This window comes from Tiliqua scincoides, chromosome 3 (genome assembly GCF_035046505.1).
Source record: "Tiliqua scincoides isolate rTilSci1 chromosome 3, rTilSci1.hap2, whole genome shotgun sequence".
NCBI classification, from domain to species: domain Eukaryota; kingdom Metazoa; phylum Chordata; class Lepidosauria; order Squamata; family Scincidae; genus Tiliqua; species Tiliqua scincoides.
In genome coordinates, this window is record NC_089823.1 from 164,671,264 (window position 1) to 164,815,442 (window position 144,179).

The following is a 144,179-nucleotide window of genomic DNA, read 5'->3' on the forward strand; positions in this document are numbered from 1 at the left end:
TGTGTTCAATGGGGCTTACTCCTAGGAGAATGTGAATCTGATTGTAGCCTTGGATCCCTAAAGTCTACCAAAATGTAACTTTCCTTAGCATGGGAAGGCAGCTCATCTGAGAGAAGGAAAACTCTGATCCCAAACCTCCACTACCTTGTGGCCACATCCAGTTATGGAAAAGGCTTCAGGAGTCAACCTCGAGGCAAAATCCGGAGCCAGAGTCCCTGACGCAATTCATGGCTGAACACAGTCACATTCTGGCAACTCCTGCAATGCCGCTGGAACCAACAGTATTGGCTTCTGCTTTTCCATTGGACCATTTCAGTGACGTGGAGAGGGGGGATTTGCTGCATGGGAAACAGTCTATCCTCCATACCTACTTTACCCAGGCTTCACGCACTGGAGAAGACACTCTGTTCCAGAACCACTATTCAGAGCGTGATACCATAGTCTTCCGAGACTGAAGGACGCCAACCTAAGCAAAATGTGAAATTGCCATACCAAGAGTGCACATACACAGGATGTATTTTAATAGTTAAGGCACAACTTAGTAGTGATACTGAGTAGGTACAGTATCTTAAGGACAGGTGACTTGCCCGGTCAGATCAAAGTCTTCTTTGCGAGAATCTCAATCTCTTATGAGAATCCCAATCTCTTCTTCTGCAAGAAGTAGACAATAGGTGGCACACCAAAGATTAAGAGAGCATTGGCTGATTATGAGAAATTATGGCCGAGATGAGATTTAAACCAGAGACTTCCACAGCCATACTTTCAATTCCTATACTGCATTAGCCACAGTAGTATGCTACACTGGCATATACTAGAAACACTCCAATCAGCTTTTTCTGAGCACTGATAGGGATCATGGCTCAGAGTTCCACTTCTGAGGTTTCCTTGGCATCAGCATTTCTGTGGTAACTGATCACCAAGAAATAGAGCCCATGCAAAATTTCAGCTTGAAAAGTTAGGCTGAGGAATGTGCAGTTATGCTTTGAGCAGTAAATTGTTATATTCTGTGACGTGGTTCACTTCACAAAAAACCCTTCCACTAGCAGATGAGGATTATCTTCTTCTAATTAGAGAGAACAAGATCACCTGCCTACTAGATGGCATGACCTGAAACAGAGGGTGCCAGATTCAGCTATATGGGCCAGGGGTTCTCCCACGTTTATGATGTTCATAGAAGACAGTATGTTAGGCAAGTGGCACTTTTGCTGTTACAGCTCCCCTTCCCCACTTGAAGCATTGTATCTGCAAACATTGTCCCTTTTGTTCCACTATATTGAATCTGGCAACAATAATTAATGCTGAACCAAAATTGCTGACCCATGGATGGGCTGGAATATCCAGACTGGACTAGTTCCTTGTCAGTCAAATGAGAATGATGTTTATAATAGAAGCAGCACTATAACACTAGATAAGAAAGTGTCATAAAAACATCTACGAAAACAGTTCTAGAGAATTCTTCTGTGTTACAGGTACAGATTATCCCAAGACTCTTACCAGTTTTATATAGAAGGTTTTAGAAGCGATGAAACTTCTTGGGTAACCTTGGGCCAGTCACTTTCTCTCAGCCTCACCTCACCTACATGGTTGTTGTGAGGACAAAAAGAGGGAAGGAACCATGTACCACCCTGAGCTCCTTGGAGGAAGGGCACTAGAAAAATGTGAAAAATTAAATTGATTAGTTGAAAGACTTAGGCCACAATCCTACCCAATTTTCTAGCACTGACTTAAGGGCAATGCAACTCTGAGGTAAGGGAACAAACATTTCCCTACCTTGAGGAGGCCCCCATGACTGCCTCCCAAACTGCAGGATGCAGCATATGCCCCACTGGCACAGCTATGCCAGTGCTGGGAAGTTGGATAGGATTGTACCCTTACTGTAGTGGGTATGTAATACACTGGCTTGCAAAGATGGGCAGATAAGTTCCCTTGTTCTGAGAGGTGAGGAAGGCCAAAGTCTTTCAATTATGTCCTTTTGTCATTCACCACCAATCAAAGCACCTTTGAAAGCGCCTTTGAAAGCAAGATATGGTTGGGTGTGCCAGACCCCTTGGAATGCTCATCATCTTGGTCTCATCAAACCTGTTTGTAACAACATTAAACCTCTGCCCCATCCCTAAAATGGTTTTGATGACCTCATTAAACCCAAAGGAAAGCACCTTTTGTCCAGATCTGTTTTGCATTGTGGACCCCAGTCTAACACTTTTTGTCTTCAGGGCAATCAAAGGAACATGGAAATTGTTCAGCCTTACCTGAGTCTCACATCTATTTGGAAAGGAATTTTCCTTCAGGTAAGAGCCATAAAAGTCAATTGGGTAAATGAATTTCACTGAGGATTGATGGGTTTTGCTTAGATCTACTATCTTTAAGATTAGAAGACTTCATTCCCCCCCCCCCCTCCAGTAAAACTGGCTAGGGCCTTCTCTCCTGCCTCTCTTCTCTCCCATTTTCACTGCAGTCTTCTGAACCAATGCCAACCTTCTGCAGCAACCATGTTCCTTGTTTGTGGCACACAGATCGACTCATGCACATGGCAATGAGCAGGGCCTAATCTCAATTAAGTGCTGCTGGTTTGTGTTTCTTGCCTTTGAATTATATTGTGCTTGGAAGTGGGGATGTGTGTACTGGAGGTATTCAAGGAGTATTTTAGGATGAAAAGGACAATCAACAAATGAAGGACAGGGCAAAACAAGCCCTGACATGGAATCTAAGAAACAGAGGGTGTGAACACAGCATAAAAGGACACAGTGCCACCTAATGGACAAAGTGAAACATTGCCGCGACTGTGTGGACAGCCTTGCAATGAACTGGTTTGCCATCTTAACCTCAGACCAAAACTCAGTAGCTCCCACTGCATTAGACAACTGCAGGACTGTCTGGTGAACTAATATTTGTGCCTGCCACTATAGCATCTTTTTCTAGTCTGGCCTGAACTCACTTCAGTGAATTATTACCCCAAAGTTGTACCCTGCTTATTTTTAAGTAGAACTGCAAATGAGAATATTCCTTTTCAACACCTTCAAGTGACTTCAAGAGTTTTATATTCTCATTCCCCAGATGTTATCAGGTTTTGATGTGCACTGTGTTCCTATAACCTAATAGGAAGGAGATAAGATCTTGCCACAGTTATCCATGCATTCGGTACACCTTGTCTGTGTTGCTGTAATAATCTACACATTACTGCCCTTGAAGACCACGCTATACTGTGTCAATCATCTGCACTGGTGAGTGCAATTCAAGGTACTGATTTCAGCCTTTGAAACTTTAAACAGGGTGGTGCAGTGGTTTGGGAGGTGGACATAGACTGGAACATCCAGGTTCAAATCCCCCCTCAGCCATGAAGCTTCTTGGGTGACCTCGGGCCAGTCACTTTCTCTCAACCTCACCTACTTTACAGGGTTGTTGTGAGGACAAAAGGAGGGGAGCAGCTGTGTACAACACCCTAAGTCTTTTGGAGGAAGGGCAGTATAAAAATGCAAAAATAAAAATAAATAAAAATAATCAGTTTGGGATCTGAATATCTGAAGGCCCACATAGGTCTTCCAAGGGTTCTTTTGTACTTTCACAGCCAACAGAAGTCTGTTTGGCAGGGGTGAGTTGTTTTGTCAGATTCCTGATCCAAGCTTCACTTAGAGAACTTATGCCTACTCTTAGCTAATTAGTTCTCCTTCATTTCCCAACAATGGCCCCAGTTCTCCACTGCAGTACTGCTGAACACTACTACCAGCATAGCTCACCTGTTCAACCTGCAGAGGTCTTCCTTCCTTCCCTCTCCTGCCAGCAGTTTCTCCAGCCACTACAGCAACACCTTGGTCCTCAACAGGTCTTGGGCATGGCAGCCACACACCAATCTCCAGCAGTCTCTGTTCCAGCAGTCCATTCATCTATCTTTCTGTTAGTCAGCTAGTCCATTGGTCAGTCAACAGGTCCAGCAACCCATCAGCTAATCCATTAGTTCCACAGTCCATTAATCCTTCAGTTTTGCTTGCTTCTCCAGGCGGTCTTCCTTCTACCACCCACATGCCTTTTCCTTCCTGCAGGTGCTGCTTTTAACCCTGAGGGCCTTTTGCCTCCAAGTGGCTGCAGCTGTGCAGCACACTCACTGCTATCTAAGGCCCTGGTGTTAACCCCATGCTTGCCTGCCAGAACAAGGGTCACTGTTAACACCACACGCTATCTCCTTGAGGGATCTTGGCACATTTCCATTACATGCATGAAAGGGCCTTATCTGTGCCAATACCCAACTTACAGGATGGTGAAGTGGTTTGGGGATTAGATAAGAACATAAGAACAGCCCCACTGGATCAGGCCATAGGCCCATCTAGTCCAGCTTCCTGTATCTCACAGTGGCCCACCAATTGCCCCAGGGAGCACACCAGATAACAAGAGACCTCATCCTGGTGCCCTCCCTTGCATCTGGCCTTCTGACATAGCCCATTTCTAAAATCAGGAGGTTGCGCATACACATCATGGCTTGTACCCCATAATGGATTTTTCCTCCAGAAACCTGTCCAATCCCCTTTTAAAGGCATCTAGGCTAGATACCACCACCACATCCTGTGACAAGGAGTACCACAGACTGACCACACGCTGAATAAAGAAATATTTTCTTTTGTCTGTCCTAACCCGCCCAACACTCAATTTTAGTGGATGTCCCCTGGTTCTGGTATTATGTGAGAGTGTAAAGAGCATCTCCCTATCCACTCTGTCCATCCCCTGCATACTTTTGTATGTCTCAATCATGTCCCCCCTCAGGCGTCTCTTTTCTAGACTGAAGAGGCCCAAACGCCGTAGCCTTTCCTCATAAGGAAGGTGCCCCAGCCCCGTAATCATCTTAGTCGCTCTCTTTTGCACCTTTTCCATTTCCACTATGTCTTTTTTGAGATGCGGCAACCAGAACTGGACACAATACTCCAGGTGTGGCCTTATCATAGATTTGTACAACGGCATTATAATATTAGCTGTTTTGTACTCAATACCTTTTCTAATGATCCCAAGCATAGAATTGGCCTTCTTCACTGCTGCCGCACATTGGGTCGACACTTACTGACATTGAAGATCCAGCTTCAAATCCTTGCACAGCCTTGAAGCTTTGCAGGATAAATAATGCTTCTTCCCAGCGTCTTTGTCATAACCGTGACAGCATAACATTGGCACATGTACCCAGAGTTTTGTAGGATACTGTTTGCTTCATTTTTTAAAGTTTAGTAAACATAATGTACTGACATTAATACTGCTGTAGCAAAAATGTACAGTATTTTATGAATCAACGTGATTTAGGCCAGTGTTTCTCAAGGTTTGCCCTCTGCCTTATGGCTTCACACAGTCCACCTATTCGAAGTACCACTGGAAGTAAATGGCGATGACATCATTGCCAGTTACTTCTGGTTTTGAGAGGACAGGCGCCATGCAACAAACACCAATTAGAGGTTCAGGGTGGATGAGTGAGCTTTTTTGAGCATGGAAGAGCATGCTTTGGAGCTCTGCAAGCCAAGCCTCCTACTGCTGTTGTGTTGCATTCCTAGTCTTGCTGCTGGGTGGCAAGTGTCCAGGGGTTTTGTGAGTACCACCAGGCACCACCTCAAGTATCACTGGTGGTACCCATGCCACTGGTTGAGAAACACTGGTTTAGGTTACCCCTAGTTTATACTTGAACAGAAAAGGCATTCTCAAAGACACCAGAACTTGTAACTAATACAATTGGGCTAAAAATGAGTTTTTGAAAAATGGATTATAAATGACTGGATTATATGGATTATAAATAACTTTTTAAGCAGCCTCCACCCCTGCAAGAACTTACTGCCCTTCAAACTCTCCCTGAGTTTGACTCTCCCTCTCCCTGAGAGTTTGAAAACAGCTGGGTTAACCCATTTCTGCCCAGCCCACAGGTGTACACATTCGATCCCCATTGCATATATGCAACATTGGGCAGAAATGGTTAAGCAGTTTTAATTAATCAGAACATAATTTTGAAGTCCACACAGAACACACTAACGCTTCCCCCAGCTCATTTTACACAAGATCACACTTTTGCTTAGGATGAAACAATTTGAAATGATGGCTGCTTTTATGTGCCTTACTGCTTCCACAAGGTCATCTATATTAAGAAGCAGGTTACTAATGCCTGATTTTGAACTTCCAATTGCTATAGTTAGAGATGTTTGTTTCCAGTGAGTAAGAGAGAATTACAGTCTATCAGCCCAATCCTGAGCTGCCTGCAGCGCCCAGGTCCAGTGGCTCCGTGGAGGGCTGCCGTCAGATCCTGTGCCTCCCGTGCTACCATGGGAGGCTCCTCGGGAGAAGGGGACATTTGTCCCCTTCCCCTGAGTAAGGGAAGCAGCCCCACAATGGGGCTACTCACTTCAGTGGTGACCAAAAGGTTGGCGCTAAAGTAAAGGCGCTCGTGTAGGGCGTGCAGCCCTGCACGAGCGCTTTGAATCCTGTGGAGCTCGGCTCCGCGGATCCACATCGCTCCCTCCCCCGACACGCCTCCCGCCCACCCCCCAGCCATGCCTCCCCCTCCCCGGAATGCCTCCCCCACAACCCTAGCCAGGCGCTCGCCTCCCGTTCCGCAGCCTGGTGGTCCGGGAGACCGCTGGGCCTCGGAACCCGGGCAACCACCACGTGCTAGCCCAGCGCCAGCCGGAGCTGGGCTAGCGCCAGTGGGAGCCCGGCATTGAGCCCCGTAAACGTGCCTTATGGCACGTTTGAAACTGAGGTCCATGGCGCGGAGCTGTGCCACAGACCTCAGGATTAGGCTCTAAATCTTACAAACACAATGGGCTTACTTCTGAGCAAAATCAATAACATGACTTTCAAATTCCTCTACACTGCAAATCAGAACATTTTCCACACATAGTAAGCATTTACTGAAATGGTTAGTTGGTGAAAGTTTCCCTTTAAAGCCTTGAGTTGGCAATCTTTGTGGGTAAGTCCCAATGAATACTGTGGAACCTTCAACCATGCATTTGATGAGTTGCATAAAAGTGAGCACCTGCTCCCACACTGACTCTCAGCAAGGATTTAGTGTCATCCTAGTCTTGGAAAATGTCTTTAAAAATGGTAAAAGTTAAAAGAAAAAAAAAGGCACACTGTGACATTAGATCTTCTCAATATCCCAGGAATGGCTTTAATGACCCCCCTTTATCCCCAGACAGAAAGGTGTTGTGTCCACATTTGTATTTTGCATTGTGGATCCCAGTCTAACACCTTTCCCATCTCTCCCAATTAAAATAAAGACTAGATAGTGAAACTCTTAAAACTTACCAAATTGTAGTCCTTGGAGTTTGAAAGGAATTTCTCCTCCAGGCAATAACTAAGCAATAACTGGTGGCTGGATATATGGTTTCATGGGAAGATGCATTCCCCTCAGGCAAGACTGACTACTTTCCATTTCCCCACACCAACATACCATAGTTCTCACTTGAGTCATCTAATGCTATTATCTCTTGTGTAGGTGAGTTTCTGCAGAATAACTGCTCCTTGCTTGCGACACCCTGTAACCTACTTTATACATAGCCCTGCCTTCTTGCATGAGGTTGGTCCCTTCTTGTGACTCTAAGTTGGCCCATATGAGTGGCAAAAACAGTGTCGCTACAGCTGTAACGGTTGGTCGCAATGCAACACAGACAGTACCTAATTCTGCACTGGATTTCAGCTATCAGTTTCTTTTAATAGGGTTCTTGTGATGTTGGCAGTGTGCACATCTCACAGCCGAATCCTATCCTTTCCCTCCCACTGGTGCAACTGCACCAAAAACAGATGCGCTGTGTGTGTGTGTATTGGGAGTCTTTGGAGGAGAAAGGGGAAATGGGTCTCCTTGGACCTGCACTAGCAATTTCACTAGCGCAAGTCCGAGGATAGAAAAGAGGTGGAAAGGCTGCAGGGAAGGGCTTAGGATCCGGCTTGCGCCACCACTGCCAGGCCCATCCTCTTCCACAGCCTCCCTGCCCACTTCCACCCTCTCCCTGCTCCCATTCCACCTCCTGCCTTCTGGCCTCCTTGGTGGGTAGTTGATGCTGCAGTTATGCACACAGGAAGCCACTGGCCTTCCCACCATTGCCCTGGCGGCACACTGCTCAGCATGTTGTCAGAAAGCTCTCTATGGGTGCTTTTTTGGCAGCAAACGCTGGCGGAATGTGGATTCCACCAGTGCTTAAAACCCATAGGGTTGGGCTGTTTAGAGTGGCAAAAGCAATGGATTTGAAAAGTCTCATAATTAGTTCTTGCAAGGTGGTGTTAGTCTTGCTCAAGTCTCCCTCTTTTCAAAAGGCTAAAGCAGTTCCTGCCTCACAGTGGAGTTGGTAGCTGTTTGGCCAGCTCTTCCAAAGCTCACCTGTTTTTAAAAATTTTCCTGCTTCCAGGAGCTAAAGCCAGGGAAAGCCTCAGCCGTTCCCCACAGCCTTGCTGCCACCGCCAGCTTGCCTCTGATCCCCAACCAAAATGCCCTGCTGTGCTAAACACACAAAGCGGGAGGGAAGCAACTCAGCCACTTTTGCTTCAATTGGAATAGCTCCCCAAACTGCACTGTTTTACTTTCTCCTGTAGAAACGAATGGCATGGGACAGTGTTCTTTAACCTTGGGTTTGGGACCCCAACGAGGTCACAAAGCCTCAGTTGTGGGGTCACGGCAACTTATGGGAATGAAAAAGATTGAAGACCACTGGAATAGAGCACCACCAGCTAAAGAGGAAGGCACCAGGTACCAGGAGACTGTGTCCTAGTCCTGCTTAGATTCTCAGTTACAATTGTACTGAAATACTGTTTACTAAGGCCAGGCTTCATGGTTACTTTTTCTGCTTTCTCTAATCAGAATATTTGGTCACAGTGAACAGTACTGGGAGGGTGTAATGGGGGCAGGGAGTGGGCAGCAACAGGGGTGAGTGTGGGTGGATAGGATCCTGGGAAGGGGCCAGGATCAACAATGCGGTCCTTAGTCTTATATTTTATTTATATACTGGGGTCGTGGCACGAGAAAGGTTGAAGACCACTGGGCTAAAGGATATGTGATCCAGCATGCCAGAGAGGGATTCCTTTGCTATGTTGATTGCTTAAAAAGGCCTTCAAGTATCAAATTTGTTACTTTTTTAAGAAAATAAAGCAAAAAACAAAAAGAGCAAGAATAAAACACTTTTGTCAGGATATATTTCATTGTGTTTGGGAGATGGTACAAAATATATCTTTACTATTTCTTCTAAACCAAGCCTCTTTAGTGCCACCTTCTGATGGAATTTGCAATTACAAACAGCTAGAAAGGATAAGAAGCAATAGTGCTCCACTTCCTTCTCTCAAAATTTATTATTTTCCTTCCCAAACAGTATTTAGAAATAGAACATGCTATCAAGCATGATTTATACAAACATCAGCTTTTCTTCTATAGTTTTATTGACACTTCTTTCCCGCCATCATTTATATGCCTCTTTCAGACAGTCGCCAAGCATCTTTGTGAAAGTCATTTTCTGAGGATGTCAAATGCCACCTGCAAATAAGTTGTTATTAAAAAAAAAAAAACTATACTCAGTGCTCACACACAGGATTTTCTTAAGCTGTATTTTTTTTTTCTTTTACTGTAAAAGACTCCACAAACCAGAAAAAATGACCAAGTGGAATTCAGTGAACACACACGTGGAGTATTAGATGTTTCAAAAAGGAGATGGAAATGTAAATACACACAGATTGATGTTGGATCAAGTCCCTATGTTCAGTAGTAGGAGCTACAGTTTCTTGGCACTTTAAGCTTTGATGACATGTCTCACTTGTTTTGGAAAGTTGATTCAAGGCCTTCTTTTCCCCTCCTTGTGATATCTATGAATCATCTGTGATGCATGTGTAAATGGGTGCCACAGATCAAAAACTACAGTTAGAAACTGTGCATAGCAGATCACATACTGCATATTCAGACTTCTCAAGATTCAATCCCTGGCAAAGGATCTCAGGTAGTGAGACTAGAAAAGACCACTGCTGTAGACCCATTACCAGATAAGTAGGAAAACAGAGATTTTCCCTAGCTCTCAGATGTCAGTGTCAGCCCCATAACAGCATACTAAATTACATACTTGGTAGGGAGAGGAATAAGAATAATCACTGTAGAGATTAAAATATACCATAATGTTTGTTAAGCAATAACAGAGACTGAAAACACCCCTTAGTGTCCAACGACATCACTATCATCATAATCATAATTGGTAGTTTTTCCAGCCAACAGGGGGATGTTTTTAATCTTCTTCTAGGATTACAGTTGGCAGTCTTCAAGCAAAGTGTGAAACAGATTTAAGATTTTCTTTTTTCAAGACTGATTTTAAAATGCCCCACTTTTCAAAACTTTCAAGAACATATAAAAATGAGGCAGGAACTCCCCCCCCCCAAAAAAAACACACTCACGCAACAAGGGTTACTACAAATTAGTCATTTATTTTTGTTTCAATAAGTTATTTTTAAGAAACACATAGCTTCAAGAATATTGTTACCTTGCATGTTGGCTGTTCCATGTATAGAAATAACTTATTACACAAAGCCAAAAGAAAGCAATTTAAATACTGAATTTGCAAGAATAGATTTCATTATGAGGCATCACAAAGGCATTTTGAACATTCATCAGTAGAACATTCTACTGATGAAACACAACAGCATGATCTATAGTTCAATCCTATGCATGTCTTGCTCAGAAGTATCCTGAGTTCAGTGAGACCTGTGCCAAGACAGGTGAGTATAGGACTGCAGCTCTAGTCACCTGAAAATACAGTACCTTTAAGCAACTAATTTCTCTTACATAGTAGTAAACTAACACAGAAGCAATACTTCTTAAACCTGCTTGTGAATGAGTGGCATTTGGTTAACTTTTTTTCCTCCCCAAAACTTAAGACTTAAATTACTTTAGACACTATTTCCTACTATGAAAAGATGTCAATTTAACTAAAAACAAGACTTCTTGTGATATAAAATTTGTAAAAAGCCATTGCTCCATTTACTGGAAGGCAACAGAGAAATTGCAATTGAGCAATATTTCCACATGAGACAATACTGGAGAAATATTATACTGCGTTATACAGTATGCAGGAAAAAATATGTCAAAACGATAAACTCAAGTAGTATTTACAAGGCAATTGCAACTGGCTCCATGAGCCAAATTCTACACTGATGTAACATCAGAAACCAAGGAACTATATTTGCCTTCCAGTTGAGAGGATGCAAGGGAAACTGCACAGTGTGAGCCAAACCAACTGCAATGTGTCCCATGGAACCTCTTTACCTGGCCCATGTGATAATTGGGCTCTCCCAGTGCTGCCTTTTCAGGAACACCACTTCTACCAAGGCTCTAGAGCAGGGGTGTCCAGACTTTTTGGCAGGAGGGCCACATCAACTCTCTGACACTGTGTTGGGGGGCCAGGAAAAAATAGAATTAATTTACATTTCAAATTTGAATAAATTTACATAACTGAATATATTAGAGATGGAGCTTTTATGAATGAATGAAGGTCTCGCAATAGCTCAAGGCCTATAAAAGGCCTTGCACAAAACAAGGCCATCCTTTCCTTTGCTGCCACTGCTGCATTACAAATGTGAAACAGCAAGCAGTGGAGGGAGCCCTCGTCTCACAGCTCACGCAAGAGGTCGAATAGTTGGCCGTCACGCTGAGAGCAGTTGCATCAGGCCAGCACGTGCTTCAGCAAGTCTCTGGAGGGCCACTGGCTCATTGGAGACTGGGGTCTCCCTGAGGGCCAGATTGGGAGTCCTTGAGGGCTGCAAGTGGCCCCAGGGCCGGGGTTTGGGCACCCCTGCTCTAGAGAGACAGAAGGCAAGGAACACTATGGGGGCACAGACCATGAGGGGCATAAGAAGGAGATACTCTGAGGTGCAGAGAAAGCCCCGTTATCACATAGGTCATCTTTTCAGCAGTGGTGCTTCTACCAAGGCAACACTTCGCAGAACATTTAAGCTGTGAAGTGATGCCCTCCGAAGAAGTGGTATGGCTGAAAGGATGGCTGTGTGATAATTGGGCTCTCCCAGCATAACTGGGCTCTTCCGTATCTTGAAAATATTGTCAAGTTTTGCCTGTTTTTTCTTCTGTCATTTGCAGTTAACGAGTGCCTGCATGAGAGCAAAGTGCATATTTCCAACTATCGTCTACTTAATTACATCACTTCCTCTTTAATGATGTCACTTCCAGCCCCAGCAGACACCATGAATGCTATTCAGCCTGTTGTATGAAATGAGTTTGATACCCCTGCTTTAGAGTTCCATCTTGTCCTGAAAACCACATAAATTCTTGTTTTTATTACTGCTGTTGACAAATTGACATCCCGAAAAGCATTAGTAACGGTTCCATACTTCATCTCCCATCTTAAACAGCGTCCTTTAGAAGAACAGTATATATGAAGCTTGGGTGTCTTACATACAGCAAGAATGAGAAGTATTATACAGCCTATCTGGGCAACGGAAAGAATACAAATATAGAATTTATCTTTCAGACAAGTGCTTGTAATAGAGCACATTAATATATATCAGAAAAATAAGTCATTTCCAGAATGAAAAAAATCTTGATAAAATGTATCAATTATGCTTTATATAGAGAGATAATTTCATAATACCAGGAAAAAAATGTTAAGAATCAAGCATGCATTTTTTTCTCTTGCATGTCAAATAGGGCTTTTCTCTATATTTTCAAACTAAAAATGTCCATGAGCAGAGTGTGCAGTTCAGGGAGACAAAAAGATTCAAGAAAACCCACATTCACATTTTTCCCAAGCATGTTGACATCCCAGTCCGTTGCTGTGTTGGCACCATTTTTCAAAGCTTCTCCTCCTCCTTACTGTGGCAGCTCAGCCAATCAGATATTATAGTAGTGAATGTGAGGATGTCATGGCACCACACAGCCAATCATACCTACGATATGATGATGTCAACAAAAGTCTCAAAAGGGACTCAAAAGTCAACAAAAGTGGAAAACAAAGTCTCATTGCCCTTATTCTAAATGGGTGGCTGGGGGAGGGAACCTATCTCTGCTGTTAAGGCAACCAGGCCAACCATTGCTGTTTTGCTATGCTCTGGTAGCTTCACTGCTGCACAGCAATGTTGCATATTGGGGGATGTTGGCCTGGTTGCCTTAGTAACAGGGGTGCTTTACTATCTCTTACAACACTTTCTCAGAGCAAGGGTTTCACTGTTCAACAGCATAACACTGTTACCATATTTCACAGAGCCCTTCAAAAGTCACCATAGGGTAGGATGCTTTTAGTAACTTGTACATGGTTTAAGCAAAGTGTCCCTGACTCAGCTCAGTTCTCATTTCAGCTGAAAGCTGGGGAAACTCTCCTTAATAGGCTATAAAAGCAGTATAATGAAATGGGAAAAAGAGGTCTTGTTTGGAAGAAGACTGGCTTTGAAGATTATAAACACTGCAGACGTGTACTCATGCTATAAATGTCCTGATTTTATTACGTCCGCTTCAATCTAGGATACAAATAGTTCCAAACTCTTCAGAATTATACAAGTGAAAGAAATTTTTTGAGAGCATTTATCAACCAAATACTATTTACCTTCTGATTATATATAAATATATTCAGACCTGATATAAAAATATAATTCATAGTCTCCAATAACCTCCAAGACAAAATAAAAATGAAGTAAGACTTTAATATTAAACTTCTTTACACAGACTACAGCTTTGACAAGTTCATCTCAGAGTGGCTTGCTACTAGACAAGACCGTAAACAACACAATAAGATCTTCCCCCTTTTGCTCAGACCGAGTTTAGATTTTTTTTTAACACAAACCAAATCATATGAATCTTGGTCAACAGGATTTTCAAATGGAGACTGGCTTTAAAATACTAAAGTCGTGTGCCACTTAACGATGGGGATTGGGACTGTGATCCCTGTTGTCAAGTGAAGTTTGATGCAGTCTGAACCCTCCACAGAGAAGAGGATGCTCTGCTCCTCTTGCCTCCGGAGGATTGTCTGAGCCTCCCAGAGGCAGTGCACATCCGAGCACTGCCTCAGTGAGGCTCAGACTGAGAGAAATTGCATCTCTTCCACAACTTCCGGTTTCACGGAGGCAGAGAGCTGAACTCCCCTCGCATTCAGAAGGTGGGGGTGACCACTGCATAGACCACGTGAGTCATTGCATATGCAATCCCCGGCGTTAGCTGGAACGTTGCCAAGGGGTGCACACCTGTATTTCAAATGTATCACAATGTGCTAACAAACTCAAAAATTGAAGTTATTTTTAACCCTAAAATGTTAGGAAAAAAAGAAAGATGTGAGTAATTACTGAAACATTGCCTTCATCCTGTGCAATGTGTCCTGAATTTTCCGGGAGTGCTTTTCAGCTGGTATCTGGTGAAAGTTGGCATAGTTGTCAGATGCTAAGGCAGAAATGTCTGCATCATTAAAGTGTGCTATTCTGTGTCTCAAGCAAGACTGCAGGTGGTGATCTGGAGTGAACATGTATGGATTTTCTTGAAACGCATGAACTTGGCTCACAACTTTTGCAATGTTTCTTTGAAGAGAAGAGATAAAAAATGAATTAGCTTTACAGTTGATAAATACAAATATCAGAAAATGTACTGGTAGGTATGCAGGTGATTTCATGTACATACAATTTTATACAAGCATTTAATATTTATAAATCTTTCTACAAATGTATGCAAGACATTTAATTCTGCAATAAAATAAAATGCCTCCTTTATCCTGTACAAAACAAAAAATACCAAATACACCTTCTAAAGTTTTGAAGGGCATTGTTCCACATTAAGATAGAATCACACCCAAATCCTAACCAACTTTCCTGCTCTGACATAGCTGTCATAATGGGGTATGTGCTGCATCCTGGGGCAGTCATGGTGGGCTTTTCAAGGTAAGGGAATGTTTGTTCCCTTACCTCAGAGCTGGAAAGTTGGTTAGGGTTGTGCTCTTATGCTCACAAGTCAAGAATTCTAATATAAAGTGGATATAAATAGACATTGAAGTTCCTCTCTTACATGTCATATTCATGTATGGGCATTAAAGGTCAGTACAGAAACTCTTGGTCTTTTCTTATACTCTCAGTTTAAACATCTAATTTTATTTGTTTACGTTCTAATATATGCACTTTTTATTTTATGCAAAAGATCCTGGTCAACCACTATCTCTCATAGCTTCACAGCTTCACCTACCTCACAGGGCTGTCGTGAGAAACAAAAAGAGGGGAGGAACTATATACATCACCCTGAGCTCCATAAAGGAAGGGTGGTAGAAAAATGTGAAAAAAAAATAAATAAATCCATATAATCAAGCTAGACAATGATATTTTTGTTGATGTTTTGTTGATTTTGTTGACAACAGTGTATTATACTATAAAAACTAATTTTAAAAATCTCTGTTGCATAAGCAGGATGAAAATTATTACCTCAATTTAGTCCATTTATAAGTTCCATTTCTCAAAGTGAATCCTCCAGTTTCAAGCTGTTGGATATGCATTGCCAGAATGTGGGCTGACGGAATTGTTGGTGAAGTCTTAAACCTCTCTCCTTCCATTAAACACAAGCTGTCGCTTTTTAAAAACACCTGGTATAATTTGCACAAATATATACATACACACATGCATTAAAAGATAGGTCTGTGGATGATGGCAAAGTATTTATTTTAGGACGTACGAATGAATACGTTCAGTAAGAGTATTTAAGAGAAAGAACCTTGAGAAGAGAAGGGGCATAGAGCTCTTAGCCTGGAATTTGATTTTTGCTCTAGGAGTTTGTCAAATATGAATGTGGGATCCTAAACTGTGTTTTTTTAGGTGTCCTTCTTAGGAGTCAGCAGTCCTTTGCTAGCACTTCTCAATCACTGTTACACTTATTTTTCAAAAACGTAGTCTACACACATCTATATGGCCAGTCCAAGACCTCCTGATTCCTGAGGTGGTATGCCAAATACTTCCTCCTACTCATCCAACAATGTGACAGCCCCTGCTCTTTTCACTATCCAATATCCACTCCACATCTCTTCTTTGTTCCCCTCTTTTTTCCAAGCAATGGAGTGGAAAGGGGAGAAGGAATAGTGCAGATAAGCAAGCAGACAGAAATGGGCGCACACACCTCCACCCAATTGCTGCCTGAAGTGACCACTTCAGTTGGCCTCATGGCTGGGCCAGCTCATCTACAATGTTATTCAACATCTCTAAAAACATAGTATCGCATCTCGTTAAATGTATATGGAGCCATTTTCAGATGTTCAACAGACTGGAGACTGACAGCTCAATCCTATGCTTGTGTACTCAGAAGTAAGTCCCATTTGAGTCAATGGGGCTTACTCCCAGGAAAGTGTCGTTAGGATTGGGCTGTCAAAGTGTGGAGAAGGAATCTTATGGTACCACCCCAAGCTCCAGGTACTCAAATGAAAGTCTGAAAGAGGTTCCTAGTGCAGTGGTTCCCAAATTGTGGGTCGGGACCAACCAGTGGGTCATAACCCAATTTTTGGTGTGCTGCAAACTGACAAGCTGATAGCTGACAAGGAAAATGAATTGAGCCCTATGGAAACCAAAACAGAACAGCAGGTGTGCATTTATTTATAAATAGGCAAACATGCCTTGGTCTACTTCGAAGGGCAGACCAAGGAGGATGCAACGCCACCAGAATGATCCCAATCTGACGAACACAGGCTCCAACAAACTCTCGAGAAGGAAGTCCCCTTTCAAGCTGACAAATAAAATGTATTGAGTCCTATGGACAGCAAAACTTAGCCATACATATGTGTTTACTTGCAAGTAGGTGAATGTGACCCAATCCACCAGAATGGTCTCCCTCCAATCAAACATGGAGCTCAACAAATGCCTCACAAGGCATCCTCTCCCCCCCCCCCCCCGGTAAAAAAGATAAAAACAGGCTTGTGTGGCTGGTAAAATGAAAGTTTTTTTTTGGTCTCATATAGCTAGGTGGGTCTTGATAGAGTGTCATTTTAAAAAATGGATTCCAGTGCTAAAATGTTTGGGAACCACTGTCCTAGTGTATAAGTGCAGGCCTCACTGTACAATTTGGGGACTTCATAGGGGTCCTGATTGTGCACAGGCAGTTGTGTATATGAATACATATGAATATCTGAGCAGTGTCACATCTTGAACAACAGGATAGTACTTAATATTTATATACTGCTTCCTGAGTGTGTAGAACTTAACGTGCATTATCTTGATACTGCGCTTAGAACCCTATAAAGCAAGTACCGTTATCTTCATATCATAGTTAGAGAGATGAAAGGGGGTGGCTTGCTGAAGGTTACTTTAGGAGTTTGTGGGAGAGGTGAGATTTGAACCAGGGGAGCCCTGACTCATACCTCAGTCACTCTACCAGCAACATATTTCATTGGAAAAAGGACTTTTCTATAATTCTTTTCCTAAACTGCTCTCAGGTCAAGAGAATGCCTAGACTCATGATAAGCAGCCAATATGCTTCTGAGAAGGCAGCCAGAGCCAAGGAGCAGAACTTGGTGATAGGATTGACCCTCAATAGCCTTACAAGTTAAAGACAGTATAATGGTCAACAAGCATTTTTTGTCTCTCTGCAACTGGCAGAAATGCCATTTGATCCTGTCCAGACTAGTAGCTATTGCTGCTTTTACACATTTAAATTAAGTTATTTCACCAGGGCGGCTACCAGTAGGTGCTATTGAGAACAAATTAATATCCTTCATTATTCGCACTCTGAAAGGTGCAAATACTGGAGAAGTTTGCATATGGAGAAGGACAAAATGGAACACACATAAAAAAACAAATAATCCTGTGTTTTTACACACATACTGAGGCTTTCATGGCTGGAATGTCCAATTAAAATGTCTCAGCTTGAAGGCCATGGTCCAATAAAATGTCTTTTGACTGAAATTTTGCCCCCATCTGTGCAGGGCATTGTCAAATCCTACATTTTGCTTTTATACCAAATGTTATTCACCTTTTCAGCTGAGCTAAATTGAGTGAGGGGAAGGCCTCTTAATAAATACAGGATAGGAGTTTTTTTTTTTTTCTGAACTGTCTTCCAAGTGCCCCTGAGGTCACCAACCAGGGAGGTTGTGGTTGTAGTAAATAACATAAACGTTTCAGGATAAGTTACTCTGAGGGAGTGATAAAACCTTTAAGTGGGGCATTGGGGGTGCTAAGATTCACAATCCTGGAGAGTGACAATGATATAGCGGATAGAATTGGTCTTGGGTTAGGAAAATCTGGGTTCAAGTGAGCTATGGAGCTTGCTCTCCTTTTGGCCAGTCTTTCTCAGTCTCACAGGGCTGTGGTGAGGATAAAATGAAACAATCTTCATATGTGCCACCCTGATCTTCTTTGAGGGAAGCGTTGCATACAAAGGACAATAGACAGAATTTTTTCTAAGCATACTATGTGTAACCCACAGGATGTTAGATGCATTTCAGTTCTACTGCTTTTGATTTTTTTAGATTCCACAAATTTGTCAGAGCAGGAAAAAAAAGGTTCACATTCTTACTGAGTATGTTTGGAAGGGAAGGAAATATCTGGAGTAAAGCATTTATTAGTCCCTTGCATTTGAAGCTTGTATTCAGACTAGAAGCCTTTGAAGTTATATGATTTATTACACTTACATCCCACCCAGACTCCAAGGAAGTGTTTACGTACTCACAGCATGATCTCACAGCCTGTGAGGAAGGTTAGGGTGAGAAATATGACTGACCCAAGATCACCCTGTTTCACTGAATCACACTGACTCTCCTATTCAAAATAAAAAGTTCTGGTGTAGTCAACAACAGTGACTCAAAACTATCACACCTGCTTTGATACACCTGTATACAATAAAGCTTGAACCAACAGTTGGTGCCACCTCTGAGATTTTTTTTTGGGGGGGAGGGGGGGCTTACATAAAGTGTCCCCAGTAGACATCCTGAACTTGAAATGGATGGGACATGGAAACCGTGCCTCTGTACCTCTTACGTACTTGGACCTCCATTCAAAGTGCTATTGGGATGGTGGGCCCTTTGCTGGTCTCAGAAAATGCCAGGCCTCACTGCTGTCTAGAGCCATTAGATATGCCACTGCCAAACCAAAGTCCTTCCCAGAGCAGTGAAGCAGAAGGTGGTGCTATACCTACTGAGAATTTAAATCAGAGTTTACTGTACCTCAACAGCCCTGAGTTCTTCCATTATTTCAGATACTCTAGAGGGCAAACATTTCCAAACCTTTAAAAGAAAGGATAAAATACAATTTTAGGCTCTTCAATATTAGTCCTTGAATTAGAATACATGATCAAATGCCTTCCTCCAGGTACCAATTCTAGCTGAGTTTAGCCCAATGGTGACAGGACACATTCAGATATTGCACCATTGCTATGGCCTGCCATCCCCAAAGAAGCTTCACCTGGCATCACCCTGATATCTGTTTGGCCAAAGATTTATTTGTCCAGACACTTCATCACATTATATAGCTGATTGTAATGTTGTTGTTTTTTATGACTGCTGAGTTCTACTGGTTATATGGGGACTGTTCCTGTGTCTCTTGTTGTTATACTTTTGATTGCTATTTTTCACTTGTGGCCCAATCCTATCTATCATTTAAGCAGATAGAATGTGTGTTCCACCAGTGTAAACAGCTTTATGGCTCCCACAAATGTGTCTAGGTGAGAGTATGTGGGGTGTGGCTGCTGCCGTAGGTGTGAGTGAAAGCAGATGTCTGCCAGTGCAGGTAAGCTGGCACAGGGATTTGGAGGGAGGCGAGGAGGAGGTTGAACTGATGTACTGGAGAGGATGGTGGATCGGGCCCAGGAGGGAGGGTGGGAAAGTGGCTATACATGCCAAAATCCTGACCCCTTCCTCAGCTTGATCCACCTTCATGGATTAACTCAGACTTGCTCAAGCGATCAAGCTGGCGCAGGTTCGAGTTGACCCATTGTTGCTGCTGGGGCTTACCCCTGGGGCAAGGAAACTAAGGTTCTCTTACCCCCGAGGAGCCTCCAGTGGCCATAACTCCCCTGCAGAATACAGCAGTAGCTGCACCAGCACTGCTACACGAGGAGTTAGTCAGGATTGCACTGTTAGACTGTATGCCACCAGAAAGCTCTGTATTGAATGGGAGTCAACACATTACTTAGATAAAGGAATAAAATCTGGTTCATTCAAAATATTGTAGCTATATCGTCTGTGGAAACTGCAAAGAAAATAATTATTTACTCACTGGCAATTGTCTCACAATGAGATTTTCTAGGCCTCTTAGGATTTGTACGGTAGTAGCAAAATTCCTGTGCTCATAGCAACATTTTGCAATGAAGAGAAATTTGGATAGCAAGTTCACCTGCACCTGGAAAGCCAATTATAGTGAATATTTTACAAAATGTACCACTGTTCAGTGCCAATATATACAAGTCACGCTTGGGAATTCTCACACTGATATGAACGACTTACTGTGCTGCCAGTTCTCCTATTGTTTTTTGTTATGTAGTGGGGAACAGGGGAGAAGATGTGACTGTTTATAAGGACATGATTGGAAAAAGCTAACTGCCGAATAATAACCTATTAAATGAATTGAAACACATGATTGATCAGTGGCTGGCTAAAGAAAGTAGAGATTTAACAATCTGACTAGATCAATTATATGTTGGGGAAAGGATCTTACAAAACATTTTCTATGGCATCTTTATCCTGTGAAAATCTGTCTCCATCAAACTTATACTTGACAGTGGCAAAAACTGCTGCTCTCTAATTGCTAGTTTTCTGGTTACCAATTAACAATTATGTGCATTTCAGAGAAGAGCTGTAAAGCAGGAAAAGCTATTAAAAGAACAGCTAACAATCTTCCTGCTGTAGAAGATGAGCAACAAACCAAACTTGTTCTCTTATTGATATTTATTACACTACCAAAATGATAAGACAAAGAATTCTCTCTGCCAACATTTTCAGAGCCAATATATGGAAAGGAAAGGCAGGGTGTTTTGATACAGTGGATACCATGGTGAAGGGCAGAGGCTCCACTCCTTGCCTGATATGGACTGAACCTAAAGGCCAAATGGGCAGATATATGAATTTGTTCTTATATGGCTCCCAGTGATTTAGGCACATGAAGAAACTCCACACCTACCAATTGTATGCTTCTCGAATTGCATCCCAAAACATTCACACCAAAGGATACCCTTGTCTGGAGTAATCTAGATCTCCTGTATAGTACTGAATACTAAAAGGTGGTGCCTAATATCAATTGATTGTGCTTAGAAATCATCAGGACAAACGTTTCACCATTGAGTTTGGCAAACTTTGACTTGATTCTACATATATACAAGCACACCAAAAATATTTCATCAAAATATCAGGAACTAGGACTTCCTGGTGCTAAACTAGTTCTAGACAAAAACAGTACAAAGTCACGGGAGGGGGATAGGCCAAAGATGTCATGTTGCAGTCTCACAACTGAAGCAGAAATAGATTCTGTTAGATATGCAGCAGCTGAAGGAGCCCCAAACCTCTGAATCCACTCCCAGATATTCTTTTGACCAGCAACACAGATAGATATGCTAACTTAATAGCTTGCCAATACTTGCATAACACGCCTTCTGAATAAAGAACATTTAATGAAAGATGGAATAATCTCTTCTTGAATCCTGGAAGTGAGAGACGGAATCAAGGAACCATAGCTGTGGCTCTCTTAGATACTGAAGACCTAACCAAATTAGTGTGAAATAGCATTTGGATAGAGATCTTTTCATCTCAAGTTAGGGAAAAGCCCTTTGCTGGCAAGAACATGTGTCCAAGGTAAGATTAAAGATGAATTCTAATAACCACTTCAGAAAGTTATAGGATTGTATCTGCAACTCTAATTTATCTTCAGAAGTTTCTTTTTTGCTTAGTTAAGCCACTTCTGCCCAACACTGCAGATCAAATGTGTACACCTGTGAGCTGGGCAAAAATGGTTTAATAAAAAATTGTGTACGTGCATGTGTATCTCAGAGAGACAGAAAGTATGCAGATGTGGGGGACCTCCCAAGGGATGACGTGGGTGGGCTTGCTCTGGATGCTTTGACTAGATTTGACATTTCCTCCTCCCAACACCTACCTGCTATATAAAAATCAGGGCAACTAAAAAGGAAATGTTGCGCTTGGAACTGAGCCACTTCACACATGCATTGGGGGCTTTGGAGTTCCTCAAGACTCCTTTGAGGCAGGTCAATGTTCTGGTGGCCAAAACATTTGAGAACCTCTGATACAGGGCAGGAGGTCTGGTCTAGAGGGTAGAGCCTCCCTTAGCCCGAAGATAACATCAGAAGGTTGCCAGTTCGAGGACACCGGCAGCTCCCTGAACGGCTGAGAGTGGCGAAACCTTGAAGCAACTGACAAGCCGAGCTGAGTGATTCTACCTGCTCTTGGTGTGAGCAAGAAGCATCTTGGCTGCCCTCCATGTGAGAGATAGAGCTGCTTGTCAGCCTGTGTGGGAGAACTGGAGGCCAGAAGTGAGACCAAACCAGGAAGATCCATTCTGAAATGTTGTTGGTTCTTGAAAGAGAGAACCTCTATGATTGTAAAAATCCTCTTGAGGGATTTAGAAACACCTGCCTATGTAAACCGCCTTGAATAAAGGCAGAGGAGTAATCCGATGACCAGAAAGGCGGTATATAAATACCTAGTTATTAATTATTATTATTATTATTATTATTATACAGAAGATGATTCAAGCACCAGCAGTGTTACAATACATGCCTTTTCATACTCTCTACGTTCCCATCTACTTTTAAGTATTAAAACACATGTTAAACACAAATTTACTTCACCCTATACACTGAGAAGATAAAAGTACACAAATCTGCTGCATAAATGAAAACAGCAAATCAGTAAGAATGAAGTAACCCCTGTTCAAATTTAATCACCAAAAAGAAAAGATATTGCAAACCTTAGAACTGTAGCTTGTTACGATTTCTGCAGCAACCCAGGTACTGACATTATCTGCATATTTTAGAAGTTGCAAGAGATAATCGTCTTGGACACACTTTTGCACAAATAGATTATAGACTTGAGTAGGCAATAGCTCCGAAGAAGTAGCTCTGGAAAAGACAAGCATCTACAAATCTTAAATACTAGATTATGAACATACAACAGGGGGTAGGCTGGGACTGTTATCTTGCCTGTATTCTGTTATTGCTTACTAGAACTTTTTATTGACTTTGTTGTAATGTTTTCCGTGTCCCACCTTGGGACACGGTGGCAAGGCAGGAAAGACTGGACATAAATATTTTGAAACCCATTGTAAAAAAAAAAGAAAGTCACCTCAACTGGATGCAGTACTCGAAATCAAGAGGCACACTGAACCAGGAAGGACACCTAGACTATTGAGAAAAATGATTCTCAGGGTCCATAATGGACTACCCCAGATTGGCAAGGGAGTGAAGGTCTATTCAGTAGGTTTCATGCACTGAAAATTGGTCATTGTGTTTAAGAAAGTAGCACAAACCCAAGAGCAATCTGGTGTCTTCACTGGAGGGTGTGAGCGTAAATAGAATGCTAGATGCAGGAGGTGGCAGCGAGATGTAAGTATCTTGTGGTCTTGTGTGTGCTCCCTGAGGCATCTGGCAGGCTACTGTGAGATACAGGAAGCTGGACTAGATGGACCCTGGGCCTGATCCAGCAGGGCTCTTCTTATGTTCTTAATGCCTGGCAATTAAAAGGATAAGCACCAGAGCCTGATTGTTCAAGCTTCTGGACTTCAAGTATCTTGATAACTAGCCTAGCATATCCAATTTAGAACCTATTGCTTGCTTAGAAAAATCTAGGTTCCCTTAAGAAAAAATTAACTCCTTCTTCCCCCGTTCCAATCTTTTATCATTTCTCTCTTCTAAAATAAATCTTCTCTTCCTATAACAAAAATGACAGCGAGTACGCCCTCTTTCCTCCTCCATTTTATACTAAGCACATGGAAAGTAACTTACGATTCTTACTCTTCCTTCTTACCAGTCTACAAAGGTCTCAACTGCAGCAAAAGAATAAGACTACATGTCTGGTTACTGGGAAGCAAAATGCTTATCTGTTTTTTAAAGCTGTAATGCGCCTCAATTGTTTAGATTGGATGAACCTGTCCTTGTTCTGTATGGACATTTTCAATTAACTAAGGAAAATTCAACACTGAGTACAGATCCATCCCCTTCAGAACTGCTATACAGGCATGCTTTTGAGAGATGAGACACAGCTTCTTGTTGAAGATAAAACTGACGCAGTGATGGATATGGTATTAGAACTGTTCTGGCTCTAAAATGGCAAACATTATTAATTTAAAAAATTATATTGCAAATTAGATGTATACTACCACTTTCAATATTTTCTCAAAATGTTTTACTGAACACTTTTTCTGGGGGGGTGGGGGTGGGGGGGACGTATGTTCAATTTCAAGTATTAGCCAGAAACATCACATTTACAATTGTGTATTTTCATTTGAATGGCTGTAACAAGGCTATACCCTTGTTTAACAGCCCAGTACTATTCAGGCAATCAGCTGACAGCACACTACTGCTAGCGCAACAACCACTGTATCCATACAGTGGATAGCCATATCCTAAGTCCAGGCAATACTATACTGGTTTGGCCCTTTCAATAGTACTGGCACACCCCTTCCCAGTAATGCCAACAATGTTCGTAGAAATCTAAACACAGTCAGCCATCCGTGGGATAGCATCTTGATGTCAATGAAAACTTGGTGGGTCATCAAGGTGACATCTGAAAAGACAATCACCACATCCACCTAGTCCCAGTGCAATGAGAGAGCCAGAGAGGTGTGGCCAAAACAAATCAAGCAAGTGGTGGGGGCAAAGGCAGGACCAATGAGCCAATGGCTTCTCAATGAGAAATGCAGCAACAGTCACCACCATCAACCATGGGGAGATGGCTCAAGGACACCACAAACATATACAACACCAGGATTGGTCCCAAACCCCTAATTCCTACAGGAGCTATTGTGGCATCAGCAGCAAAGGAGTAAAAGTAGAGAACTACTACCAGTCTCTGCACTCAGAGGTCAAGTCCTCTTATCCTACTCATACACACATCCAAGGAATATCTTTTTTCAAGGGTTGAAAGATAATGGAAGAGGTCACTCATGTGAAACACACACACAAGTCTCTCTAAGACAAGGGTATGACTTTATGTGGGGGACTAGTTGGAAGGAACCCTTTTGCTGGGAAGGGACCGGGGCAACAGGACTCGGGCAAAGCTGGGTACCGGTAGCTCACTACCCTTTGTACTAATTGGCACCTGCCAGTGTAGCTGTCACAATATGCCTGCCTGCGACACTGACCACTCCCTGGTGCGCAGCAGAGTGAAACTGCGAACAAAGCAACTGTATCACATGAAAAAGTAAGGAAGACCTTGCATTGACACCAGCAAAACCCGGGATCAGGGAAAAGTGAAGGAATCTGCACAAGCGCTTGAGGAATCTCTTCCAGACCTGGCCGATGCAAATGCATCCAACAGATGAGAACATTTCAAGAGTGCTGTTTACAATACCGCCTTGTTCATATTCGGCAAGAACACCAACAAGACGGCAGACTGGTTTGAATCCCACTCCGAGGAGTTGACACCAGTCATTGAGGAAAAGAGGAGAGCTCTAGCAGCATACAAAGCCTTTCCCAGTGAGCGCAACCTGCAAGTCTTCCGAGCTGCTCACAGCAAAGTCCAGCAGACTGCTAGGAGATGTGCTAACGGCTACTGGCTCCAACTCTGTTCCCAGATACAGATAGCAGCTGACACAGGCAACATCAAGGGGATGTATGATGGTATCAAGCAGGCCCTAGGTCCAACACAGAAGAGGATTGTCCCTCTGAAGTCTGCCACAGGCGAGGTCATACAGGACCGGGCGCAGCAGATGCAATGCTGGGTGCAGCACTACTCTGAGCTGAATTCCAGTGAAAATGTAGTCACGGAAGAAGCGCTGAACAACATTGAGTGCCTGCCTGTGTTGGAGGAGCTTGACAGTGAACCAACCCTAGAAGAACTTCACGTGGCCCTGGACTCCCTTGCCTCTAGCAAGGCACCTGGGAAAGACAGCATCCCTGCTGAAGTCCTAAAGTGCTGCAAAGTGATCATTGCCACTGAGCTGCATGAAATCCTCTGTCTCTGCTGGAGAGAAGGTGGAGTACCACAGGACAGGAGGGATAAAAACATCATCACACTGTACAAGAACAAAGACAACAGGGGCGACTGCAATAACTTCGGCAGCATATCTCTCTTTAGCGTTGTAGGAAAGCTGTTTGCCCGAGTTGCACTAAAGAGGCTCCAGGTACTTGCAGAGAGCAACTATTCAGAATTGCAGAGCGGATTCCGAGCCAACAGGTCCACCACTGATATGGTATTCTCCCTTATACAGCTGCAGGAGAAATGCAGGGAACGACGACAGCCACTCTTTATAGCCTTCATAGATCTCACGAAGGCTTTCGACCTGGTCAGCAGGGACGGCCTCTTCAAGATTCTCCCCAAGATCGGATGTCCACCCAGGCTCCCAGGCACCCAGGCTTCATGAGGACATGAAGGGCACTTTGATGGCTCCACATCAGACCCCTTTGACATCCGAAGCGGAGCGAAGCAGGGCTGTGTTCTTGCGCCAACCTTGTTTGGGATTTTCTTTGCTGTCCTGCTGAAGCATGCCTTAGGAACTGCAACAGAAGGCATCTATCTCCAGACCAGATCAGACGGAAAGCTCTTCAACCTCTCCAGACTGAGAGCAAAGTCCAAAGTCCAGCTGAAATGTCTGTGTGACTTCCTCTTTGCCGACGATTCAGCTGTCACCGCCCACTCTGTTAAAGATCTCCAGCAGCTCATGAATTGTTTTAGCAAGGCCTGCCAAAACTTTGGACTGACAATCAGCCTGAAGAAAACACAGGTCATAGGTTCAGGATGTGGACTTGCCTCCCTGCATTACAATCTCTGCGCATGAACTGGAGGTTGTCCATGACTTTATGTACTTTGGCTCAACGATCTCTGAGACTCTTTCTCTTGATACCGAGCTAAACAAACGCATCGGTAAAGCAGCTACCATGTTTTCCAGACTCACAAAGAGAGTCTGGTCCAACAAGAAGCTGACGGAACATGCCAAAGATTCAGGTCTACAGAGCTTGCATCTTGAGTTACACTTCTGTACTGCAGTGAGTCATGGACTCTTCGCTCACAACAGGAGAGGAAACTGAATGCTTTCCACTTGCACTGCCTCCAACACATCCTCGGTATCACCTGGCAGGACAAAGTTCCAAACAACACAGTCCTGGAACGAGCTGGAATCCCTATCATGTATGCACTGCTGAAACAGAGATGCCTGCATTGGCTTGGTCATGTTGTGAGAATGGATGATGGCCAGATCCCAAAGGATCTCCTCTATGGAGAACTCATGCAAGGAAAGCACCCTACAGGTAGACCACAGCTGCGATACAAGGACATCTGCAAGAGAGATCTGAAGGCCTTAGGAGTGGACCTCAACAGGGGGGAAACCCTGGCCTCTGAGCGGCCTGCTTGGAGGCAGGTTGTGCAGCATGGCCTTTCCCAGTTTGAAGAGACACTTGCCCAACAGACTGAGGCAAAGAGGCAAAGAAGGAAGGCCCGTAGCCAGGGAGACAGACCAGGGACAGACTGCACTTGCTCCCGGTTTGGAAGGGATTGTCACTCCCGAATAGGTCTTTTCAGGCACACTAGACGCTATTCCAGAACCACTTTTCAGAGCACGATACCATAGCGCGAGACTGAAGGAAGCCAATGAAGATGTCACAGTATACTTTTCTCTCTGCCCCCCTGCAACTGTCTTCTGTACAATGTGGCAGGAAAGAACAGGGGATTCAAGAGCATAAAGGATCATGTTCCCTGCTCAGAAGTCAAAGAAGTCAGAAGAGAGTCAGAAGTCAAAGAAGTCATGCAGACCATAAAAACAGAGAGATGTCTCCCCCCACAGTTCCACACTGAGGCCAGCCAAGGTAAGGAACAACTACGATGTGAAGAAGGGATCCCTATCTGCTAATAAACAGACACCAAGTGTGATCCAATCAAATTTTTTTATTGAACTGTATCAGCTACAGAGCAGCACCTAAAATAGGACAAGAAGTGGGATTGCCCACCATCTCTGAAAAGCATTGAAAGTTTTCCTGCAGACAGCCAAGTAACAGGTGCTGGTGAGTTCTGGTTGTACCAGTTGTCACAGCATTTACAAAGCCACAGGATCCTGACTGGAACAAGTAGGTCAGCAATCTTGCCAAACACTAGGTGAGCTCACACTGGTCACAGCAGGGAGGTGGTGGTTTTCCTTGGGGTCTGCATGGTGTCTTTGCCTGAAGGGAGCAAGGAGAAACAGTTACAAAGACTTGACATCAGCACCAGTCATATCTGTTATTTGGCTTGTATACCCACTGTTTGTACGGGAGAGTGGTGACACCAAAGTGCAGTGATGCCCTGTTGGGAATAACATGATGCCTTGAAACATTACCTTCTCAGCAGAGGACTGCTGTGGAACTCTGAGGAGAATCACTCTTCAGCCCCAAGTGGCAATTGTGCAGTCCTGAAAAACAAAAGGGATTCCAATGAGTGTTTGGCCAGCAGCAATGGCTGGAGCCCCAGGCATTCACCCAAAAGGAGCAGGCATTCCCTGCTCTTAGCTATTGCAAAAGGATGGGATGGTTAGGCAACGTAGCTTACAGCAAAGTCACATATGATAATCCTGAAGGGTCGAGAGGGTCAGAGATGCAGCAACAATGTGTGATAGCATGGGATTACTTCTCTTTGTTTACTTACCTGTGGGGGATACACTATCCTTGCTTTCCATGTTGGAGTGGAAAGGTAGAGACTGCAGTTGGATGTTTGTGCACAGAGTCTTCCTGAAGCAGAATAGCTGCAAAAAGAATTCTGAGAATACAAGTGTTAACAAAGTGTCTTCTCATAAGTTATGAGGGACAAGAAGCTGTTTGTGCAAAATGCTTCCTTCGTGCACCTTTGCATCAAAGGCACCATAATTCCTTTTTTAGAGACCACAAATGTATAGCCTGGTACTGTGTGATTACCAGTGAGCTGTAATCTCCTTAGCAGGTGTTTATATACTAGGGTGAGTGCACTGCAATTGATTGCGCCATGTAGTCTATATCCTATGCAGTCAAAGAAAACAGAACAGGAAGTGGGGTGGCAAATAGGTGTGAATTTTTTTCCTTCTCCATTGTTTGCAATGGTTTATGCCTACCTACACCAGCTCTGGTATTGGAGTAGCAGTTTAGACTGACATGGGCATGAGTTGTCTGAAGAGAGGCTAAGATAAGGAGTATGTCAAAGTTTTCCTTTCCATTTATTGTATGTAATATCAACGTTAGGCATATATAACATTTTTCCCCATGGAGCTTACTTTCTAGTTGATTGTATTTTTTCCTCTCACTGATAAAAAGTGAAGGAAAAAAGCTCCTCCTCTTCATCCTGGCCATGTCCCTCCCATGTTATAACCCAGCCTCTTCCTTGTTCTGGCCTCTGCCCATGGAGTTGAACCAACATCTGAGTTATGCCAGCATTATGTTTTTCTGCCATTGCACTGGTGTCTGTAGTACATTCAGTGGTGGGCAGACTTCTGCACCAGCAAATGTGGAGATACGCTGACGTATCTAAGGGATAGGATTGGGCCTTCAGTCATCTGTGATAAGTAGAATTCTCCATAGAATTATCACCACAGATTATCACTGGAGTTAATAATGAACTAAATTTTGGTACTCCCGAATTGGCCTTTTCAGCCACACTAGACGCTGTTCGAGAACCACCTTTCAGAGCGCGATACCATAGTCTTTCGAGACTGAAGGTTGCCAACGAGAAATTTTGGTAGAATGCTCTAATGCCACATTACTGTCCTTCGGATAAAAGGCAAAGAACTCTTGTATTTCCCCAGGAGAAATAACTGGTTTTTAGTGCTGATTTAATCTGCCATGTCAATTTTTGTAGCTTTTGTTATTTTAACTACATTACTGTTTTTATTGTTTATCACTTTGCATTTTTTTAAACAGAAAAGTGATCTGAAACTGCCTTAAGTAAATATTGAATTTTTTTTAAAAAGAATTTCCAACACATCAGTATGTCATTAGGCTAGGTAAAAAACAACAACAATCAACTTACTTTTGAAGAGGTGCACTTTTGTCATTGACTCCAAGCAGTCTTGAATTTAGAAAGTGCACTGGATGACATTTATGGAACGTTTCCTAAACACATCAAAAGAAGGGCATATGTGCAATAATGCATTTCATCTTGGGTGTGTTAACACCTATAATTTTGTCCCTCTTAGCTCTTGCTCTGACCTTATGTTCATAATAGATTCTCCACCCCTTGCACTTTATGAAGGCTCCTCTTGAGCAGTGAAAATGTGCTAGCATCCCTTTCCGTATTCCACCTATTTAAAGTCTGGAGAGACACCGTCGCAATAGACAGCTACAGTTCTATTATTTTGCATGTCTAGTTGACTTAGCAGATGCAAGTCCTGCACTGCAACCTTATTCACAAAATACCAGTGACTACTTCACAGCAGTGGCTCTCAAACTCACAGGGAGTTCGAGAACCACTGTAAGTGCGTGTGGGGGAGGCAGCAGGGGGAAGGCAGCGATTGCCCAAGATTCCAGAATCCCCAGGATTGCATCACTACGGGGAGGGGCTGGCATGTACTTACCAGTCCCTGCAGAAGCCTCCAGAGGGTGTGGGGAGCCCTGCACAACCCTCCGCAGGGCTCCCCAACCTTCAGAAAATGAAAGTGGAGCGATCATGCCCCACCTCCGGTTGGCAACGTGGGGCCTGATAGCTCCACTTTCAATTTCTAAAGCTTGGGGAGCCCTGTGGAGGGTCACACAGGGCGGGCGGTGGGGGAGAGCACTCTTTGAGGTGGCGCAGATTGGAGTAGCCCCATTGGTATTGCTGCGGCTTTACCCAGGGTAAGTTGAAGCGATTCCCCTTGCCCTGGGCTGGGCCACAACTGGCCCCAAACCTGCCTTGGATGTATGGCAGGCCCACCAGTCTGCCTGCTCCAGGACAGGTTAGGATTGGGCTGCTCATCTTGGTCTGGAACATAGCACTTTTCTCCTATTAAGTACACATGAATACATTTGTTCTTATGAAAACATGTATCTCATTTCTTAAAAAATGATTAGAAAATGATCAAGGTGAAAAGATAGATACTTAGTTGTATAAGGTTGGGACTGGACAGCACAGCAGCATCTAGACTGCATAATGTTAAAGACAAGCCAATAGAGAAATTATTATTTATTGTTTATTTTCAGTTCATAAAAGAGAATCCATATTACCTGTTCTAATAGAGTCAGCTGACAGCAAAGCTGTTGTGCAGTATATTCTGTTAAGAAATATATTCCTCCATCTATTTTAGTACAGAAGTTTGAGAAGTCTTCCTGTAAATGTGCGTTGCATGGCTTTGGTAAAGCAGATGCAATGCTGTATTGCTTGGCTATTCGAGAAGGTCCAACAGCTTCATTTCCTTTTGAGAATTTCCAGTTAAGATTCTGTATCAGAAAATATCAGGACATTTTTAATGTCCATTTCTTTACTCCGGCATAACCAAGTTCTCACATATGTGCATCATATTCACAGATAAGCATGTATACATACAGAATTTATGTAACAGACCTGCACAGAAAATTCACAGTAAGCTAATCTAACATGACCAGGGCTGCAACCTTATGCACACTTTCCTGCAACCCACTAAACCTGACTGAATGCAGTGGAACCTGCTTTTGAGAAAATATACACTGCAAACATTCATTTGAAAGCACAATCTACAAGTCTGGATGAACAAGACAATCCTCTTTTTAAAACTTTCTTTCTTTCAGTTGCCCCTTGTGTTAAAAGAGCTGAGAGCTCAATCCTATCCTTTCTCCTCTGCTGATACAGTTGTGCCAAAAAGGTGTGCACTGTATCCATCGGGAGGGATTGGGAGAGGAAAGGGGAGTTATTTCCCCTTAATTCTCCTGCTCTGTAAGCCTCCCCCAAGGTAATGGATCTCCTTGGATCTGCACCAGCTCTGTAACCAGATGCTGCTGGACCTCATTGCACCCACCACAACAGTGTGGTGGGGAGGGGGTGAAATGGGGAGGATGCAGGTAGGGGTGAATCTGGTGGAAATAGTGCACACCAAATCATATTCTTCCTTTCGGCAGCCTCCCCGCACCTGTTCTCTCCTCGGACTTGCACCAGTTTAAGAGCTGGCACAGGAGGAGAACGACTGCAGAACAGGGATGAATATAAATCCCCTTTCTTCTTCAAAACCTTCCAGTCTTCCCTCTCCCACTGGAATACAGCACACACCTTTCTAGCATGCCTGCACCAGTGGGGGGGAGGGGGGAGAAGGACAGGATTGGGCTCTAAGATTATAATCTATGTTCAGGCATAAAACTCATTTGATAGTCATAGGCAAGCATGCTCTCAAGAGACAAAAATATACTACAATCCATCTTGAGACTTTGGAGGGCGATGGGAAAGACACTATTCAAATAAAAGGAGACACTATGGTACATTCTGGGCGCATACCTTTTGAGCAGCATCTCTTGAAACCTTTCTGCACAAGGTAAGTAAAGATTTTGTTTCACAACCTCCCTCCTCTTCTTCCGTCCATTCTTCCAAACTGCAGCATTGAAAAACATTGCTCTGTTTCCTCGTAGTAATGCCTTCAAGCAACGACAGCAGCCGTTCGCCATAACCATTGAGAAGGGCTACCTATAAAAAGCACATAGTTACATTTTTTTCATGGATTTGTGGTTCAGATTGTAAATGATGAATGTGTTCATTTTGAAATTAATCCTGCTTTTGCTATTTATCATTTAGCAAACATAACATATGCATATCACCCCAGCACTCTCTTTTCTAGTGGCTGCCTGCTGGTGTTCTTTTGCATCTTTTTAGATTGGGAGCCCTTTTGGGACAGGGAGCCATTAGTTATTTGATTTTCTCTGTAAACCACTTTGTGAACTTTCTGCTGAAAAGTCGTATATAAATACTGTTAATAATAATAATAATATCTAAGGCATACTTTCCCAGCCCCGTGTTCATTTCAATTATTTTTCAAAAAGTCTTCCCTTATAATGCTGTGGCTCTCTTGCATGTCATAACTTATTTTGAGTTGGGTGACCTTTACGTTAGACTTCCTGTCAAAACAGTGAGTTACCTTGGAAATGATAAAGTCTTTTAGTGTGCTCATTAAGTCAGGGTTTATTGTGAAGTCTACAGTGTAACAGTCTTCAATCCAAGTCTGCAGAATGGAGAAACTGCGGTGGTATATTTTGCTAAGCAGCGAACAAGATCCCAGGTTTGAACTAAGAGAAACAGAAAGTTGGTGAACAGACAGACATCTACATATTGCAACCTGTATAATTATATGCTGAAATATTTGCCAGGATTATCTCTCTTGACATATCACTTAATGAACAGAAACACTAAGGGTACCTTCCTTTTTTAGTGCTTAATAGGACAGATTTAAAAAACAAAACAGAACATATTCTTTTGACCAAAGAAGGGTCAAGAAGGGCAAAAAAAATTTCTTTCACGTGCAACTGTATTTCATCAGAAACATTACAATCCCACCTAAGCCAAGATGAACGCGTTTTGCAAAAAAAATAAAGCAATCATTCACAATGCTAAGAGACAGTGAGAAAGCCACTGATGTGTCTGTGTTCATCAATGGAAACATATCTAAATTAACATCATTTTGATGTTACCTGGGTAAGGTGATCCTGATTCTATCAAGAAGAAATTGCAGAAGTTCTTCTTGTGTGCAGAAATAACGAAAGGTGAAAAGAAACTGCTGCACATAGCCTTCTAAAAACGCATTTCTGCAGAGTACAAGGATAAAAATCAATTTTGCAAACTCAAGTCCACTTTACTGAAATCAAATGCAACACCAAACTGCTAAGCACAAGGGATGGATTCAATTATTGTGTCACAGTGCAATCCTATATGACTAGTCAGAAATAAGGCCCACTGAGTTTAATGGTACTTAGGTAAGAATGTATAAGATTACAGTTGTATGACCCAATTCTATCTCCTGCCAGTTCATAGCATGCAGTTGTGCCAATGGAGTGCATGCTGCATGCTGTGGGGGGTGCGGGGCAAGCAGATGGGCAGTGAGATGTAAGTAAAAAAAAAACTTTTTTACTTTACTCTCAGTAGGTTGCCTAAAGAACTGAGCAGGAGCCTTAAGTCTCCTTCTGAAGCCTCCGGATCCAACCCCCCACTGATACAGTGTCCTCCTTTCTGGCATGGCTGCACCAGTGGGGCAGGAGGAAAAGGATAGGATCAGGCCAGTGGCATCACTAGGATTCACATCACCCAGTGTGGGAGGCCAGTGCATCTCCCCATGCAGTGGACAGGGCAACGCCCCAGGTGGTGGGCATGGTGATGTACCATTGTCCCGCCCCCACTGGTTTTTTGGCTGTATCTTTTGTTAGAACACAGATATTTCAATGTGGCTTGTTTCATTGCATTCTGCATGATATTACGCATTGATTGATATATAACATGATGGTATTATTCCTCCAAATTCTGATTTTAGTGATTTTGAAAACTTGTAGGGTCTTGCGCACACATCCCGTGTCAACTTACTAACACCTTATTGCAGCAGTTCTCAAACTTTTAGCACTGGGACCCGGTTTTTAGAATGACAATCTGTCCAGGACCCATTGGAAGTGATGTCATGGCCAGAAGTGACATCATCAAGCAAATTAAAATAAATAATTATAAATAATTAAATTAAAATAAAAGAAATAAATAAGGGGGAGCCAGCCCTCTTCCACCAAGTGAATCTACTCTGAAGTCCTATTGTGGTCAATGGGGCTTAATCTCAGGAAACCGTGGGTAGGATTGCAGCCTGTGAGCTCAAGCCTATGCATGTCTACTCTGAAGGAAGTCCTATTGCGGTCAATGGGGTTTACTCTCAGGAAAGTGTGGGTAGGATTGCAGTCTGTGAGCTCAAGCCTATGCATATCTACTCTGAAGTAAGTCCCATAGTCGTCAATGAAGCTTACTCTGTAGTCTGCCTGCAATAACATCCCCCCCCCCCCAAAAAAAAAAAGAATCAGTGAGATTTCCAGCCCTCCCCAGTGCCCAGTTTAAAGTTCTTCTATTTCAGGCTTATCAAAGATAAGGACCCACCTCTCTTTGCAAGTGCAAAATAGAAAACGTTTCCTTTACCAGTTCAAGCCTCTTTTTTTGTCCTTTTTAGTGGGGGGAGGAGAGAGGCTGTCTTCTATCTGGAGGATTTGTTGCACTCCAGCTCCATCGAATCAGGACCATTCTGGTGTCCTCACATGCCTCTTTGCCTGGCCTGAACCCCTGGGTGCAAATGTGCCCACAGACATGACTGCTGTTTCCCACACAGCCTCTGCCCTGTGGGCTTGTATGCAAAAGAGGAAGTATGGAGAGTAGAGCGGAGAACAGGAAGCAGAGCATCTCACTTTCCTGCCACCAACACTTTCTCCTCTGCTCCCTCTCCCTCAAAATAAGAGCATATGTTGAGCCAAGGAGACCCTCAGAGGACATCATGCTAAACAGGACAGGCAAAGATAAGGAACTAGTGGCAGCAGCTGTTGAGGATTGCATGGCAGATGCATTTGTAGATGGCTTGTAGATGTAGATGGGAAGGAATATGCAGATATATGGGTTGTTGGAAAGTGCATGTCAATTTCGTGTCTGGCCTGTCCCCCGGGAGCCATTTTGTAGTGCCAACTGCTACCTTGTCCCTGAACTCTTGTGGTGCTCACAGCTCCACAAGGCTGTGGACATCTGAACGAGCACAACCACTATTTTCCTTGAATTATTGACTAGTTTTTGTTCTCCTTACAAATAAACACAATTTTATTAATAATTATACATCACTAATAACTGTGCCACTAATTCAGTACATGAGGACTCTGAAGGATCTGATCCCTGTTCCAAATAGTTGCAGGAGGGCTTCATCTCCTTCTATAAGCTGATAAAGGGGGGAAGGGAGAAAGCGGCCTAGTTATGAATGAAAATCTTCTTACTTAAATGTGGAAAATTTCTCTCTTTTTTTGGCCTGTAAGCATTTATAATGCACTAATATCCAGTGAGGTACGGCAGACAGAGAGAACTTAGATCAGGGAAACCAAGTTCAAATCTGCTATGAATTTAACCTTGGGCAAACACTATTTTGTCAGATTAATCTACATTTATGGTTGTTGTGAGGATAAAATTGAAGGAAGCCATGTACGATTTTCTAAAGTCTTTGAAGGAAGAGTTGGATAAAAACAATAAGAGCTGCTGGTGCCACACAATTCTCTGAGCAGCAAATACATGAAGTGGTCTCGATATTAGTATTCCTTTCCATAAGATAATGTGGTACAATGTGGAAGAAAGAAATGCAGAAGGGGCTATACCTCGAGTAAAGATATGCCATAAGCCCAAGCGGTGTTCCAGTTTGCAGGTTCCTTGGCTGATTTTGATTGTCATTATATTGGGATTTATACTGGGTTTTGTTTATGTTATAGAAAAGGAGCATGCCGTCCAAGGAGTTGACATCCAGGGGTTCACTTCTTGCCATGTTAACAACTGTAGGAAGGTTGCATGGTTCAACACCCCATTTCTCCATTAAGGTAATCTGCAGCAAAAAGAGACAAGGCACTCACAATGGGGCAAAGGACAAGCCACTTCCAATAAAAGATGTGAGGAACAAAAATCTAGGGTGCCATTCCACAAGCCACTAGGCAGTGGCATCGCTAGGATTCGCGTCACCCAGTGCGGGAGGCCTGCGCATCACCCCATGCAGTGGGCGGGGCAACACCCCAGGTGGTGGGTGTGGTGATGTACCATCGCCCCGCCCCCACTGGTTTTTTGGCTGCACCTTTTGATAGAACACAGATATTTCAATGTGGTTTGTTTCATTGCATTCTGCATGAAATTATGCATTGATTGATATATAACATGATGGTATTATTCCTCCAAACTCTAATATTAGTGCTTTTGAAAACTTGTAGAGTCACACACACACACAAACCCATGTCAACTTACTAACACCTTATTGCAGCATTTCTCAATCTTTTAGCAGGGGGACCCACTTTTTAGAATGACAATCTGTCCAGGACCCACTGGAAGTGATGTCATGGCCAGAAGTGACATCATCAAGCAAATTAAAATAAATAATTATAAATAATTAAATTAAAATAAAAGAAATAATTAAATAAGGGGAAGCCAGCCCTATTCCACCAAGTGAATTTTCTCTGTAGTCTGCCTGCAATAACACCCCCCCAAAGAATCAGTGAGATTTCCAGTCCTCCTCAGTGACGATTTAAAGTTCTTCTATTTCAAGCACATCAAGATAAAGAACCACCTCGCTTTGTAAGTGCAAAATAGAAAACATTCCCCTTACCAGTTCAAATCTCATTTTTTTGTCCTTTTTAGTGGGGGGGGGGGGGAAGAGGCTGCCTTCTGGAGCATTTGTTGTGCTCCAGTTCCATTGCATCAGGACCATTCTAGTATCCTCACATTCCCCTTTGCCTGACCTGACCACCAGCCAAGGCACGTCTGCCTACTTGCAAGTAAATGTGACCATGAGGCTGTTTCGCTTTCCATAATGCTCAATACACTCGCAGCTGGGAGAGAGGGACCTCCTTCTTTGGTGTTTTTTGGGGGCTGCATTCATTGGATCAGGACCATTCTGATGTTGTTGGAGTCTTTTCAGCCTGCCCTTTCCGACAGACTAAGGCATGTTTGCCTACTCGCGAGTAAACACAGCCATGTGGCTTCGTTTCGCTTTCCATTCACAGCTGGGAGAGAGGGACCTCCTTCTTGGGTGTTTTTGGGGGGCTGCATTCATTGGATCAGGACCATTCTGACATTGTTGGAGTCCTTTCAGCCTGCCCTTTCCAACAGATTATGGCAAGTACACCTACTCACGAGTAAACGCGTGATATGGCTCGGTTTCACTTTCCATAGGGCTCCATGCATTTTTTCTTTTTGGTTTTTTGGCCATAACTTTTGAAAGAAAGCAGCTATTTCACTCTGGTTTTTTGCATTGCATTGCATTCCACCGGACATTACCCATCCAACGATATATGGCACAACGGGGTTGCTCCCCAAACCATGATTTTAGCGCGTCACCCCCAGTGCGCGTCACCCCCCTTGTGCGTCACCCCGTGCAGCCCACACCTTCCGCACCTCCCTAGCAACGCCACTGCCACTAGGCACACAGCCTGCATGCACCTATCCTCCTATGCACACACAAATGTTCTCACAAGAATGACGTGTTTGGAGAGCCTAGTTTCAAGAAGGCATCATGAGTGCTCTGGATGTTCCAGAGTCACTGTAAATACTTACAAGAATGCCTGGTCAGTTGCTTCCAGGAAGCTCACTCTTGTGTGACCAAGATGTAGAATCCAATAGGCTCAAGACGCAGAATAACAATAGGCGTAGAATAACAAGGTAACCCTCACACACACCATGGTGTTCTTGAGCATACTCCTGTAATTACTTCCCTCAGAGTGATTGTTCTTCACTCTTATGAGGTAAAGCTAAACATTGCCCTTGGTTAAGTCAAAACCTGCTCCCCAGTCCCAACACGGGGTGTCCAAGGACCCTAAAGAGACATGCAGAGTCTGTCTACAGAGCTGCATGCGTGTCCAGGGGTCAGCACAAGAGGGAATCCTTCCCCATGCATTCATCGTAATGACAGAAATTTACTGTACATATAAAAAGCCAATTTTTAAGATTCTATCACAGTATAATATGACCAAGCACTCAGGAAGGGGCTATATGGCTAGTAGCAAGCTTGAGTCTTAATGTCTCCCCCTGAGCTCCATAGAACAAAGTTTTGCACTGCTTGAGGCACTAGATGACAGAACAGGAACGGATGGTGGTGAACTGCTGAGCAGGGTTGATGGAAAGGAACCAATTTTTCCACCTTTAGCTAGTTAAATATAAAGTCGCTCTATCACTTTTCCCTCACTTGTCCAGCACTGACTTGTCACACATATAAAAATGTGTTTTTATACATTCCACTTCAAATGACAAGGAAAACAACAGACGAATTATTTCCAAAGAAGAAATGAAATAATTACCTGTAGGTATTTCTTCACCAGTTCAAGAAATTGTATCTTTGATTTCATTTCTTCTAACTGTCCCCTCAGCTTGGGCAACATAGTTTTCGCTTCACAACCTCAGGATTTAAAAAGTACATTGAGGACATAAACACAGATGTACAATCATTATTAATATAGCTCTTAAGTTTGCAGACTGCAAATATACCTTTGTTTCTTCTTTCTTTATGCAACAGTCTTCGGTAGAATTTCATACTCTTTCGATAATTTTTTGTCTCAATCATTATCAGCTGTTCAAGTTCCTGAGGAGAAGGGAACAGAAGGAGTAGAAGGTAATCTTTATGAAGATGAAATGGTTTTACTGCAGGCTTCTAACAAACAGAAGCTAGAAACAATGAGAATTATCCAACAGCAACAGGAAATTCATCAAGATGCGTAGCACTGCCTGTTCTTATTTAATTATTTAAAATATTTAAAATTATTTTTGCTGTCATAATGTATTATCATTTAAAAATGAATGCTGCCACATTGTCACTGGCCAATTCTAGCAGCCAGTGAATCGTCTACTGAGAATAACAGGTGCTTTAGTCAAACAAGTTAAACTCATGTTGGTAAATTCCCAAATTTAATTAAATATACATAAAATGATTATCAATTTAACTCCCCTCCTCCCCTATCTCTGACAAGTCTGTAGTTTGTTTTGAATAATAGTCTTTAATTCTAGTCAAAGCTGACTTCATCAAATCAGTACCTATATAAGTATGTAATTCACAAAATACTGCTGTCTGTGACAGATCAGGAGAGAGATCTTGGGGTGGTGGTGGACAGGTCGATGAAAATGTCGATCCAATGTGCGGCGGCAGTAAAGAAGGCCAATTCTATGCTTGGGATCACTAGAAAAGGTATTGAGAATGGCTAATATTATAATGCCATTGTACAAATCGATGGTAAGGCCACACCTGGAGTATTGTGTTCAGTTCTGGTCGCTACATCTCAAAAAGGACATAGTGGAAATGGAAAAGGTGCAAAAGAGAGCGACTAAAACGATTACTGGGCTGGGGCACCTTCCTTATGAGGAAAGGCTATGGCATTTGGGCCTCTTCAGCCTAGAAAAGAAGCGCCTGAGGGGGGGCCTGATTGAGACATACAAAATTATGCATGGGAAGGATAAAGTGGATAGAGAGGTGCTCTTTACACTCTCACATAATACCAGAACCAGGGGACATCCACTAAAATTGAGTGTTGGGAGGGTTAGGACAGACAAAAGAAAATATTTCTTTACTCAGCGTGTGGTCGGTCTGTGGAATTCCTTGCCGCAGGATGTGGTGACGGCATCTGGCCTGGATGGCTTTAAAAGGGGATTGGACAAGTTTCTGGAGGTAAAATCCATTACAGGCTGCAAGCCATGATGTGTATGTGCAACCTCCTGATTTTAGAAATGGGCTATGTCAGAATGCAAGATGCAAGGAGGGCACCAGGATGAGGTCTCTTGTTATCTGGTGTGCTCCCTGGGGCATTTGGTGAGCTGCTGTGAGATACAGGAAGCTAGACTAGATGGGCCTATGGCCTGATCCAGTGGGGTTGTTCTTATGTTCTTATTTAAAGATATCTAGGAGAGTCTCCTAGTCACATGACCCATACAAGTTCCAGGAACATTTTCTTTATTGATTAAAATATTTTTATCCTGACTTTTTATCATGAGATACCCAAGGTGGCTAACAGAATCAAAATATGAAAAACCAACAATGATAAATAAATACTAACATTAAAGTAGTATAATACTACAAAACACCATTACATGCACACTTGTGGCAAAAGAAAAAACCCACACAGTGGCAAAAGAAAAAACAAATGGCAGCCAAGTTAAATACACAGATAGCAGACATTGATAAGCACCTAGGATACCATTTTTTGAAATGCTTTCCAGAACAGGAAGGCCTTTACTAGTCACCAGAGGGATGGAAAAAAAATTATTGGTTGGATTCCATTTCTAAGTCAAGGGTAATCCAGATCACCTTTCGGTTGTTAAAAAATCCTAATGGTTTAACTCAAGATAAGCTTTTGATCCGTTAAAGTAAGGGCCATCCTTGCTTGCCCAACTACATCAGCTTTTCCTGAAGCTAAAAATGCTTTTCATTTTCTTTGATAAGGATACCAAATGGTTAGTGCTCTACATTCAGTTCTTCTTGAGAAGATGATTTGCATTTAAGTACATCCTCAGAGTCAAAAGAAAAAGATTTTCAATTCAAGTCACATCCTCAAATGATACCTCTATTAAGTACTTGACCTCTGTGGCAGAGAAATTCTATATCAAGAGTGTGTTATCTTTCTGTGAACGCAAGACAGCTGAAATGTAAGGTTACACAAAATTCTCTTGATAACTGCTGGTTGCAGATGTCTAACAAACAATTCAGAATATAAGAGGGACAACATTTTTAAGATATCAGGCAGCCCAATTCTACCGAAGCCCCATATTCCCCATTTAGTGTATAAACACTAACTCTGAACTATAGGGAAGTTTCTTTGACCAGCATTGGTCCTGATGCTTTGTAGACAACACAGACTACACTGGCACCTCTCTATACTACAAATGGAACTGTAGAATGGGCACCAATGCTACTGGGTACCAATGGAGCATTTTGCAATGATTGAAAAGGTACTGGAAGAGCACATCAGATGTCTTAAAAGCAAGTGTAGATACATCTTGTTGAAAGCATTGGGCATTACTTAAACTAAGACTTAAAACACTCCATATTTTAACAGCTCTGTATTATACCCCACCACCATTACAGTGTACATACATTTTTCTGCTTCACAAATCCAGATACCTACCATTCCTTTAGCATCTGTACTTTGAATTCCATTAACTTGCCAAGTTTTCTGTTTGCCAAGTTTTCTTACATAATTGTGAACTTCCAGATCAAAACATTCTGAACCATAGAATGCAGTGCTCCAACCAGGACAAAACCCATGAAATTCAGATGGACAGATTGATTTGGCACAAATATTTCCCTCTGTCATTTCTAGAACCTCCTCTTGATCTAGGCTTCCGTCTGGCAAGTCCGGACTGAGGTAACATGTATCAGTTTGTAAACATTTTTCCTCCGTTTCTTTTCCAACTATAACCATCTGTGATCCAACTTCCTTTTCAATATTATTTTGGGGAAAGCCATGTACATTAATGCCTGCAAATGTAGCTGGAATCAAAACTGTATTTATGTGAAAAATTAAAAGGAAAAAGATTATTATATAGGATTATATCAAGTTTTGATAAACGGAAATTAAAAACAAGCCAGTTATTTTAATCATAACACTTTCCTATGTATGATGACAGCAAGAGGTACAACAGAATGGACCTTTGTATGTGTTATCAATCTGTATAGACACATGAAGCAAGGGTTTTCTTCCTAGTAGGAAGAGCTAGAGCCAATTTTTCAAAGGTTTTTTGAACTTGGTCTTCTTGTTGCCCGAGACCTCCCTGCTGCTTCTCTGCCTCCTACCTTACATGCAACGAGAACACTTAAGAGGCAGGATAGTTGGGGTGGCCCAACCATGAGGCCAGTTAAAGTGGCTTCTTTAGATAATGAGTTGTAAGGTGACAAACTGGTAAGGAGGGTGAACCACACCACCACCTCCGCTGACATGCTGCTCCATTCTCTTCTCGTATACTATCCTTGGAAAGTGAACAAGAGGAGAATGGAGGTGTAGCTTAACTCCTCCCTCCCCACCCGTAATGGTTCCAAAGATCACAGTAGGAACATTGGAGGAGGTAGTGCCACTGCTGTGGTCTTGGCCCTGCTCATAATCGGGACAATGGTTGCTCCCCCATGTCTTCTAAACTGGCCTTCCGAAAGGTTGATGTAAGCAGATCACCCCCAAGATTGTCCCCCACCTGGCAGTTTAGAAGAAGCAATAGCAGTGGAGGAGAAGAGGCAGTAGCATTGGGAGCCCGCATTCTGGCACATACAACACCAACAAAGGTAAGAATGGGTGATGGAATTGGTCCCCGCTTTGGGTGCTGACATGACTTGGGTCACACCTGAGGACTGTTAACAGCTAACAAGTAAAAACTTCAGGCTAACGTTATCTGCGCTCACTGAACACCAAAACACAGCCGTTGGCCTTTACTTACCATTTGTGTCATCACTGGAAGTTGGAAGACCGTTAATATTGTTCATGCTCTGAAAATCCTTGCTGCAAAACTCTGTGTCATTCATTCTGAAAACAGGAGGAAACGGAGAACAGCTGGTTACTTATTTATAATTGAAAGAAGTGCTGGGGGAAAAAAGCTCAAATGCAAAAACTAAAGGCACCTGCGACTAAAAACGTTGTGTACATGTGTGAGTCAAAGTGGAAAAGCTTCAAAGCTTTTGCAGTCAGGCAACGGATACTTCACCCCAGTGCAGCGACTCACATACAGGGGTTAGCAAAAGCTCCGTTGAAACATTAAACAGACAGAGCACTACCAAGCTGTGATTTACAAGATCTTCAGCATGTGTGGCTAAATCAGCTACCTGTCATATCCTTCCTAGGCTCCTACATGGCAAAGTTATTTTTTGAAAAAAGTTTCACAGTTTTTTATTCATCTAGATTTTCAATTTTCTTTTTCTCTTCCACCCATTCTCTTAACTACAGTGGTGCCTCGCATAATGAATGCCCCGTGCAGCGAAAAACTCGCATAACGAAAGAGTTTTTTGATTGAGTTTGGTAACTCACATAACGAAAATTTCTGGCCTTGCTTCGCATAACGAAAACTTTTTAGGTCCGTGCTTCGCATAATGAATTTTTTAAAAATTAAAAATTTCGTGTATGCTTCAAATTTTAGAAATCCTCTGTGCAGTATGTATGCCTTTAAAGAGCACATAATAAACACTTTGTAAACCAAATTTGACTTCGTTTCGACCTTTTTTGCCCATAGGAACACATTAATTAGATTTCAATGCATTCCTATGGGAAAACGTGATTCGTGCAACGAAAATTTCGCATAATGAAAGGATTCGCGGAAAGGATTAATTTCGTTATGCGAGGCACCACTGTATGTCTGGGCAGGAGGGAGGAGACTAATGAACAATTAACTTTTTCCCTTCCATGTAGCACTTGCCAGTCCCCAAATGATTGCTCCAAGACAAGCGTTTATGAGTGGGTCAACTTTCACCTATTCCCCACACACAAGCCCCCCCTCTTATCTGACACAGCAGAATGGTTCTAAGTTTACAGTTGAAATCATCCAAGTGAAAGATGAAGTCAGAAGCTGTTACAGGGGCATCTGCTGGTTTCGTCATTGCATAGTGGAAACAGGGGTCAGGTAGCTCAAAGCACATAAACGGATCCCCATTCCCCCACCCCACAAGCAAAACTCTAGTTGTGTTTGGTCAACAGGGCCAGAGGCTCTCAAGGAATCAGAGGCTGGCCGCAGGCCGGATAGAGGCTTGCCGCAGGCCGCATCTGGCCCTGGGCTGGGGTTTGGAGACCCCTGTACTATAGGGATGACCCATGGCTGCTGCTACAGAGAAAAATGTGGACAGAGACAAATAGTCATAATAAAGGAAAACTGTTGCAATTCTACTTTGGGAAGCACACAAGGCTTAGAGCCTTGTTGCTTGATGGAGTGCAAGGAGCAGAAGCAAGCAAGGAATCAAAGCAATGAAGAGACGGCGATGCAAAGTGAACACGGAGACAGGTTTCAAATGTGGATGCAGGGGGGAAGCCGGAAGCTGGAATAGATCCTTGCCCAGCCTCCACCAAGCCTTTTTATTGACTCTTCAAGCAATACAGAGCAAGCGGGGTTACTTTCGGTTAAAGATAGCACTAGCTGGCTCTAGCTGGCAACAACACATTCCATAGACGGAGATAAGAAGCACATCTCTAAAACACTAAGACTCATCTTGTTTTCTATTGGATAATTATCCAGGGAGATAGTTCTGTCTATAAGTTTGACATGTGTCATTTGCTCTAGTACAGTGCCTTTCCAAGTGTGCTCTTGGAAACCGGGGTTATTTGAAAGCTTACTGGGGGTTCAGATAAACAACAGCAGACAAGCTTCCTCTGTCAACCATTACCAATCTTTTCTTGTAATATACATCAAAAGGTGTTAGGTATGTTATCAGGTTTACTCTCACAGTCTCTCTCCACTCAGAGAATGAGTGCCCAGAGATCTAGCCAGTGTTCCATGTGAATTGACCGCACAGGTCAGAACATGCCCCAGAACCTTCTGCAAAGCAAAGCAAAGGAAATTCTGTGGCAGACAGGTCAACGTAGAAAAAGGTTCCCCAAAAGGTAGAAATGTCTGAAAATCACTCTCTTAATTATACAAAAAGAAACTGAAAGAGGAACTTATGGAGCTTCCTTATGCTTTTTTCAGGCGTGGTTTGCAATATACATTCCTAGAGACACTCAGTTTTTTACTTTATAGTCAATCCCGAACACGTTTTCAGTTGAGAACATAAGAACAGCCCCGCTGGATCAGGCCATAGGCCCATCTAGTCCAGCTTCCTGTATTTCACAGCTACCCACCGAATGCCCCAGACAATAGATAACAAGAGACCTGCATCCTGGTGCCCTCCCTTTATATAGTTGTATCTATAAAACTGTACTGATTATGTAGCTCGGTTTAATAAAAAGTAAATCTACTACTATTAGACACTGCACAAATTTCTTTTCCAAAGGTAAAGGCATTTTCTGAGATATATAGCAAGGGGGAGTAGATGCAAGTATTTCTTTATCTGCATTACAGCCTCCTGTCTACCAAATTAAGTCAAGAGGAACACTAAGTCAAACAAGAAGAATTTGTGATATAAACTGCTATGAAATGCCAACCATATGTTCTGAGTTTCTTTCTTGCACTTAATGTTGAAACTCAATAAGAAGCCAAATAACTTTATTATGCACTTAATGAAGTTTTGAAGTTAATATATTTGTATCTAACTAGCCTCTAGAGATCAAAATTGCACTGTGAGAAACAAATAGATTCCACTTTGATTGCACAGCAGCTTGCAGTCGCAACAACCAAGAGTTTTATAGTCACTTGGGGTCTATTCATGTTTACGTCAGTAATGTGTCCATACAGATGTGACAGATGTTAACTCTTGCACTTAATTCTTAAATGCCTAAATCCTTTTGTGTTCAAGTAATTTCCAAAGTGATTAAGTTTGTTTTGATATAATCACAAAGTGAAATGTCAGGATGTGACCCAGGAATTGTGGCAAAAGGTCAGCACCAAAGGGAAAGGAATTGGAATTTTTTTAAAAATGATGCCAACAGAATTCCAATGCCGTCATCATGATTCATATCCGTAAATAAAAGTGAAAAATGAAAATGGGAGATAAAAACACCCATGGAGCTGGAAAGCACAGTGCTGGAAAGCACTGACATAAGGGCTTACGATTGCACCCTAAGTCATTAAGTGAACATTCAGCCCAATCTGGTGTTTTTGTTGTGTAAATAGACAGGCCCTGCCAGACACTAGCTGGCTGCCCAGGCTACTGGAGATAGATCACCTCTTCTTTGCATTAAGAACCTCTGTTGTGAAAACAGACACTCTGCTGCCGGCTATGGGAGACTTGATTGCCTCATTAAGAGCCTCTGTTTTGCTTTGACCACCATATGTGGTCCTTGCAGAAGGTCCTTAAGCGAAGCACATCTGTATATTCATTTGGTGTAAGGAAGATCTCTAGTGAGACATTGCAAGCTGAAGTGACATATCCAAACACAAAACTGCTTGCACAGTTTCAACCAAAAACTGCAGAAATCCTTGGGGAATAAAACTCTGGTCAGAAAGAAGTTCATCTGGAAGATAAAGGCCATGTAGGAGATATTGGAGGGAAGGTATTTTGGTCAGAAGAGTACAGTCTTCAGACAAGATCCAAATAAGCTTATGTCCAATCCATATTACCACAACTGTTTGCATATCTAGTTAAGGATTCTTGTACGCAGGTTTGTAATCTGGATTTGAGATTTAAGGCAGTCCAAATCTAGTTTTCATGAGTCTTTAGAGCACTCCTAGCACATGCAGTGTGTTGAAAATGGCTGCCTTAGCAAAATAAACATGGTGTCGTAGTTGGCATATGCTGATCAGAAGGTACCAAGGGAAACCACAGAGTAGCAACCAACACTGGAGGCTGAGAAGTAGGGTGGGCAGAACACATAGTAAGGGGCTTAAGACAGCAAAACCCAATCACAGACTTCATTTTTCTAAAGAACTCTAGTTTTGGCATCTTTAAAATGAGGAGCTGGTGAGGTGGAGAATGAACCAAATTCAGACTGCAGAGATTTTGGTTCAAATCCTGTTTGGTACTTAAAGTCCCAGGATGAACTTGAATTAAGCATTTCATCTCAATTAATACTTCAGCATTGTGTGAATATATAATAGGAGAACACCATGTATGCAACCATGAGCCAGAGGTGATCCTGGCCACCGTGCCACCCAGGGTGCTGTAAGTGCTGCTCCCCACTTTCTAAGGCCTCCAGAGGACCTTAAAACATCACATCTGGTTTCCAAAGGAAAACTGAAGTGACGTTTTATGGCACTCTGGAGGCCTCAGAAGGCCTTCTAAGAGTCAGAGAGGCCACATGTGGCCTCTTCAACCCTCAGAACAACTCCGGACTGGGAGGCAGTGGACACGGGTGGCCTCTGGGGTGGCATGGTTGGAAGGGAACTGCCACTTCCCCAGCCATGCCACCCAGGAGCACTTGCATCCATGGATCCCGCCCCCAGATACGCCATGAGAATCTTAGAGGAAGTGTAGGATACAAATATGATAAATAATGAAATCTCAAATTACTGGGAGGCAGGAATTTTTTTAATTGATTCTTGTAGATAGAAGAAAGAACAAGTAAATATCTCTGGGTAATGGTAATGCATTTGGTATGCATTTTCTGTTATAGCTAATATCAAGCAGTTCTTGAAATTGTTTGAATTGGAAGACACATAAAATGAATCCTGAATGTGATGAAATAGCTTACCTTACAGATGGAACAGTCCTCCCATTTGCTGCATCATAAAGGTTCGCTAGTAGTTTTTCTTCCCAGTAAAGGTCACAAAATTTCTCAGAGATGGCATTACAGAAAGTGTTATATTTAAGATCCTTTAGGTTGAAAATATATCTGCCTGGATTAAAGACAGAAAATATGAACTTAGGTCTCAGCCTGCAAAAACATTCTTTCCTGTTGTGGGTTACCAAGTAATGCCTTGTGAACCTCTGCACAGCAAGTTATTTTCTACCTAAATCAACAGAGTGTTCCTGTTCTGACATTTCACTATTAACACGAGAGGTGCAAAGAAGATCTCTGGATTATCAATGTATGGAGGCCACATGGATACCCTGGTCAATTTTACTCTTGTCAGTTTAAAGAAACATACGGATCACACTGCAACTCCTTTCAAAAAAAGGTATAGGTGGAATATTACAGACAGAGGTCAAGCATCATTGTGGCTTGCCCATCTTCATCATTACCAGCTCCCAGTCTTAACAACCTCACAGGTTTGTATTATGTCCAGTAGGTCCTGAGTTATGTAAGGGTTCCAATTCAGACAACCTTATGCAAGTCAATTGGACCCAGTCCATCTTACCTGCCCCTTCATCTGCGCAGGTTCTTTATAATCATAAAATTGGAAGGGAAATACAAAGTCATTTAGTCCGAACTTCTACCAGTAGCAGGAAATCCTCCTAGAAAAATCCCAGCATGCTCCACATTTCCTGCTTTATTGAAAGAGCAGCAGTGTCTCTCATACAAAGCTTGCATAATGTCAAATTTATGCAAGTCAAGGTTTCTGTAAGTTGGGGACCTGCTGTAATGCTATACTATCTTTCTGAAATAAAAGCCCTCAAAGTGGTTAACAGCATCAAATAATATAACAAAGTAAGGGCCCAATCCTATCCGACTTTCCAGGACTGATGTAGTTGTGCCAATGGAGTATGTGCTGCATCTTGCAATATGGGAGGGGACAGGCATGGAGGCCTCAAGGTAAGGGAACATTTATTCCCTTAACTCAAAGCTGTATTATGGCTGCATCACTGCTGAAAAGTTGGATAGGACTGGGCCCCAAATCACTTTAAAAAGCCAGTAAGAACAAATACTAATAAAACAACAACAAAAATAAAAAGAGCAATAAGTCATGGAGCAGTATAAAAGTCTAACTGCTCCCCCCCCCAAAAAAAAAACCCCACAAAAAACTGTTAGAGGAAGCCAAGCAAGGCTTAGAAAGAGAATTTCATTCTTCGGATGCAAGCACCTTGACTCCAGTATTCAAGCAGCCTAACTTCAGACAGTGATGGAATTTGGAGCAGAGTGTCCACTGACAACTTCAACATGCAGGTAGACTAAACAGAGTTTGCGGAGTATAAAAACCACAACAAGCTCCTTGGAGGATGGACAGAATATATGTTTGCAAAGTGTTTATATGGAAGCTACAGTTGGAGAAACTTTCTATTCTATACGAAACCCTTAAAAGGCACGGGAGACCTCTCAGGTCTGGGGCTTGTCAACCATAGTTAAAAAGGAACGATATGCCTATGGGTCTGGTCCATCATATTTTTTATATCTGCAAAGTACATGACTATGAATACATACAAGACATGAATTCATACCCATAGTCAGAGCTTCAGCTGTATTTTCCAGATAACTGCCAAATGCAAACTCTTCTTGGACAAGATGCACCACTTCCTTCAAGTAAACGTCATTTACCTCATCATTCTTGGGAGAGGTTTTTAGGCTGAATGAACAAGGAGGATTCTGGTTCACAGATGCACGCAATGTGTGATCTTTTAAAGAAGCATTATGCTCTGAACAAAAAGGAAGGGATAGATTCCTTTCAGAAGTCATTGTCTGAGTCTCTTTGCTAGTCGTCATTGCCGATTCAGTATTCCTATCGACTTTACTATCTCCACATTCATTTTGTCCAGTATTTTGTAGAGTTTTTCCACTGCTGTAGTTCACTACAGCATCTGAAAGGAGGACTTGCAAACTAGGACAACAACTATAAGCAGCCCTTGAGTGAAGAGGTTTATTTGGTATTTGTTCTGATACGGCTATCTGCACTGGAACAAGAGTTAACACCCTTGTCTCTGGGTCCTGCTTCAAAAGAAAGTTATTTATAAAAGCCATAGTAGGTGACAAAGTACAGTGGGAAACATTTGAGGTAGCTGGTACTGAAGTACACTTCTCTCGAGAGTCACACAATGAATCAGAAATTAACGGTAACTGAGTCACGGATGAACTAGTTTTGTCCGGATGTTGCTCTTTTAGAGTAGTATGAAGTGATGTTTTTGATCCTTGCTGATCCTGCTCCAGAATATCAGAGGACATACATACAGTTGGCATTCCAGAATCCTCATCAGTCTGGTCTTCAACATCAACACTTAAAAGTGTTGCATTTTTGCTGTCCATAGGTACTACCCTCTCCATAGTAGTTTCACATTTTTGAGATACGGACACAATGGTATCTCTGAAAAATAAAAAAGATCGACTGAATAAATTTTTACAATAAAACAGCAATACAAATATGAAACTTCTACTAAGCATGCATTTTATTTTACATTGTGTCATGAAATAGTTTCATCAGTAGGACACTCCCACTGCCCCATCCACTCTGATAATATATGCCACATCATTTCACATGTAGATACCATCCCGTGTATCCCTGGGGGCTGGGGGATAAGAATAGGCCCTCAGTTTGGCTGTACTTGTCGTAAGAGGCGACTAAACAGCCACCAGGTAGATGGGACTTGTCAGCCTGGGAAGGCAGCTCATCTGAGAGAAGGAAAACTCTGATCCCAAACCTCCACTGCCTCGTGGCTACATCCAGTTATGGAAAAGGCTTCAGGAGTCAACCTCGAGGCAAAATCCGGAGCCGAAGTCCCTGAGGCAGTTCATGGCTGAACACAGTCACGTTCTGGCAACTCCTGTGACACTGCTGGAATCAACCGTATTGGCTTCTGCCTTTCCATTGGACCATTTCAGCGACATGGAGAGGGCAGATTTGCTGTATGGATAACAGTCTATCCTCCATATCTACTTTACCCAGGCTTTGTGCACTGGAGAGGACTTTCTGTTCCAGAACCACCATTCAGAGTGCGATACCATAGCCTTCCGAGACTGAAGGATGCCAACAACCATCCCATGTTTTATATTCCACTGAAAGACCTTTTTGTAGCAACTTGTCTTTTAGCTATAGCTACCCACATATTCACTCTCTTCCACTCAGTACTCCTATTTTATTGCTTCTTTTTGGTAGAGACCTTCTTTACTTTCTCCTCTTATTCCCTTCTATGCCATTGAAACCCAACCTTCACTTCCTAAGGCTGCAATCCTAACCACAATTTCCAGAGAATAAGCCCCACTGAACAAAACAGGACTTACTTCTGAGTAGACCTGGTTAGGATTGTGTCCTAAGACATATGGGAAAATTACAATGCACATTGTGCATACATAAGAAGGTTTGCAGCAAGAAAGGGTCTTTTTGTTGTAACAAAAAAGTTTCATTCCAGTCAAGAAGAAAATGCAGAACAAACCTAAGCTACCTCACATCAAAAGCAGCATACTGCTACCCTAATGTCAGAAATGTATACATACTTTTTAATATCTGCATTTTGATGCAGAATAATAGGCTTAAAGTGCGTTGCTGGAGAGGTGAAAGCAGTAGGCAACATGGCACTTTCTTTGTTCAAAGATGGCTGGTATGGGACTGGTCCTTTCACTGCTATCAGTTTACCTTCATTGTGAGTCGGTAAAAAACCTGAATATGCAAACAGAATGAATAGAAAGACAAAAAAGACAGAAACATGTGCATTTAAAATGTTAAGGAAAGGCGAATAACTACTGACAAGAAAAGTATGATCGCATGACTAGATAACTTATATAACAGTATTATCACAAGGTTAAAATGTAAGAATAGGAATACCAAGCTGTCTACAGAAGTACTTACCTAAGTTATCATCCACTGCATTTCTTTCACTTGCAAAATCAAAAGGAAAGTCTTTGTGAAAAGAATCTAATTCTTCTTTCAAAACCTATCAGTAAATGAGTGAAAACGAGCATTAATTAGGAGGTTAAAATTAAAAAAAAAAAAACCACTAAAATCAAGACAAACTTTATTTGCAGAATTTAGATTTTCTCTGCTTTGTTCTGGAAGCTCAATGCCCTTTATAATGCTAACAATATTTCATGGAGGTCAAAAAAGGAAAAGCCAAAGGAGTGAAATCTTTAAGCCAAATGTCATGTCTATTTCTAGACCAATCATAATTTTTTCCCTCTCCTCTAAGTGATTGTTGAAACTACTTAGCATAATTATCAAGATTTTATGCACATATTTGCTGGCAGGAAAGTGCCACATGGTTTTAGTCCCATTCTTGCCATACATAAAAAAAACAACAAATGCATCAGAAATAAAGGAAGCGTGGAATGTGCCATTTAAATGTTAGCTTTTCAAAATTCAAGATAAGAGAAAAATCAAGCTATATGAATAATTATGGGTCACTGAACACTTATTGTACTTGGTTTGAGCCTTTAAATCCATTATTTGGGTCCACGTTATCCGAAAGACAGCCAGCCTCCTTCCATACATTCCAGACTGCCCTCTGAGGGGGTTCTTCTACAAGTGCCGCCTCTGTCCCAAGTGAGAGGGATGGCAGCTCCAGGGCAAGCCTTCTTTGTAGTGGCACCACAACTATGGAATTCCCTTCCACAGGAATTGAGAACTATTCCCTTCCTCATAGCTTTTCGACAAGGGCTCATACATACATGTTTCATCTGGCATTTGATTGCTGAGTGGATATATACCCTTTATGCCTCCGAAATACTGCTGTGACTTGACTGCTTCCCTGGACTAATTTGTTCCCCATTGGCTCAACAATATTTGTTAGATTTTGCTCTGTTTTGGTTTGTGTTTCACTATGGAATGTTAAAATTAATGTTTTAGTGTTTTGTTTGATGTTTTTCTTTTTACCTGTTGCGATACTGTGTACTTTATTAAAAAGCTTTGTAAGCCACCTTGGGCATTTGCTTTGGCATGGGAAAAGCAGGATATGATATTAATTTATTTATTAAATAAGCAAGCAAGCTGACAAAATGGCCCACAGGAAGGTCTAAGGCAGGGGCATCAAACTCATTTCATACAGTAGGTTGAACAGCATTCACAAAGTCCGATGAGGTTCAGAAGTGATGTCATTAAGCAGGAAGTGATGTCATTAAACAGTTCATAACCAAAAATAAGCACTTTTTCTCAATTAGGAACTAATTAGCTGCAAATGACAGAGGAGAAAATATGCAAATCTTGATCATATTTCAAATTATGGGAGAGCCCAAAAATAAGCACTTTTTCAATTAGGAACTAATTAGCTGCAAATGACAGAGGAGAAAATATGCAAATCTTGATCATATTTTCATGTGGGCTGCCCTTTCAGCAGTAACACCTCAGCACTGCTCAGCAGCTGAGAGCTTGAGGGTTGGATAATAAGCTTCTGCGGGCCGCATCTGGCCCCTGGGCCTTATGTTTGACACCCCTGGTCTAAGGTATCTCAATATCAATGAAGGCATTAAATTAATAACATATAAAAGGTTAAGAATCTCCTGGCCATTTTCCAGTGTGCTTCAATTCTGCAGTTGGTAAACAGGAAAAAGAAAATGTGGAGGTTAGTGCTAGTTCTCCAGGGCCCTCCTTCCTCCACATTCCTGCCATTTTCAAAAAAGTCATTTAAGCAGGGGAGCCACTACCCAGGTGAACCAGACTCTTTCTGCTCTAAAAAGTACCCTTATTTGAGCAAAGCATAATGTTATGAGACTCCTGGGTTTTTAACTAATGGAGCTTGAACGTTAGAACCAGTGCTGACCTAATGAATTCAGAAAGTTGCAAACTGTCAGCTTCCAACACTATAGATTCAACAGCCTTATTCATGTCTAGCAGTTATCATACGGTAGAGAGCACACGGAAGGATGGCAACATTTATGTTGTTCAAGAATATGTTCAGAAGAAATAACTAATGCTTCAATCCTATTTGGATTCTGCATCAGTGGCACAGGTTGGTCCATCATATCCTAACTCCATATTCTAAGCAACATCACTCTGATGGTGCACTAATGCCAACGCAACAAGGGCCATATGCTAAGCTTCCCAGTAACAGCCCCAGCACCAATGGAAACACCGACACAGCCCATTATTCATGGAGCGGAATCCTGATATCAGCCTATCCTCACGTGTCAATGGTGCAACATCCATGTGACATTGCTGTGACATCTGTGTTATACTGATGGCCAGAGAAGTGTCGCCAGGGTAAATAAAGCAGGGTATGGGAGGCAGTGTGGGACCAATGAGTGGCCAATGCTGGGGGGGATGATGACATCCAGCTGTCAGTCACTAAAAATGAGCAACAGCAACAGGCACAGCCTCCAACCACAGGGAGATGTCCCAAAAACATCTCTCTCACACACACATGCAACACGACAAATGTACGCCACAGCATGCCCAACTCATGCAGAAGTTACAGTGGCATAAACAGCAAAGGGGGAAAAAAAACAAATAACTTCAAGGAGCTTCTGAACCTAGAGTTCAAGTACCCTCATTCCACTCACACAAACTCATGCATCCAAGGAGTACCTTATGAGCAGAGCAAGGGTAGAAAGTTAGCTCCCCCTTGGAAGAAGGCAGCCACCTGAAACAAACACACAGGTTTTTCCATGGCAAGCATTTGAGACCGTGGGGAGACATCTATCAACTGGAGGAGACCCTTATGTCAAGGAGGGACCAGAACAAGTCACTAGGGAAACCCAAGAGTACACAAGCAAAGCTGGGTGCTAGTAGCTCATTCAAAAAAGTCGTAAACGGGGAAACCATGCAAGTTGGGTTTGGGCCCAATCAAGAGACTTGCCCTAACTAGCAAGGCACTCAGCTTTTGCATAACTGGCCAGATACAAAACAGAAACAGATACAAAAGAAGAGGTGGGGCAGTTCTATAACCCACACCAGCTACTCCATAAAGCTGCTCTCTAATTGCCCAGCCACAGGAGGAAACACATAGAGTACCTCATCTGGCATTACCACACAGGCACGCCTGGCTGGGAGGCTGTAGTACATGGACCGGTCAGAGAGCACTGCATGGGCAAGTTATTGAGCAAGCTGAGAACATAGGGTTACTCTTTCAACCGTGTCCAGACAGCCACACCCATACACTTCTCATGCCCTCTGCTTCATTGCTGGCGCCTGCTGGCATGGCTGTCATTCCGCCCTGTCCCATCACTACCAGCCTATATGCAGAGGGCTCAAGATCACCGAGGAGCGCCACCCCTCAGAGCTCACAATGTCATGGAGTGAGGATCCTACAGATCCTGAGAACAGAGAGGGCCTTCCCTGCAGTGTCCCACCCTGAGGCAAGAATAACTAGAGTGGGAAGAAAGGATCCAAACCTGCTAACAAAGAGACAGCAAGTACGATGAGGTCAAAATTTTTATTAAACGGTATAAAGCAGTATCTGAAAAAGAGTTTGCTCATTTCCTCCAAGCAGGGCTGCACCAGTTGGTTCCCTGTCTGCCATGGAGTAGGCAAAACCACAGGAGCCTGACTGGAACAAGCAGGCCAGCAAACTGGTCAGGCAGCGACCAGGCTCACACTGGTCACTACAGGCAAGCAGGCAGGAGGCTTCTCGTGGAATCTGTATACAGTAGTGTCTTTGCCTGTGGGACAGCTGCCTGTGGGGACCAAGGAGAAACACTGAGTACATGACAAGGAATAGGCAGCAGCATTAGTCACACCTGTTCCCTGGCTTGAGATGTATATGTAGTATTTGTGAGGGAGAATGGTGCCACTAGAGTGCACATGTTCTGTGTTGCCCTAGGGAGCAAGAACACCATGGCTTGGAACATTATTTTTCTTTTGGGGGAGGGGGAGGGCTGCAGCAGAACCCTGTAGAAGACCATGTTCAAGTTCCTGTGGCAACAGTGTAGCCCTGAAAAACAAAAGGGATTCAGGTGAGCATTTGGACACATAGCCCTCATTCACCAAAAGGGAACAGACACTCTGCTCTTAGATGTTGCAAAAAATGGGATGGTTAAGCAACACCTTTAATAGAAGAGACACATGTGATAATCCTGAAGGATCAAGAAAGGGAGGGTAGAGACATGAGACAGAGATGCAGCATCAGTGTCTGATGGCTTTGGATTTCCCCCTCCCTTCGCTTACCTGTGTTCAGTGCACTGTCCTTGCTTCCCTGTTGGGGTGGTGAGGTCGAGATTACAGCTGGGCGCTTATGTGTGGAGACCTCCAGGGCAGGATACCTGCAATAAGAATTCTGAGAAGAAAAAAAACGTAACACAATATCTTGGCATAGATGTTGCAAGGGGCAATAAATGTGTGCAAAGTGCTTCTTATGTGTGCAATGTGCCCTTTACCATGATTCCTATCATCATAACTGCCCTTTGAGAGACCGGAGAGGTTTAGTTCCATACTGCACTTCTTCTCATCTGAAATGTAATCTGCCTGGCCTGTAGTCATTATGATTGGCTGCCAAATGTATTCTGTATCCTATGCTCCACCATAGGAAAGGAGGCAGGGCAGGGAAGGTGGCAGGAGGTGCAATTTTCTGATTGTTTTTCATCCTCTGTTGTTCCTTGTGAGTTTATTCCTCCCTTTGCCTGCTTTGTCATTCGCATAGTTTTTACAAGGTAAAGGGCTCCTGGAACGTTCCAAGTGGCTACACCTTGCTCATATCTTACCTATCCCTTCAGAGCACTGGCGTAAGTTAGGAACGGAGTGTCCTTACAGAAAAAGTTGAGCACCTCACTCGAGCCAAAGCCTCTTTCTGGGAGGCACAGCAGTTGCTGAGGGGCACCACAAAATTACCATTGACACCCCCCCAGAAAGTACCTTAGGCTCTCTCACCTCACTTTCCAGGTTTTTTTTCCTTTTGCCCACTTCCCCCCATTCCCTAAAACTATCACCAGGAACTTGTGAAATCTCAGCTGCATGACTCACCTTTGTGTCAATGTTCTTGAGATACCATCACAGCAGATATAAGAAAAATATAATTTTAAAAAATACTGTCTAGAGCAGCAGTATTCAAACAGGATGCACTTCTAGAGAACACTTCCACATTAGCCCATCTATCATACAGTCCTTTGCACATTGCTGTAGATTCTGGGGCACATGAATATAAGGTACACTGTTCTAACTCAGACCACTGGTTCATCCAGCAGCAGCAATTTAAGGTTTCAGATAGGGGTCTTCAAGCGCCACTAACCAAGTGAAAGTTATCCAAGTTAGCTTGAGAAGTCAGGAGTTTTGTGTCAATGTTTGTGTCAATATTCTTGAGATACCATCATGGCAGATAAAAGAAAAATATAAACTGCTGTTGTCTTCCTCCCTGTGCACAGTTATGTCACTTTAATAAGTTTGTATTCCCTTTTCCAGTTCCAGTGTGTGTGCCATGCCTCTGAGAGAGTGTTTATTTGCTCTATTTTTAAACTTTATTAGTAGGAGACCAGAATCTTTTCTTCAGTCTCCCTTTTTTACGAGCTCCTTAATCAATCTATCAGGTGGACAAAACACACACTCACCGGTAGACTACGTTTCTCTCCTTTTTATCCGGACGGAGATATCTGTTAAGAGTATTACAAGGCAAGAAGCATGGTCCCTGCTGTGGATTACTTTTGTCCAAATAAATTGGCTTGGGTTACTCTTCATAGCACGTCTCTAAATTATAGAAAGCCAAGCTGCAGATGTACTTCAGCTTGGTTCCATCTTCTCTTAGCTTTAATCTCCCACTTTCTCCCTTCAGTGCACTCTGAACCCCTTTTCTTCCTTCCAGCCTCTTCACCCCCTGAGTAAGTTTCTGATCTCCATAAACGCTACATCCCTTTGTAAGCATTTTGCCTTCCCACACATCTTTCTCCTCCTCCATTTAGTGTCTGCACATTCACAAGCCCTTGCTAAATAGCTAGCCTTTCCCCTGCACTTCTATTCTCCCCAGTAACTGGATTTGCTTTGGTTTTAGTTGTACAAAAGTGGGGGTGGTTAGACATTTTAAAACATCATTGGTTTATTTTGTTGAATTTTTGACTTTCTGTCTTATTGTACAGTTATCTCACAATATACTTTTCTTCACGTCAATACTATATTTTTTCTTAGTATTTAATAAGTATCCATTGCATGCACATACACCCAGAGCCAGAAGTAGACTGCAGCTTAAGATATATTTTTGACCCGCAAGATTATTTCTGACTTTTCTCAGTCAATGCCATGTCCAACAAGCTCACAAGGTACAACATTCTATAAGCCCTGGTTGCTACTACCAAGCATAAACTAGAAAGAGAATGTCTGGCTCTCACAGCACAAGTACTGCTACTATACATCTGCACAGAGACCTTGACCAGCCTACAATGACAGAGGTCAGTGGTTCCCAAACCTTTTAGCACAGGGACCCAATTTTTAAAACAAAATTCTATTGGGAACCACCTAACTTTATGAGACTCAAAAAAAAAAAAAGTTTCATTTTACCAGCCACTCAAGCTTCTGTTTTTATCCTTTTAACTATGAAGTGGAGGGGGGGGGGAGACCACCTTCTGGAGCATTTGTTGAGCTCCATGTTCATTGGATCAGAACCATTATGGTCGCCTAATATTCCTTTTCACCTGACCTTTGATAAGAGCTCAGGCAAGTCACCCACAAGCAAGTAAATACACATGTGCTGCTCAGTTTCATTTTCCATAGGACTCAATACATTTTCCTTGTCGGCTTCATGACCCACCAAAAATTGGGTTGCAACCCACTGGTACTACAAGTCTGCACAGAAGTAGCATGGCAGCAAAAGAATCACAGAAAAACTTGTTCCTCCATCAGCCACTGCATGGTGCTAGCGTCCGGGAGTTCATACTCTTCTTCAAAACAAATTTTGGTAGACAAGGACTTTGTGAAGACTTTGACACTTTTTCATGATTTGTTGCACAAAGATACTATCGTCAAGTGTTGCATGAAAAATACATAACTTAATGAAAAGTGCCAGCAGCCATAGCAACAGTGAAGACATACATGAAAACTACAATCTGTTTTCTTTTGGGGAATTATTATTTAATTTAAAAAGCTTATATATAACACCTTTTCCAATAAACTTGCACATTTTATTAGGAGCACAAAAAATGTTGGCTTGGCTTACAAGTCTACCATTATTTGTGGTTGCACACCCACCACCCCCACAGCCTTCTGGTACATGTTAGAAGCAGAGTTCTCTTTTATTTCTTCTCCATTCTCCAGAAAAAAAAAAATCAAACAATGAAGGTCTATACTTTGGAATCAGAGTATAATTTACTAATATTCATTTATTCTGGAAAAAAGTACAGATGCTCCCCTACTTACAAACATGGGAGGTTCCAAGGTTGTTACACTTACAAATCCAACATCACTATTTTGTGTGATGTCTCCACCCTTTGCTGAGACATCATGCATGAACACTCCCTTCACCCAGTATGTGCCCCAATTAGCAAGACTGCTGGCAGCTGCCTTTTCGGCCTGGTCTCATGATACTTCATTGGCCACCATTGCTGGCGAAGAAATTGGAAGCCCTGACCAGCCACGGTCCTTTGTGGTTTTCATCAGAGCTTTCAGTCACACGCTGTACAGGCAATGGTCATTTGGCCATGCACATTTGTATCTTTGAAACTTCTTAAGATGAATGTTCATACACAGGGGAGCTTCTGTACCAACAATATAGCATAGAAGAATTTGCTGCAGCTCTTTCTATTTAAGAGTATCAAATTTACACATTTCAGAGAAGTGAGTTAATCTCTAACCATCAAAATTACCTGTACTATCTTTGGGACTCAAATGATCTACGACGTGTCGGACATTACACAATTAGCCCCTATATAAATATTATGTCCCATATATATAGGTGCTAATACCACAGCATTTAACGCATTTGAAACAAAACACAAACAGCACAGTTTAGGCACATACATATTGGACTTTGTGTGCAAGGTCCCATTCAAACATTACATACAACATGTGGATATCTGTTGACAGGGCTGTATGCAGAAGAAGCACTTCCACTGGGTGGGGCAGGCATGAGACTCTGCTGTATGTAGGCTTCATACACTTGTAGCCTTGACAAAACTAGGCCCAAATACAACAATGGTGTACAATCAATACTGAGAGGAGTGTTCTGTCATGATTTCAGAAAGGCATATCTTTTACTAAGCAAGAAGTCTGAAGTGTAGCTCATGACTAAGATCAGCTTTAAAATGGCACACATGACTTGTGCATGAACATCTGGTATTAGTGCTTCTGTAGAAAAAAGTCATCAGTCTGCTTCCGCTGATGTGGTACATAGTTTGTGAATAGCTTTCGTCAACAGTGAAAAAGGTTTTCCCCAGTTACTCACTGAATTTTACAAATCCCAATAACAATTCTTCTATTTTATTTAATCAAGACCTTCTAGAAGTAATATTTAGAATATCTAACAAGGTTGAACTGAAAGGAGAGAATACTGGAATTACTCTAGGAAAATACAAGTGAAGTTTGAACATACTTCACAGGAGTGAAAGCAAGTAGATAACAGACATACCTGAAAGGCAGATTTGGTCAAAATTGCTAGAACCTTCTTGCTGTGTATATTTTGTTCAAGCAGATAGCTATCACATGTCTGGAAACATGAAATATCATGTTCAATTATTAATACAAATGCCACTTAGGTGAGACAGAAGTATTTCCAAAATCAGAAAAAAAATTTGTAATTACTTTAATTTGGGAAGTTTCCTTTGCAGTACTATAAATCAGTCTGAAGTTACTATATTTCAATATTATTAAAAAAAAACCCACACATTTGCTCTCAAGGGGTCCATTAAGGCAGGAAGCATAGTATAATTTACCTTCTATTTAATTTGCGGTTGTTAAAAAAAATCTGAGATTCATCTTTGCTACCATTATAGTTCACAGGAATGAAACCCTTTTCAAAAATGAAATTGCTTAGTTTAATTCACCTTAATTGCGTCTGTCAGAGAAGGCCTGTCTTCTGACTTTCTTCTTGCCATATCCAGAAGAAAATTCTTCAGTTTCCTAGGCAACACCAGTTTGTGATCAGGTGGAAAATTATATTTTGCTGCTCTCCACAAAATTGCAGCAATACAGTAAATACAAACCTATTGGAAACAGCACAGTGAAAAAGCAAAGAAGTCACTGGACAACTCCCACTTAAACTGTCCTCTGATCTTAAATACATATACTTACAACCAGAATATTTCAGGTCACTGATAGAAGGTTAGCTATTCGCTAAAAGCACAAATCCACAAACGAATGTGGCTAACATTCTTACCAGCAGCAGACCATACCTGGGGTCAGAAACAGCACAGAATAAATATGGTCCTTTCTTTCTGATCACTGAAAACATACTACAAACACATATTAGCCACTGTTGGGATACTTCCACAACTAGTTTTAACAGTGACAGTAGCACAATAGCCCACCTGCATGTACAAGGAGAAAAGAGAGATTGCTTTTCTGCTGTTCATAGCTTCCTTTGGGTATTTTAAAACTGGCTAGACATGTACTGCTGGTTGGAAGACATTTGGCAGAGAAGTGTACAGTCTTCCATGCATTAAAGATAAAAACATTAAAAAAGAAAAGGAAAGGTGTCTACAATGGCATGGTCAGGGGTTGAGGAGGGAGTTTAATTCTCTCTCACTGGTATGTTTCCATGTTGCTTGCACAATCACACAGCATGTCACAACAATGAAAACATATTTTCTGAGGGACTCCCAGTGTACTACTGTGTAACTGGGAAATGAAACTGTAACCAAAAGCACTACCATGTGATGTGAAGCCAATGCACAACACACAGACATTACTGTACAAAAAAAGGTGATTGTACAGAATGGCTTCAGAAATGAACTTCAGCCTTTGACCACCATGAAGAAAGCCAATTAGCACTCACACCATTAACTGTTATCAACACAGAAGAGCAGCATCACCTCATTTTTGATGAACCATTTTTGCCTTTATGATCTGAGAATATAACTACTGAGAAAATAACCACAACACAATACTGTTCTGCTGCTTGCTCTTTCACCGGCATATGCAAGGGAAGACATCTGACTTGAAAAATTCTGAAGATGCAAGGACTGCCCTTGTCACTGTAGCATCACCTCCAAAAAATGAAGTCTAATGTCAGAGCCACAATTGTTTTATTCAAGCCAGAGGCTTAATAAAAGCAAATACCCTCAATTGTTCGTTGACTTGCACTCGACAGTAATTGAGAGGTTAGGGTTTTTAACACTGTGTTTCTGTTGTAAATGAACAAGCATGTTGTGAAAGGAGGCTCTGTAAATACAGCAAAAGATGGAGCTGTCTTGCAACAACAATCACTTATGTAGTAGACTAGAATATGTGACTTCTTTTCTTCAAAATTGCATTTGCATTTAAGGGGAAAAGCCATCTTTCTATCATAGGTCAATACCTTCTCAGTAACAAAATACTCTTCTGTTAGTTCAGGAGCCAAATAAAACATATCACAGGATCCTACGAACAAAAGAAAAATGTACAGTACTTATTTCAGCTTTGACAAAACCATTAAAATGGAGCGTAATAAAATTAGTGGGATGTATTTACCTCTGCTTTGGGGTGAAGTGAAGTGAACGCTTCCATCACTATTAATTAGCACAGAATCTAAACACAAATATGCTGGAAAAATGATAACAATATTAGAATTACTAAGAATCTTATGACTTAATATGTTGCTAGTATAAACATTGGTTGTAGGAATGCATAAGAGATTAAATTCATAGAAATTCTTCATTCATAGAAATTCTGAAATTAATAAAATTTGAGCTGCTTAGAGCAGTGGTTCTCAACATTTTTAGCACCAGGAACCACTCTTTAGAATGAATGACAATTTGTCGGAAGCCACTGGAAGTGATGTCATTAACCTGGAAGTGACATAATCAAGCAAGAAAATTTTTAGCAACCTTTATACTAAAATTGAATTAACTATCCACACTTACCTGAGAGTAAACCCCATTCACTATCATTGTCAAAAGCATATACATAGTAGGCTGTTAAAAGTACAGGTCTATAACATTTCCCCAAATGCAGTCACATACCATGGTAGCATCAAGCCTATTAAAAATAAAATACATACTGAAATGAATGAGGACCCACCTGAAATTTGTTTGTGACCCACCTAGTGGGTCCTGACTCACAGTTTGAGAAATGCTGGCTTAGAGCTTTGTGGAACAGATACTTTTTAGAAATTTAAATGATTGTAACATAATCAGCAAAAAAAGGAGAAAGAGAGAATATAAGCACTTCAAAGTAAACCTAAAAATTGCAGGCACTGTAAAATTGTGGAAGAGAAAGAAGAGAGAGAGAGAATTTAACTTACAGAAAGGGCTCTGTAAAATCGTGGCTTGATACATAGTATTATGACAAGAAAGGAACAAAGGTTTTAAAATTCAAGCTGTGATGCAGAAAGGAAAGGCAAGATAGAGGCAGTCAAAAACTTAGAGTTAAAATAGGTTTGTAACTTTAATAAAGAATGTGGCACATAAACAGGCTTTTACATAAGACCATTGCTGACTTTACATACAGAGCCCAAAACTTTGTGAACTTGCTCAAAGAGACTGACAAAAAGTTTCTCTGACAGCCTTAGATCAAACTTGAGCATTACATGAAGGATGACAAGCCTATTCATTTTGTGGGGAGAAGTAGGTGAAAAAGTAGACCCTAGCAGAGTAGCCACTAAGCTCTGATTAATATAACCAACCTGCACCAGTGGCCGTCCTGGTCCCTTTGCTGCACCAGGGCAAGCCTGGAAGTGCCCACCCCACCGGTTGTATCTGGAGGTTTTCCAGAAAAAGTTGGTATTCCAAAAGTTGTGCTTTTTGGCCCTCCAAAGGCCTTAGAAGACCTTCTGAGGGTTGGGAAGGCTGACCGCAGCCTCCCCAGCCCTCTGAACCTGACCAGAGCACAGCCCCGGTTGGGTTTGGAGGGCTTGCGGGCCCCAAAATAGACAGATTTGAACATCCACAGATTTTGATATTTGCGGGTGTTCCGGGAACAGAACACTGCGGATACCGAGGGCCACCCTATACGTCTATTTTTTTTTTAATTGGAAGTATCTTTTTAAGGCCTTCCAGAGGCATTAGAGGGCCTTTTGAAAGCTGGAGAGGCTATGGGTGGCCTCTCCAGCCCTCAGAAGACCTCCGGATGCTACCAATTTGGAGGCGGCATTTCCCTTAGAGCAATGCAGAACAGGGTGGCACAGCGGGGGGGGGGCAGTGGTGCTCTCCCAACTGTGCCACCTGGGCGCACTTGCACCTAGTGCTGGGAACACTAGGTACGCCAATGAACTGCACCATTCAGGACATTCTAGAACCATCCCCCCCTGAATCTATTTCCTATCTGCGTTGCCTCCCAGGCCCCATGACACACTCCTCTCCCATATCCTCCCTGGTCCTTTGCAAATTTGGGGCCAAGACATAGCCAATTGTTTGGAGTTGCTGAATATGTGCTGGGGGAAACGCTCTGCCTGACTAGGTCAAGTGATCTTTGTAAGGTCCCAGTTTTCACCTTGCAGAGTCTCCTGAATTCCAGCTACCAGCCCTAAAGTTTCACACAGTGAAGCCACCAACGACCTTTCCATTCAGTCTCTGCAACCATATATCTATTTGCAGACCCTGCCATGATGGGGAGGGGGCCTCTTTTGCTCACTTTAAATGCTCTCCAAGATATCAGTATCCTCATCTTCTCATCTATCTGAAGAAAATACCCCTATTTCACCTTTCTCCCTAGTACTCTAGTCCAACCCAAGGAGAAATGCGGAAAGGTAGAAAGTCAACAGAAGCTTTTTAAAACACATTAAAATAGCATATGGGGATGGGACACATTCAGAACTGCAACACATATCTATGGCCTTTTTTAAAAAAGAAAAAGAAAAAAAAAGATTGGGTCTGCACATGCATTTAAAGTATCATGTACTCTGGTCCACATCCTGGATTCAACACTGAATTTTTATCTATTAAAACAGTCTCAAGTGAACACTCATAATAGTGGGCATAACCTTGGAATACAAAGACATCCTAAATTGGAACCTATAATATACACTCAGATCATGAAATATTTTTCATCGTAAACTTTGCATAAGGTAGCTATGTAAGAACACCAAAACTCAGGATATTTCTCTTTCTTTTTGAAATTTGACAGCTTATAGAAAACAACTTTATAGCCATAATAAAAATGATAGGCAATGAATTATTGATTATAACAGTTTGTTGATAACCATGCTGTATTGATTTGCTTCTATGCCATTACACTCTTCACAGAGTGTTTAAAATTCATGCCTGAGGAAATCTATAAGGAACAGACTAATGTGCAAAAAAGGAAGCCAAGGAATATTCCAACTACAAAAACCAAAACTCCTGTAGGTTTTTGGTGTATTATTTTAGCTACACCTATATACCAGTCTTCCTCCCAGGAGTTCAGGGCACCTTACATAGTTCTTCCCCCTCTTCATTTTATCATCACAGATAGGATAAGAGATAGATTGGGCTGAGAAACAGGAACTGGTCCAAAGTCAACCAGTAAGCATCAGGGCTGAGTGAGGATCTGAACCCATGCTTCCCAGCTACACATTTGATGGTCCAACCATTACACCATATTAATGTTCTTACTGAACTACTTAATGCTAAGTTTATTTTTGTGCCATATTTCATGACAAGAACAAGTTTTAGGAGTGGTGTCACTTGAGTTTGTAGACCGCACCGGGTAACACTTTGAGGAGAGGGAGGGTGACACCACTAGCGGCCAAAATTGTGAAAACCTTGGTATTTACGAATACTATCATGATGATATATCATTTGATAGGTAACATCCTGCAGAATGTAATGAAACAAACTGTGTTGAATTATCTGTATCCTATCTAAAGCTAAGGCAAATGAACCAGAAAAATCACACCTTACATTAAAGAAGTGGATTTCCTTAACTCAAAACTGACCAATGAGAATGACTGTTCTGAGAGCCAATGAGGTGTTATTACGACACAGCAGGGAACCAATAAGGCAGTGGTTCTCAAACTCCTATAAGGGAGTTGGAAACCACCAAAGTAGGTGTGGGAGCGGGGCTAAGGCAGCAATGCGAGCCCCAAGATCACTCCGCTGCGGGGAACAGAAGAGGGGTTTTCCTATCCTTTACCAGCAGCGCCAGCCTTGGGGAGGGTAAGGGAAGCACCCATGAACACCTCTGCAGGGCTCTCCGAGCATCAGGAACTGCTAAAAAAAAATAGTGATCAGAACCCACTTTTGGTTTTAATCAGAAGTGGATTCTAATCTTTTTTTGAAACAGATTTTTTAAATCGTTCCTGTGGCTTGGGGAGCCCTGTGGAAGCATTTGTGGGGTTTTCCTCAGCCCTAGAGGCCAGCGCTGCTGGTAAAAGATGGGAAGACCCCCCCTGGGGTTTAAATCACTGCCTTCCCTTTCCTCGCCCCTTTACAAGGCACAGGCCGGTGCTTCCCAGGTTGGTGAGTCACGACCTTCCGGTTTCAGATCCACTGCAATAAGGTGTTAGTATGAGTCAGCTCTCATTTTCATGTCTCTCTCTCTCTCTCTCTCTCTCTCTCTCTTTAGCAAGCTGATCAAAATCTGCAATGGAAGGCCAGGTTGTTCCCCTCATGTGCCAATCCAATCTTTGCTCCCCAAGGTCCCAGCTAGCTGCACTTGTGTAAGGATGAAGCATGGCTTTGCCAAAATAATGAAATACTCAATTTAAAGAAAGCAGTGAAGGTCCTACCTGGATAATCTGCACAGGTTTCCAGGGTGAGCAAACATTCATAACATAAAGCCCAGAGCTCATAGTCTTTCAGTGGTTTACCATACTGGGTTAAGAGAAGTTTCAGAAAAATCCACTGAAAATAAAATGTTAAAGGATTTTTTAAAAAGCATTTCTCAAACCACACTTACTGGCAAAGAAGATACTAATTTAATTGAACAAGCGCCGATATAAGGGCAGCTGTTGCATTTGTACAGCCTTTCCTGCTTGATACGCTCCTCAGAGCTGTTCCCACCTAGAAATACTGCTTCCCTACAGCCCCTGTAAATTCCCTAAAATTTGAGCAATGCTTGGTCTGCTAAGAAACCAAACGATTCCAAACTGTCACTGCCGTCACCGCTCTTGGTCTGCCTCTTCCTCTGGACTGTTCCTTGCCTTGAGGCCTCCTTCTGGCTCACCTTCCCAGTGCCTCAGCAGAAACAACACTGTTGAAAGAGCGGCCCACATGATAATTGGGTTCCTTCAGCATCACCCTTTCAGCAGAGCCACTTTTGCATCACTTTATAGCTCAGCAGCTCAGAGTAGCTGGTGGTGGTCCTGGGAGAGCCTAATTATCACAGGGACCAGATAAAGGGCTTCCACGGACTGGATATGGCCCACATGCCTTATGTTTGTCATCCCTGCTCTAGAGAGTTCCTAACACAGTGAAAATAGTTAGTATTCTGCTCACCGCACCACAATGTCATATCTAGTGGCTATTTGCAGTCGCTTCTTTTGCATCTTTTAAAGTTGTGTGCCCTTTTGTGATAAGAAACCATTTATTTGATTGATTCATATATTGATTTATTTGATTCATAATTAATGAATTATGAATTCAAGATAATTCATATATTGATTTATTTGATTTCCCAAATCATTTGGGAACTTTTTGGTTAAAAATAGTACATAAATATTTTCAACAAGAAGATCATAAAGAGGTGTCCTATTTGAATATTGAATCTCCCCTCAGTGGCAACAATGCCTTCATGGGCCATAATAAAATCTCTGATGGTTGCTATTTGTATCCCTCAATCAACTTTAAATAGATTCACTCCTTAAGTACTTCTTAGGTGCTCCTAAAACCTCTAGTATGTGAGGTTAAAGCTAGAACAGCTTTTACAAACTCCCAATTCAGTCATGTGAAAGCAGCCAAAGATGGAGAGAATCTGAAATGGATAGCATTTTCAAGCAGGTCTAACAGGAGGGGTTAGCATGTTACAGCATGCAGGCAGGATTCAGTCCACCCCTTTAAATCATTGGGCCCAAGTGTCTAAAATGGGGAGTAGCTGGTGGCTCAGATGACAATTTAGAAGTGCACCAGTGCCACTGGAGAGAAGGAACGGGAGTGTGCAAAGGCAATGCTTTGATCAGGGGAAATTCTGAACTGCTGAATAGCTATTGCGGCAGCAGTGATAGCCTCTCACCCCTCCATTGCTACCTCCTGCCTGGGGTCATTGAGCAACCACTGAGGAGGTGAAGCCTCTTGGGACAGGAGCTCTGGCCCCTATGCAGAAGAATGTTGCCAACTCCTGCTTTAGAGCATGCTCTGTAGTTTTTAGAGTACACAAACGTTATCTAACAGTTTCAGTCTTCCATAGTTTTAAGGGTTTCCTAAGTGATTGAAACAAAGCACTAGAAAGCATATACAAGCTGTAGCTTCCTAGTATAAAAGCCTGAAAGTGGTGAGATATGAAGACTAGAATTATATAGGCTAGAGGAAAAGGATTTCCACTCACACTTGAGTTGACAAAGTGTTTATTTGTGAGTTGCAAAGAAAAAGCCAGTTTAAAACAAAAGTCTGAAGATACACTAGATCATGTCTACTTTGGCCCTTGGAACTAAATAAAAGATTTCTGCAAAAGCCATGCCTTTCAGAGACTCTGATTTAAATTACAGTTTTCACTAATTTGATTGCTACTAATTGCAGACCATTACTTATGGAAATTAACAAAGAGTTGAGGGCAACCAAAGCACTCAATAGTTAAGCTTTTCAGTCTCTAAAAATCACAGCTTCTTTAAGCTCATCCAGAAACACAAAGAGTACAAAATATCTGTTTGAAAAGAAATCTTACAAGGCAGATAAAATAACCTGAGTCCTTATACTTTATTGAACTACTTGAATAGAATTTCTTGTGTGTTAGCCAAAATCAGTAAAGAATATGTTCTTTATGCATCTTCTGACTTTTAATACAGTACTGAAGTGTGAGAGAGGGCAGAAGCAAAGTGAGCTGTATATTTATAATTCAAGCATGAGTAAAAGTGACAAGGCTGCATTACAGTAGCCACATGGAACCTGCTTCAAACTGCTCCACATGGAAACTGCATATTGCAAAGTAAGCCTCTCACATGGAGCCATTCACCACCATTGGGGCATTTTTTTCATAAACCTTTTTTGACACTTACGCTAGCATGCTGAAAAATCACTCAGTTGCAGAATACGGAAATTGCCATGAACTGATTGACATGTCACGTGGCTCTAGTTACAAGGAGCTAAGGACATGAATACCAACTGCAAATGAGTGAGTGAAGTTAATTTCTGCCAGCAGATTCCTGCCTTTTGTTTCTTCTCACAAAAATAGGATGCCATTTAATTCTATAGTACTACTTCAATCATATTATAATTGTACATCAAAGAGTCAAACACACACCTTGAAAGACTCAAACACATACCTCGTTTTAGAGCCTTTCTACTGAAAAAATGAATGAAAAATTGGCTCAACTAATCCCTGGCTCTCATTCTAGCACATACATACCAGTACAGTTTAAATCAATTACAACACTTTAAAGGGAGACAGCTTTACCCTCTACTGCCCATCATAATTAAGTTTTTTCTATTCCACACAAATTTATACAATTTTAAAATGCTTTGTTTCTACTACCTGCTCATTAGCCTTCATTTCTGACTCCCTGCCTCCAACTTGTTTATCTTCAATATAATAGTCTTTCATCTCAGTGTGATGCTGTTCTCCAGGTCTTAACAGGGTTGATCTACATCCATTTTCATGGGGTGGAGTAAATACTGTCGTCATCCGGCTAATTTGCAACAAGCAGCTTTCGTCTGATGTGGGAGAAGTTTCACCACAGCACTTCCATGCTTTATAATTGCCCAGCACTTCAGGGCCAGATTTTGGCTCTTCTGCACTATTTGGTATAGTACTATTGTCTGAAATTTCAGAAGGACTGTACTGAAGAAAATATGACTCTCTGTCATTACAGGTCAGCATGCGGTGTTGATAAACAGGGGATATCTTACTTCTCAAGCAACATTCTTCCAAATTAACATCTGGCTTCTGGAAACATTCTGCTATTAATCCAAGCCGATTATCATCATCACATTTAATTGAGTTGGCCTCTAAAGGAGAATGCTCATTATTACCGATGAGAGATAAGGATTTGGGGATTAACTGATGCTTCCCTGGTAGTAGCCCATTGTGCATTTTCAAAGGAAACCAAGTAGGAGGGTTGGTGTCAGATTCAGATGGCAGCTTTGGAAAGGTTTTTATTTTCCTCAAACAGTTGTTCAATACACCTCTCTCCAATTCAATTGTGTATGGCTTTGCATCTAACATGCTCTTCATGCACTCATTGCTATGCTTCATGTTGCCGTTTTCTCCCTTACATTCTGTAAGCTGAGTTGCATCACGCTGAGAACAAAATCTTTCATTCAACAGGTTAATTTCTTTTATATCATACTTTCTGTCATTCATAGTGTGCAGGCCAGAAGAATTTTTACCAATAGCAGCTGTCAAATCTTCCATTTCCAGAGAGGAAGTATCTTTTATGCAACTATTTCCCCCTGTATAATGTCCACAAGGTGAAATTCTCTCATAAGTCTTTCCATTCCACAAATTATCACAACTGCCTGGATTGTAAAATAGAGAGAGAGAGAGAGAGAGAGAGAGAGAGAGAGAGAGAGAGAGAGAGAGAGAGAGATTAAAAATATAAGAAATACTGCCATTTCTGCCTGTGGTTAACCTGTTCCCAGTACAACAGTCCCTTCTGTTTATGCACCGGTCTGAAAAGTTCAGCATTGCACAGCCAGTGCAATGCTACTGGTTGGAGCATTGTATTTAAGCAGCAATGTGATCTCTTAAGCACTTTCGAGCACAGCAGTTCATAGGACTGGACAAAATCTCTGAAAACAAATACTCAAAGTGGATTTCTCAGGGTCATTCTTAAAGACCTAGATTTTTTTTTGAAGAAGTTGTAATTATTTGGGTCCTGTATCACCAACAACAAACATGCTCATGATTTCCTTATAGAAGATGCCATGCCATTTGAAGTACACAAAGTATACCTTGAACGTTTCCACATGATTCAATTGAAAGTACTCTTCTTCCAGTAGCAGAGAGGCGTTGGCAAATTTCACTTGAGGAAGAAAGCTTCAGTTCATCTTTACACGCTGATATGACACTCTGCATGACAGTTGTATAGTAAAGCATTTAGTAATTATCTAGCTATCATAAAGCAACAAACTTACAGCTTCTTAGAAGAGATCGGTATTTCCTAGGAAACATCAACATTTTGTATTTATGAAGCAAACGACTAAGAAATCAAAAGATGACATAGCGCTCTTTGACTGTTACTTTTCTACAAGACACATTAGAGGTGAACTTGAAATGCAACTTTAAAAATGTCGAAATGTTCATACAGGTAATGAATTATCCATTTCAATTAACAGTGAAATATTCCAAATGATTAAAGCATCCCTTGTAAAGACATATACTCTAGCTATCCTATCTGCTACATGTTTCTGAAAGTAAGATTTAGTTAGAATTCTGTCCTTTTCTTTCATTAATAGTAGACTTTGTAACTATCACTCATAAAATGTACAAAACCGTTAGCAAGGTCTATCACAAAACTGAGCAAGATTTCAATGGCAGGTACATCCTCGCAGCCTGATTACAGGTCAATTTCTAGCCAACAGAAATGCAGTCAAGAATATAAATCAGACAAGAATGTAGATGATGGAATCTGTCAACATTATATACAAGCGTTCTCTGGTTGCCCAAACAAAAAGGGGTTTTCACCTCAATGTCTGGCCTCTCTTTAGGATTTTTTTCCTGCATTTCTTCAAGCAGGTTATGTAGATGTTGGCTGAATTCTGAATGTATTTCAGGCTCCTTCATGTACTCAATAGCTGCTTGTAGTGTGGCTCCCAAAGAAAATATATGTGCCTGCAAGAAGTGGAAAACAGAATCAAGATATTTTACAAATGACCATGTTCCCATTTCACCAGTTACAATGACTCAAAACCAGCTTAAGCAGCTTGTGAATTGGAGCTGAAATATTTTGCTATACACTCATAGGATCCTGTCTGAAGCAGCATGCTCTAAACCTGGATTTATCTGACCACTTTTTTTAAAAGACAGAACTAGATATGAAAGCAGTGTGAAGGTTGGGGGAAGTACCTGCAGGGCAGAATCAGCAGGTAATAGATTATTTAAACATTTTCTTGCCTTCCAATTATCCCCACAAATGTCTCCCAACCACCAGCACTGTTTTGTCTTCCAGCTAAGCTCCAAAGCAGGATATGCTTTTAAATACTTCTACCACATCTGACAAACACATGGAGCATCAAGATGCCAGAATTCCATAGCCACAGGAGCAGCAACTATTGGTAAACTAATTGTACCACAAGCAAAAATGTTATTTTTCACAAAGTCAATTGCTTGCTTAGGGAAGTGATTATCAGCTGCAACCATAGGTTGGAAATAACATCCAAATCAGCTCTTAAGCATTGTATATAACAATAATTTTAACTAATGCTCCTTATGACCTCAAGTAAAACCAATATAAAGTATTTTGGCAGTTTTCCACTAGGTGGAGCTTTCTCCAATCTAATAGACTTTACCATTTACTAAAGGTATTGGGGAAACTATCTTCCAAATATATCCACAAAGACTTAACAAAAATTTACTATGATAATCTTTTAGTGAAAGAAAAACGTTTTAGTGAAAAGCACAACCTCACTGAGAAAAAAAACAAACCCAGATTCAATCAATGCCTCTGGGTAAGGGCCATTTCACACAGTTTCCTACATTCCATACAGTTCTAGTTCATCAAGACAGACTGCTCATGTATCCGTTTCATCATATGCATGAAGTGAAAGGTGGCTTCAGATCTGTTATCCTACATGATAAGAACATAAGAACAGCCCCACTGGATCAGGCCATAGGCCCATCTAGTCCAGCTTCCTGTATCTCACAGCGGCCCACCAAATGCCCCAGGGAGCACACCATGAAACGAGTATCACCAGAGCATATGGGAGGAGTCTAATTCTTAAGAAAAGAAAGCCAAAATCACAAGTATTAGGCTTTTGAGGAAGGGAACACAACTCAGGAAGGTCACCCACACTGACATCAGAACTCCATCAGATTCAATCATTTGTCACAAGTTGTCTTGCTAGAGGGGATAATCAGAATGAAGGTGGCCACAGAAAGAACATCAAGAATTCCAATAAGGAACTGACAATTGTGCTGAAATCTCAAAGGATAAGAAGACATGCCTTTTGAAGTTCTGAAGAATAAAGTGATGCATCCACAACTAGCCAAAGCTTAAAACCCAAACCATCTGACCTAAGGCAAAGCAGACACGTATTTACAATTGCCTTCCAAAACGTAATACAATGTACTTAATATATCTATGGTCCAACTCAGATGTCACAACCAAACCATTGTTTGGTGATCAGATCTGTGCCTTGGCTTTGCTTTCATATTTCTTCTTCTCTTCACACACTGCAGTTCCCTTATTTCCTCATTTCCTAATCTGAGAGTACAACCCTAACTGCTGCCTGAGCCGGCACAGCCATGCCTGCGACAGCTCAGAGCGTAGGAAAAGTGCCATAAGGACTGCGATGACTCACAAGCTAGCAGCATCAGCAAGGAGGCCTGTGCCAGCCCACTAGAACCACATCCAGAGCTGTAGACACCAGCATAAGGAGGTATGATGCCGAGAGGCACGGGGCCAGGGGTCATTTCTGGGCATGGATTTTTCCCAGGAGGGATCAGTGAAGTTCTCTGCCGCTGTATCCTAACCCATTTGCCAGCCCACCCAATAGTACATTGGGCTTTCCAGATTTGTGCCAACTAAATAGCTGGCACAATTCTGAGAACTTCAATGGGGCCGGCTGGGCCTCAACAAGGAGCGAGGGGAAAAATATCCCCTTACCCCGAGAAGACCTCCAGTCACCTCCCAACCTGAGCTGGATACAGTGCAGGCCGTGCAGGTGCAGGTTAGGATTGGGCTGTGAGTTAACTATAGTTAACTCATCTGAAACAGGTAAATTAGGGTTACTGCCAGGCCCTGCACTAGAGGTACAGAAAGGCCCAGGACACATCCAGTTTTTGAGGCACCTAGTCATAACAGAAATAAAAAATGAGCATGGGTCACATTTTGGGTTGATAAAAGTTGTGAAGAAACAAGCATTTAAATTTGAATCCCCCTTCGAACTTGAGGCCTAGACCAAATGGCCCTCTTCTGGTTGACTCTGATTACGGCCAACCATAATTAGCCTCCAAACCAGAATTAGAAACCATTTATTTCATTAGGTAATTAATTGCCTTGTCTCAAAAAGGTAGGTGGGATTACACCAACACTCTATTTTGATTCCAAATTTATTCAAATGGATCAGCATGACTATCTACAATTATGTGCGGCCAGAAGGGATTATAGTAAAAAAATAAACAATCAAACCTCCTACCTGTCAAACAAAGAGGTGATGCTATCTATAATAATGTGTTAGTAAAACTCATTCCATTCTACTTGAAATGCTTTATTAGAAACAAATAAGTTAGAAAATGTTCAGAGATTAGTTACAAGCCTTAGTTGAGACATCTATAATGAAGCTTGTAAGGGAATTCAATCTTATCAATGACAAGGTTAAAAAGCAATCTAAGCATGATATAGATCTACACAATGAGATGAATTACAATAGGATACTCCACAATTTACCAGAAAATCTTAGCTGAGGAAAAAAAGAGAGAAAAAATCCATAGTAGTAAAGGGTATCAATTTTTAAGTGGGTCCCTGCTAGCCACTGAAGGGACTTAACAATTCGTTTCAAGAAATCTTTAAGCCAAGATTTGATTTCTCTTAAAAGATGTGTGGGATGGATGATGATTCATCACATTTTAATAGCAATTATCTGGAGATGTCCTCAAGGTATTATTAATTCATTTATTTCCTGCCTCTCTGCCTGAAACCAGGTCCTAGAAGTGACCAGTTTAAAACTATAAAAACAGATGAATCCCTATCAGTCATGAGAAATCTAAACACCTACAACATCCGAGCTAGAATAACTGTTATTCTTTCTTCCAGTTTTGTCTCAGAAGATGATCTAAGCTCCAGGGGCTGCTCATATGGAAGAACATGTTTACCAATTATCTGCTAGGACATGTAAGAATTCATTCCCACAAACTAACTTAGCAAGCCAAGCAATACAATTATTTTTAATACTAGTATAAAAATTTGAGGTTTGGGGTCAGTCTTGGACAATAACAGGGCAGTCATGTTTTGAACAACCAGAGCCCCATTCCTGTTTTATTTTATGTACTTTTTTTTACTATTAGTAACACTTCTTCAGATGATGTTGCCATTATGGCTATAAGTTACATGCAGGCGGCCAGCGACAGTCTGAGGCTGTCACCACCGGCTCCTCCTGGACTTGCCAGCAGAGGTGAAGCCCATGCTTCGGAAGGGGAAGAGAAAAATGCGCGCAGGACGCCAGGTCCACCACTGGACAGGCTCGCCTCAGCCGCCATTTCAAGGAGCAATTCACAGCATCAGGGCAGATATCAAGAATGATTTTAAAAGTTATGAACACTACAGAAGAAGAAAGCAGTCCCCAAAGTAACTAAGATATAACATTCTCACCTGGTAGGATTTCAGTGTTTTCAAATAATTCTGTGACTGTAATTCCAGTCATTGGAATTTTCCTTGCCATATTTTCATAGACAGAGGCAAGAATATATCCCCCCCCCCCCCCGCAAAAGCACTACCACTACCAGCACTACCTGGGAAATGCCAGAAATGGCAAACCAAGATGAAGCCAAATTAATATACTTTTTAAATGATTTATTGGCAGATGAACTCACTTTCTCCACTTTGCATTTCCAATGCAGTACAAAATATGAAACATGACATGAGAACTGATTAACGTCTCTTGGTTAAATTTCTTAGCTAGTCATATCAGTATAGTCATATCTGTTTAGAGGGAGGTTTGGATACAGCAGCACAGCTGCTCCTCCTCATCCCTTCTAGCTTTCTTTTGTAGCTGTCATCTGCTGCAATGTCATCTCCAGTGCCCTATAACACAACGACTGAGCATCATGTATACTGCAACTCATGGAAAATATGTAAAGTGCATATTAACACAGTTTTTGGACTGTTTGGAAAACAATTCAAACAGTCACAATCCAACAGTTCAAATTAGTCATCCAGGTGTATACAGATTCATGGAGAACACAATATTAAAAAATAAGCAGTGCTGCTTCTCTTACAGGAACCCAAATTTAATAATGTAGCCAACTATAGCTCACTTTGGGAGCAAACTGATGACTAACACATAAAATTAACAAGTTGATCAAAACATTGTACAGGCGTGTTCCTGTATCCGCGAGAGTTCTGTTCCAGAACTCCCATGGTAACATGAAACCACAGATACCAGGGAACACCTTCCCAACCCTCCAGAGGTGTGCTCCAGAAGATTCTAATGCTTTATAAGCCGTTAGGAGGCCTGGGGAAGCCAAGGAGGTCACTTTGGGGTTTTTGGAAAAAAAAAAGGGGGTTTTTTTTCCTCTAAGACTCCGTCTGAGCCTGGCAGAAGCAGTGGACAGACATGTGTGGCCTCTGCTGGGCTTAGATGACCCTCCAGACGAGCTCCCCTTGCCTCTGGAGGGGATGCATGGGGACGGCCGCGGACCTGATCCATGGATAAATGAATCTGTGGATATAGGATTGCTCCTATATTTGAAAATTGTAAATGCACTTTGAAATTGTGATTTCCTTCACTTGTAAGAACACAATTATAAGCTGCCTTGAAGAAAAAGATGGGGTAGAAATTTTATAAATGAATCACAGTTGTTTTTATTGATATTCTATTGTTCACCTAACATGAAAAAGCAGAGACAAACCAAAGTACTAAACAATGTACGCAGCCCAAGCTGTCACAGAGATATGATTTCTATGATTTCTGGAGCTGGAAAACAAGTAGCCCCTGTAAGGAATATGCTTTAACATGTAAAGATAAGATCCACCAGGGAATAAATAGGCTGAACGTATGAAATAGGGTCATGACAGGTGTCAGAAGTAGGATGCTCCAAAATCATGGCAGAATCAAGGATCAGGATTTAAAAAATACTGTCAGCATATTGCCACGGCTGCTTTACAAACTGAGAACTTGACCTCAACCTCTCGACACGTTAAAGGAGTGATTGAAGCCAGGTTTGAGGCTCTTCCCACTTCTTTCTGTTCTGTTTCCATGACAAAAAGCAGGTTTCCTTACAGCTGCAGGAGATACTAGAGTCTTGAAAACATAGTCACTAATCAGATGATTTTCAAGTCAAAATAAGATTTTGCTTATGTTTTTTGAGAATGTAAGAATGAAATTTCCATTCAACATTAATGAAACACACCATGTATCACATCACATTTTATAAACACATCTCAGTAAAGTTTATGGAGCGACAAAGTCTTCTCTGAACAGGAAATAAAGCATTACATGTCCTGGTTAATGGCCTATTTCAAATTTATTTAGTAAAACCTTATTTTATATTTTGTTGTACTAGTCACATCAATGAACAAGATAAAGAAGTGATGAATATTGACAAGTCTTCATTATTAGGAATAAATCCTTAAAGAGGGAGAAAGAAAGTGCCACCCACCACAAACGTCATTTCTGTACGCATTTAACTACCCTCTTATTTCAAAGAATATACAGTTAAAGTTATGATAATCTAGATTTAAACACTATCAGCTACAAAATTTTGACAATAAGCACTGTAACCAAACATTCCAACCAAATATTGCGACACCATCTTCCCTTCAATAATTCATTTGTTCTCTCTTCAAACAGAAAAAAAACAAACATTTGGCTTACTTCAATAATCAACTGAAAATTATTAGGCTGATCTCTGGACTAAGGGCCAACCAACTGTCCAAATCTTTGTCAAGGTTCCATCTCAGTTGTTGCTACAGGCCTTTTTCCAGAATATCCCATTTGCTCCTGCTCCTGGTTCTGAGAGTATAGAGCAAGCTCAGCATGTCTTTTGCTCACGTGGATAGTGTCTTTCACAACACTGCCTCTTATTACAGCCCAGCGGCTTAGCTTCTCCAGTTCAGCATAATGGTTGGCAACCTTCAGTCTCGAACGACTATGGTATAAGTCAGGGGTGCTCAATACGTCGTTCACGATCTACCGGTCGATCGCGAGGCAAAATGAGTCGATCGCAGGCTTCTCTCCCGTCCACGCATCCCTGGGAGTGAGCCCCGTCCTGGAAGTGAGCTTCCTGGGAGTGACGCATCCCTGGGAGTGAGCTCCTGTCCACGCATCCCTGGGAGTGAGCCCCGTCCTGGGAGTGAGTTCCCTGGGAGTGACACATCCCTGGGAGTGAGCTCCTGTCCACGCATCCCTGGGAGTGAGCCCCGTTGACTCTACTGGGGCTGACTTGTGAGTAGACCTGGAGAGGAGCCACTGGCAGGCTTCTCTCCTGTCCACGCATCCCTGGGAGTGAGCCCCGTTGATTCTATTGGGGCTGACTTACCTTTTCCCTGTTTTTGCACTGGTATGTATGGAGATCTGCCCCCCCCCAACTTCCATCTGTTGGTTCTGTGTGCAAGGGGTTTTGTACTGGCCTTGCTGTGATGTCTATATAGAGATCTTCCCTCCCCCACACCTTTCCCCTGTTTTTGCACTGGTCTGTATAGCGATCTGCTCCCCCCGCCCACTTGTATTGGAATCGAGGAAGATCTGGTGAAGATGTGGTGTCAGCAGTGGCCCCTTTAAGGGTAAGGCCTGGGCATCCAGCAGAGTGTGCTGCACAGCTGCAGCCACTTGAAGGCAATAGGGCCCTCAGGGATATAAGAGCACCTGAGGCAGGAAGGGCTCCACTTATTTATGTGAGTCAGCCTTTTCCTACATGAAGATCATTAAGTCCAAGTACCGTTCCACCATGACTGATGAACATTTGGAAGTGTGCTTGAGGCTGGCTGTCAGCAGCTACTGTCCGGACTATGCATCCTTGACTGATTCACTTCAGTGCAAGTCATCAAAGTAAACTCAAGTAATTACAAAAAATGTTTATAGTTAATTATGTTGTGTTGTGCAATATTGGCTCATGCGCTTATGCAAGGTACACCAACATACATTGTACACATAAATGTTATATGTTATGATGGCTTGAACATTGTAAAAAAACTCTGGTAGATTTCCGGGCCTTGCTGGGTTTCAAAGTAGCTCTCGAGCCAAAAAAGTGTGAGCACCCCTGGTAAGCCTACAGCACCTGGTATTCCCAAGCGGTCTCCCATCCAAGTACTAACCAAGCCAGTTCAGCATATGAATTCTTTATTCAATCACCTCACTTTTGTCAACTGGACTAACTCCACAGATCTACTGATCTTGTATCTGTATTGGCAAAGCTTATACTGGAACCTACACTTGCATTATTACCCTAGCACAGCAATTTTCAACCTTTTTCATCTCACAGCTCACCGACAAGGCACTAAAATTATCAAAGCAGACCATCAGATTTTTGATGACAAGGCACACCATTCTACCGATGGGGGGGGCTCACATCCCCCATTGGCCCTACTAATAAATGACCTTCCCCCAAGTTCCTGTGGCACACCTGTGGACCACTCATGGCACACCAGTGTGCCACGGCACATTGGTTGAAAATGGCTGCCCAAGCAGCTGAAAGGCAAAATACAGTACGAGCTGACATTCTACACAGGTAAGTGAGCTCACACAATATTTCTACATACATTTGAACAGAGTAGTTTTAAAACTCAGTTTAATTAATATGATGCAAGGTATTTTCTGGTTTTTTCATACATTAGAAAGCATTTTTATATTCTTGTGGTACATGCATCTTGGTGAAAGAGGACGATACTAACAGCATGGGATTTTAAAACTGATCCCATTTCAAGCAGTGAAAGAATTGATCCATCTTGGTAGCTTGTTGTTCTTTTTTTTATCTCCTAAAAATCATTTCTGGAAGTAGCAACTATTCCTGCCATGAGGTCAATATCTATAATGGCTAGGCAGACCCATGCTTGCTCGCTCTCTCTTCTACCCCCTGCCCTGCAATGCCCTGCCCTGATCTCACCATCATCACCTGACCTTCCAAACGAGCATACTGTGCAAACCTGTTCACTGGCATCATCTAGCCAGACTCTTATCTCTATCCCTCCTGAGCTGGTGAAATTCGTGCTGAACAAAGGGGTTTCTGCAATCAGGGTAACGGGTGAGTTATTATACGTAGTTTCTGGTTCAGATCACCATGCACAACAACAAAACTACCGTATATATGTATATGGGACTGCGTAGCAAGGATCCTCATGCACTCACCCAGCAACAGAAAGTTAGCACATAGCTACAATGCATCATATACTTAAAGAAAACTGAGTCCAGTTTTGAGGCAGCATTACTTTAACAGAGTTCAGGCAGGGTATTCTGATTGAATTTGCCTAAGTTCTATGGCCTTAATCAGTGAAAATGTTGCTATACATATCTCAAGATTGCCCATACATCATATAGTCCATTGAAAGAGAAGAAAGCCACAAATGTCTTTTCTCCATAAAGTCAATTAAATATGAGAAACTGGAAACAGTCTAAAGCTTTACGTGACTACAATATGGGATTTTTTTTTTTTTTACACAGAACCCTTCATATATTGGAAACAAGGAATAAATATCAGTAATTTGCGATGGTAAGTTGAATGGCAGCTTTGTAATATAGACAAATGCTCATTTGAGGCTGAGCAGACATCAGCAGCAGTTGCTGGCTCCAGTAGAAGCCTACTGTGTTGTGCCAGTGAATAAGATGAATCTGTTAAAGAATTCTCAAATGGGAATGTGTGTTGCAAACCTTATTTAAAATTCACTATCATCTCTTCCCAGCATACTGCAAATAAGAGAGAAAAATGAAGATGAAATCCCACTGGGAAAATGAAAGGTTGAGGATCTGGTACCCAAAGATGAAAGTTTTTTGAAACAACCTAACAGCTCACTAAAGTGCTCAATATTAGTTTTATGCTAAGTCTATATTTTCTTTCTTACAGTGCTGAAGAAAGATTTGTATTTTCATTCAAAAGGAAAAAAGACAAACATTTAAAAAGCTCTAAGCAAAAATAAAAAAATTAGGAATGTTGGAACAGATGAACTAACAAAGCCATATTAGTTTAATGAATGTATCAGCCCTTTAATAGAATATTGTGTCTAAGGTACTGTATTTCACAGCATTCCCTCTCGGTATGCTATATTATTGCTTATCAAAGCCTGAACACTTTTACAAAGCATAAGCTACTGTGAATCTTTCTTGCAACAGTTGTGTTGGAAGTGTGAACACAGACAGTTTCTCAAACTCATTTTCATACAACCTGCACTGCATAGGTTTCTTATGCGCTGAGCACATGCAGGGGTATGGAAATCCTAAGAAGTTTGGTGATTATAAAATGAATTTGAGACCAATGAGGTTTAAGAATGCCTAATTTTTTTTCAGATTGTGCCTAGGATCGTGTAATCAGTTTTGCAGTTACAATCATCATTGCAGCAAAAGGTAAGAGTGCAAAAATTCAAGTGTCCAGTAGACTGTCATCTAAACAACTGGACCTGGGAACCAGCATCTAGTATACTGAAGAGGACAAGCAGCAGGTTTTTACCTTTCATGAGTGCTTCCATTTGTAGACCCTAACCACTACTGCCTCTTATTCCTCTTATTTCCTAAGGACCCATTTGTTTCTTTCTCAATTCAATTCCCTCAGTCCTATCTCACTTTAACACAGCTTGGTTTACAGTGCTCTCTGCATTTTCACACCAAGGTCAAGGTGGTTAGCAGCAAAAGCAGGGATCTAACTTCTGCTCCCTCCATTTTCTTTCTTATGATCAAACTCATGATCAAAGTTTGTTTTAGGCATGCGCTTTGGAGCTCCATGCTGGTTTCAGTCTGTGAAAACCGGAGTGCAGAGGGTCTCAATATGGATCAAGATTACAACAGGATCTCTGCCATAGCCCTCACCCTTTTCCTTACCATGTGACAAAACATGAGAGGTTAGAGAACTAAACTCACAAAACAGGTCTCTGCACATTATTTTACACAGACGCAGTTGCACAGCACCTGCTTGAAATGATGTGTGCTTTGATCTTTAGATCAATTTCAAATATGAAACTTAAACACATTTTTGAGCCTCTCTGATGCTATTGGTAAGCAAGAGCGAAAGACAAAAATGAAGTTTTAAATATGCTTGTACCACACTTCCAAATTGAGAGATGACCATGCAAGAAGATGGAATTATGGCCTTCTTGCACTGAATGAACAGAGATGTTCTATCTGAAGTGCATTTTCAGCTTTCTATGCACCATGCCTTCCAGCAAGTTGTACTGCAGTTCCTCTGCAGTGAGTACCCAGATATCTCTGAAGAAAGGAGGTGAGAACAAGCAGGGGCTCTCTAAGAACTGCACAGCAGAGGAAAATGAAAGAGAGGAGAAGCTGTTTTTGAAGAAATCCAGCAAAACACAAACATAAATTACATTCTATTGTAGCATATCTGTGAGGGTATTACATATCTCTGTGTATAATATACCTATCCTCCTTGCTGGCCCAAATGGTACAGTGCAGGGGTGGAAAGAACCTGTGGCCTTAAGTGCAGCTTTTTGAGTGAATCCAAATTTTGCAGAACAAACCCCTTTATTTTTATTAATATGGTTTTGTTCTTTTATCATTTTTATTTTAATCTTAAAATGACCATATTTAAAATACCAAAGAGTAAGAGAATCCCTCACTGATGGCCACAATTAAAACATTAGCAAGTCATAAGGGCTATTTGGATACCTGCTCCACATGATTTCATTCTAATGTGGCTCTAAAATGTCCCTTAGACACGCGCCTATAACGCAATCTCACAGATAAGATGAAGGGAGGTTTTCAGCCAAAAACGTGGAATGCTCCATGACCCTTGGATATGTTGGGCAGGAGTAAAACTTAGGGAATGGTGCTTGAGAGGAAGAACTGCAGCTTGCCCTGAGGACTGAAAGGGGAGAAAAGAATCTGAGCCGTGCCACTGTTTTTGAAGACATTAACAAGATGCTTAAGCAGTACTGTGTGCCATTTCCCTCCTGTTGTGTAATAGAACAGCCGGGAAGGAGGGAGGAATCGAGGGGAATTTTTTCGATCTGTAGTTGTACTGTGTTTGGAGATGGCAGACTTCAGATCCCAGCAGCATGCTAGGCTAGTTGCAAAGCCTGGGAGAGGCAGAGAAGAAAGGCATGTGCAGCTGCAGCGAAGGGGTTTTCAAGTCACGTTGAGCTGCTCCTGGGTGCAGTGACACCTGTGAACTGCCCTGACCCTTAGGATAGGATGAGGAGACAATCCACTTTGATTTTCTGGTAAAAAAAATTCTTGTCTTATGGGTGAGTATCTATGGTATGTTAATTTTCCCACCAAACTGGTGCTACTACCTCCTGGGGCTGATTGGGAGGGAGAAGTCAGGGAGAGTCCATGGGTGACTCCAGTCTATCAGCCTTTGAGAAGCAATCATAACAAGGTCATGAAAAGGTTAGTTAACTTCAGAACTAACCATTTTTTTCATTTTTTTGAAGTTAGTACATACTGCTATTTACTACATGCATACTACTACACATAGTAGTTAGATTTTTACAAAATAATGTATGTTTTGTAGTATATTTAACTGAAGTTTCTTGAATTTGGTCTTATTAGATTACAGCTAACTTAATGCAGCCTTCCAACCTGAAAATGTTCCCCACCTCTGGTTCAGTGTCTTCTCCCACTTAACTGTGGTAGACGGCATGAAGATACTTAAAGTGGAAGCAGTATAATTTGTGAATGGTGAAATGTATGTTAAGAGATGGGAGATTCCCCAGTAACATTTTAAAAAACCTTTACACACACACACACTCTCTCTCTCTCTCTCTCTCTCTCTCTCTCTCTCTCTCTCTCTCTCTCTCAGTTTTAGTCTCTAACCCAACTGGACCTCACAGTAGCTGTCAAAGAGGGTCCAGGGACTGGGTGATGACAGATTTTGAGGTGACTCAGACATTCCTAGGACTAGGGCTGTGCCCCGAGAGAACAACTGTCAAACATTATTGTGAAAGAGCTTGTATAATTTTCTTCTGCTATTAGTTCTGCCCCCAAACTATCTAATCTCTACTTTTTATGAGAAGGTGGGGGGGGGGGGAAGTTACAGTAGTTTTCCTTTGCACAGGAAGAAACAGTCAAATTGCAAAGGAAGTTTCTTCAAAACGTATCCTGATCCCTGGTTCCCTTTTTTCTTCCTCTTCTCCACCACTCATTATGCTTTCTTCATCTAACTTTCATGCTTCCTTTCAATTCTCACTGCCACATTTTCATCCCTTCCTTCCTCCCCATTTAATTTAGCAGATTTATAGGCAATCTTTCAACTCAAGGCTCTCCAGGTGGTATACAATGAGATTGATAAAAATGAACACAGCATAAGACAGTATAAAAAAAAAACACAACAGAAGTAGCAGCCATAAATTAGTAGAAGCCTTAAAAGAGCAATATCTAAAACTAGCTACAGAATGACCAGGCAAGTTTAAAAAGAAAAAAAGATTTCTCTTGGTCCCCAAAGGTTGGCATCATGGCAGTTATTCTGGAGAGATCATTTGATATACTGTACTAATCCTGGCCACATTCTTTCCATATATCTCTCACTTCTCCATTTCACACTGTCACTTTTTTTATTTACATATTCCGTCTTTGACCCAATCTCCTTGTCTCCCTTTATTATCGTTTTATCCACTTCCACTCAGTTTTTTCCTTCTCTCTCTTCTCCATTCTTTTCTTTACCATTTCATTCCTTGTTTGTCAACAGCCTTCTTTGGAAACAGAGTTAGACCTGAACCCACAAACTCACAGGACAATCATATGCGAATGAACCAGCCTTTTGGTTTATTACAATGGTTTGTTTGTTCTTACTTAGATCATGGCTGATATTTAATCTCTTATGCACATAAAGTTCTTATTTAGAGTTTAAACAAGTATTTTAAGACTCAGGTACATTGCTAGAATTTTAGAAGTGCCCTTTTAAAAATGACACCCACATAGATTCTTCTTCCCGCTATGTCTGTTCAGATTTGTGTTGACATTTTCCCTAAGACAGTGGATTATTCGACCAGTTTCCACACTTTTACAGTGCAGCACCTCTCACATCAGCAAGGAACCTGAATATGTCGCTATACAAACATTGCTCTAAGCACTGAACCCAGTAACTGAGAAAAGAGTCTGCAGGAAAAGTAATCCCCTATCAGTACACTGCATTAACCCTATGTAGGTTAGCCTATCCTATGTAGGTTAGCCTAGCAAACAAAGACACCCAGATTGATGGGAGAACTTGCAACCTTGAAAAGATTGAGCAACACTTTGGTGATAATACTGTAAGTGCTTTTCACAGTCACCTCATTTTAACAACTTCAAGGAAAACATAACACAGTTGTCAGACACGTCTCAAAAAGAATTCGAAGCTAGCAAGTGCCGATATTTACCTTCTTGTTTCATTAACATTTCCATGACATTAATATGCTTTTCTATACAGTCTTAAGCCTTTATAGAAGATTCCTAATGAACCAACATGTGTGCAATCAGTCTTGTGTCAGCCGAAAACAAGAAAGGAAACAGAATGGGCAGTAGATCAGTTAGAGAAAAGTATGTATGGATTTCAATGTTCAGGTTAACAGGATAAAAGGTTGCCATCTCAAGGCCTCCATTGCTTGAGGACAGTTCATGCCCCTGATCCTAAAAATTTTCTTGCAGTATTTAAAATGGCCCAAGGCAATTCTGTGAGCAGAACTTGTATGGGGAGGGTCATGAACAGGGCTGTGCATATTCTGTACTGCTATGGAATCTTGAGGTGCAAATTCCAGTGGAATATGGAATCTTAAGATGCAAATTCCAGCTTCATAACAACCTCGGCTTCCAAGCTTCCATTGCTGAAAGATATTGGGAAGGTTCAATGCCTGATCAGCCTCAGAGAATAAATACCTTCAGGCTTCATAAGATTTCCAGAGCTCTTCAGAGTCCTGCATAGCTCCTTGCCCTTTCTTCTCCATGTCTACTAGACCAAGAGAATAGAGGAAAAAATGCAGAATTTATTACCTTCCCCCCACATACTTGCTTACTTTACCTGATATTTATATAATAGCAAGACTTCTTTCTTTTGCATGCTGTATGTGTGTGCAGCCTTGGATAGAAAGAGATGCTTGGGCATGCTTGGGCATGCCCAACTGAATCATTCACTGTATACTTTTAAGTGGCAGATCCTCATGTCATGTCACAAACTTCTTCACAAAATTTCTACAAAATCTTAAAAAGCAATTTGTGATATAGCAAAATTCTACTGGGTATGCCCAAGCAAGACCTTGGATTCATGCCACAGTCTTGTCCATAATAGGTTTCAATGGAGGTATATCCATGCTTGCAATTTCCAAACTGACTCAGTTTCCAACCAAATGTCCTTAAGGTTGGATTGTTAGGGACATTTTAAATGGCACACTTCTCCTATGTGGAAAGGTACTGTATAACATCCAAGAGGATCTTAAGCAGCTTGCCTGATTCGAGAAACTGTGGTTAAGTCTTTTAAACCCAAGCCTAGCTTCGTTACCCATAGATAATTTTTACCCACAACAATAATGTTCCTCTGAACATAATAACATTCAGAGGAAATTATTTATTTATTCTCCAACCTATTCTGTAGGTTCTGGGAGGCTTATAGCTATTTCATTGAAGTTGGCAGCCCCTTGGGGCCATGATAATCCAAGTAACGGGCATGGATGGGTTGAACAAACTAAGTAGGTCAAACTAAAAACAGAAGATGTTTTTCTTGTTCCTATTACTCTTCATTTTCCAAAATACAGCTCTCTCATAGTGTACACAGTGTTCCATTGGCCCCTATGACACATCAGAATTCTGTCGTGCAGATCAGGTTGTAAGGCACGTATCTTAAAAGAGAAAGTCTCCTTTGATGAAAATGAAAGTGCATTGGTGCTGAAAATACAAAGTTTTACCAAAAAACCCCAAACTTCAGTACTTTTGCTAAGAGAGACTCAAGCAAGTAATCTATGGGAACAGAGACATTGTTTATCTTCAAAATTGTATTATGCCGTATAATTTACGTTTTGAAAAGAAGTTGGTCGATTGAACTTGCTGACAATTTCCCACCAGTTAATGGCTGCCAAAATCCGCCACTTAAAATAGACATTTGAATCCATTTCAACGGTGGGTTGACTCTCATGGTTGCTTTTCTGGCTAGAATCTTCATGTTGTTGAATTGTAACAACATAAAATAGAGGCATAAGAACATAAGAAGAGCCCTGCTGGATCAGGCCAGAGGCCCATCTAGTCCAGTGTTCCTGTATCTCACAGTGGCCCCTCAGTTGCCTCAGGGGGGCACACAAGACAACAGGAGACCTGCTTCCTGGTGTCCTCCCTTGCATCTGGGAGGCAATATTAGAAGAAATGCTCTTCAAATACATTGGCATATTGATTATCAGTTTCCAAGTCAACATAACCATGTACTACCGTCTCATGGGTGTAATTTCTGAAAGCATCAGCACAGTCCATTAATATATACATTGATTAATCAGAGGCAGAGGGAAAGAAAATCGAACACAGGGGGAAAAGAACCTATAACCATATAGACAAGAGAAAGGAACTCATTCTCCACACCTACTTGGGACTCTCTCAGCAATCATTACCACAGCAGTTCTGACACCCGGTGAACCAAGATATTTTCAGAACAGAAAACTGGTTTCTTCACAAGCCCAGGAGCTACCAATAGTGATGTTACAAAGAAAGCCAGAACATGCAAGCTCAATCACACATTCATGCATCAGTTGATGTTTCATAGCTAAATCTGTGAACCAACTCCAGAGACAATTATGTGTGTTTAAAGTGACATCAAACACCATGAAACTTCTATCTGTGGTATTAGTTCTCCTAATCACCACTTGACACCAACCATTATCAAAGGTGAACATGCATGTGTCAAACAGCTTGATGTGTGGTTCTCTTGTCTGACTACATACAATTTCTTTCTACTGCAAACTAAGTATGTTGGGAAAAGGGTTTATGGATATAAATTCAGCAGAGTCCTAGGGTGGAAGATCCTTTTTCCAGTTGCTCCCCATCAATCCCCGATAGTTTTCTTCTTACAACAAAGCAGGAGCAGAAGCAGTAAAATGTTTTAAAGGAACATACTTTACTTACAGTTTTGCTAATATGCCAGTATAGTATCTGTCTCTGATGACAGTAGAGGTCCCAAATTTTGGAACAGGGAATCCTTAAGCTACTCCCTTTGCACATGTGTCTGTATCAGCTCATGGCATGGTGGATTCCATGCAGCTGGCAGACTTCTTGGATGGAGGTCAGAAAGATCAGGAGAGAGGAAGGTAGTAAGGTAGGGACACCCACCCACACACGTCATAGAAAACAAAAGTAAAGGTCTGAGACAGGCAGCCCCCCAGTCATCTACCTTCTGAAAAATACACTGCCCCCAGTGTCCTGCAGATAGCATTGTATCTACTTTCTAACAGGATCATCATTATACTACTCCTCCTTGCACTGAACAATACGAAGTTCATATCCAAACATCTCCTACGGTAGGGAGGGAGGAAGGCTTACTGTTATAGGATATTCACAGGGGAAATGCAGCCACGCTCTCTCTCTCTCTCTCTCATGAAAATATGATAAATAAAAGCAAGAATGAATGTCAAGAAATGTTTTGAGAAAGTGTTTCTAACACCTTATGGATATGTGTACGCACTGCTGAAACAGAGACGCCTGCGTTGGCTCGGTCATGTCGTGAGAATGGATGATGGCTAGATCCCAAAGGATCTCCTCTATGGAGAACTCATGCAAGGAAAGCACCCTACAGGTAGACCACAGCTGCGATACAAGGACATCTGCAAGAGGGATCTGAAGGCCTTAGGAATGGACCTCAACAAGTGGGAAACCCTGGCCTCTGAGCGGCCCGCTTGGAAGCAGGCTGTGCAGCATGGCCTTTCCCAGTTTGAAGAGACACTTGGCCAACACACTGAGGCAAAGAAGGAAGGCCCATAGCCAGGGAAACAGACCAGGGACAGACTGCACTTGCTCCCGGTGTGGAAGGGATTGTCACTCTCGAATTGGCCTTTTCAGCCACACTAGACGCTGTGCCAGAACCACCTTTCAGAGCGCGATACCATAGTCTTTCGAGACCGAAGGTTGCCAACACAATGGATATGTGTAGCCAAGTGGTTCTCAAACTTTTTGGGAGTTTTATTTCCAAAGCAAGTCTTTGTGGAGGAGGGGCGAGGGCAGCAACACAATCCCCAGGATTGTGTCGCTAACGGGGGTGCTTTTACTTACTGTGTGTTAGGACAAGCAGTAGAAGGCGCTGAGAGCCCCACGCAACCCTCCACAAGACTCCCCAAGGCTTGGAATCTTCAGAAATAGCAAGCGCAAGCCACCTCCAGGCTGCATTCACAAACTGGAAGTGGCTTGCACTTGCTATTTCTGAAGATCCCAAGCCTCGGGGAGCCCTGTGGAGGGCTGCACGGGGCTCCCCGCACCTCCTGCTGCTTGCCTTGACACACACTAAGTAAAAGCATCCCCCTCACCCACCTTAGCGATGCAATCCTGGGGACTGTGTCACTGCTTCCCCCTTCCCCTGCCCCTTAAAGAGAAGGGTTGCGACCCACCAGTTTGAGAATCTCTGGTGTAGGCTATCAACCAGCGTGGATAGCATCACTCTAAATAAAGGCATTCTATGCTTAGGACATAGATTGCATGCCTGCTCTCACCCCACTGAAGCTCCTTATGGCTGTTAACTCCAGCACTGCATTAATGCAGTTGGTTCTGTAGTATCCAAATATGTTTGGCTTGCAAAGGTGCCACCCCCAATCTGTCTGTCTTTTGTCCCCTCTTTATCTAATTCCACGCTTTGGGTGATGGCCCTATGGCACATCTGACAAAAGAGATTGCTGCCAGCATAGGAACACTGACCATGCTGGCAAGATATCCTGGGTTGACTCAAGGTATCAGTATAAACACCACTTGTGTGGCATTTATTTGCCAGCAAGGTGGTTCATACCATTAGGTCTCAACTGAAATAAGAATAGCACAGGATAAGATTAAATTTGTCTACAGATGGATTTTTGTCTTTAGATGTAAAAAGTGACTGAATCAGATTAAATGTCATCAAAAGAGCAAGTGCTGAATAAAAAGATTAAAAATAGCCAAAGCTATATACCTGCATTTCTTCCTCACTGAACATCCAAGGAAATGAGCGGAATTAGGCTTTAATGTCTGTGAAAGCAAAGTCACTAGCAAGAATTGGTCTTTCTGTAGATTTCAGAACGGAGCGTTTTGAAATGGTAGCTAAGGTCAGACATGCTTGTTTGTTTTGAATTTATACTACAGCCTCAAAAAAAAAAGACTAAGTTTAAATTTCTCTGTTCTGTTGTTAATAAGTGTTAGCACCTGCTGAGGTATTCATAAATATTCCAGACTTACAACATCAATTATTTTAAAAATGAATGTATTTTAATTATGCGAGTCATGTTTATAATAATGATTACTTCCTGCCCAAGTTATTTCTGTGTAGGAAAACATGATGTGGTAGTTACAGAACAAAGGTCAGTCCATTATGAATAGCTGTTCTATTATTCATTCTATTGCCATTCCTATTCATAATAATAGAGGTAGGTATTCATTTCAGCTAATACAACATATGGTGCGCGAAACAGTGTTTTGTCCAAGAGGTTTACAGAATAAGCATAGTATTTGAAATCAGCACTGGGTTCAGAAATTTCAAGATCATCGAGGAACCACAAACGACTCACCCATTCCTTCCCTAACTTTGCCCCATTCTCACCAGGGCCAAGCAAAAAAACAACTAGTAAAGCATACACAGAAAACAATTTCCATAATATGTGGTCAGCTACACAAAAGTGGGAATCTGTGCTATGGCAACCCTATAAATGACTATGAAACCACCAATAACATGTTGTCGCATAGTCCTCCCTTTTCCATTCTTTCAAAAATTACCTCTAAAATGAAGAGAAGCATATCCTGCCCTTCCCCAAAATAAACCTATACAGACACACACCTATAAACTGATCTCACAGATAAGCAGAGGACAGGGTTTTTGAGCCAAAATCATGAAATTTTCTATGACCCTCAGATAAGTCGGGGTTTAAACTTAAGAGGGTGTCTGACTATAGTTTTGTCTGATTTTACCTGAGGCCAGATCCTGAAAAATAACCTACCCGTAATTGTTACCTAAGAACTGTACAGTCTCTAATTTATTAAAAATATAGTAAAAGATCATAAGATACATTTTTATTCTTTAACTTTTTAAATTCTGATTGTCAGAACCTTTTTGTAAAAACTACTAGAGTAAGTGCACTGTAAACATACCAGTAGAATAGTGGTTCCCAACCTGGTGTACATGTACCCCCAGGGCACTCAACAGGACCTTTAGGGGTGCTTGGAAAAAAATTGAATAATGGCAGAAAAAGGCCAGTAGTGCTCCAGAATGCCTTGCAGGGCCAGCTAATTAGCTGTGAAAGCCCCACCAATAGCTAATTCTTGTATGAATCAGTGACTGAAAAGCAGCACAGTAAAAAAACTGAAACATAATATGGAAAATAATGAATCACCAAGAATTTCTCAAGACACTTCTGGTGCAAAATAGTACAAAGGCATAGTTCTTCAAACAGATGAAAAGAGAACATACTGTGATGAATACATGAAGTATGGGTTTTCATATGGAGGATATGAGGGCTTATATTATTAATATTAATTACAAACACTGAGCTAATGTGAGGGGTACAATTAATGGGAATGGACTGCCAAGGGGTATTCAAGTGAAGAAAGGTTGGGAACCACTGCGGGAGAACCATGAATCAAATCCTTCTTTAAGGTGCCTGGAGTGTTAAACCAGAGGCTTAACATATATTTGTTGGCAACCTTCAGTCTCAGAAAACTATGGTATTGCGCTCTGAGTGGTGGTTCTGGAACAGCATCTAGTGTGGCTGAAAAGGCCAATTTGGGAGTGACAATCCCTTCCACACTGGGAGCAAATGTAGTCTGTCTCTGGTCTGTCTCCCTGGCTATGGGTCTTCCTTCTTTGCCTCAGTCTGTTGGCCAAGTGTCTCTTCAAACTGGGAGAGGCCATGCTGCACAGCCTGCCTCCAAGTGGGACTCTCAGAGGCCAAGGTTTCCCATCTGTTGAGGTCCAATCCTAAGGCCTTCAGATCCCTCTTGCACATATCCTTGTATCGCAGCTGTGGTCTACCTGTAGGGCACTTTCCTTGCACAAATTCTCCATAGAGGAGATCCTTTGGGATCTGGCCATCGTCCATTTTCACGACATGACCGAGCCAACGCAGGCATCTCTGTTTCAGCAGTGCATACATGATAGGGATTCCAGCTCGTTCCAGGACTGTGTTGTTTGGAACTTTGTCCTGCCAGGTGCTACCGAGGATGCATTGGAGGCAGCGCATGTGGAAAGCGTTCAGCTTCCTCTCCTGTCTTGTGCGAAGAGTCCATGACTCACTGCAGTACAGAAGTGTACACAAGACGCAAGCTCTGTAGACCTGGATCTTTGGTATGTTCCGTCAGCTTCTTGTTGGACCATACTCTCTTCGTGAGTCTGGAAAACGTGGTAGCTACTTTACCGATGTGTTTGTTTAGCTTGGTATCGAGAGAAAGAGTGTCGGAGATTGTTGAGCCAAGGTACACAAAGTCATGGACAACCTCCAGCTCATGCACAGAGATTGTAATGCAGGGAGGCGAGTCCACATCCTGAACCTATGACCTGCGTTTTCTTCAGGCTGATCGTCAGTCCAAAATCTTGGCAGGCCTTGCTAAAACAATTCATGAGCTGCTGGAGATCTTTGACAGAGTGGGCGGTGACAGCTGCATTGTCAACAAAGAGGAAGTCACACAAACATTTCAGCTGGACTTTGGACTTTACTGTTTCACACACAGCAAAGAACATAACCCTGCTTCGCTTCGGATGTTAAAGGGGTCTGATGTGGAGCCATCATAGACTACAGTGCCCTTCATGTCCTCATGGAAAGACCTGATGATGCTGAGGAGCCTGGGTGGACATCCGATCTTGGGGAGAATCCCAGCCGAGGCCATCCCTGCTAACCAGGTCGAAAGCCTTCGTGAGATCTATGAAGGCTATAAAGAGTGGCAGTCATTATTCCCTGCATTTCTCCTGCAGAAGAGAGGGAGAAATGAGATTCTATTGCGTCTAGTTCTGGTTGCCACATCTCAAAAAAGACATAGTGGAAATGGAAAAGGTGCAAAAGAGAGCGACTAAGATGATTACTGGGCTGGGGCACCTTCCTTATGAGGAAAGGCTATGCCGTTTGGGCCTCTTCAGCCTAGAAAAGAGGCGCCTGAGGGGAGACATGACTGAGACATACAAAATTATGCAGGGGATGGACAGAGTGGATAGGGAGATGCTCTTTACACTCACATAACACCAGAACTAGGGGACATCCACTAAAATTGAGTGTTGGGAGAGTTAGAACAGACAAAAGAAAATATTTCTTTACTCAGCATGTGATTGCTCTTTGGAACTCCTTACCAAAGGATGTGGTGACGGCATCTGGCCTGGACACCTTTAAAAGGGGATTGGAAAAGTTTCTGGAGGAAAAATCCATTACGGGTTACAAGCCATGATGTGTATGTGCAACCTCCTGATTTTAGAAATGGGTTATGTCAGAATGCAAGATGCAAGGAGGGCACCAGGATGAGGTCTCTTGTTATCTGGTGTGCTCCCTGGGGCATTTGGTGGGCCGCTGTGAGATACAGGAAGCTGGACTAGATGGGCCTATGGCCTGATCCAGTGGGGCTGTTCTTATGAGAATACCATATCAGTGGTGGACCTTTTGGCTCGGAATCCACACTGTGATTCTGGATAGATGCTCTCTGCAAGTACCTGGAGCCTCTTTAGTGCAACTCGGGCAAACAGCTTTCCTACAATGCTAAGGAGAGAGATGCCGCGGTAGTTATTATTAACAGTATTTATTAATACTGTTAATATTAATTAACTGCAATAGTATTATTGCAGTCACCCCTGTCGCCTTTGTTCTTGTACACCGTGATGATGTTTGCATCCCTCACGTACTGGGGTACTCCACCTTCTCTCCAGCATAGACAGAGGATTTCATGCAGCTCAGTGGCAATGATCTCTTTGTGCACTTTAGGACTTCAGCAGGGATGCTATCTTTCCCAGGTGCCATGCCAGAGGCAAGGGAGTCCAGGGCCGTGTTAAGTTCTGCTGGGGTTGGTTCATTGTCAGGTTCCTCCAACACAGGCAGGCACTCAATGTTGTTCAGCGCTTCTTACTGTTATTACTTCTTACTTCTTACAGCGCTAAATACTGTTGTTGTTCTTCAGTTACTACATATAACATACAACTTATAACTGGGAGTGTGCAATTCAATTCACAGCAGAGAGACAAGCAACAAGGAATTACTGTGAGCAAGACTAGCTGCACATAGTTTCATCCCTAATTACTCAGAAGCAGACCCATTGCTTTCCATGGGGGTTAGGATTACATCCTGATGTTTTAAAAAAACAAACCTCTGCAAAATGCAGCATTTGCAAAACCGAACGAGTCTGCAGCAGGCTCTGTAAACTCAGAGAAGGAGGCTGGCTTCAATTCTGTGGAATTCAATGAAAGCAGTAAAAAGGTTAACTTTGGCTGGAGCTTTCCAGGGGTTGTCTTGGAGGTTAACCACCCTCTAATTACCTCTGCATTGCTTCTCTGGTGGGTGCTGCTTGAAAAGCAATGCTGCTTGAAAAGCAAATTCTTCAGAGTCGAAAAGCTCTGCCCCCTGAGATACCTCGGAGATAAAGTGAGGTGATTATTTAATCTTGATTTAGTGGCAAAAAATTTCTCGTCCTGTAGGCGAGTAACTGGTAGATATCACTACTCTTTGCAACTGGTAGACAGCCAATCCTAGAAGTGCGGCTGGCAAGGCACCTTTATTATGATGAAAGTAAATTTAATATGGAGGATGTTGACCAAGATAATTGCCTGACTGGTTGCAAAATCAGCCCAAAGTAATTGAAAAATAATTTGAGTAGTCAATTTATACCTTACAAATCAATAATGTTCACTTGCCAAGGCTCATTAACCCATTTTTGAAAAAAAAAAATAATAATGAAGATTTTCATTTAGTAACTTTGTACAATGTCTACATAAAAATAGTGTAATTAGTACATGAGAATGTATCCATTTGTGGTATAATCCATAATAGAAGCCAAAAAAAACAACACATTCAATACTCTGTCTAGGATTTTAAACAGGAGTTCACACAAGCAAAGATTGCAAAAAAGCTACGCAATGTCTGATCTGGGAGACTAATGAATTAGTGTAAACAATTATACCTCTAATTTAGTTCAACAATAAAGAACATTTATGAATCACCAGACTATAGAAATCCATTGGTCTGTTCATTACACCAGAACATTAAATTAACTATTCCATCATAAATTATTCTTACAGTTGATACAAAGAATTGCTATAAAGTTCATGCAAAGTCCCTGAAAAACACATAACTTGGATGAGCTGGTGCTTATTGCAAACAAATACATTTCTTTGTCAAGGTGTTTTTTTTTTTTAAATTTCATTACTTCATGATGGAATCAGTTCTTAAAAAACCATGATTAATTCAGTAGCAATTTCTAAAGGCAATGCACAGGAAATATTTTGGGACTATGTTAAGAAGGATACGTCATACAAGTTAATGGCATTCCTGGCTCTTCTGCCACATGAGAGCCAGGAATGCAAATGCTACTGCCCCAACCAGGAAGTGATTGCGGTGAACAGAAGTGTTCCAGATTCTTTGGGATTTTGGAATATTTACACAAACATAATGAGATATCTTGGGAATGGGACCCAAGTCTAAACAGGAAATTCATTTCTGTTTCATATACACCTTATACACATAGCCTGAAGGCAATTTTACACATCACTAATCATAAATATGAGACCTGCAAGGATTTGGGTGTAATGCTCTGTGCAGAGTTTTCTCTTCTACCCCCTACCCTTTCCTCCAACCGCAGCTTCACACGCAACTCTCCTGCCATCTGTGGCACCTGTTCAAAAGCACAAGCATCCAGGTGTGCTTCTCCCCCTAGCTAGATGCGATAATCATAAAAATGGGGGAGGGGAAGAAGGGAGAGTGGGAGACCGGGGAAAGAACTTAAGTGCACAGCCTCCTCTGTGGGGGCTGAGGAACAGGCAGGCTTCCTTGGCGGAAAAGCAGCAGAGCTCTGAGCCCCGTGTCACTGCTCAAGGAAAAATGTGGTGGCTGTACAAACATCAGCTAATTCATTGGGACTTGAAGTTTTTCCAAAGTGGGAGGGGGGAGGAAGAGGACCAGAAAATAACTTAGTTGCTGCATGTTGTTCAATGTCTCCCGCTTGCCAGAGCAGAGCCAGCCTCAGTAAGCCAGCTTCTCATTCCTGTCTCTGCTGCCACCTCCTCCACCCAGCACCATATGCGCTAAGAGCCAGCTCGCTCAGCTGGGTAGCACCCCGCATACCTTGAACCTGCAACCAAGGTCATGTCGGTGCTCAGAAAAAGTTCTGGAGTATGGAGCATTCTGGTTTTTGGAATTCCAGATACATCAGCTTGTATATAAATTTACCTTCAAAGAGTATCAAGCATATATCTGAACACTGAGCATCCTCCCCCCCCAAAAAGGGGGATAGATTTGTAGTTACATGAGATCCAAGTAGTAATATGAAAACTTAATTACTTACTTCAAAAGTGTTCCCAGTTACATCAAACTCCGGTGGTACAAAGGCACCTTCAGGATCATCTTTAAAAAAAAAAAGGTATTAGACTGAAAAATTAGCACATTCTGAAAATCTTTTTTAATTAATTGAAAATCCTTACAGTCTCCAAACTCTCAGTCAAACCCTGAACATTGCTTGGTTTCACAGAAGATACTGTAAAATCTAAGTAGAACAACACAGAAGATTCAATTCTGTCCAAATATTCCCTCTAAACATATATTATCACAGTATATTCTACAAGAGCTCACCAAAAATTCTATTTAGGGAACTACTGCTGTCCCAATAAGGAAGATAGAGACATATCACAGTTATCATGAGACCCAACAAACCACAAGCTACTTAATCCTTGTCATCCTTAGACATCTTGAAGGCTGAAAGCTATCAATTCATTTCAAGGTTAAGGAAGGAGGCTGAAAGACAGATAACGTCTCACAGACTTCTATCTAGTTTTTCAGATTCTGACTCTGGGTGCGTTCATAAGATACTTCTAGCAGATTCTCTCATAGGATCAGAGAGACCCTGCATGCAAATAGGAACATGTTCATTCATTCATTGCCAAGACAAATGGAAGGGGTGGAGCAGATAAGAAGCATGAGAGGAAAGGCACAAGCTCAATGCCTACTCCCACTGGTACAATCCCAAAAGCAAAATATGATCCAAACAAAACTCAAAACCTACACTGAAAACTGCAAATGGATGTTTAATCCCTATTGAGATAACATTGCTAACCTAATTGTTCTCTCATAGTACAAGGAACCCAAGGCCCAGTAGTCATGTTATTGTGGAATAAAGGAAAGATATCAAAGGCTGATTTTATTATGTCAGTTTTTCACTGTGAATATATTGTTTGAATGTGCCCTCACATGGCAAAACAAATACTGATCACAACAGATGAAACCTCTTAAGATCAGCATTTGTCTTTTGAGAGGCAAATTTTTTTTAACTGTGCTTTTCAAACAATACCTTGTGTTGAGGTCTTTTGTTCTGCTGACTACCTGTATTACTCATTTTGTAAATGATTGAATTTGTTCTAAATGGTTCAGTTTTATGATCTACGTTTACCTTTTCTTGTGCACTACTTTGGGAATTTCAGATTTTAAACAGAAGTTCACACAAGCAAGGGAGGCCACCTTCAGCGTCTCCCTTTCAGCGCATCGGCAGAAGCAGTGCTACTCAATGGGTGGCATAGGACAGCCCAATTATTATGTGGACTGCCCTTTCAGCAGGGATACTGAAAGGTCACTTCATGACTGCATGATAACTGGGCTCTCCCAGCACCACTCTTCCGGCAACACTGCTTCTTCCAATGTGTTATTTTGCAGCTCAGCTGTTGAAAGCAGCTGATGATGGTGCTGGGAGAGCCCAACCATCATGTAAGTCTTGCCTCACGAACCTTTTAGAATTCTATGAAAAGGTCAACAGGCAAGTGGATGCGGGAGAAACTGTGGACATGATATATCTGCCACAGTCCCTCACCAACGGCTACTGAAAAAACTTCACAGTCAGGAAATTAGAGGGCAGGTCCTCTTGTGGAATGAGAACTGGTTGAAGGCCAGGAAACAGAGAGTGGGTGTCAATGGGCAATTTTCACAATGGAGAGAGGTGAAAAGCGGTGTGCCCCAAGGATCTGTCCTGGGACCGGTGCTCTTCAACCTCTTCATAAATGACCTGGAGACAGGGTTGAGCAGTAAGGTGGCTAGGTTTGCGGATGACACCAAACTTTTCCGATTGGTGAAGACCAGAAGTGATTGTGAGGAGCTTCGGAAGGATCTCTCCAGACTGGCAGAATGGGCAGCAAAATGGCAGATGCGCTTCAATGTCAGTAAGTGTAAAGTCATGCACACTGGGGCAAAAAATCAAAACTTCACATATAGGTTGATGTGTTCTGAGCTGTCTGTGACAACTTGACTTGATTTGCACCTCATACTTGCAAGTATCAAGTATTTGCACCAGGACGAGGTCTCTTATTATCTGGTGTGCTCCCTGGGGCATTTGGTGGGCCGCTGTGAGATACAGGAAGATGGACTAGATGGGCCTATGGCCTGATCCAGTGGGGCTGTTCTTATGTTCTTATCAGGAGAGAGATCTTGGGGTGGTGGTGGACAGGTCGATGAAAGTGTCAACCCAGTGTGCGGCGGCAGTAAAGAAGGCCAATTCTATGCTTGGGATAATTAGAAAAGGTATTGAGAACAAAACAGCTAATATTGTAATGCCATTGTACAAATCAATGGTAAGGCCACACCTGGAGATTTGCGTCCAGTTCTGGTCACTACATCTCAAAAAGGACATAGTGGAAATGGAAAAGGTGCATTTGGTGGGCCACTGTGAGATACAAGAAGCTGGACTAGATGGGCCTATGGCCTGATCCAGTGGGGCTGTTCTTAAGTCAGATAAAGAGCTTCCACAGGCCACATCTAGTACCTGGGCCTTATGTCTGACACCCCCGCACTAAACTATGACAGTAACAAAGGGCGGTTTGAAATCATAACTATGATTTCAAAAACTAGTTTGTTAAAATCCTAAAAGCTGCATGTTGTATTCTTGCAATAGTCTAAATCAGGTGTGCCCAAACCCCGGCCCTGGGGCCACTTGCGGCCCTCAAGGCCTTTCAACGCAGCCCTCAGAGAGCCTCCAGTCTCCAATGAGCCTCTGGCCCTCCGGAGATTTGTTGGAGCCCACACTAGCCTGACACATCTGCTCTCAGATTGAGGGTGACTGTTTGACCTCTTGCGTGAGCTGTGGGATGAGGGCTCCCTCCACTGCTTGTTGTTTCATGTCTGTGATGCAGTAGCAGCAGCAAAGGAAAGGCCAGCCTTGCTTTGTGCAAGGCCTTTTATAGGCCTTGAGCTATTGCAAGACCTTCATTCATTCATATAAGTTCATCTTTAATATATTCATTTATGTAAACTTATGTAAATTTATTCAAATTTTAAATGTAAATTAATTATTTTTTCCTCGGCCCCCAACACAGTGTCAGAGAGACGATGTGGCCCTCCTGCCAAAAACTTTGGACACCCTGGTCTAAATCATGGCTTTTCAAACTGGGGCCTTGCGACGCCCCCGTCTGTGGGCTCTGGACTCTGCCCCCTTAAGGGGCTGGGGTAGGGGGGAGGCAGGGGGTGCAGGGACTGGCATGCACTTACCAGTTCTTGCTGCAGCCTCTCAGGGGTGCAGGGAGCCCTGCACGACCATCAGCAAGGCTCCCCATGTCTTAGAAAGTGAAAGCGGAGCGATCATGCCCCACTTCCGGTTTGCAATTGCAAACCAGAGGAGGAGCGCGATTGCTCTGCTTCCACTTTTTGAATGTTGGGGAGCCCTGCGGAGAGTCGTGCAGGGCTGCCTGCACCCATGGGAGGCTGCAGCAGGGACTGATAAGTGCTTCCCCCGCAAGGACTTACTGCGGTCCTCAAACTCCCTATGAGTTTGAGAACCACTAGTCTAAATCTATACCAATACCCTATCCCGCTCTATGCAGTGGGTATAGTGGCTGGTTCATAAGCAAAATGTTTCCCATGGTATAGGAGTAGTTAAGGTAGTTATATAAAGACCCTGCATTTGGTAGCAGCAAGGAAGTTCATAAGATGGGAGATCAAGAAGCTGATTTTGGCTCTATCCCCCTTATACTCATGCTCCAGGTTGGCATCCTTCAGTCTCGGAAGACTATGGTATCATGCTCTGAATGGTGGTTCTGGAACAGAGTGTCCTCTCCAGTGCGTGAAGCCTGGGTAAAGTAGATATGGAGGATAGACTGTTTCCCTTGCAGCAAATCTCCCCTCTCCACGTCACTGAAATGGTCCAATGGAAATACTCATGCTACCAACTACCAATGAATGTGGCACAGAATCATGTCCGGAGTGGCTGTGAGTTGCAGCCACTCCGGGCACGAGTCTTTGCCACTTTGGGTGGCTCCCCTTCCTCTCCTCCTTTATAGGAGAGGAAAGAGGTGGCCCAGAATGGCATTATGCCAGGAATTGCAGCCACTCCCAGCACAATGCTGCTCTGGGCTGCATCTTACCTCTCCTCCTATGAAGAAAGAGAGGAAGAGGGCAGCCCAAAGCAGCACAGAATTGTACCTGGAGTGGTTGCAACTCACAGCCACTCTGGGTACGATTCTGCGCCACCCCCTCCATCAGGAGGAGGGTGTTTTAAGAACCACTGCAATAGGGAACAAGTCTGAGTTGGCAAGAGTTGCCAACTTCTTAAAAAACAAAAAAGATAAAAAAAAATGGGTGGATGTCCAAGGCTGGTAGCACCACCCCCTGCAGGTGTAGTGCCTAGGGCATTTTTCCTCCTTGCCCCCCTTGGTACACTAATGATTCATATAGCAGAACACTTTCATTTAAGAAAGTGAAAGACATTCTTACTAAGAATGAGCCAATGGGGAAGGTGATTTTCACAAACAATTGTTAACAGCATGAAAAGGCATTCCCCTTTCAGCAATTTGTCAGGAGTTACTGTGAAAAGGAGAACAAAACATTCACCTGTACAGGAAGCATTGCTCTGATTAGGCTTTGCTGGATGTCACTCGTGGGACCAGTCTAGCAAGCACACCCATCACTCCCAGCTTACACTAACAGAACCAAATCTGTCTATGTAGCACCATGGTATCATCATTTTCTCCATGTGATCCTTGACTGGTTGCAATAGTTTTATTAAAAATCAAAGGCCACAACCAACAGGAAAAAATTGTTTTGAGGTAGGAGCAGATAAACATAACAGTGGTAACAAACAGAATTGTGTGTGGGGGGGGGGGGGGGAGAATAGTCCTGGTATTTTCAGTACCCAAAATTGATACAGATGAACACTGGAAGTAACTTTAGTGTTCAGAAACAGCAACTTTTGTAATAACAGAGTATTATATTAAATTAAGAATGAAATCACCTTAACCCATTTCTGCCCAGCCCGCAAGTGTACACATTTGATCCCTGTTGCATATATGCAATCTTGGATAGAAATGGCTTAAATCCAGAATCAAGCTTCTCTATTTTAAACTGTTCAAGGAACAGTGCAATGTTCACAGGCTTCCAGATTTGTTCAATTCATGCTTTAACATGTCACAAGTGAAGACACAGAGTCATTAGTAAGAGACAATTCAGTCTACAAATTCCCTCCTCTTGTCATTTCAACAATTACATCAAAGGCAACATAGAAAGTCACTGTCAATGCATCTGAGAAAGGAATTGGCAGCTTGAGTTTTTCTGATGTTATTGGTAAAATATCAAGCTTTTGTAAGATGCAAGAAAAAGAACTGGCCATTAGCAAGCTTGCTGAAGATCTCTGAGGTGATCGCTCTGAAATCATTAGTTCAATTTGTTTAGCAATATTTCCAGGCTGACTAGAAGCAAAAACTTTAGACAGCCTGTCTTTAACCAAGTTAGTCTTTTCATGGCAACTGAAACTACAAATCCTTTTACACAAAGTCAATACCTCCTATCCCCTACAGCACTCTCATGTTGAAGACCATTTTAATTTTCATACTATTAGCATATCTTACCACTTGAAGGATAAACACAAGCTTTACTACCACTTCAGAGGCCTGTAAATAAAAGGTGCAAAAAAGAAAACTGATAGGTCTGATTTAGCCTACTTATAGTAAGGCAACATGCCACAAGACACACAAGCAACAGGGTTTGTAGAGTATTTTTCAGACAACAGTGGAACCTGGTCAAGTAAGAAGCCCTTCCAAAGTCAAAGGTGTTAGACAGTTCACCCTAGAAAGATGACAGTAAGGTTCTGTGAGTCATGCCAAACCAGCCTACCAAACCACCTTTTAATGTCAAATTCCAAGAATACCTTGGGAACACAACAAGATCCTTAGAGAAACAAGACAAACTTCCTTTGTGGCTGATTGCACAGAAACCAGATATTACCATAGTGCAATCCTATGGGTGAGAATAAACCCCAATGAGCGAAACAATTTTAAATATACACGGATAGGATTGCATTGGTACTCAGGTATAATTATCTAAATGCTCCCTTTGCTGTGTTAATTAAAATGCAAGACTGGATAAATGTAATGAAAAAATAGTTTTACAATAATACAAAACATGTAATTCTGAAATTAGAAAAAGCCAAACCATGCTCTTCACACCACACAAATATACATAAGATATCCAGAAATTTAAGGAATCTTCTGAAAATGATACCCCAAACCCACAAGAAATACAGAAACTGCAAAATAAGAGACATCTAGAAAATAAAAGTTATCTGTAGAGTCAGCAGAACCTTGACAATGTCTTAAGTCAGTAAGGATTGATAGCATGAACATAGTTGCATCCACTGCACCAAACCCAGAATACCTTTGAGGTACTTGGAAGATAATACAATCTTCAGGGCTACAGCCACTGAATTTCTATTGTATGCTTCTGAACACAACTTAAATTGTATTTGGTAAAATACAAAGAGAAAAGAATGTAAAGCCAGCTTGGCTTTAATATGGAACAGTGGAGCATACAAAAATAAAAAAATTATCAGTAAACATGAAAAGTGACCTTACTTGTGTCACATGGGGAACTTAAGCAAGCTACTTAAATTTTTTTTTCTAGAAAAAATTATTATTTGCATTAAGACATATAGGGCACAATCCTAATCAACTTTCCAGCACTGACATAGCTGTGCCAAAGTGGCGTGCACTGCATCCTGCAGTGAGGAGGCAGTCAAGGAGGCCTCCTCAATGTAAGGGGCCTCCTCAATGTTTATTACCTTACCTTGAGGTTGCACTGCGGCTAGGTCAGTGGTGGAAAGTTGGTTGCGCCCATAGTTAACTGCAAGGCTATCAGTGTGTGAAGATGACAAGGAGATGAGCTCACACCCCAGCAGGAACCTTGAATCTCCTTCCTAACCAATTAGCAGAAATCTACTCTCAACCATCCTCCTTCTTCTGATCATTGCTGGGTTCAGAGAAGTTCAAGAGATCAGTGGTGTAGCTAACTAACATGTAGCCCGGTTCCAAGCTCAAAATGATGCTTCGGAAGTGACATCATGCCTGGGCTTTTAAAAAAGGTGAAAATGGAAGAAAAATCCACTTCCTCCCCCAGAGCTCACTGCCCACTTGCTATGCTGCCTCCCCCCAGGTTCCCCCCATATTAACATGTTATTGGTTCCCTGCTGTATCATAACAATACCTAACTGGCTCTTAGAACAACTCAAAACTGACCAATGGGACTGATTAAGAAAATTCAGTTTTTCTTACATAATGCAGTTATGTTTTGTTTATTTGACTATATATTTTGATAGAATAGAGATATTTTGACAGGGTTTGTTTCATTGCATTCTATGTTAAATTCTGCATCAAATGGTATATGACATGATGGTATTATTCAGAAATACCAAGGATTTCACAATTTTGGCCACTAGCATCATGCACAGGTTGTTGCCCCCCTAAAGTTTGTTGCCTGGTGCTTTTGCTACCCTCTGTACTCCCTTAGCTATGCCACTGCAAGAGATACTTCCTTCATGACTTCTTCCATGTTCAGGCTTTTGTGACTCTCCAATTTGTACTCTTTTGCTGTCCTTCCTTCTTACTTCAGAGCAACCCTTGTCCATGAAGAAACTGAAGGCTCAGGTCCTGGCTGAAGAAGAAATTTTGCACCACAACACTGGAAGCAATTTCTCCAGTATGAACCACCAGGAAGATATATGGCTGGCTGCAGGGGCAGTGGTACCATCCAATGCTACCTATATCACAGGACACCCAACCACCATGCAGAAGACAGGAACCTTGCCTCAACTCCCTTACCTTTCTCCTTCAATGCATTCCCTTTGAACAAAACAGGAAATGTGTGATGCACTCCACATCTCCTGTTTTGATTAAAAGTAACACAAAAGAGGAGAAAGGTAAAGGGTGGGAAGTAAGCTGCTGGCCTTCCAATTTGCTTCCTGCTTGCTTTTAGCTGCGGTAACCTGCAAGTTCATCCTATTGTTGATTCAAATGTCTTAGGATAGTGATACTCAAATGGTTGGGTTGCAACCAATCAGCTCCTGTAAAGCTTCCACTGCCCCTTTAAGGGATGGGGAAAGGGGTGAGGGCAGCAAAGCAATCCCCAGAATTGCGTTGCTAAGGGGGGCAAGGGGGTACTTTTACTTACTTAGGGGCTGGATTTTTGCAAGGATTCTGCAGCTACCCTGGCTGGTTTCAGCAGTTCCCTGAGGAGCCATGGATCACAGTTTGGGAACCACTTCCTTAGACACTACAGCAGAACAGCTTTGCCATCACATGTTTCTGTTTTTTTATGGCATTGGGATATCACTGCCTGATAGAATTCTTTCCAACTTTCCAATTCTTTCAAGACAACTATAGACTTGCTGTAAGTAGTAAGATCATGCCAAATGAACTTATAGACTGAAATAAATCCAAGAAAAAGGAACCACTAGAAAAGTACCTTAGTTCACTCAAAGTATACAGCCTTCTTTCAACCTTTTTTACAGGAGTTTGTTTTGTTATATCTCCAGTATAACATTTCTTTTGTTTACATACAGTTTCCTGAAGTTTGATGCTCAGAAATTCATGGTCACATTGCTTTGATCATCTTAGTCGAGATTTATTTACAGATTCACTTAATATGGGTAAAACGTGAAATTATATCATTAGCCATTATTACTTTCAGTAAGAAACCTATTTGTCTGAAGAAGTAGCAGCCTATCCTTTGTCTTTAAAAAATTATGTCATTCCATCTAGATTTATTACCACTAGGACAAATTACCATTTTCTACTCATTCTCCTTCTGTCCAACCACAGCTTTATACAAACTATCTTATTTTTTCTGTACTGTCAGAATCTCTTTCCATTAAAGGCACATTCAGACAAGTGTATGACAGCATTCACAGTGCAGATCCCTTGGAAGATATTGACTAGCCCAAAGAATTGAATCCAAAAGCTTATTAAATTTGAACTAGAAACTTTTGTTCAATACTGTTAACAACTAAATGAACACACAGCATTAGTGGATATAACCCAATTTAGCTTTACGTGGGCCGACATTCATCCTTGCATTAAGAAATTATGGTTTCCAATCTAATTAAAATCTATGTAGAAGGCTGGCGGAGAGAATATAATGTTTCACTACACCCTCTCACCGTGAGTTTTTGTACTCCTCAACTGATTGCCTAGAAGCATAAATACTTACCACTGATCTGTTCCATGAAGCATACATTGCCATTGGTGTTAAAAGCCAAAGTGTCAGGAGTAATGCAGAGTGTCTGGAAGATTGCAGAATCGGCTATGCTCTTCAGTGACTGGCTACACTCCAGGCAAATAGCCCAGATATCTTGCTCAGTAAGACAGCTATCCCACAGTGACAAAACATCAGCAAGAGACACGTTCTCCTGCCAAGACATGAATTCATGAATTACTTCATATTTCATGACATTACTTGTAGCCTATTTTGTCAGATGAAATCTATAATACACAAATCCAACATGTTTCCAACAAGTCCAAAGCTTTCTAGGACAAAAGATAGAGAAAATCACATATATTTTCACACACAGAACTTTAACAGTGACCTCCAATTCCCTTCCCCTCCTCAATTTTTCCTAATATATCATTCCTTTTTTTCCATATTCTTCTAGCTTGTGGTTGCAAGTGACTCCAAACTCCCAAAAGTATTTCATTCAGAAAATTGCTAAAGTGACTGCCAATGAAATAACATTCCATTTGTAGGGCACAAGAGTAACCTCATTCCATCTTGTGTTGTCACTTGTCATCCCCAGTTTTTAACAGCAAATGTGGTGGGCGAGGGAATTACACGGCATTACAGAGCAACTCTTGAGAGAAATATACTATGTATTATTTGTGCATTACACACACAAATCATTCATACAAATGTTTCTGCACAAAGCTTCTCCTACATGTCCTAAAGATTTATTTGGGGGCAATATTGTTAATGTCATGCTCACGCCTACTTTATAATTAAAGTGCCACCACTGTAATGTATCATCAGCATTAACCACAGTTATCCAATTAATATGTTTGGATTTAAAGCCTTTCGACAACCTAATGTTAAATAAGTTTACTTAATAATGATGCTACCGTAATGGAACCTGCTTTCTGTAAGGCTATACTATCTGAATGCATACTTAGAATACTCAACATAGTATGTAAAATAAATAAATAAATAAATAAAATAATAATAATAATAGGTATTTCACATAACCTCCCCCCCCCACATAGTATGACACTACTCTGTTCCACTTCCTTTATTGTCTTCCTTGCGTTTATTTTAAATTGAGGGCCTCTCAGATCAAGGATCTGTCTCCTCTTCTATTGCAAAGCACCATGCACATTGAAGGTGGCGTGCAAACAAATAAACATGGATCTGTTAAACCAGTGGTTCTCAAACTTTTTCAACTGGCAGCTCCCTTGACCTGCTGGGCAACTGGCTGCAGCTCCCCATTCGGGCTACTAAGAAATGTAATAGGGCAGTGGATTTTTCATCAGGATTCCATGCCTCCCCTAGCTAGTTTGCGCTGCTGTATTGGGAGCCATGACTCACAGTTTGCGAACCACTGCATTTAACTATAGCTTAGTCCCAAACACAAATCAAGGCACACCTGTTTTAGTGCTATGTGCTTCTAAGTAAGGCCATTTCAGACTGCAATAATAAGAAACAAAGCACACTTTGTTCTGGTTATATGGATACTGACAAAAACTGCACTCTGGTTCTCCACTCCAGTGCACCAGCTATATAACACATCAGTATGTCTACCTCCCTGGGGCGGGGGGGTCTATGCCCCAAGACAGGATGAGAGATTTGCATTCTCTTCCAAAAAAAGGGGGCCACCCCAAGGTCAGCTGGCTCATCAACACAGAGCTCGGAGGGCAGGCCAGGCTACACTGGTGAGTTTGATACTGGACACAATGGTCTGATCATATGGAAGGTTATACGTAAAACTCCAAAAGTCACCACACCCTTCCCCATAGTTGACAGAATGTGGAAAAGGGGCATGAAGATGAGCCACATGAGGGTTGCCATATATGTGGCAAGACTTTTTAAGGGCTGGTGGGGGAATGAACTTACCACAGGGATGCTGGTTTGGGCAATATTTCTACGGCCAGAGAGATGTATGCTCTGACTCCAAGAAACAAAACCTAAACATTCTATATTCTTGCTCACAGCTCATGTGATAAAGGGAAAAATTATGTGATCCCCAAATAACTGTTCATGGCATTGCATAGTATACTTTGCCAGCAGAAAAGAGTTCAGCAGCAGCAAGCTAAAGAACAGCTTTAAAAAAAAGGATTTTTTTAGAAATTAATATTGGCACTATATTGAAGTTTCTTAAATTGAATTTGCAAAAACAAATGCCTTCATGGTATGAATAGGAAATATATGCAAAATCTAAGTGCACGTCAGAATTCTTCAAGAGTGAAGTTAAACTTCTTTGACTCGGAATGGGTAAAAGTGTTGCTGCTTGATCCCAATGAGGATGCAATCCAGCCAAAATCCAGTCCAATTGACATCAATGAGCAAATTACAGCATGAACCTAAGCCAGTTTACTCAGAAGTAAATCCCACTTCTGAGGATTGCTCCTTGAATGGGTCTTACGCCTTAAGTGTGTTTAGGATTGCAGCCTTAAGCGTGTGCTTACTTCTCTCACTGAAATGAATGTGATAATAAAGGTTTGCTTAGCTTTGATTTGGTCACACCACATTTGCTCAGAAGTCAGCCTCGTTAATTACCTAACCATCTTAATTCAGAAGGCACTGATGTCCATGAGACTTACTTGGAAATAAGTATGTTTATTTTATTTACTTGCTTTTCTTTCCCAAAGCAGCTAAGATTAAGGTGAGGATTGTTTAGGATTACAGCAGCTCTGTGTTGTGTCACAAGATCCTAGTGCCTACAATTTTCTTTGTAGCATACTATAAGGATCGACTTATAAAAAAAATTCACTACAAGGAATCTGGGGTGTAAGCCAGTCCTACCGAGAAGAGAATTCTGATCAGTTGTTCCCTTACTTACCACATGGCTGATCCCCAACTGTTGCCAAACTTTGAAATACTGTTAAGAACATCTGAAGAGTCCTGCTGGATCAGACCAAAGGCCCATCTAGTCCAGCTTCCTGCATTTCACAGTAGCCCACCAGATGCCTCAGGGAGCACACAAGACAACAAGAGACCTGCATCCTGGTGCCCTCTCCTGCATCTGGCATTCTGAGGTCACCTACCTCCAAAATCAGGAGGTTGAACATACCCATCACAGCCTGTAACCCACGATGGACTTTTCCTCCAGAAATCTACCCAATTCCCTTTTAAAGGCACCCAGGCCAGATGCCATCACCACATCCTGTGGCAAGGAGTTCCACAGACTAATTACACACTGGGTAAAAAAAATATTTTTTTGAACACGGCATTAACTACACGCAGGCACCATCCCCCAAGTCGACCTGTTGAAACAGCCAGTGTTAACTGGACTCCGAAGTGAAGGCAACTAGGGCTGTAATCCTCTCCACTTTTACCTGGGAGCAAGCCCCATTGACTATAATGGGACTTACTTCTAAGTAGACATGCTCAGGCTTGGGCTCTAACTCCACTTGCAGTGCAGCCCAGGGGAAAGAGACTTTGGGAAGCGCGCAGCCCCTTGGCCAAGAAGGGGCGGGCAGGTGTCCCCTGCCCTCTGGCCACACTCACCTCGTCCTCCAGGAGCGCAGGCAGAGGCTCAAAGTTTGGGCTGTCGTTCTCCTCCACCTGATCGTCCATGGGGGCAGCTGGCAGCAGCGCACGGGCTCCTCTGCACCTGAAGGAGGGAGACCTGGAGCAGGCTAGTTGCTCAGCCCCGCCCGGCTCCCTGCGCGAAGCATCCCCAAGTCCGCCGGGCGCACTCTCTGTCCTGGAGCTGGTCTCGCGTTGCGTTGGCAACTTGAGGTCTCTTCCGCCCTTGCTTGCAGCTAAGCTCAGCCCTGCCCCGCCCCCCCTCCTCTCGCTGCCCTACAACAGCGTTTGCTAAGGAAGCACCCCCTGGCAACAGACGCCTCGCCTGGCACCAACCCCAGAGCCACCCACGCGGAGGCGAGTCCCGCTCCGCCTCTTCCCGGGTCGCTGTTTGAACTGAGGCTGGAGAGAACGGCCCTGCGCTTAAGGCCAGCGGGGAGGAGGGGGCTTGCTGGGACGAGGCGGACCCTCCTCGGGAAAGCCCCACTGAGAGCAGCCTGTTTGCAGATCAGCTCTCCTCGCTTCCCCCTGGAGAAGGGGACTTGGGTGAAGTCTGAAAAACAACCGCCTGCCCTGGACTGGAGTAGCACTGGAAGTCAGTGTGCGCACAGTGTACAGCAATGGTTCTCAAACTTTTGGCACCGGGACCCACTTTTTAAAATGAGAATCCGTCAGGACTCACCGGAAGTGATATAATGGCAGAGAAATTGAATGAGTTCTTTGCATCTGTCTTCACAGCAGAAGACCTCAGGCAGCTACCGCTGCCCAAACGGCCCCCTCCTGACCAAGGAATTAAGTCAGACAGAGGTTGAAAGAGAAGATGTTTCAGACCTCATTGATAAATTAAAGATCAATAAGTCACCAGGCCCTGATGGCATCCACCCAAGAGTTATTAGGGAATTGAAAAATGAAGTTGCTGATCTCATGACTAAAATATGCAACTTGTCCCTCAAAACGGCCACAGTGCCAATAGATTAGAGGATAGCAAATGTCACACCAATTTTTAAAAAGGGAAGGAGGGGTGACCCGGGAAACTATAGGCCGGTTAGACTAACATCTATACCAGGTAAGATGGTGGAATGCCTCATCAAAGATAGAATCTCAAAACACATAGACAAACAGGCCTTGCTGAGGGAGAATCAGCATGGCTTCTGTAAGGGTAAGTCTTGCCTCACAAACTTTTTAGAATTCTTTGAAAAGGTCAACAGATGCAGGAGAAACCATGGACATGATATATCTTCCACAGTCCCTCACCAAAGGCTACTGAAAAAACTCCACAGTCAGGGAATTAGAGGGCAGGTCCTCTTGTGGATTGAGAACTGGTTGAAGACCAGGAAACAGAGAGTGGGTGTCAATGGGCAATTTTCACAATGGAGAGAAGTGAAAAGCGGTGTGCCCCAAGGATCTGTCCTGGGACCGGTGCTCTTCAACCTCTTCATAAATGACTTGAAGACAGGGTTGAGCAGTAAGGTGGCAAAGTTTGCAGACGACACCAAAATTTTCCAAGTGGTGAAGACCAGAAGTAATTGTGAGGAGCTCCAGAAGGGTCTCTCCAAACTGGCAGAATGGGCAGCAAAATGGCAGATGCGTTTCAATGTCAGTAAGTGTAAAGTCATGCACATTGGGGCAAAAAAATCAAAACTTCACATATAGGCTGATAGGTTCTGAGCTGTCTGTGACAGATCAGGAGAGAGATCTTGGGGTGGTGGTGGACAGGTCGATGAAAGTGCCAACCCAATGTGAGGCGGCAGTAAAGAAGGTCAATTCTATGCTTGGGATCGTTAGAAAAGGTATTGAGAACAAAACAGCTAATATTATAATGCCGTTGTACAAATCGATGGTAAGGCCACACCTGGAGTATTGTGTCCAGTTCTGGTTACCACATCTCAAAAAGGACATAGTGGAAATGGAAAAGGTGCAAAAGAGAGCTACTAAGATGATTACTGGGCTGGGGCACCTTCTTTATGAGGAAAGGCCATGACGGTTGGGCTTCTTCAGCCTAGAAAAGAAACGCCTGAGGGGGGCATGATTGAGTCATACAAAATTATGCAGGGGAAGGATAAAGTGGATAGAGAGATGCTCTTTACGCTCACACATAACACCAGAACCAGGTGACATCCACTAAAATTGAGTGAAGACAGATGCAAAGAACTCATTTAATTTCTCTGCCATCTCTAAGCCTCCTTTTATCTCCACTAGGCAAGCTGCCATGCTGGGGTAAACTGAGACAGTTGCTCTTTCCTTGTAAAATATAAGAAGACACCATTTTGAAAGGTGCCTCTTTGCCCAGTTAGCAAGGAGATACTGTACATCCATTCCCTACTCAAACATGTTACAGGATTAGGTGGGGGAGCTATGAAGTTAATGTTAGATCAACTGCTATTATGTGATAGAATTCAAGCTAGCCAGCTCTTTGTTAAGCTAACAATCCAGTAGGCAGAGGTTTCCCTAAGCATATCTGCTGAGATGAATGCTGAAATGCTGTTAGAGGGAAAGGATGAAGCCAGGGAACCAAGGTCCAATACTCAACAATACAACCCCCTAGGTCCAAACCAAGGTCCAATATCACCAAACTATTGGGAAGGGGGAGGGGGGAAGAAGGATTGCAGGTCTAGAGTAAAACTCAGTAGGTGCTGGTCTTCAGCTTGTCTGATTTTAGGAGGTGGAGTGGAAATAAATTCGGGAGGTCAGTGTATTTCAAAGAGTTAGGTTGACATAATACAGTGAGCACTGACCACTCTCTCCGTGCTGCATCTTTTGATACCTAAAGGCCTAAGTGAGCTGATTATGAGCTCCTCCAGGCAGGAGGTCTGGTCTGGGCAGGAGGTCTGGTCTAGAGGGTAGAGCCTCCGTTTGCCTGAAGATAACATCTGCAGGTCGCCAGTTCGAGGCCACCGGCACCGTGCGACCTTGAAGCAGCTGACAAGCTGAGCCGAGTTATTCCATCTGCTCTGAGCGTGGGAGGATGAAGGCCAGAATGCGTGACCAGATCAAGAAAGAAACATCTGAGTGTTGTGGTTTCTTGAAAGATAGAAACCTTCTTTCAAATTGTAAAAATCCCTAAGGGGATTTAATTAGCTGCCTATGTAAACCGCCTTGAATAAAGTCCGAGGAGAAATCTGAGGACCAAGAAAGGCGGTATAGAAATACCATTATTATTATTATTATTATTATTATTATTATTATTATTATTATTATTATTATTATTATTATTTATTTATTTATTTATTTATTTATTTATTTATTTATTTAAGAATGGCAGTGCAGGAGGATCCACAAATATATTATGTTGACTGCCTTCCACTTGCCTCAGCTTATTATAAAGAGGTGCAAGAGTCATAAGATCTGATAAGCTAGCCATCACAAGCAGGTGCTATTAAGAAACCATCCCAACCTGCACCTAGCCAAAGGAGGTGGACAGTCCAGTCCTGAGCTACCCGGCACACGGGGCTGCCGCTGTATCCAGTGCACTCCAGGCAGCCACTGGCTGCTCCTCGGGAGAAGGGGACTTTCATTCCCTTCCTCTGGGTAAAGCAAGTAACCCCACAATGGGGCTTCTCCAGTGGTAAATACACATTTAGCACCGGGACCCACTTTTTAAAATGAGAATTTGTGGGAATCCACTGGCAGGGATGTCATGACTGACAGGAGGTCTGGTCTAGAGGGTAGAGCCTCCGTTTGCCTGAAGCTAACATCCGCAGGTCGCCAGTTCGAGGACACCGGTACCGTGAATTGTGAGACCTTGAAGCAGCTTACAAGCCGAGCCAAGTTATTCCACCTGCTCTTTGGCCGCCCTTCAAGTGAGATATGAAGGAGCTGCTTGTCAGCTTGTGTGGGAGGAAACTGGAGGCCAGAATGTTATACCAGATCAGAAAGCTCCATCTGAAATGTGGTTCTTGAAAGATAGAACCTTTCTTCAATTGTAAAAATCCCTACGGGGATTTGGAACAGCCTGCCTTTGTAAACCGCCTTGAATAGTCTGAGGAGAAATCTGACGACCAAGAAAGGCGGTATATAAATACCTGTACTATGATGATCATGATGATGATGATGATGATGATGCCCGGAAATGACGTCATTAAGCAGGAAAATTTTTAACAATCCTAGGCTGCAATCCTTCCCACAATTCCTCAGGAGTAAGTCCCATTTACAATTATTGTTAAAAGTATATATATAGTTGCCTGTTCAAAGTATAGGTCTATAACATTTCCCTGTATGTAGTCACGTACCATGCTAGCATCAAGACTAATATATTAAAAATAAAATATTGAAAAGAATGGAGACCCACCTGAAATTGGCTCGTGACCCACACAGTGGGTCCCAACCCACAGTTTGAGAAACACTGGGCTACTCGATTCTATGGTGACCCAAAGGTCAGCATAGAATCAAGAGCCTTGACGCGGAAGCTCTGGATCTGGTGGAGCAAAGCTCCATTAGTCCTGCCTCCCTCCTTCCCACCCTCTCCCCGCCCTCCCTCTGCCTCCCCCTTCCTGGAACACCTCCTCCCTGCTTCTCCCCATGCCTCAACCTACCTCTCTGCTGCTCAGCAGTCTGCGCAATCACCAAGCAGTGGAACTCTGGCACTTGCCCGGCGCTAGCCAGCACGGGCCAGTGCTGGGTTAGCACTGGCACAGCACCAGCAGTAGGGCCCGCAAAGGTGCCTTACAGCACTTTTGCAACAGTGCGCACCAGTGGTAAGCAGGCGCGCCAAGGTCAGGATTGAGCTCTGAGATATATAAGTCCCATGAACCTCGATTCCTGAGCTGCGCAGGTGCTTCATGCTAACCATCTCCTGGGGTCTCCCTGTTGCCTTCTGGGAATCCCAGCAAGAAAATGGGAAAGGAAACTCTCCTCTGCTTTGGCATGACATGTTATGTTGCATTGCCCCAGTATCCCCCTCCCCTTAGTAAGCACAAGTGACACATGTCAGAAACGGAATGGCACCTGCCTTCCTCCCTCCTGCAGAAGGAAATCTGCAACTGGTCACTGATCAATTACTGCCAATCCACCCAGTTTGAGAGGATTGCACCCACCTGACTCCACAACCAGCGTGTTGGGGAAAGCTGGGCAAGTTAGCCCAGAGTGGGGCAGAGTGGTATTTCTGTTTGCTTGCATGGTGTAATGCACCGTCTTTGCATGTAATGTACCGTCTTATCTGGTTTCATGAATTAATAGCTTGATTTCTCTCCACTGTGTGCTTATTGCTTCTGATTCTGGTCTGAAATTTAAAATACTTACAATTTGGCAAGACAGGAGAAGGAAGAGGGGAGAAAGCAAAGCAGAAACAAGAAGCTAAACACCTTTTCTTGGTGCCTGATGAGATAGATACTCTGAAGTTGCAGAGGAGGTAGCAGAACTTGCTGCAGCACACCAGCAGTAAGTGAAAAGAGAGTACGTACTTATGAGGAGATGGGGGGTCCCACTACCCCAACTGAGAATAGAACACCTCAGCCCTAGGGGGGGAGTTCGTGGCTCAGTCCCGTTTGGCAATCCAAACAGGCTGATGGGGGCCACAGCTGTAGCTAAGGGGAAAATAATCATTCCTGCCCTTCTGCTGAGCCTAATTCAGCTCAAGAGGCCTTGGCATATAAATAGCCACCTGTTAAGTAACCCCTGGTTGAGACCCTACCCTTCTGCCCTGGGTGATTCTGGTATGGAGAATATGCTGCCATCTGGTAGAGAGCACACTCTGTGCCATCTCCCTTTGTGGAGGGAGATGGCACATGGATAGGCCCCTTCAAAAGTCGGGGAACTTGGATCAGGGAGGAGGTTCTTCAAACCAGGGCCTAGGAGAGGGGGGTTAAGGGGGTAATTTGTACCTGGGCCCAGGATCAAAAGGGGGGCCCAGAAGCCAAGGAAGGGGCCCAGAAATTTCCTGGTATCTCACATTTTCCTATCTACTCAGACTTGTTGCCATCATGGGATGCTGGGAACACTACTAATGCCACATAGGTGGGTAGACCTGGACTCTAAAGACTATTCCAGCTGTTTCTACCATCCCTTCACCCTGCTTTGCCCCCCCCTGCCCCTATTCTGCTTGCCCATCACCACACTCCCCCTAACGTTGATGAACTTGCCAAATTCAGCCCACTGCTAGTGTAGCAACTAGGTGATGGTTCGTGTTATTAATCGCCAGATTTTCGGGGCACCCCAGGTTGGGAATCTGGTCCGAGCTTTGTTACTCCTGGTACCTGGCTATAGTCTTAAATATTTCAACCCGGCTTGTTCTGGGAATACACAACAGCAATGCCAACACTTTCAGGAGGAGCGTTTTTAGTTGCTAGCTACAGAAGCCCACAAGAGGTCTGAGTGCTTTATGGTTCTTGGAGCATGACCTGAACAGAGTCTAGATGCTACCTGGGCATTTCAAGTTGCATTCACCTGAGTCAGCTACCTGAAGGAATCTGTGACTTCAGCACATTTTGAAATTCCGCTTCCCTCCCGGAAAAGGGTTTTTTTAACCCCTCAGACCATTGTCATTCCTACTTGAGCAAGGTAAAAGGGGGGCTGGCGGTTAGGTCAAATAGCGCCCACCTGGCTGCCACATCCTTCTGCTTGCAACCTGAGGGTGGAGAGGCTGCACCGAGGATGTTTAGATTTGAAAGTTGCTAGAAAGATTGAGGAAAGATGCTCCTATGGATCAGCGCCTGCCTGACTTGCGTTGCAACAATGGTTGCAGGCTGGGCATTAATGCTCTATAAGGTCTATTTCAGGTTAGTCACTAATATTCTTTAACTATGGTTCACAATCTGTGACTTCATGACCCACAACAAGTCCCAACCCAATTTTGATGGGTCATAAAACTGTCAAGTGGCTAGGCTATATGCATTAAAATTGAAACAAACCACTATTTGGGGAGGAGCAAATAACCGTTATAACCACGGAGGCTTGAGTGGTTGGCATAGCCTTAATTTTAGTGAGTCTTGATGCTAAAGTTGGGGGTGCCACTGTGCTATATTGATTCCAAGTGGGCTCTAATATTCTACCCTGACACTTCCAGATGGGTGACAGGGGGCCCAGGTGACAGTTGAGGGCAGTATTCCCTATCAGTATAGTTGCCTAGTCCATGCCAGGTCAGCCTTTTGTCTAATAGCTGCACATTGGCACTTTGACTTCTACCCACTGTCACTGGTCTCTGACACAGGCCATCAGTTCCTGCCAGTAGGGAGCATCAGGATGGCGGGACTTCACCAGGGGTTTTTCAAATTAATGTGCCAAGGGGAATTTATTTAAGCTGCCCCTGTGGTGGCTGATCACCACAGGCTTGTTGCCCAACATCATGTACAAGGGATTACCATGAAGTTTGGTTAGTTTGTCCCTTGGCTTTCATGGCTCCACCACTTACACAGTGTCTTAGCACCCTTTCAAGGGAGGCATCTCCCCTAGTGAGGTGTTGCTACGTGTTTAATACCAGGTGTAGTAGCCTTGTGCAGATAGGCATGGATGCATGGGCCTTTGGTTGAGGCTAGAGTCTGTGCAGTTATTAACCCACTTAGTGGGTGAGCTGCCTCTACTCTTTGAGAGTGGGGGGAGGTCCTGTCAATAATCTGATTAAGGGGCTTGCTCCCCTTACTCTTTGAGGTTGGGGTGAGGTCTTTTAGTAACCTGCTTAACAGGCATGACAGTTCTGCTGCCCTGGGCAGATAGACACAGATGCAATGACCTTTGCCAAGGCTAGGGTCTTTGTAATTATTAAGCCACCTAATGTGGGTGCGCTGCCTCTACTCCTTGAGAGGGGGAGGTGTTGTGTTACCAATCCAGCCTAACGGGTGTGCTGTTCCTACTCCTCGAAAGTGGGGTGATGCCTTTAGTAAACTGCTTAACAGGCATGGCGGTGCAGCTGCACATTTACCAGGTGCCGTAGCCCTGTGAAGATAGGCACAGATGTAATGGCCTTTGCCAAAGCTAGTGTCTGCAATTATTAACCCACCAAATGGGTGCCCTGCCTCTATTCCTTGAGAGTGGGGGGGATTTTGTCCCTTCATTTGAGGGTGTCCAAGACTAACCAGGCGGGGCGTGGGCAGTGGATTCAGCTTAAACAGGCTCCTATGTGGTACCTTTGCCCTGTTTCTGCCATGGAACAGTATTCCTTGTTGGCTCCTTCAGGAGCGGGCCTGCTATTTTGACATTGGATCATTCCCCCCTCACGATTTATCAGTTTCGGGCCATTCTTAAAAGGGCATTGGCTCACTTGGGTTTGAGGCCAGAACTTTACGGGCTTCATTTGTTTAGAACTGGGGCAGCATCAGCAGCGGCTCACATTGGTTTTTCACCCCAGGACATCAAGCACATCGGCAGATGGTGCTCTGGTGCGTTTCAATACTACATTCGTTAACGCTAGGCATGTTAGTATAGGGGAGCCCAGGGGGTAGTTATTCTGCAGTTACATTTACCCCAAGGTTCTGTGCCATGTTGGCGCGATGTGTAGGTGCCGTCTTTGGTCTATAAGGATCCCTGTTGATCAGGCTCTGGCCTGGATCATGTTTGCCCCCAGTCCTGTTTTGGATGGGGTGATGTGTTTGTGATGACCAGGTTACTGGCCACGCAAGTGTTGGCCCAGACCCATTTGGGTGGAGCGATGTATATTCCTCACAAGGTTGAGGGAACTGGTTATACCTTTTAACCGTGAGCGGTTAAAAGTGGGTGTTAAGTGAGTTCGCCTCAACGATGTGCTTTTCTTTCAACAGGTCCGTGAGGGAAGTGACCAGCCAGTGTCCTGATCTGCGGACATACCATAGTTTTTTTTTGGGGGGGGGGGGAAAGCTTGCCGTATCATCCAGTTTCGGCTTTCAGCTGGAGCTGGGTGATGTTGTGCACATTGAGTGGATGGCCAAGAAGGGTCTGTGTTGGAGTCAGTTTTTCCTAGCCTTTTTGGATTTTATCGCACTCAACCTCCTGCACCAGGTAATCGTTGTCCACTTAGGCGAGCATGACTTGGGCTAGAGGACGTCTATGTCCTCGAGGCTCCAGGCTCGCAGGGATTTTACAACACTCGTTAGTTAGTTCCCTGGGATTACTATCCCGTGGTCTGATATGCTGCCTAGGAGGGTTTGGAGGTGGGCGTGCAGCATTAGAAGAATAGACGTTGCCCGCAAAAGAGTTAATGCTTACCTGGGCAGGGTTGTCACGGAGCTCAGGGGAGCGGCTCTCCATCATCCTGGAATTTGTTTTGGGCAGTCTGCTCTTTACTGTGGCAATGTAGTGCATCTTTCCCCTATGGGTTATGGTCTCTTTTTAACAGACTTGCAACAGGGCTTGAGAACCTTTTTGGGTGCAGGGAAGGCCAAGCGCTAGGCTGACCTCCCCTTGTGGCGGTAGAAGGGCAGGGTGGGTAGGCAGAAGACCTTCTCGGGGTCCAATCTAAGTCACCAATGGACATGGGGTGAACCAGAACCACTCCCATGATGCTTGACCGGCTCGAGGAGACAGGCTGGCTAGCCCCTTGTCTGAACTTGGGGGCCTTGCAGGGGTGACCTGAAAGCATAGCAGTTCTGCTGACTTACCCTCTTCGGGCGACATTGAGAGGTGGTCTTAATAACAATTGAGCTACGTCTGGAGTCGGGTGGACACCCTACGGGACTGGGGGACATAGACGGCTAGGGCCGTTTCCCCCGCCTAGAACCCCGCACTTGGGATGGGTTTGTTTAACTCCTTTTGTTGCCCTGTTGCAATGTTTGGTATTTTAATAAAAGTGGCCCATTTTAATTCCATACCTGTTGTCGACTGTATTTATTTGGGGAGTGCATGATAATGTATCAGCTAGATCAGGGGAATTCCCACATACACCAAAGACAAAATAGATAGATGTACATTTATGTATTTGTTGGGTGAAGTGATTAATAACTTATCAAGAATCATAAGCAAAAATAAGCCTTTTGTTATAAATATTTAAATCAGCACTTCCCAGAACCAGTAAAGGTCTCTTGATCACATCTGGTATAAAAAATAAGCCTGCAGTATTGGGACAGATTTTTCCTGATTAAATATCGATCACTGGATGCATTCCATGCTTATAACATTCACATTTTAAAGGTGTCGTAGACAGCAAAAGTAGATTAGAAGGGTTCAGAAAAACCAGGACTTCTTGTACTGAGTAATGAGAACTCTAAAATACAAGTATGTGCTGAAACACAGAGATTTATAGTCATATAAACATTTTGAAAAAACTGACATTCAACAGTATTATTAATAATAAATTATAAGTGCAAAATGCTTTGTAATTCTCACCACATTTTTCTTCAGTCTTATTTCATTTTTACAAACACATAGAAATCTGACTAGAGGCTATTCACATCTAGCGCAATGTTACTGTAACACTTTCCCAATAAAAATGGCCTTTTTGAAGGGAAAGATAAACTAGAACATAAAGCTGCAAACCAAAAATTAGATAGTTCCGTGGAGAGTCTTGGAGTACCACTCATATGGTGAAGGCAATGACAGAAAGGTCAGAGAGTTTTTCCAATTCTTATTACAGTATTAATAATTATGGGTTGCATCCAAACATTGTTATTCCTTACCTGACCTGCTCTAAGGGCCCAATCCTATCGAACTTTCCAGTGCCAGTGCTGAAGCAATGCAGCCCCAAGGAAAGGGAACAAACATTACCTGGAAGAGGTAATGCCAGGATGCAGTTCATGCCCCATTGGCATAGTTGCACCAGCACTGGAAAGTTCGACAGAATTTGGCCCTAATACAGGTGCATAGGCTTATACAGGTCCAACCTTGTTATACACTGATTTTTTATATACAGATTTGACTCAACACAAATGGCCACTGCAAATGAAAAGGAATGCGCTGATGCCTGGAGAAGTGGAAAAATGCATCCCTTTAAAATCACAGCTTAAAAAACTGCTTTTCTTACTGTTGTAGAGAGACAGTTATACAAGCGATTACAGGCATAACCTACTTATCCATGGATTTGTCTTAACACAATGCAATGAGAAGGACCCTTTAACTTAAAGGAAAACAGTTGTTTAACAATAGCCTTGTTAATGGAAGAGAGGGCAGCCGGCTGACAATCCATCAATCATTCTCTCTCCAGGTACTTAGAACAGCTTCACTCCAAGGTAAACAACCCCTCCCGAGCACGTGAAAGAAAGATAATCACTTTGTTCTGGGGCAGAGGTGCCCAAACCCCGGCCCGGGGGCCACTTGCGGCCCTCGGAGGCTCCCAATCAGGCCCTTGGGGAGCCCCCAGTCTCCAATGAGCCTCTGGCCCTCCAGAGACTTGCTGGAGCCCATGCTGGCCCGAAGCAACTGTTCTCAGCAAGACGACGACTGTTTGACCTCTCACCAGAGCTGTGGGACAAGGGCTCCCTCCACTACCTGCTGCTTCACATCTGCGATGCAGCAGTGGCAGCGAAGGAAAGGCTGGCCTTGCTTTGTGCAAGGCTTTTTATAGGCGTTGAGCTATTGCAAGACCTTCATTCATTCATATAAGTTCCATCTCTAATATATTAATTTACATAAATTTATTCAAATTTGAAATGGTAAATTAATTCTTTTTTTTCCTGGCCCCCAACACAGTGTCAGAGAGATGATGTGGCCCTCCTGCCAAAATGTTTGGACACCCCTGCTGTGGGGAAAGGGAGGGGTCACTGGCTCAGAGTGAAGCCTTTCTAAGTGCCTGGAGAGAGACTGATGGTTGGATAGTCTGCTTAATGACTCTTTCTTACATCTCAAAGGTCAGCAAGGCTGTTTTTAAATCAATGAGCAATGAGAAATTGTTTTTTAAATGGATGTGCTTTAATATCATTTTTCCCATCTGGGAATGGAACCCTCACAAATAATGAGACTCAACCTATATATGCATAAAACAAGCATTAAAACAATAATTGTGCAATAAAATTACAGTACTGCAAGAAAGCACAATTTTTAAAACATGATAATTTTAAATACCTTTTGGAAGAGAATGGCCTTCACCGTCTTTCAGGAGGCAACCCAATATTGGCTCAAATGTGTCTCTCATTAAAGCGAATTACATGAAAGTAAAATCTCATTCATTGGAGAGGCTAACCTACATGCCAAATGTGATGGTACACAAAGCAGGATTTCCCCATGGTATAAAGTCAAAGAGTGCATGGAGGTTTTTATGAATGTTGGAGTATGGTGATGGCTATTCTACAAATCAGGATGTCCCTGGTTTGAATTTCAGTTCCGGCAATTAACTTACAGCCCAGTTCTATCCACCCGCAGAAGTGATGTTCTGCTAGTGAGCTCAACAAGGCAGCCAGTAAAATGGCTGGCAGCCATGCACGCAGACCAGTGGAGAGAACACTGTTTGCTAGTGAGTTGGCATTGGGGGCAGGTGGTGTGAAGAACAGGAGCATTTCTGGGCCAGGGAGGAGGAAGGAACTGAGGACCAGAGAGGAGGTGGTGGATTTGGCAGCAATGGTACACACAGGATCTTATCCCTCTTTTGTAAAACTCTCCACCCCTTCTCCATCCTTGGACATACACTACCAAAATAGGTGGCATATGTCCAAAGAGGTCCATATGTGGCCTAAGAACTTACTTGGAAGTAAGTGAAAAATTTTTTTTCACTTACCTCCAGTGTACCTCCAGATCACCGCCCCAGCAAAGGGTGCCACTTGTATCTGCTGCATCGGCAGTAGTGGTGGGGCATAGGTTTGGGCTGTTGTGCTGCAATCCTATGCACAGTTACATGGAAGTAGTTCCCATTGATTTCAATTGGTTTTCTTCCAAGCAGGCATGCATAGAACTGCAGCATCAGTCACAAACCAGGGTGGACTTTGGTTTTCAAGCTACATTCTCAGTTCCAGCTCCTCATTTGCAAGATGGAGGTCAGAATGCTTATTACAAAAAATGTATGAGAAGTGCTTCGAACACTCTAATTCCAACAAAACTGACACTTTTTTCTTCTTTCAGAGAAGATGTGGACTGCAGGCATTCTGACAGCTTTTCCCCCCAGAGTGGTTGGAATGGCCACACCATTCCATGTCATCAAACCAGGTCAGGCAATTGGTGTCAGAAGCTTCTTTATCACAAGTGTCATGTTGGCATCCTTCAGTCTTGGAAGACTATGTTGTCACACTCTGAATGGTGGTTCTGGAGCAGAGTGTCCTCTCCAGTGCGCGAAGCCTGGGTAAAGTAGGTATGGAGGATGGGCTGTTACCCATGCAGCAAATCCCCCCTCTCCACATCGCTGAAATGGTCCAATGGAAAGCAGAGGCCAGTAATGTTGGTTCCAGCGGCGTCGCAGGAGTAGCCAGAGCATGACTGTGTACAGCCATGAACTGCCTCAGGGACTCCGGCTCCTGATTTTGCCTCAAGGTTGACTCCTGAAGCCTTTTCCATAACTGGATGTAGCCACAAGGCAGTGGAGGTTTGAGATCAGAGTTTTCCTTCACTCAGATGAGCAGCCTTCCCATGCTAATGAGTCCCATCTACCCGGTGGCTATTTAGTCTCCTCTTATGACAAGTACAACCAAACGGAGTGCCTATTCTTATCCCCCAGCACCCAGGGGTAACCACAAGTATAATGTAATATAAACAGCAGGAAGGAAATCTGATGGTAAGATGTCGGTATACTGTGGCACATTTTCCCCCCATGCTTTTCATTTCCATTATTAGACTTCCTCCCCCCTTTACTATAAGAGTTTGTATTTGTACATTGTATAATCATAACTGACTATATTACATTTTAGGAACCCTACCATTGTAGATGAAAGAGTACACATTTGTTACGCTATAATTAGAAATGTTCTTTATTTTTAAGAGCTTTGTTTACTGCCAGCTTGCCTGAAGGTTTTCTTTTTAATTTAGTTTGGGTAAAACCACAAGAACCAAAGGGGTGCAGTATAAACAGTGACTTTTTGCATATGGTTTGGGCTATTCGGGTTCACTTGTTTAACTTTTATGATGATCATTTCTCTTTAATAACCATATCATTAATACTGTCCCTCTCTGTGCAAACTGCTGCTCCTTTCTGTTTCTGCTTAATTCCTTCCTTCCTCCTGGCAAAAACATCATTATTTAAGCAAGGGAAAAACCCATTCTGGCAATGGTTGACTGCACCTCTGTGTGAGGCAGCATCGGAAATGCAAGAGTAGAAAAAAAAAGCACATGCTGCGTTGGTGCATCGATAACTTCCTGCCATTAAACAAACACGGATACACAAGATCCAATAGCAAAGACAGTGCAGTTTTAAAATGATCCTCTATTACCCATGGCATGCAACTGTCTTTCTCTGTTATGATATGAAACATTATTTAACATCCCAAACATCTAACAAGCACATAAAAGCTGCTGTCAGTGCGACTGAGCTCGTCCAAGGGAATTCTCCTTCCAAATGACTTTCTTCTAATAAGAGGATATGAAAACTATGCAACACGCCATTTAATGTGTATTAAATGCTATTATATTTAGGTCACACTCCTATCCAACTTTCCAGCACTGATGCAGCCGTGCCAAGAGAGCACAAGTTTCATGGTGGTGCAGTCACAGAGGTATCCTCAAACTAAGGAATCGTTTTCTCCCTTACCTCGAGGTTGCACTGTGGCTGCATCAGTGCTGGAAAGTTGGATAGAACTAGATCTTTAATGTACTGCTGATTGGAGAAAGGTGGTTTGAGGGCAAGCTTTTTTTTTTTTAATGCATCAGGCATCCATCCTTGGATTTAGGCTGGTGAAATGCCAAGAGCAATTACTCCCAAATCATTCGTTGCACTGTTTTTAAATCAAGTAGTAAGTGCATTCGGTTCAGGGGGAGCTGTTCTTGAAGTAAGGCTGGAAACAGACAATGGGTACAATTGAATAGGTGTCAAGGTTGCAGGTGTATATTCAATAGTGCCAGCATGAGGTTGCTGGAGCCCTAGATGAAACCTTCCTCTGGACCCCCAGCATATCCCCATAGGTCTGTGATGATGCATTGGATACTGCCACTGATTTTGAAGGTTCAAGTGGTCAGCCTTGCCTGGTGGACTCTCTGATGACGTTCATGTCAAGCTGCAAGCTGTGTGGATTCAGCATGCCTTTCTCATGAAGTCTGCTTCTGCCTCCCTCCAGTTTGCCATGGATGGAGCCATTCTGATCTGCTTTCTGCTCGCTACAAATGAACAGGAAGTGAATTGAAAGGCAGGGATGCACTGGCAGTGTCCTACTGCCCATGAAGGTAAGGGGTAGGGGGTAGAGAAAGATGATTTCTTCCCTGCCATAATTATCACATAGTAGACTGTAACATGGACTTGTACCTATATTCAATCAGACTCATCCTCCACCACCATTCACTGTCAAACAAAGACTAAAACCCCCTAACTGCTGGGCAGGACACCTAGATAAGGGAAAGGAATCACGACAGACCATCAGATCCCTGTCTTCCTACCCCTGAAGCCCTGATTGCTGCACTGCCTTGAAATCTGTTGGTTGGACAAAGCCAGGAGAGACCAATCCCTCCCACTTCATCCAACCAGGTCTCTGTTACACATGGCAGGTCAGGGTTCTCAGCCAAGATCAAATCCCTTCTGAAAACTAAGCCCAACTTGACCAATCTGCGTTTTTGCTAGTGAAAGAAAAACAGAGAAAACAGGAAAGACATATCACTGAGTGCTGCAGAGCATCCCCAAAGCTATTCCTTACAAGCAGTAGGAAAAGAATTGAGCAGGAAGGAGCTTATGTCACACCCTCCTCCATCAAAGGAAGGTGCAAACACCAGTTCCATGGCTTAAGCACTAGAATTTTCTGCTTCTAAAGCTGCTGTGAACAGGCCTAGATTCCATTGGTGTGACAGCACAGAGGCAACGAAGAAGAAATGGCTCTGTAGATCAATGAAAAGCCTCAACTCCCTTTTAGCTATTAATCATACTCAGCATCCATTTATTGCTTCATCTGTTACATAACAAGTGAAGTAATCCCTAAAAATCACTGCCTCTTTAAAAATTTTTAAATGTAGATCAAAGCAGCAGGCAGCAAGCCAGAGTGTTCATAAATATTTGAGATGCAGCAGAGCATACTCAGGCATCATGCCAAACGAAAATACCTAGGCAGGGTGATCCTAGTCACACATACTCAAATGGCAGTTCCACTGACTACCATGAGACCTGCTCCCAAGAATACGCACATAGGATTGCAGTCTGACAGTGCGCTCCTATGCACGCTTAGTGGACCTTACTTTCAAATACGTTCAGTGAGGTTTCTTCACTAGTAAGTACACTGCTTAAGATGTGAACCTTTATAACCAACACCTCTGCTCAACTGGGATCAGGGTCGGCCTTAGGACAATTTGGCCAAGGGCCTGGAGGGCCCCAGCATTAGAGTGGTAAGTGGAGTAGCCACAGCCTGCATCTCGCTCTGTAGCTGATGCTCTGGCATGAAATCTTCCATGCCAAGGTGTTGCAAGGAGAGCATGGCCGGCAGAGCATAGCAGGCCCTCCCTCCCACCTGCCCCTGGATCAGATTGGCTTGAAATACCCCCCAAGCAGATGGCAGTGACGCTGCTGCTGGGTGCCTTGCTGGTGCTGCTCTTGCTGGTGAGTGGGGCCCCTGCAAAAATGCTTTGTATAGGGCCCCACATGTCCTAAGGCCATCACTGACTGGGATGTTCCTTATTCGTTTGGTATTCTCCGGTGACTTTCACAGCTTCACAAGAAGCAGAAATCCAACAAAAGTTTTTCCTGGCATAGAAGATGATATGAAGATGTTACAACAACTGAATTCCTGTCTGTCCTATAAAATAGTAATGTGAATTCATCCCAAATCACTCCATTAAAGCAGAATCAAGCTATTCTCTAACTTTATATAAGTAAACAGTAACCAATTATACATATTGGAGCACAATCAGCAGATGGAAACTACTTATTTATTCATTTGAGAGATTTCCACTCCGCCCTTCCACTCCTGTAGGGGCTACTGTAGTAGCTTGCAGTGTATATTAAAATAGTACAAGAGATCTGTCAAGAAAACTAAAATCAATATATAAAAATAACAACACACAACCTAACAATCCTCCTTCTCCTTACAGGTCTGTTGGTGTCTCCATGGTGCTGAAAGGCACAGCATGTTGAAGGAGGCAGCAGAAAGAAGAGACCCAGTAAGTAAGCGGTGGGGATAGGCAGGGAGGGGGAAGGAGGACTGGGGGTGTAATTGGGCAGAGAGGGGGAAGGAACTGGGACAGGGAGGGTGTTAAAGGGGTGGATCCAGCTGTAATGGCACACACATGATCCTATCCTCCTCATTTCAAACCCCGTCCCTTTTCGTTACTCAGAACAAAAAGAGGTAGTATATGTCTGTGAAGACCCATAGGTGTCCCCAGGTCTTATGTGGGGTGTAAGTAGAAATCTTTTATACTTACATCTCTTTTGCCCTCAGATTGCCACTCCTCCAGCTGCATCTTTCCAACATGGCTGCATCCAACTGATGGCCCGGGATAGGATTGGGGCCTCAGAAGTGGGCTCTTTGTGCACTGCACAAGTGAAATAGTGACAAACTAAGATAAAGAGTGAATTGAAATGCACAAGAATATTCTTCAATATTCTTCAGTTCTTCTTTTCTCTCAAAAAGTATCTGAACTTTTTGTAAGAGAATACTGTACATCCTATTTCATCCTGAGAAAGCAATAAGATGGATGAGTTGTTCTTTATTTGCAAATTGATTTCAGCAACCTCTAAGGTATGCTACAGTTATTGTTTTCAACATATTATCTATCATGTTTCTATTTTAGAGATGTAGATTTGAATCAATCCATGTGCCCAGTTTCACAATGGTCTCCCATCACATCTTCCTATCAATTTTTTCATAATTATATCAAGCACTGATGTTCAAGAACTAGAAAATTGTAATTTTATTTGCATGAAGACAATTGCTCTGCTTTGTCCTTTTCATTTTCTTAGTCTGAAATGCACATTTATATAAGAGTAAGCACCACTGAACACAGTGGAACTTACTTCTGAGGAAACATGTCTAGGATTGCACTGTTAGTCCAAGAAAGAAAATTTACTCAATGAATTGTGTATGAAAATGCAAAGAAGTTGAAAGAGGTTTCTTCTCTGCTCCCAACAGATTACATATTATCAATAACTTTATTCATTGATGTGGAATGTGAAATAAAGCCTTCACTACTTTCCATGGATTTCATCAAATGTTCTTTTTGTACTTTTACACAAAGAGCTAACAGCCAAATTGGAAAGAGTGAAAAATGTCAATCACTTCCCACGTTGAAATTCTGCAGAAAAGAGTTTTCATTTGTTGCAATCGTTTAATATCTTGCCCTCCTCTTGCCTGCTTGTTTCTTCATGAGAGAGTGATAAATTTGATTTTCAGAACCTTTTAGCATTCCCGAGGTTATATTACATTAAAAGGATATCACTTTATGCAAATATACAGCTTGATTACCTAATAGCAGCATCTTTCAAAAGAGTTATATCCCCTCATGTGTCCCTCCAGGAAATAATATGTCTTTTCATAGAACCCATTTATTATCCAATAATAAATTAATATTTGTTCACAGAGTGTGATCTGCAGACCTCACTGTACTGATGTTATACACATAGAGTAGGGTCCATGTGTTAACAGGCTTCTACGAGTCCCATTTTTGGTTGGATTCAAGGGCCCAAGAAGCAAGTGGTCAAGCTCTATTGACCTCCAGTACACTCCATCAGGTTACAAAAGGAGCAGCAAACAATTTAGAAGAGAATAATTTATACAATAATAACTTCAGTACTTTTTAACCACAACATTAACAGTATATGCATGATTATAGAAAGGGGGCTAACCTACTCTTCAGATGTAGACCAATTAATGGTTCATGGTGACGGACGCAAGCAAACTTATGAAAGGCCAATCAAAAAAGCCTAGTGTAGGAGAGCCTCCTGACTGCCCAATCAAATTCAAATTAATGGCTGTAGCAAAAGTATCTAATGTTCAAGGCTGACTGAACAGAGCAGGGGTCTAGAGCCCTGTAGAGCAGGGGTGGCAAACCTTTCAACTTTAGGGCTCCTGGACTTTTAACAATTGTGTAGAAGAGGCAATCTCAGCTGGTGCAGCTTGTCATCTGTGAGATGACAAGCTACACCTACAGAAGTTCCCTCTTCTAAGCAATTGTTAAAGGTCCAGGAGCTCTAAAGTGGACATGTTGGCCACCCCTGCTGTTGAGTGTCATAGGTATTTTCATGTTAATCTATTTTTGCCCAGCCCATAGGTGTACACATTTCATCCCTGTTGCATATATGCAACATTGGGCAGAAATGGCTGAACTAGTCAAGTTAGAAAGAGGGGTGTGGGGAAGTCCTAAGTGTCACTCTCTAGGTAACTGAAAACCATTACATGTACCAAGTAAGACAAAGTAGCATGACTTTTGCTAGCTCACAAAGTGGAGTTTTGCCCTATGAAATGGATACCAGTTCTGCCCTATTAAATGGTGCAATGCATGTTTGGTAAAGATGTATCAGACAGCTGTGCCTGTCCATCTCTGCTGTTGGTACTCCATCCATACCTGGCTTTACATCTGCTCTCAGGGCCACCCTTGTCATGAGTGACCTGAAACAGTTGTATGCAGCAGCACCTTTGGAGGGAAGTGAACAGACAATCCCCCAGGCACCCTCTCCAGCTTGCTATGGGATTTGATCCTCTTCCAACCTGCTTTGCTGGAGGGAGAAAGAGGAAGAAAGAAAAAAGAAGCTGCAGCAGCTCCAAATTGCTTCTCCTCATCCACTTTGTGCTTACAAAGCACCATGTTGGCAGGAAGAGGGGATTTGGAGCCTGTACACTCCTTCCCTTTGCTGACCAAGAGCAAGGTATGTTGGGTTGCCATCATGCACTGCTTCTGTTCATTTGAAACAGAAGTGGTACAGAGGAGGAAAGTTGCACACTGGTCTTTTTATGCAATGGGACAGAAAGGAAGGCATAGGGGCTCTCTGCAGACGCGTGTGGCCTCTGGGACACCAAGTGCCTCTGGGAACTAAGTGCCAGGTAAGGCACAAGAGTTTAGCATCTGGGCGAGTTCAGCAGCAGGGCGAGGAGGCCAGGGCCCCATACGCTGCCCTTCCTCTTCCCTAGAGAAAAGGGCTGCTATCCAGTGTACGGTTTTTAAAAGGACCCCTAAATAAAACAACAACAACAAAAAAGCTATGCAGTCAGACAGCCAGCAGCAGGGTGGGGGCTATCCAGTGTTCTGCATCGAGTGCCACATGTATGATTATATGCCTCTGGGGCATAAGTCATGGGTGTGTCCTCGGTGCAAGGAGCTCCAGGCTCTCAGGGAATGCGTCCGCTCCCTTGAAGCCTTGGTGGCCGACCTGGAGAAGCGCAGGCAGCCAGAGGAGGACCGTGGGGAGACTTCTGGGGACGATCAGGCTTTGTCCCAACCTCAGGCGTGCAGCTCCTCGGCTGCCCGGGTGGGAAGTCTCGGGACTGGAGGACGTCATCCTGGAGAGGAGGGAAACAATCCCCTAGGGGGGATCCCTTCTCCAGGGGATGGGCCCATATCCGAGCGCACTCGGGATACTCCTCGGCGGGAGGGGGGTAGGGGGCTTCTTGTAGTGGGGGATTCGATTATTAGAAACATAGAGAGGGGGGTTTGCGACGGATGTGAGGACCGCATGGTGACTTGCCTGCCTGGTGCGAAGGTTGCGGACATCACTTCTCGTCTAGACAGGCTGGTAGACAGTGCTGGGGGAGAGGTAGCGGCTGTGGTGCATGTCGGCACCAACGACGTGGGCAAGTGTAGCTGGGAGGTCCTGGAGGCCAAATTTAGGCTTTTAGGCAGGAAGCTGAAAGCCAGGACCTCAAAGGTAGCGTTCTCTGAAGTGCTACCTGTTCCACGCGCAGGGCCAGCTAGGCAGGCGGAGATCAGGGGTCTCAATGCGTGGATGAGACGGTGGTGTAGGGAGGAGGGGTTTAGATTCGTTAGGCACTGGGGAACGTTTTGGGACAAGCGGGGCCTGTACAAGAGGGACGGGCTCCATTTGAACCAGAATGGAACCAGACTGCTGGCGCATAACATTAAAAAGGTGGCAGAGCAGCTTTTAAACTGATCCCTGGGGGAAGGCCGACAGGAGCCGAGGGGCATCCGGTTCGGGACTCCTCATCCCTATGGGATGAGGATGGGGAGGTTAGAGAACAACAAGACAAAGGCAGGGTAGGAGAAGAAATTGGGAAAGGTAGGGAGATGGGATGTGATAGACGGCTTGGCACAATGAGAGGATGCGGGGACAAAGGAGTGAATAAGCAGCCCATCCTGGGGCATTCCGTGTATAAATGCTTTTATGCGAATGCCCGAAGTCTACGAGCAAAGGTGGGAGAACTGGAATGTCTGGTGACAAGGGAAAATATTGACATAGTGGGCATAACGGAAACCTGGTGGAATGCGGAGAATCAGTGGGATACCGCAATCCCGGGCTATAAACTCTACAGGAGGGACAGGCAGGGGCGTGTTGGAGGTGGGGTGGCCCTTTATGTTAAGGAAGGGATAGAATCCAGCAAAGTAGAGATTGAAGGTGGGTCCGACTCCACCGTAGAATCTCTGTGGGTTAAATTACCAGGCTTGAGCAGCGATGTAATACTGGGGGCGTGCTATCGTCCTCCAGACCAGAAATCTGATGGGGACCTTGAAATGAGGAAACAGATCAGGGAGGTGACAAGGAAGGACAGGGTTGTAATCATGGGGGACTTCAATTATCCTCATATTGACTGGGTCAATTTGTGTTCTGGTCACGATAAGGAAACCGGATTTCTTGACGTGCTAAATGACTGTGGCTTAGAGCAGCTAGTCACGGAGCCCACCAGAGGACAGGTGACTCTGGATTTAATTTTGTGCGGTACGCAGGACCTGGTTAGAGATGTAAACGTTACTGAGCCATTGGGGAACAGTGATCATGCTGCGATCCGTTTTGACGTGCACGTTGGGGGAAGAATACCAGGCAAATCTCTAACAAAAACCCTTGACTTCCGACGGGCGGACTTCCCTCAAATGAGGAGGCTGGTTAGAAGGAGGTTGAAAGGGAGGGTAAAAAGAGTCCAGTCTCTCCAGAATGCATGGAGGCTGCTTAAAACAACAGTAATAGAGGCCCAGCAGAGGTGTATACCGCAAAGAAAGAAGGGTTCCACTAAATCCAGGAGGGTGCCCGCATGGCTAACCAGCCAAGTTAGAGAGGCTGTGAAGGGCAAGGAAGCTTCCTTCCGTAAATGGAAGTCTTGCCCTAATGAAGAGAATAAAAAGGAACATAAACTGTGGCAAAAGAAATGTAAGAAGGTGATACTGGAGGCCAAGCGAGACTATGAGGAACGCATGGCCAGCAACATTAAGGGGAATAATAAAAGCTTCTTCAAATATGTTAGAAGCAGGAAACCCGCCAGAGAAGCGGTTGGCCCTCTGGATGGTGAGGGAGGGAAAGGGGAGGTAAAAGGAGACTTAGAGATGGCAGAGAAATTAAATGAGTTCTTTGCATCTGTCTTCACGGCAGAAGACCTCGGGCAGATACCGCTACCCGAACGGCCCCTCCTAACCAAGGAGTTAAGTCAGATAGAGGTTAAAAGAGAAGATGTTTCAGACCTCATTGATAAATTAAAGATCAATAAGTCACCGGGCCCTGATGGCATACACCCAAGGGTTATTAAGGAATTGAAGAATGAAGTTGCAGATCTCTTGACTAAGGTATGCAACTTGTCCCTCAAAACGGCCACGGTGCCAGAAGATTGGAGGATAGCAAATGTCACGCCTATTTTTAAAAAGGGAAAGAGGGGGGACCCGGGAAACTATAGGCCGGTCAGCCTAACATCTATACCGGGTAAGATGGTGGAATGCCTCATCAAAGATAGGATCTCAAAACACATAGACGAACAGGCCTTGCTGAGGGAGAGTCAGCATGGCTTCTGTAAGGGTAAGTCTTGCCTCACCAACCTTATAGAATTCTTTGAAAAGGTCAACAGGCATGTGGATGCGGGAGAACCCGTGGACATTATATATCTGGACTTTCAGAAGGCGTTTGACACGGTCCCTCACCAAAGGCTACTGAAAAAACTCCACAGTCAGGGAATTAGAGGACAGGTCCTCTCGTGGATTGAGAACTGGTTGGAGGCCAGGAAGCAGAGAGTGGGTGTCAATGGGCAATTTTCACAATGGAGAGAGGTGAAAAGCGGTGTGCCCCAAGGATCTGTCCTGGGACCGGTGCTTTTCAACCTCTTCATAAATGACCTGGAGACAGGGTTGAGCAGTGAAGTGGCTAAGTTTGCAGACGACACCAAACTTTTCCGAGTGGTAAAGACCAGAAGTGATTGTGAGGAGCTCCAGAAGGATCTCTCCAGACTGGCAGAATGGGCAGCAAAATGGCAGATGCGCTTCAATGTCAGTAAATGTAAAGTCATGCACATTGGGGCAAAAAATCAAAACTTTAGATATAGGCTGATGGGTTCTGAGCTGTCTGTGACAGATCAGGAGAGAGATCTTGGGGTGGTGGTGGACAGGTCGATGAAAGTGTCGACCCAATGTGCGGCGGCAGTGAAGAAGGCCAATTCTATGCTTGGGATCATTAGGAAGGGTATTGAGAACAAAACGGCTAGTATTATAATGCCGTTGTACAAATCGATGGTAAGGCCACACCTGGAGTATTGTGTCCAGTTCTGGTCGCCGCATCTCAAAAAAGACATAGTGGAAATGGAAAAGGTGCAAAAGAGAGCGACTAAGATGATTACGGGGCTGGGGCACCTTCCTTATGAGGAAAGGCTACAGTGTTTGGGCCTCTTCAGCCTAGAAAAGAGACGCTTGAGGGGGGACATGATTGAGACATACAAAATTATGCAGGGGATGGACAGAGTGGATAGGGAGATGCTCTTTACACTCTCACATAATACCAGAACCAGGGGACATCCACTAAAATTGAGTGTTGGGCGGGTTAGGACAGACAAAAGAAAATATTTCTTTACTCAGCGCGTGGTCGGTCTGTGGAACTCCTTGCCACAGGATGTGGTGCTGGCGTCTAGCCTAGACGCCTTTAAAAGGGGATTGGACGAGTTTCTGGAGGAAAAATCCATTATGGGGTACAAGCCATGATGTGTATGCGCAACCTCCTGATTTTAGGAATGGGTTAAGTCAGAATGCCAGATGTAGGGGAGAGCACCAGGATGAGGTCTCTTGTTATCTGGTGTGCTCCCTGGGGCATTTGGTGGGCCGCTGTGAGATACAGGAAGCTGGACTAGATGGGCCTATGGCCTGATCCAGTGGGGCTGTTCTTATGTTCTTATGTTCTTATGTAGATGGGCTCCAAAACATCTCTCCCTGTCTACTTGGTGCTTTGTAACTACTCAGTGAGTGGGAAGAAGCACTTTGGAGCTGTAACACTTTCTTCTTCTTTTCCCCCCTTCTCCCTCAGCAGTGCAGGAGAGCAAAGAGAGCCTGCCACTGCCACACTCTTCTTCTGACTGGAGATAGCACTGGAGAGAGAAGGGGGAAAAATACTGCTACAGCTTGCACCCACCAACTGCTTTCCCTTCACTTGCTGCTCACTTGCTCACCCATCATCCCCCTCATGCATAGGGTAAGAGCATATGCAGGGGTGGCATTTTGTGAGGGGGGGGTCAGGTGGTGCGGGGGCACAGGCCACCACTATCTGCTCCTCAATTCATATGGAAGTCGAAGTTCTGATTCGTGCCCATGGTTCCTCATATAGCAAATGATGCATGGTTCTGCATGCAAATCCCCTTAAGAACTGAAGAAGAGCCTGGCTGTATCATGCCTAAGGAACCAACTAGTCCAGCTTCCTGTATCTCACAGTGCTCCAACAGGCCAGGGAGCACACAAGACAACAAGAGACCTGCATCCTGTTGCCACTCCCTTAGTTGAATCAGAGGAAGAAAGTATGGACCGAACAAGGGAGAAGCAGGATTCAAGAAAGTGTTCTCTTTTCCCTGTCCCCCTGCTTCTCCCTCCATTAAATTTTTATTCATGAATCCCCCACAAGTTTGCAAACTGAATTGTTTTCAGTTTTTTTGCCTCTTGTAAAGAAATAAAAGTCTATAAAAGCTGTTCTTATTTTTGTTTGAGCCCTAATGCTCTGATCCATCTTGCTGGCAAATCAACACCACACCTGTGGTGTCTTGACTCAGGATAGTGCAGCTAGATGGATCTACACTGCTGTACTGGAAACAGCTACTTTTGCCAGAGGTGGCATAAGCCCATTATCACCCAAAGCTGTTAAGCAGCACAGAACTGGCTAGAAAGGGGGTATGATGCAGCACAGATAGTCAGGTACGGGCTCATCTGTACCCTAAAGGCATTCAGTCAGTTCATAACCAGTTGCACTGATGTGATGTCTGAGTCATGGTGGTGAGATGTTTCAGCAGGAGAGCACCTGCCAACTGACTTACTAAGCGTAGGCTATTTCTGTCTAAACTGGTGCTTGCTGCTCTGGTTGCTATCATAATTACACAGATCCATAGGACTGGATGCCAGTCATTCAGGAACACCTCATCAATGAATTATTCTTTGCACCGATTCCTGTTTTTCTTCACCATATTTTCAAAGTAGAGTCCATTTTTCCTGTAACAATAAGAACTTGACTTCCTCTGGCAGTAAGTCTTTGTTATCCAAGGAAGACTGATATAACCTATCGCTTAAGGCTGAAGGAGTTATCTGTGAGAAAGACATTGTCCCATCCAAAATATTCTGTATCTCTCCCACTGCCCACTTTTGGGGCTAATTTACACCTCCCCTTCTCCAGAAACTGCAGCTGCAGTGTGCAAAGAAACTACAGAACACCCTTATCAGTTTGAGAACAATTAACAGAATTTATTGCTACACAAAGACTCCCTACAATTCCTCTTGCCCAGAGGCTTTCCCTTCCCCCAAAACTTCACTTAACTTAGTGCAAGTCCACAGCAGCTTCAAAGTACAGCCCAACAGAATCTTCCCAGTCCAATGGCAATCCAGCAGCATTCCCACATCTGTCCTTGGATGGGTCCAACACAGATCTGTCAGGCACAGTCTCAGCATCCCCCTCCTCTTCTCCATTGTCCTCCAGCAGAGCCCCAGCATTCTCCTTCTCTGTGTGTATCCTTACTCCTTCTGGGGCTACTTTTTATTCTTGCAGGCCCCTGTTAAATCCAAATTAGGCTCAGGTCCATGCTGAGTCCCATCATCATAAGGTGCAGTTGTGAGCTACCCCTTCAGTCCGTGCCCATCAAAGTCTCCATTTGCCTTAATTAATTACAGCTGTGGACACTAGCTCTGCCCTTCCCAGAGCTGTCAACCAACTGTCAAGACATGGGAATCACTGTCAACACCACATCATCTACCCCAGTGGTTCCCAACCTTTAGAAGTTTGTGGACCAATGAGATAAAAATTGGAATTGTCATGGATCACTTGTGGCTGTGGAGAGTCTGGTCTCCACCCTCCCTGGTGGTCCGTCTACCAAGTGCTCCCCCATGGACTATCAGAGACGATGGAGAATGACCTGCCCACAGCCACAGCTGACACTTCAATGGGAGGTCGGGTGAGGCAGAAGGTTGGGGGAGGCAGGAGATCCCGTGTGCAGTCAGAGAGCCTCCCTGAGCCTGGGGTGGCACCCAACAAAGAGTGTTTTTGCAGGCCTCCCAAGCCAGCAGGGAGAGATCCCAGCAGCTCCAGCCAAGGGAAAACAGGAGCGATCACTCTGAAGAGGGACCCCGAGCCAGTGCTAGCGACAACCCCTGTGAGGACCTCCCTTTGCTGTTCCCACCTTGGCCTTGGATCATAAGATTGCGGCACTACCGCCCAGCAGTGGGATGGCAGAACCTGTGCTGAATATTGGACTCTATACCAGGTCCCTGTGATGTAATAGGGACCAGATGAATGTCACGGCACTCACCTGAATAAACTGACTCAGGCAAGCAAGCAAGCAGTCTCTGTGGTCTCTGCCCCCACAGGGTAATTCAAGCGCAGCGCGGGCCTCCCAAGGTTTAGCACCAAGCCACTAGGGGGGAAGTTGGGGTCCCACCATGGAACATAACAGCAATTTTTGCTATTCAGCATGTCTGTATTCCCCCCCCCCATTTGTAGAATACTTACAAAAGTTCAGTCCAACAGGAAACAATTGTTTTAGCTAATCAATATGAAATTGCCTCCATAATTTCAAATGGAACAATTTCCTCCACTGTTTTCAGACAGTGTATGTCAAAGATTTATCTCTACAAGAGAGAAAATGTAAAAGAAAATGGTGCTGTATAAATGATTTGAAGTCTTAAGAATCACTCCCAGGACAAAAATTCAATGGCCCATTTAGATTAGAAGGAAGCATGTCAGTGCTCAATGGTTAGGCTTTTGTACTGAAAATTTCACTGTGTCATTTAGGTGAGACATTCGGTAAAATACAGTGTGGGGAATTTGAAGCTGCTAGTTTTGCTTACCCCAAGTGGGTTCACAGTGTTGATGTGTCCATTGCTTGCTTTCTTCTTTAAACAAAGTAGTTCATTAAAGGGAAGCACCATCATAAGGCAAAATTAAAAATAATGTGCAATCCTACACTGCAATGAATGGTAGATCTCCCAATCTTAGTCATATCTGTAAGACAAAAAGGCCAATTTAAAAAAGAAAATAAATAATAGATGTGAATGCCCCTCCATCAGCTTAATATTGAGGAGTGACACTGTCACAAAGCAGTAAACCACAAAGCCATACATCTTACTGGTCTGAGCAAACTACACAGCTCTACGTTAAGAAACTGGAGTTCTGTTTCTAGTTAAGACTAACACCCCAAATGTAAATAGGTTTGAAAATCTTTAACTGTTACGCCACACTTGAACTCAGTCCCAATTGTTCTGATTATTTTGCTCAGCTCTGAGGCTCAGTTTACATGTAATGGGGATAGACACAGATCTTTAAAGATGGGCCTCTTCCACATAACTTGTAAAGAGTGCATGAGGGTTTACCTATAGAGCTTAAGGGGCATTCATGCAGGTAATGCCAAATCCACTCTGACCTACCACTTGTTGAAATAAAAGGAGAGCTCTGGGGTATAGGACCAAAGGTCTGTCTAGTCCACCCTCTGCTTCCCACTGTGACCAATCATATCCTCCAGGAAAAACACAACAATGTGAAGACAATAGCCCTCTTCTGCTGTGGCTGCCCCAGCTGGTTTACCATGGCATATTGCCTCTGAAGCTGGAACAAATCCCTTGATAGCTCTGTCCTCCATAAATTTGTCTAATCCACTTTTGAAGCCATGTAAGCTAATGACCATTATCACATCCTGGAGCAGTTAATTTAATCAAGGATGTGTTTTGTGAAGAGATCCTTTCTTTCCTCTATTCTGAATGTGCCATTAATTTCAATGGGTAACCTCCAAGTTCCAGTGTTGCAGGAGGTCTCACCCACAATCTTTCCCTCCACATTAAATGAGGCTGGATACATTTTTACTCCTGGATATGTTGTTGGGTACATAGTTCACTGAAGGGAACTTATGTTATTCCCTAGCTAGAAATTCTGACCCCTTAATCTTTCTGCTCGCATGCTTAGATCACTACCTGTGAGGACCTGGGGCCCCTCTGCCTTCCGCCCAAAAGGACAGGTCTGCATCACAAGGATATTTGGATTAGAATGTACTGTATTCAGCTGTGGCTTACTACTTCAGGTGACATTTATTTGGGAAGAGGTACACAAAACAAAAGCATACTCCACACATACAAACTGATCCAAACCTCATGGCTAACTCAGCCTCTCAGGTAACAGAGATGTCCACTTTCTCTGCTATTTCTGTCCCTGGATCCCAAGCTGGTCCCCTGGCTTCTCCCCTGAGCAAAGTCTTTAATTACACCCTTTGCTGCCCCACCTCTCTGTTAGTCTGCCTTCTTTTTTTTCCTTTGCCACTCCACTGGCTCTTCCTTTCTTCTTGTCCTTTCTCTAAGAAACTGCACCTCCCTTTTCCTGCCACCTGTAATCCAATTATTTGCTCCTACCCTTCCCTCTCTCTGCTATCTTTGCTATCCTGTCTCCTGCATCCCTTGTCACCTTGTCTCTTCTTGGCAACCTCCTCTACCTTCTTCCATATACTTGCCTCTCTACCCCCTCTTGTCCTCTTCCTTTATAACTTCCCACTCCCTTCTCTTCTTCCTCATTGCCAGCATTGCCTTCAGCTGGCCCACGTTCAGTGTTGCACCCCCTGAAGTCACTCAGCAATGACATCATCACTGAACTCAGTGAAATCACTGAAGCTCAGCAAAACTGTGACCCTGGCCAGTTCCCTGGGGCAAGAGCCTTCATGGGCAGCCACACTATAACCTTGTGACAGCAATGTGTGATGTAGGAGTGGAAGGTGAGGTAGCTGAAGAACCATCGGTCTTCAAATAGCACTTTTGCTACTGCTGAAGCTGTGAGCGCACAAACACTCACAGCCCATGCACTCTGAGAGGCTAGAGTGAATGGGTTGTGTTTGCACGATCCTAGCTGTGGCGGTGGTGACACTTTTCAAAGAACTCCGGTGGAGTATCTCTGCCTCCCCTTCCTCCCCCACACTGCACATCCATACCCTGTGACTTTCACTAGAAAATTTTGCATTTTCTAACTGAATCAATGAAGTAGTACTTTTTTTACAACTGACCTTCAGCACTAGTTGTTAGAAAGAAAATGGCTTTCTTTGGTGTGCATTTGGATCATAAAAAGGTACTAACTGCTCCTTGTCTTAGGAATTTAGGTAATTATTTCGGCATTGAAGAATAACACTTTCAGTTGTTTCTCCTTAGAGGAACTGCAGAATCAGGCTCAAGAAAAGTGTATCTTTATTCACTTCTTTAAGTGGGCTTCTATTTACAGGCATAAATGGATGGCAATTCAGAAAAATAGCAGTATTCTTGGAAACTATGAGTCAGGTAATGCTTCTGAGAATTTCATTGTGAAATTGGCTTGCTGTTCCAGAGAGAAGTGTGTTTGTCAAAGCTGGCTTAATTTAAAAGAAAGACAGAAGCATGGGAGACAAGCCCAACAAACAGATGCTGTAGAAAATTAACCAGTCAACCAAGCAACCACAGCACTTGTTTTGAAGAGGGACTAAGCACAAGAACACACCAAAGCCACTCAGAGGGACACTTAAGATGGAAAAGAGACCCCTGTTCTAGACCCTGTTTGGAGACCCCTGTTCTAGACCATCACAATGCATTCTGCAGCAACCCTGGGAGGAACCAGGTACATCTGCATGACCTGCAAGTGGGTCTTTCTAACCTAAAAATAGCGCTGGAGGCTGGGAAATGGCGTGGTTTGACCATGTAAAGGTAGAAAAAGCAATTTTGGTACTTCTTTGTTTTTACAATGCTTATAAAGTGGACCCTGATACCCACAGTGGATCCCAGTATCTGTGAGAGGTTCTGGAAGGGAACACCCGCAGATACCAAAGTCTCAGTGTACTGATATTTTTTTCCCTTCCCCATAGGACTATAGATGATATGCAAGTTCCGAAAAAAAGTACTATCCTCAGACTGCAACCTTAAACACAGAGCCTTAAAGTGGCCCAGTGTATGTCCTTCCACACTTTATAGTCATAAAGTGCTCTGCCTTTAGGAATTGCAATTGTCTGTTGAGGGTCATAAAGTGATCTCCTTTTAGAGGCAAGTCTATTCAGCTTTGTTAATTACTGTGACACATTAATAATAATAATAATAATAATAATAATAATAATAATAATAATTTTATTTTTACCCCGTCTTTCTCCCCGAAGGGACTCAAGGCGGCTTACAAAATATTAAAAACATAATTTAAAAACAAATAAAAACATATTAACATAAAAAACAGCAGTCAGAGTAAAAAAAAAATAGGTAAAAAGAGCATAGAGTAGCAGGAAGTCATAAAAGAATCAGGCCGGTAAAAAATATTAAAAGATGTTAAAAAGATGTTAAAAGGCCGAGAACTCAGAAGGCCTGTTTAAACAGAAGGGTCTTCAGGCCTCGCCGAAAGGTCTCAAGAGAGGGAGCCATTCTTAAGTCAAGGGGAAGGGAGTTCCATAGCGTTGGTGCCACTACTGAGAAGGCCCTATTTCTTGCAGCCGCCCCACTGCACTTGTAAGTGGGCCACTTGTAAGGCCACTTGTAAAAAGGCCTTCTCTGATGACCTGAGAGGACGAGCCGGATTGTACGGGAGCAGGCGATCTCTAAGATACCCTGGTCCAGAGCAGTATAGGGCTTTAGTTAAACTCTTCTTGATTTTCTTATGACCCAATCCTGTGGGTGCAATATGCTGGTAGAGCTCAAGACACACCATCGCCCTGGTCTCACCACCACTCTGTGGCCTGCTAGCAACAGCACAGCAGCAGGGAAGCCCTAGGTGCCACCAGCAGCCAGCCACAGATCATATACTAGAGCAGTTAAGGTGGTGGCGGGGTGGTGTGTGTGTGAGGACAGGGCAGAGATCAGGCCTGGACAGGGGTGGGAGGGGGAAGAATTTCAGGGGCAGCACAGAGAGATCCTAGTCTTCTTTCCCTGCTCCAAACCACTCCCTGAGTCTCCCTGAATTTATACCAGCTAAATAGCTGGTGTAGGTCCAAGAAGACCCATTAAAGTCCAGGTGGCCTAGAGTGTGATAAGTAAAAAGAGATCTTTATTTACCTCTCCTGGGCCATCTGCTCACCCCTTCCATAGCTTGCAGCACTCATTCCATCTTAGCACACTACATGATCTGGGCTGGAGAGGGATGGGATTGGGCTGTTAGTGTTTCAGAATAAACAAGTGGAGAAGAATAGGTAAAGGCATGCATATCAGTGTATCATTTTTACAGCCCAAGCCTACTCAGAAGTAGTCTACTACTCTTCAGTGGGTTCAGAGTTCAGTGGGGCTTTCTCCCAGGAAAGTGTGCACAGGATTGCAACCTTAGTTATATCTACCATGTCAGCAGCATGCTAACATCTATACATATTTGCTTATAGAACTATTGGAACAGTAATTGCAGGAGTGGTAATACTATATAGTACCAAATGTGTATCACAGTATGAGCTACAGCCGAAATATTTGTCGACTGCTACAATGCTTTCTCATTCTTAGCAAAACCAACTGCTAGCTCTCTGGAGAATCAAAGATCTTCACAGTTGCCAGCTGCTGCACTGCAGACAGAAACATGTTTTATATGTATATATACATATATTATATATGTTACAGTGAATACTCAAAATGCTGATACTGTCAGCAATCATGAGGACAATTCTGTACACGCCAGGCAAATACTTGGAATCACAGTTAGAGTAGGAAATATTGTCAGTAACCTATGGTCATTGTCGTCATTCACTAATGTGATTCCATAATTGCAGACTTTTCCTGATGCAGGGAGGATTGTCAACATTTTCTTGTGACAGCAGTTCACATATTTTGGGTACTCACAGTTCAGCTATAAAATCTTGACTTGTTTACCACCTGGGTATTATAAAGAAGAAAAACCTCTGACTAAAGCTTGCAAAATATCCACCAAGACAGAAGTAAAAACAGAATCCATACCAGAACTTTCACTATCTTCTGAAGGAAGAAAAAAAAAAAAAAGAGCAATGGCCTCTGAATGATGGCTCAGAGAGTATTAATTCTGTTTTTTTCTTTTATCTTTTGCCTGCATATTTTATTCCAGCAAAGGTCATTTGATGCAGAGTGTCTCCAAAAAGGCTACTTCATTCCTAACCATTGCAGGAAGCGGATCCTGAAGACAAAATAACACATTGCACATAAACACATCTAACAAAGCCCCCATGGACTTTTCAAAATGAGAAGCAATCTGAGCCAGGCAGGGGAGAGGGGAAAATGTGTTTCACTCTTTTCCCTTCTCAAAATCCTCCAATTTCCCTTTGCATGTTTGCTCTCATTAAAAAAAAAAAAAAATCACGGTGACTTCCCGACATGCATTTGCATGTGATTTGTAGTGTAAAATTTTTGTGGGCAGAATGGCAGGCTATAAATATTTTAAATAAATTATATAACTGTAGGTTATGTACTTCTGGCCTCAAACTTCTGGCCCCTGTGGATGTGGCCCCCGTGGAATGAAATGCAGGACACAGTTCTGTGGCTCTTCTTTCACCTTTTCATTTCGTCTGGTAGTATTTTTAGCCTCACTCCCTGCATTGTCATGTAGCCTTTTTGCTCTGTCTGTTTGCATTACACAGCAGCTTTGCTTCTGTCTTTCTTAAATGCCATCATGCAAAATGCATTTTCTTATAATTTGAATGTGTATTTGAGACTAGCAAACTCTGTGGTGTTTCGGAGCTATAAAAGGACATACTAGTGCTAAGATACCAATAGTTACTACATGCTTTAATGCTTGCTTTGTGAATAAATACAATATTGGCTTGATATGTTGGGCGCTCCTACCTTGATTTATAGTCACCATATATATCCACATTGGTTACCGGCATGACACAGTTTCAGTGCCTAAACGGTTTTATCCTATGCTGTTTTGCAACATCATAATCTCTAAAGGGCAGGTTTACAATCCAACCTTAATCCCCCCCTGCCAATGCAGGTGCGCCAAGGAGGCATGCATTGCATCCTGTGTGTCCGGGGAAGTGAACTTTTGTTTTAACCTGGGGAAAGCTCCCATAGTCTCTATGGGTCTACTCATCAGTCCTGCACCAGCTATATTGCTGGTGCAAGACCAAGGCATGTAAATGTGGTGGAAAAGGAGAGGGAAATGATTCAGCTGCATGCTCATGCTGTAGAACCCACCCTCTCTCCCTCCATCCCTGCCCCTTCCCCACCCAGAAGCTTCCCTGTTCATCCCCTTCCATCCCATTCCGCCCACTGGTCAACCCCACTATCACTTGACCTTTCTCAGATGTTGGCCTGGCCTCTGGCCTGCACACACAGGCACCAGGAACTGCACTTGTAGTCTCGCTGTGCTGCCTGGGAGTGCCGAAGTGCGTGACAACCAGCAGGATCCAGGCACTTCTGCTTCAATCTGCTGGCAGAACAGGCATTCCACCAGCAGAGAATTGAGGTAGGATTTGGCTGCCCATTAGCCTCCAAAGGACTGCCTTCTTCCTGTCAAGGATAAATGGATACTTAAATATGTGTGGTTATTAATGCTGCTAATATTGGCTAGTAATAAAGTATTTTCTTCCAATTACAGTGGTGTATTTCCAGTCAATGGCAGTTTCTAGTTTTACAAATGAGGTAGTAGTATTTCCACCCTCAGTCTGAACATTTTTCGGTGAAACTCAGGGCCCCTGATTTGATTTGAGCTGAATTTGAATTGAACTTCCAAGCAGAAGTAGATCAAGAAGTAGACAGGCCCTGCAACTATTTGGGGCTACAGGTGTAACTTGTGCCTGTGTACAATGCATATGGGCCCTAGTACTGTGTACTGTGTACTGTGCATATGGGCCCCAAGTACTGTGCAAACTTGGTACCCAGCTCAGGAGGCCATCCAAACAAACATGTGGCCAGAAATGTGAGGCATTCTGTGATGGAAAAAGGGATCTAAAACAAGCAAAGTAATCTAGCAGAAGACCCGCTCCCCAAGTGCCCCCCCCTCACAACCTGTGCTAGTTTGCTGCTAACAGCAACACATGAGCAGAGGCAATGAACAGGTTTTTAAAAAACTTTACTTTCAGTTCAGAAACCATGGCTTCGGAGAGAAATTATATCAGGGGGTACAAAGTTTCCTTTGGGCCCCTTTGCAAAAGGGAGGGGTGAAACAGGGTGGGGGAGGGTGGTGATGGTAGATCAGAATGGGGGCAGGGAGGGGCAAACCAGGGTGGGAGGGAGGGTGGAGACAGCTGGAAAAACCTTTGGAGTCCAGGTCTACCCACCCATGTGGTGTCGACAGCTAGGTA

The 144,179-nt window shown here is 43.0% G+C and overlaps 1 protein-coding gene across 1 annotated transcript; it reads right to left on the reverse strand.

Moving 5' to 3' along the window:
- Window positions 1-14,261: 14,261 nt before the first annotated feature.
- Window positions 14,262-109,515, reverse strand: KNDC1 (kinase non-catalytic C-lobe domain containing 1). Its single transcript, XM_066621429.1, has 31 exons — window positions 109,447-109,515; window positions 105,943-106,141; window positions 96,782-96,840; window positions 71,787-71,933; window positions 71,054-71,171; window positions 69,636-70,618; window positions 66,739-66,853; window positions 62,565-62,636; window positions 62,413-62,474; window positions 60,941-61,099; window positions 60,526-60,603; window positions 52,794-52,800; window positions 51,906-51,980; window positions 51,554-51,716; window positions 49,570-50,426; window positions 47,945-48,089; window positions 43,116-43,201; window positions 41,816-42,192; window positions 39,192-39,285; window positions 39,005-39,102; window positions 36,329-36,549; window positions 33,653-33,766; window positions 33,103-33,250; window positions 32,469-32,654; window positions 31,232-31,444; window positions 30,060-30,142; window positions 22,849-22,999; window positions 20,149-20,271; window positions 19,098-19,157; window positions 15,382-15,539; window positions 14,262-14,493 (listed from the first exon to the last, which is right to left on the reverse strand). The coding sequence occupies exons 1-31, from the start codon at window positions 109,513-109,515 to the stop codon at window positions 14,262-14,264; spliced, it is 5,652 nt and encodes a 1,883-aa protein (XP_066477526.1).
- Window positions 109,516-144,179: the final 34,664 nt, after the last annotated feature.

Coding starts and splice junctions, on each gene's coding strand:
- KNDC1 (XM_066621429.1), bottom strand. CDS start 109,515: ATGGACGATCAGGTGGAGGAGAACGACAGCCCAAACTTTGAGCCTCTG. Junction 71,934..96,781: donor TAACTGGGAACACTTTTGAA/GTAAGTAATTAA, acceptor CACTTCTTGCAG/GCACATATATTTTCTTTGGG. Junction 62,637..66,738: donor AACCTGTGCAGATTATCCAG/GTAGGACCTTCA, acceptor TCATTTTTCCAG/CATATTTGTGTTTAGATTCT.